This window comes from Phyllobates terribilis, unplaced genomic scaffold, assembly GCF_046119375.1.
Source record: "Phyllobates terribilis strain yellow unplaced genomic scaffold, ASM4611937v1 Scaffold_7__3_contigs__length_470593459, whole genome shotgun sequence".
In the NCBI taxonomy this organism is placed as follows: Eukaryota; Metazoa; Chordata; class Amphibia; order Anura; family Dendrobatidae; genus Phyllobates; species Phyllobates terribilis.
The window spans coordinates 127,237,150-127,381,328 of NW_027362767.1; the positions used below are offsets into that span (position 1 = coordinate 127,237,150).

Sequence of the window (144,179 nt, forward strand, 5' to 3'; positions counted from 1 at the left end):
CATTTTGACTACCGCTACATCAGCAATAGAGAAAACAGTGATTGTATCAAAACTGCTTCAAGTAGCACAGTAAGTGACACATCCCTGGAATCTGGCTCATCACGCTACTCAGATTACAGAGCAAAAACATGGTGACAGGTTTCCTTTAAAGAAATGAAGGTGATTTATATCTAATCAACTTATATATATGTCGATATTGTACAATCTCCCTCAACCATTTTAAACTATATAAATGATTTATCTCTTCCTTGTTAGATATCGTACATTGCAGATTATAAGATGCACCCCAAATTTTGGAGTGAAAAATAGGAAAAAAATGGGGGTTTTTATTAAATAAAATGGCGCGCCTTATAATCAGTTTTACCTGGGGGGGGCGACGGTGGTGGAGCAGGGGTCACAGGAGACAGGGTCACAGCTTCAAAAGGTTGGCGGCAACTGTGGCAGGAGTGGGGGGGATGCTGCGGGCCCCGTCCTCTCAGAAGGGTCGCTGATTCAGGAGGACTGGGGAGGTGGCGGGAGTGGGGCTATGCTGCGGGCCCCGTCCTCAGAAGAAGTCAGCGGGGAGTGGATGTTCCCTCTCCCATACATAGCCCTGTGGTGGGCTTAGGGAAAATGGCCGCCAGAGCATGCTCAGATTGAGATCTCGTCTTCCGAGATCTAGTCTCCCGAGATGCGCATGCTCCAGCGGCCATTTTCCCGAAGCCCACCGCGGGGCAATGTACGGGAGAGGGAACCTCCGCTCACCGCCAAATTCTTTTAAGAGGACGGGGTCCGCAGCATCGACCTACTCCTGTCGCAGCCGCCGCCTATGTCCTGTATCTGTGACCCTGCTCCACCGACGACGCCCGCCAGATAAAATACTGTAGCTTCGCATTATAAGATGCACCCCCTTTTTCCTCCCAAATTTGGGGGGGTAGCGGGGAGTACGTCTTATAATCCAAAAAATACGGTACATATTAATGCATTTCAGGCCATTATATCACCTCTATACTGCATTTTAACCATCTTTCTCCTTTGAAGATTCTGTATCTAATTTTTACCCATATCTGAGCTACTGTGTGGATTCCAGCATTTATGATGTCTTCCGTGCACTGCACACACAGAGACATGAAGAATTCCAGCTCTACTGTCTCTATGTATTAATATATTCAGGAACGGCAGCAACATGATGGATATTATACAGCAGTGCTGGGATAAGGTAAAATAAGGTAAGATAAAATACTTACAAGCATTGTCAGACTAAGGTGGCAAAGGCCCACCAGTAACATTGAATCTAGGGGCCCACTTTCAGCTATATGTAAAAATAATCGGATCCTAAGTACATAAACTACACTATGCTTCTATACAATATTAATCTGGGTAGTTTATTTAATGTATGATTAGATGGTGCTTTTCTCTATAAATAATGAATCAGGTGTTTGTGACGGCCGTGGGGTAGCCGGTAGCCGGGCTGGTCGATGCTGGGGTATGTCACGGCGGCAGTGACCCGGTCCGTGACCCAGGGCGGTCAATTAAAGGGGAAAGTAAAAGGGGAATAAAGTTTTTATAGAGATAATGTTTGTGACTCCACCTGTGGTATGCGGCTATATGGAGACGCCGCTGCGGTGCAGGTCCTCTGGAGCTGATGGTGACGCAGCAGAGTTGGCTCAGCTCTCCACAGGTAGAGCTTAGCTCCAGGGCAGGAAGTGATGTTATGAGGTAGATGTTGCTGGTGCTGTGTAGTGCAGGGCTGGTGATGGCGCAGCAATTATTCAAGGACACAGTGGGGTGCAGTCTTCAAGGTTTACTCACAGTTGTTAAGTTCCTCAGGTTACACTTTCCAGATTATAACCGCCCACATCGTCCTGTGTCCTCCGGGGTAGTGATCCAGCAAACTCTCAGGCACCTCAGGAGCACTTGCACAGGACCCCGTTCTATGTACCTTTCTCGGTCATCTTCCCTGCGCTGGCTCTCACCCTCCTGTCCTGCGCCTTACAATCAGTGTCCCAAGCCAGTAGCCTCGGGCCTTGTCGGGCAAAGTGCAGTCCCTTGTACCCTATGCGGTCACCTTTTCGGCGATGTAATTGTGGTTGTTGGCTGCAACACCTTGAAAATGCAGCAGTCTCCGGTTATCTAGCTGAGCCTGGTTGTTCTCCACTAGTTTAGCGGCCGGTCCCCTTCTGCGGCCTGATCCGTCCACGTCCGTGTGAATTCGGGCGCATGGGTGGCTTCCTGCACTCACCGTGCCCCTAGGATCCCCTCTGTTCCTCCTGGAGCCCTCCTCACTGCTCCTCTCTTCTCTCTTTCCTTCTCCTGGGCCTCTCTCACTGGGCCCTGCTCCTTTCTGCACTCCTCCCGAGCAGAGCTCCTCCAGAGCTCCTGCTCTGAACTCACCCTCTGACTGAACTGAACTGACTCCTTCTAGATGGTTCCCCTTCTTATACTTTTCCTGTCTGTGCTCCCCTGATCTACTTCCTCCACCCACCTCCTCTACCTAGTTCCACCCTCCAGCTAGGGACCAGGGACTGTGCTCTCCCTTAGGAGCAATCTCGCCCTTCCCTACTGAAGTGGAGTGTATTGGATGTGGGTGTGTGGGTCTCGGGTAGTACTCCCTCCTTATCTGAGAATGGGGTACCCCACTTCTGGGTGAGATGCAGTACCTCTGTGGCGACTGAACCCGCAGGGTCGCCACATATGACTACTGTTTATTTGCACTCGTTCATAGGGGCCCATGGGGGGATTCACCTTCTCCCCTGTGGGCCAGTCCTAGCCTGCTTACAAGACAGCATCATGTTTCTATGCTTGCAGAAATACTGTACAAATGTGTCTAAAATTCGATGTGCACATCTAAGTCTATATGATTTTTTTCTTAAAGGAAACCTATGTAGCGCCCCGAGGGTTCGGCCGCTACAGGGGTATTGCACCTCTGCCAGAGGTGTGATATTCCACTCCCGGGTAAGGATGGAGTATGGACCAGGGCTCAGGTAGCTGCATACAGCACACACACCCCATTTCCGAGGGACAGTTCAACGGTGCTCCCATTAGACACCAATGCAGGCACGACAGACCATGTCCCTGGCTGGAGTGGGGAGGGGGGAGGAAAACCCAGTGATGTAGGAGCAGGAGGGGACGGTTCCTGAGTGTAGATAGGAGCCCATTGGTTGCTGGTCACCTGGGCTCATGTTCTAGAGGGAAGTATAAGAGGTGGGCACCATCTTAGTTCTGTGTGAAGGAGAGACAGAGAGACAGAGAGACAGAGATTATTGGTGCGACACCTCATCAAACCTGCTAGGAAGGCACCATATAGGACAGCGGGGAACGGAGCCCACGTTTACCCGCGCAGGTCCGCGGCAGCTGGACAAAAGTTGGTCACTGGTGAGGCAGGCCAGAGAAAGGATTGAAGGGAGTCCTGTGCCATGATCCTGAACTGTCTGGGGGTTGACCGAGCCCCTCGCCTGGTGGACGCAGCACGGCTCGGGCGGTCATTGCTGACAGAAGTGACCCGGAGCATATGAACTGTGAGTAAAAGACATTGGACTGCAGTACGTTGTCTGAGTATTCCTTGCTCCTCCAGCACTAACGGCACTGGGACTCTCGTCACCATCACCCCCACCATTCACTGCACTACCCTGGGGTTACACTCTTCCCGTGGGGAGTTACACTACCTCAGCTGCATATACCATCAGCCCCAGTGGTCTGCCTTGCAGCGGCGGTTCATAATAGCCGCGATCCACGGGTGGCGTAGTCGGACATTATCAACAGCACGTAGCAGACTACCATTGGTCTGACCACCCTGAGCCACGGAACCGGGTCGCCACCACTACCCCCAACGTCTCCCTATTGCCCGGCTCCGAGTGCCCCACGGCCCAGGGGGCGAGTCACCTATCACCTCGGAAAACACTATTAACCTGCAGATTTAGGGTTAATCTGCAGGTAAATAGCATTACAATGCTTCCTGAGCGCCTTACTGAAAGTTCGGCAACCGGGAGAAAGCAAATCTATTTCCTCCCTTAGCTTTCCTGCTCCGAGTCATGGGAGCATGCACAGAGCGGCTACGGTTACTTCTCATAGCACCACTCAGCTGCGGCTGTAAGCACATCCCGGCACTTTGATTGACAGCTAGTTTTACCTAGATTCACTGCACCAAATTGAAAAGTACTGCTATATGTCTCAATATGTCTGACATTGAGAACAATGGAGAAAAAAGATATACATCTTTCATATGGTTTTTGGAGGACCAAAAAAGGTGGTCAATTACATTTTTTGTAGGTCCAAAGAAAAAAACAATATAAAATAAACCTAATAAAATGTAGCCTAAAGAACTACATCTGAGTACAGGTTTTTTTTTTACAATTTAGGTGAATATGTCCAGCGGAATGCACTGTACAAATATAAACTTAGCCTTAAAGAAATGTAAAGGAAGTCAATACTTTTATAGCTCCGCTCTTCTCCATGAGTTTTGTCTGATGTTCCAGCTCTTGCCCATTTATTTGAATAGGGCTGAACTACAGAACTAGGGACTAGCCCATAACATACAATACTAGCCCAGAGACAAGAGTGGGATTGTTTTTGGAAAAAATATAGTCAGCTATGCAAATGAAACTTCAGAAGTGTATAAGTCAGATATTTGTAGTCCCTATTTAACTAAGACTAAGCATTTTTAATAGGTACGCAGCAGACATCTGTGCATAAAGATTGCAAATCAGAGCAAAGTGATTTCCCTTTGTACATATCCTGGATATGTGTACGTATAAGGAAACCCAATGGGGTGGCTTATTAATAGAAATCAACTTCTATTACAGCTGCCAGTACCACGCCACCATCATCATGCATGAGACACCCTTTACAGGATGGTAATGTTATGACAGTAAGCCATGCAGTTTTTGATGACTGCATTTCTAAAATCAACATCAGAAAAAAAAAAGTTTCTGTAATTAACCGATTAGCAACATCTGCCCTACATGTAATGACCGCAGCATCTAGGCGGTTTGACAGAAGAGGGGTGATCACAGCATGACAATGAATTATTATAGCTGTTTCTTTTATACTCCTATCGAGGCTTTTTAAAGGGTTTTATTCAGGCCCAAAAATAATATGATCTGCCCATTCATGTAATGAGTCCTCAAACCTACTTTTTACCTATATCTGCCTTTTTAGCTTCCCTCCAGCACCCGGTAGCTATCCCTATGGTATGTTGTTGTTTTCATTCTGAACTCTCCCTCTGTGCCTCTAAAATACATTACCCATGAGTCAGTTCACTCCGGGTTCTCTGCAAGAGCTGAATCTGTCCATGAGCTCCCACTCTCAGTGGCCTCCCACTCAACCGACATTTCACCATCCTGAGACTTCTATACAGTCTCAAGATGGATAAATCACTACCCACAATTTCTCCCTCCTAACATTCCACCTACTTCACCTAATATGTGATATCCTGAGATTCTCCTGCTGTCAATAATTTTACAGATACTGACACTGGCACCACATTCAGATAATGAATTATATTTTTTAATCTAATGTAATCTAGTACTTTGTAAAAAACACCCATGACCATCACCCTGGACAAACTCACATGTTTATAAGATTACTATTGTACTGTATGGAGCCTGTACTGCCTCTATGCTCTTCCTTCCTGACTGTACACATCCCCAGTCACTCACATCTTGCTGAGGATCGTAGGCCACACACACCCCATGACATCACACTGCTCTTAGAGCTGCTGGCTGAGGCTTGCTTCCGGCATGAAGGGCTGTGCTTGACTGACAGGTGATATTCCATTCACAGCACAGACAGGAAATCTCTGTACTCTGTACTTTGAAGGGATTGTAGCAGAAAGTAAGGAGCTGGAGGTCACATAACCACAATTCAGAAACAGAGCAGAATTTCAAAAGCAAGTAAATTATGAATTTCATTTATTTTTCGTAGGCTTTATAAAAGGTGTAATAATCTTTATGTCCAGAAAACCCCTTTAAGGCGAGGTTTAATAGGAGATTACCAAAATTAGAACACAATAATATGAAAGATATCTGAAAAAAAAAAAAAAAAAAAAAACAACAATTACACAGCTCCAACAGACAGAAAATTAAAAAGTTATGGCTCTCAGAATATTTTTCTATTTATTTTCAATATTTTTAAGCAGTAAAACAAAAAAAATATATAAAATTTGGCATTGCCAAAACCATATTGAGGAACAGAATAAACAGCACAGCGAACAATGTGAAAAAAACTAACGAAAAACAATGGCTAATTGCTTTAGAATTATTTTCATTGATACTTCACAAAAGCCCTTTTACCCCCCATTTTACAGGGAAATTAAATGGTGCCATAAAATATACAACTTGTTCAGTAAAAAAAAAATAAAAAACACAAGCCCTTTATGGACATTTCGAAAAAAAACAAACGTAATGGCTCTTGGAAGGTGTGGATAAAAAAAAGATGAAAATTATTCACACGTCATCCTCACATTCATTATTTATGTGAACAAGGTGTTAGGTAGTGGTGGTCTCAGAAATGTCTCAGCCATTCGATAAAAACGGATCACGTCACCAGCGACTGTTGACAGGCTTCTGATGGGCGGTTTTAACTTGTGTTGCAAAATCTGTCCATTGTGCTGAACTGGAAAATCTTTACTCGTGTGGTTATCAGTAAAATGTTTGCCACTAACAATCAGATGTTTGAACAAGATCCGGTGTGACTGGGTAATGTCTTGGCTTTGTTGATTTGACCTGCTGAGATTAGACTATGTTCTTGACATAATCCTCCTTTGAAAAGACTTATTTGGCAAGTACAAAATCATTGAGTCGCCTGAAATTAGTCATTCACAATAGTCTGTAAAAATTCACCTTGGGTAGTTAGATCTTGAAAGAAACATATTAAGGAAGATCAACAATGAAAGACCCACATGTATTCTGACAGTGGCTGATCTATTGGTCCTCATACACACTAAGCTAAAGTTGGCCAAACCAGCCGATATCAGCGGACTCCACAGAAACCTAAAGAGGTATTTACACTTCAAGATAATAGTCAACGCAGTCATTTCACGATTATTTTGCCATGTAAACTGGCTGCCGATCACCCGATAAACTAGCAAAACGGTGCATGTTCCTGAGAGCAATGGCAGCCTAGATCGCTCAGTGCGTATCGCTTACTTTGATATGCTTGTGTAAATGGACCCTAAGGGTATTGTCAGGGATAACAGCAGAGGGGGTAGAGTCACGCAGATCCCACCGCTGTTACCAGTGTGTCAATGGAATGAAACTCCGCTGCCTCCAATCGTTAGGACAATTGCACAATTGACTGATGAGTGATGGACGAGGCCGCTTCCACTACTAGGCCAGCTATTGGGGCAACTCGAAAGGAGCGTATGGTATATACACCTCCAATTCCAATGCATAGAATGATTATATATAATTTATCACTATATATATATATATATAATATATATATATATATTATATACACACACATACATATACATATATATATATATATACAGTACAGACCAAAAGTTTGGACACACCTTCTCATTTAAAGATTTTTCTGTATTTTCATGACTATGAAAATTGTACATTCACACTGAAGGCATCAAAACTATGAATTAACACATGTGGAATTATATACTTAACAAAAAAGTGTGAAACAACTGAAAATATGTCATATATTCTGGGTTCTTCAAAGTAGCCTCCTTTTGCTTTGATGACTGCTTTGCACACTCTTGGCATTCTCTTGATGAGCTTCAAGTGGTAGTCACAGGAAATGGTCTTCCAACAATCTTGAAGGAGTTCCCAGAGATGCTTAGCAATTGTTGGCCCTTTTGCCTTCACTCTGCGGTCCAGCTCACCCCAAACCATCTCAATTGGGTTCAGGTCTGGTGACTGTGGAGGCCAGGTCATCTGGCGTAGCACCCCATCACTCTCCATCTTGGTCAAATAGCCCTTACACAGCCTGGAGGTGTGTTTGCGGTTATTGTTCTGTTGAAAAATAAATGCTGGTCCAACTAAACGCAAACCGGATGGAATAGCATGCCGCTGCAAGATGCTGTGGTAGCCATGCTGGTTCAGTATGCCTTCAATTTTGAATAAATCCCCAACAGTGTCACCAGCAAAGCACCCACACACCATCACACCTCCTCCTTCATGCTTCACGGTGGAAACCAGGCATGTAGAGTCCATCCGTTCACCTTTTCTGCGTCGCTCAAAGACATGGTGGTTGGAACCAAAGATCTCAAATTTGGACTCATCAGACCAAAGCACAGATTTCCTCTGGTCTAATGTCCATTCCTTGTGTTCTTTAGCCCAAACAAGTCTCTTCTGCTTGTTGCCTGTCCTTAGCAGTGGTTTCCTAGCAGCTATTTTACCATGAAGGCCTGCTGCACAAAGTCTCCTCTTAACAGTTGTTGAAGAGATGTGTCTGCTGCTAGAACTCTGTGTAGCATTGACCTGGTCTCTAATCTGAGCTGCTGTTAACCTGCGATTTCTGAGGCTGGTGACTCGGATAAACTTATCCTCAGAAGCAGAGGTGACTCTTGGTCTTCCTTTCCTGGGTCGGTCCTCATGTGAGCCAGTTTCTTTGTAGCGCTTGATGTTTTTTGCAACTGCACTTGGGGACACTTTCAAAATTTTCCCAATTTTTCGCACTGACCTTCATTTCTTAAAGTAATGATGGCCACTCGTTTTTCTTTACTTAGGTGCTTTTTTCTTGCCATAATACAAATTCTAACAGTCTATTCAGTAGGACTATCAGCTGTGTATCCACCAGACTTCTGTACAACACAACTGATGGTCCCAACACCATTTATAAGGCAAGAAATCCCACTTATTAAACCTGACAGGGTACACCTGTGAAGTGAAAACCATTTCCTGTGACTACCTCTTGAAGATCATCAAGAGAATGCCAAGAGTGTGCAAAGCAGTCATCAAAGCAAAAGGTGGCTACTTTGAAGAACCTAGAATATAAGACATATTTTCAGTTGTTTCACACTTTTTTGTTAAGTATATAATTCCACATGTGGTAATTCATAGTTTTGATGCTGTAATGCACACGCCCGGGCTGAGCGGCGTGTGCGTGTGATTGTAGTGATTCCACTGGACCGTGCCGGAGAGTGAATGCCTGGAGGGGCGTAACTAGGTATTCACCCAATCCGACCAGGGTCGCACGACGGCATACGACGCCAGTGCATCAAGGAGGAACCGAGCAGAGGGACCAGGTGCTACTCCAGGACAGACCCCGGACACGGCTGTTGACCCACACAGGGGAATACAGGAACAGACTGGTAGGCTGGCACACAGACTGGAGGGTATAGGCAGGCACGACTGGTATGCAGGCAGGCGGGTATGCAGGCAGGGGGGTACAGGCAAGCACGGCTAGAGTGCAGACAGGAAGGCACTAGCAGGTAGGAACACAGGCGGGATAGGACCCAGTACACACTGGGACTCTGGAACAGAACCACAGATGTGGCAGACAAACAGCAGAGTGAGGCCGCCCAGAGAGGTGAGCGAGAACAGGGCAGGACAAGGCCGCCTGGAGCGGTGAGCAAGAGTAGAGCAGGACAAGACCGCCAGGAGCGGTGAGCAAGAGTAGAGCAGGACAAGGCCGCCAGGAGCGGTGAGCAAAGGGTCAGAGCTGAGCGAGACTGCCGGAGCAGTGAGCAAGAGTAAAGCAGGACGAGACCGCCTGGAGCGGTGAGCAAGAGTGGAGCAAGACTGCCGGAGCAGTGAGCAAAAGGATAAGAGCGGAGCAAGGCTGCCGGAGCAGCGAGCAAAGGAGTCAGAGCAGGCTAGAACCGCCGGAGCGGTAAGCAAAGGAGTAAGAGCAGGCTAGAACCGCCGGAGCGGTGAGCAAAGGAGTCAGAGCAGGCAAGGCTGAGCAGGGGGGACAGGGCTCTGTTCACACGGAACAGACAGGAAGGGAAAGGCAGAGCCAGATACCCACAGGGTACTTGCAGTGAAGTAGCGAGTGGACCACAAACGGGAGTACAGAGACAACAAGCAGGAGTTAGGTACGAGTTCAGACTCTGCAGAAAAAGGAAGGGAACGGACATAGAGGCAAAACAGGTAAAGGATAGGAGAGAGTTCAGACTGGAACTGAGTGTACGGAGGAGACCGACACTGCAGCGGAATACAGGAGCGGGTCTGGGAATACGGCCCCCAGAGAGGCAGGACAAACAGGCAAAGAGCGTGTTCAGACAGGACAGACAAGATACAGGAGCGGGTCTAGGTAATCGGCCCCTAGAAGGCGGGAGGAACAGGCTAGGAGCGTGTTCAGACAGGACAGACAAGATACAGGAGCGGGTCTAGGTAATCGGCCCCTAGAAGGCGGGAGGAACAGGCTAGGAGCGTGTTCAGACAGGCCTGGAAATACAGCCTCCAGGATAGGCAGACAAGAGAACACAGACAGGACTCAGTTCAGACACGGGAACTGATACCGCAAGGCAGGAGACATAGACAGGACTCATTTCAGACACGGGAACTGATACCGCAAGGCAGGAGACAAAGACAGGACTCAGTTCAGACACGGGAACTGATACCGCAAGGCAGGAGACATAGACAGGACTCAGCTCAGACACAGGAACTGATACCGCAAGGCAGGAGACATAGACAGGACTCAGTTCAGACACGGGAACTGATACCGCAAAGCAGGAGACAAAGAACGGGACCTGGCACCTTCAGAGTGCAAGCACACACTGAAAGAAACACTATGCTCAGGCAGGGATAGATGGGAGCAGCTGAGCTATATACCAGGTGACAGACAGCAATAGGCTGAGGACGCACAAGGGGTGTGACCCACAGCAGGTACAAAAAGCAGGAAGTGATCGGGCCCCGCCCTTAAGCAGCAGAAACAGACACAAACAGACAGCATGGAGGGAAGCCAGAGAGACATTCTGGACTGGAGATCAAGTGCGCGCTCTTGCACAGTGGGAGATGGACCACCATGCAAGGACGCCGCCAGGTATGTTACAGTACCCCCCCCCTTACGCCCCCTCTTCTTCAGGCCTGCCAGAATCTTCCGCAGGGAATTCGAGGACCAGTCGTTCACTTCAAGGAGATCACTTCCACTGTCCACAGGAAAAACTGATCTCATCTGGTTAGCTAGGATGCTACCTCCTATCCAGCCATCCTCAGCAACAGACGAAACGGGTGGAGTACCAGGAACAGCACACAAGGAAGTCTCTCTCCACATATTTTCAGGTGGCACCCCAGAGGGTACAGGAGACAACTGGAAGTCCTTCACTGGGTTGGAGGGGGACAGAGACTTGGGGGTAATCTCTGCTTCGAGGTACATCTTGTCAAGCTCACAGGAAGAAATAGACGGGTTATCAGGTACATAATGAGGAAAAGTCACTGTCTCTTTGTTATCTGGTGGTACCCCTGAGGATTCAGGAAACAACTGGAGGTCCTCCGCCGGGTCAGAAGAGTGCAGAGGCTCAGAGAAAACATCTGCTTCAGAGTACACTAGGTCGGACTCACTGGACGAAGCAGGCGAGGTATCGGGTACCGAGTATAGGAAAGTCTCTGTCCATTCACCACCAGGTGGCACCCCGAAGGGTTCTGGAGACAACTGGCAGTCCTCCGCCTGGTCAGAGGGGTGTAGAGACTCACGAGTAACCACTGCTTCGGAGTACACTAGGTTGGACTCAGTGGACGAAGCGAGCGAGGTATCAGGTACAGAGTATAGGAGAGTCTCTGTCCTTTCGCTACCAGGTAGCACCCCGAAGGGTTCTGGAGACAACTGGAGGTCCTCCGCCTGGTCGGACGGGTGTAGAGACTCGGGGGTAACTACCACTTTGGGGTACCCATTGTCAGGCTCACAGGACGAAGCGGACAAAGTATCGAGTACCGGGTGTAGAGAAGTCTCTCTCCATTTGTCATCGAGTGGTATCCCGGAGGATTCAGGAGGCAACAGGGGGTCCTCCACCAGGTAGTAGAGGTGCACAGACTCTGAGGTAACCACAGCTTTGGAGCATCCTTGGACATGCACACCGGTTAAAGTGGGTGAAGCATCTGATGCCGGGTGCAGGAAGTTCTCCTGTGTGGAGTCTGGATGGGCAGAAGTCTCCTCGGGCAGGAGAACTGGTGCACTACCCACGCACATTACCCGTTGGGGCTTCTCCGGGATACAGGGAGATGAAGCTTCAGTAGGGACTTCAAGGTTGGGATCAGGAGGTCTCAGGGAGGACAGACCCTGGCGTGACGGCTTGTCTCTACGTCTAGCACGTCTGGACTGCCTCTTGAGGTTGGGAGAAGTATTCCGGAAAGCGTAGTCACCCTGTGAGGATTCTGGGTGGGCAGTAGTCTCATTGGGCTGGAGGACTATTGCGCTACCCACACACATTACCCGTCGGGGCTGCTCCGGGATATTGGGAAGTGAAGCTTCAGCAGGGGCTTCAGGGTTAGGGTCCTCGAAGACCATACGAAAGGCCACCAGGAAGGCCTGCAGGTCAAGGACGACAGGATCCCATGCTTCCCATAGGGGGGTGACCCATTTCAAGGCATCACCCGCTAGGTAGTCAATCATAAAGGCCACTTTAGCCCAATCGGAAGGAAAATAGAGAGGGTAGGCCTTAAAGTGTAGCATGCATTGCTCCACAAATGCACGACACTGTCTTGGATCCCCATAGTAACGTGGCGGATCCGCAGGAACGAGAGCTGATAGATCCATCTGGACGGTGCGTAATTCGCCTGGAACTCAGCTAAGGAAAAAAAAAAATGTATTTATTTATTTTAATGCATGTATTCACTGGAAAACTTCTCAGAGAGCGAAGGCCGTGGGGCTCAACGGGAACCATGGCCTGAGCATGCTGTAATGCACACGCCCGGGCTGAGCGGCGTGTGCGTGTGATTGTAGTGATTCCACTGGACCGTGCCGGAGAGTGAATGCCTGGAGGGGCGTAACTAGGTATTCACCCGATCCGACCAGGGTCGCACGACGGCATACGACGCCAGTGCACCAAGGAGGAACCGAGCAGAGGGACCAGGTGCTACTCCAGGACAGACCCCGGACACGGCTGTTGACCCACACAGGGGAATACAGGAACAGACTGGTAGGCTGGCACACAGACTGGAGGGTATAGGCAGGCACGACTGGTATGCAGGCAGGCGGGTATGCAGGCAGGGGGGTACAGGCAAGCACGGCTAGAGTGCAGACAGGAAGGCACTAGCAGGTAGGAACACAGGCGGGATAGGACCCAGTACACACTGGGACTCTGGAACAGAACCACAGATGTGGCAGACAAACAGCAGAGTGAGGCCGCCCAGAGAGGTGAGCGAGAACAGGGCAGGACAAGGCCGCCTGGAGCGGTGAGCAAGAGTAGAGCAGGACAAGACCGCCAGGAGCGGTGAGCAAGAGTAGAGCAGGACAAGGCCGCCAGGAGCGGTGAGCAAAGGGTCAGAGCTGAGCGAGACTGCCGGAGCAGTGAGCAAGAGTAAAGCAGGACGAGACCGCCTGGAGCGGTGAGCAAGAGTGGAGCAAGACTGCCGGAGCAGTGAGCAAAAGGATAAGAGCGGAGCAAGGCTGCCGGAGCAGCGAGCAAAGGAGTCAGAGCAGGCTAGAACCGCCGGAGCGGTAAGCAAAGGAGTAAGAGCAGGCTAGAACCGCCGGAGCGGTGAGCAAAGGAGTCAGAGCAGGCAAGGCTGAGCAGGGGGGACAGGGCTCTGTTCACACGGAACAGACAGGAAGGGAAAGGCAGAGCCAGATACCCACAGGGTACTTGCAGTGAAGTAGCGAGTGGACCACAAACGGGAGTACAGAGACAACAAGCAGGAGTTAGGTACGAGTTCAGACTCTGCAGAAAAAGGAAGGGAACGGACATAGAGGCAAAACAGGTAAAGGATAGGAGAGAGTTCAGACTGGAACTGAGTGTACGGAGGAGACCGACACTGCAGCGGAATACAGGAGCGGGTCTGGGAATACGGCCCCCAGAGAGGCAGGACAAACAGGCAAAGAGCGTGTTCAGACAGGACAGACAAGATACAGGAGCGGGTCTAGGTAATCGGCCCCTAGAAGGCGGGAGGAACAGGCTAGGAGCGTGTTCAGACAGGACAGACAAGATACAGGAGCGGGTCTAGGTAATCGGCCCCTAGAAGGCGGGAGGAACAGGCTAGGAGCGTGTTCAGACAGGCCTGGAAATACAGCCTCCAGGATAGGCAGACAAGAGAACACAGACAGGACTCAGTTCAGACACGGGAACTGATACCGCAAGGCAGGAGACATAGACAGGACTCATTTCAGACACGGGAACTGATACCGCAAGGCAGGAGACAAAGACAGGACTCAGTTCAGACACGGGAACTGATACTGTAGCACCCTGAGGATTCGGCTGCTACAGGAGTATTGCACCTCAACCCAGAGGTGTGATATTCCACTCCCGGGTAAGGAAGGAGTGTGGAACTGAGCTCAGATAGACTGCATGCACTACATACATCCCATTCCAGAGGAGCAGGCCGACGGCACTCCCACTTAGAAATGTGCAGGTGCGACCGAGCCTGTTCCTGGCTGGAGTGGGAGGGGGGAGGAACATCCCAAGTAGTGTAGGGGCAGATAGGGGGAGCAGTCTGGGTAGTGGTAGGAGCTCATTGGGTGCTGGTCACCTGAGCTCACACATAGAGGGCTATATAAGGTGGGCACCATCAAAGATCAGGGTCAGACGCAGAGAGTAAGTCTGCTGCAGAGGAAGTCAGCCTGCAGCAAGGGAGCAGAACAGACCTGAGCCTGAAGAGTGAGAGAGTGGAGTACAGAAAGACCCAGAGGGGGACAAAGAAGGGACCCAAGAACCCAAATAAGAACACCGGGTGAGGAGTCAGCAGAAGGGTACCGGAACCCAAGCTGGTGGGGGTAAAGACATTCCCCAGCCAGAGACCGGAGACCGTGGGCAGAGTCTGTCACGGTCACCCACTACATTCACCCTGAAGGCACACCACATGGAGGGTCAGGGAACCTGAGGCCAAAGGTTGCCCAACAGAAGGCCCGAGGGAGCTGGATTTAGGTGAATCACTGGTGGGGACGGCTGAAGGAAGGACAGAGGGAGAGCTCAGGGCCACGCTCCGGACTTGTTTGGGGGTTGGCCGGATCCAGGACCTGGTGGACGCAGCACGGCTCGGGAGGTCACTTGGAGCTAGAGTGACCAGGAACATCTGCAGTAAGTAAAGACCCTTAACTGCACTACCCGAGTCTGTCATCATTACCGGCTGCACCGCACCACCACAACCCCCATCCTCTGCGCCTGTCCCCTCTGAGGCTATACCCCTCCCGTTGGGGGTTATCCCACCAAGCTGCACATCCACCATCAGCCTCAGCGGACCCTGCTGCAGCGGCGGCCACAGTGACCGCATTACAACGGGTGGCGTAGTCGACACAAAAGAACTCTTATAACATCAGTAAGGACTGCCACATAACCCTGAGCTTGACGCCCTGGGCACGGGACCGGGTCACAGCCGCTCGGAGACTACAACCCCCCCATCTGATCCGGTGCCGGGTATTCCCCTCAAAAAGGAATATGTCCCAGGGGGCGCGTCAACTTTGGCGTAGTCGGCAGGATTACGTGCCCGCAACACCCGGGTACTGCGTGCCTGAAGAAAAGTGCAAGTTTACCTCAGAAAGAAGACTCCTGCCGGTTCCGGAGGGTCCACGCCATCGGACTCCATCACCAGTCGTTTCCCGCCGATTGTCCGCCATTTCCAGCTTGTTCCCGCCATCTGCAGAGTTTCCCGCCACTGGGCGACGATTCCCGCCAAAACCACAGATTTCCCGCCTTGGAAGAGCAGCGGACGCCATTATGGGCGTGCCAAAGGAGGGCAAGAGGCCACCTCCCATCGTGGGCCGGGACAGAAAATGGCGCCAAAAGTGGAAACCGCCCCCACCAACAGAGACTGTGATGCTGGAGGTGTCTGTCAGCGTGAAAGAACTACCCCTGGAGCTGACAGTCACCGAGTTGCCCCGGGACCGCCCTCGAAGTGGGAGGAGACGAAAGAAAAGAGCAAAGATGGGTGTCGCTTGGAGCAGTGTAGAACGAGCGCACCCGGAGGCAAGAGGTCTAATGAGGAGTAGCGGAGAAGCTCACCCGGAGTCGAGGAGAGAAAGAGTAGACCCGGGAATGGAGCGGCAGCAGAGCAGCACCGGCCCGCTGGCCAGGAGCCTGCTGGAGGAAGAAGGAGGAGAGCAGAGCAGCACCGGCCCGCTGGCCAGGAGCCTGCCGGAAACAGAGCAGAGCAGCACCGACCCGATGGTCAGGAGCCTGCTGGAGTCAACAACCCCGCTAGGCTTAGCGGAGATCCTGGCGCAGCTTCCCCGAGATCGGGAGTGCGCGCGGAGTGCCCTGGAGGGCCTCGCGGGAAGGATGGCCCGAGTGCAGAGGGAGATCCTGGCGGAGTGGGGCCGGGAGATGGCCCAGCAAGCTGGAACCCGTCCACTTAACTCGCTCCCTTGGAAGAAGACATCGACTGCCTCTGCGGATGACGCGGGAGGACCCAAGGCCGGAGACGGCGCAGAAGAGGGAGCGAGACGCATGGCAGCAGGTAAGGGGGATGCCTATACCCCATACCGGAAGACCGCTTACCTGCCCCAGCTCCCCGTCGCAGAGCCCGAAGGTCCCCCGGCCGTACCCGAGACCGCCATGACATCGCCACCGACTAGGCCCCGACCGGAAGCCGCCGTCGCGACCCCGATGACGTCACGCATCGTGACCCGGAGCGTGGCGCCGGAAGAGGAGCCTCCGGCCTGGTCACAGGGCCTAGCATTTCCGGGCGCCGCATCCAAAGCAGAGCCATCTACCTCCGCGGAGCCTCCGGCCTGGTCGCAAGGCCAGGTAACCCAGGGCGCCGCCGTCCTAACGGTGCCCTTCACCTTCCAGGTGCCCCAGGCCTGGCCGCAAGGCCTGGGCAACCCGGGCGCCACCACCACCGCGCCCGCGCCCGTAATACCTAGGGTGCCACATCTGGGAGAGGACCCCTTCAGCCAGCTAACGTGGCCGGACGGTCGGCCTTTCATCTGGCCCGAAGGATTCTTGGAGCTGGAGCGGCAGAAGCAACTAGGTCCCCTGTGTGAGCCCCTGATCCCGGCTCCAAAGCCCGTGACTCGGGTCTCGCCTCCCCTAGAAGAGGCTCAATTTGCGTGGGACCCCAAGGGAGAAGATCTGATGGGGTTCACCGGAGAGACTCGGGCAGCTGCAGCAGCGCGCACAGAGTGTTGCCGTCAACAGCTGGCAGAGTTCAAGAGAGAGCGGGAGGAGAGGCAGGCCAAAGAGCAATGGGCCCAGACCCGCAGCGCGGAGCAAAAGAGTCGGACCAGAAGGGACCCCCGTGCAGCAGATCGTCCCCGTACCATCGGGACGGTAATAAAGTTTAATGCGCAGCATGGGTGGGGCTTCATAAGGGACCGGAACACCATGGGTGACGTCTTCGTTACACGACGGGACGTCGAGTCCCACCTGCCAGAGGGTCACAAAGGCCGTGACCTCTACGTCGGTGATGAGGTAACGTTCACCCGGCACAAGTGTGCCAAGGGACCTTACGCCCTCCACGTGCATCGCTTGACGGAGGAGGAGTTGCGGTGCGAGGAGGAGGAGCAAGAGGACCCGGACGGGTCTGAAGAAACCACCAGCCGTAAGATAAGAGCAGGAGGCAGACGCCGTTGAGTGCGGCAGAGCAGGAGACTGTATATAGTTGCCTGTCGGGGCACAGTGAATCGGAACTGAAACTGAAACTGGAACTGTTGTTGCTGCTAAAATAGTCCCCGTTGGGACCAGCGAACTGTTACCTGTAACCCTTTCCATACCAGGCTGAGGACTGTGAGCAGCCATCCCTTTCCCTTTACCTGGCCGGGGACTGAGAACGGCCAAAATTCCCTGTACATAGTTGCGCTTGCTAAAGCGCCCCCTACCGGTTTTATAGGAAAAACCATTTTTCTAAAAGACTGTCGCACTCTACCTGGTCACGAGTTGCACGGTGACCAGAGGAACAGAAGAGAGAAAGAGACGACGAGAATGTTGTTTACCTGAAAAAGTTTATATATATATTTATATAGTATTTCGTATAATATTTAATATGTTTTACATGTTTATAAAAATTTGTATGTTTTGGTGTTTTTGTCTTTGCAGCCCGAGGACGTGCTGTGATTTACCAGGGGGGAATGTAGCACCCTGAGGATTCGGCTGCTACAGGAGTATTGCACCTCAACCCAGAGGTGTGATATTCCACTCCCGGGTAAGGAAGGAGTGTGGAACTGAGCTCAGATAGACTGCATGCACTACATACATCCCATTCCAGAGGAGCAGGCCGACGGCACTCCCACTTAGAAATGTGCAGGTGCGACCGAGCCTGTTCCTGGCTGGAGTGGGAGGGGGGAGGAACATCCCAAGTAGTGTAGGGGCAGATAGGGGGAGCAGTCTGGGTAGTGGTAGGAGCTCATTGGGTGCTGGTCACCTGAGCTCACACATAGAGGGCTATATAAGGTGGGCACCATCAAAGATCAGGGTCAGACGCAGAGAGTAAGTCTGCTGCAGAGGAAGTCAGCCTGCAGCAAGGGAGCAGAACAGACCTGAGCCTGAAGAGTGAGAGAGTGGAGTACAGAAAGACCCAGAGGGGGACAAAGAAGGGACCCAAGAACCCAAATAAGAACACCGGGTGAGGAGTCAGCAGAAGGGTACCGGAACCCAAGCTGGTGGGGGTAAAGACATTCCCCAGCCAGAGACCGGAGACCGTGGGCAGAGTCTGTCACGGTCACCCACTACATTCACCCTGAAGGCACACCACATGGAGGGTCAGGGAACCTGAGGCCAAAGGTTGCCCAACAGAAGGCCCGAGGGAGCTGGATTTAGGTGAATCACTGGTGGGGACGGCTGAAGGAAGGACAGAGGGAGAGCTCAGGGCCACGCTCCGGACTTGTTTGGGGGTTGGCCGGATCCAGGACCTGGTGGACGCAGCACGGCTCGGGAGGTCACTTGGAGCTAGAGTGACCAGGAACATCTGCAGTAAGTAAAGACCCTTAACTGCACTACCCGAGTCTGTCATCATTACCGGCTGCACCGCACCACCACAACCCCCATCCTCTGCGCCTGTCCCCTCTGAGGCTATACCCCTCCCGTTGGGGGTTATCCCACCAAGCTGCACATCCACCATCAGCCTCAGCGGACCCTGCTGCAGCGGCGGCCACAGTGACCGCATTACAACGGGTGGCGTAGTCGACACAAAAGAACTCTTATAACATCAGTAAGGACTGCCACATAACCCTGAGCTTGACGCCCTGGGCACGGGACCGGGTCACAGCCGCTCGGAGACTACAACCCCCCATCTGATCCGGTGCCGGGTATTCCCCTCAAAAAGGAATATGTCCCAGGGGGCGCGTCAATACCGCAAGGCAGGAGACATAGACAGGACTCAGCTCAGACACAGGAACTGATACCGCAAGGCAGGAGACATAGACAGGACTCAGTTCAGACACGGGAACTGATACCGCAAAGCAGGAGACAAAGAACGGGACCTGGCACCTTCAGAGTGCAAGCACACACTGAAAGAAACACTATGCTCAGGCAGGGATAGATGGGAGCAGCTGAGCTATATACCAGGTGACAGACAGCAATAGGCTGAGGACGCACAAGGGGTGTGACCCACAGCAGGTACAAAAAGTAGGAAGTGATCGGGCCCCGCCCTTAAGCAGCAGAAACAGACACAAACAGACAGCATGGAGGGAAGCCAGAGAGACATTCTGGACTGGAGATCAAGTGCGCGCTCTTGCACAGTGGGAGATGGACCACCATGCAAGGACGCCGCCAGGTATGTTACAGATGCCTTCAGTGTGAATGTACAATTTTCATAGTCATGAAAATACAGAAAAATCTTTAAATGAGAAGGTGTGTCCAAACTTTTGGTCTGTACTGTATATATATATATATATATATACACACACACACACATATACATACACACATACACATATATATAATAAATAGTGCCAAAGAAGCAAAGAAGTTTGTTATCGGAAGTTTCAAAGAAAACATGAGAGCAAGGAGGAGGACATGGGAGAGATACCTGTTGGCTTAACGATTGACTGAAATATGGTTCAGCCAACAGTTATTTGTTGTGTATGGAAGGCTTTAAAAGGGGCAACCTTGTAGAGTTGTAAGTACAGAGATCCTGATTCCACAATGTGTCACTTAGTTTATTGGGTGCAACAGTTTATTTATTTCTTTTACTCACTTATATAGCACCATTAATTCAACAGCACTTCACAGACTATATTGGCACTGTCCCCACTGGGGCTCAATCTACATTCCCTATTAGGATGTCTTTGGAGCGTGGGAGGAAATGGAGATCTCTGAGAAAACCCACGCAAACACAGGGAGAACATACAAACTCCTTGCAGATGTCCTTGGTGAGATTTTAACACAGGATCCCAGCGCAGCAAGGCTGCAGTGCTTACCACTGTGCTGCCCTTAGCAGTTGTGATATATTCACAGTGTTCTCTGCTGCAAATCTAGCAGAGCTCAGAATGTTGAACCCAGTGTAACCCCGTCCACATCACTGACTGGCTGCTTCCTGTGTATCATCCTGCCCACACCACTGATTGACAGCTTTCTGTGTATACTGTTTATTGACAGAAAGCTGATAGGTATTGTGAGTGTGGCCGGACAAGGAGTTACAAAACACCTAGTCCTATACTGATAAAAATCAGTGTTTTATCAGCAGGAGATTATTGAAACAGCAAAACACACAGTCTAGTAAGTGACTCATAACCGAATCAGGATCTCTGCCCCTACATCATGTTGCTTTCAGATTACATAGCAAAAAAAACTGCTGACAGATTCCCTTTAATATATTCACACTCTTTTACACATCAGAGGATACATTTTGTGTCCATTTCCCAGCCTTGTGTCATACCATCTACTCATCGTCTAAGCCTTAGGTTCAGTTGTAGCCTTGCGCGTGGGAAATGGTTTTACCTTTTATAAAAGCTTTTTACAATAACTGGGTGACTCAGTGAGAAAATTACAGAGAGACTCCATTGTCGGCACATAAACTGTCCAACATTATCTGCTCTGTGAGTGGCCAATCCGGTTTACATAGAGCAGGCTTGGCTCTACCAGGTGTATGTGATACTAACTTTAAAGTGCCTGTAGCAGAAAAAAATGAAGAAAAAATTGTAAGTTATAAGAGGATTCGTTTGGGTGTTTCCAACAGTGGCAAAGCATGGACAGGGCACAGGGGCAGGCCCCAAAGTTTGTAAGGGAGCAAAATTTTGAAACCCTGTACACTACCCACACTGTCAAATGATAGACGCCTGCAAGCACTGTCTCTTTTTCTTGTGATGCAGTGATTGCCTGTCCGGTATGGCATTGCTTATGCAGAGTGCAGCACACAAGATGAATTTGTTAATGGCTACTATGCTCTGCATAGGCAGCAACTGTAAGATTCTCCACAATCTAACAGTCCATGAAAATCGGTCCACACTCGGATGACATCTGAGTTCTGTCTGATTTTTTTCACAGACCCATAGTCTTGCATCAGCGAGTTTGATCCGACACTTGGATTAAGATCGGACATATCTCTGCAACTTTGCGAAGATCACTTGTTTTGCACAAAATCACGGACTTGTGAACTGCCGCGTTTAAACTGCAGGATATTCCTAGAAACCATATTTTCCAGATTTGTGTTTGCCAATCACCTGATAAATGAGCAAAACATTCATTTTTTGACTAATATGATCTATTGACTTGTAAAAAAAATAAATAAATAAATCATCATTCTCGGCAGCACATAATCCTGTGTAAACAGGGAAAGTGCCACCGAATATCATGACAGCCTGTGTACACAAAGTGATCTGTTACTGATCATTCTATCTGAACCATAAGTGCAGTGGACCTGACCAAACGACAGCCGATAAGATTCTATATAGCAATGATAGTCTTTTATGGCCACTGTAAACGAGCCTTTAGACTAGGGTTAGGGCTTGCGTTATGCATACCTCTAAGGATATGATTAGGGATAGGTTTATTACTAAAAAATAAAAAGCAATATATATGTAGGGGTTCACTCTCTAGGGTAGCCACTTGGAACACGAAGCCACAAGGTTTTTATATCATGCAACGAATAATGTTTATTTCCCCTGATTGCACAGCACCAAAAACAAAACGATAAACACAAAATCCCAAGGCTTATCCAGGCACTAACTAAACAATACAAACCCTGACTACTCTGACACAGATGAGCTAGTCCCAGTTTGGTCACACAAAACAGCTATTGTCCATAACAACCAGCGATACTTGCAGTTTGGTGCAGTCTCTTCTCAGAGACATTTTGGCTGGTCTCTCTCCAGCTCCAACAAAACCCACTCTGCTCAGCTTTCCCCAGCCGACTGATCGGTGAACACATGGCCTGGATCTAGTCATAGCTATCCAGGAGCAACTAATTGGGACCTGCATTGCTAGGATTTAACCCTAGCCTGGTTTTCTTTTTACAAATTGTATGCCTGACTTCATCAAAAAGCAGAAAAAGACTATAAGGCTAAGGTGCAAACAATAGTTACACCAGCATCTTTCTCAAAGTACAAGTATATATGTGCTTAATGGATAAGAGATTCAATACTGGACTGGTGGAAAGGACTAAGGTAATGTTAACAAATCACTGGTTAAGGGGCGCAAAATACTTTCCTTGCCCCAGGAACGGCCAACCCTAGATACACCATCGGATAATTGATGCATGAACATTATAAAACTTATCAAATCCATCATTGCAAAGTGGACTTCCATGGCCTCCTCTTAGCAGTCTATGGTGTGAACCAAGGCTTATAAGCCGGGTCAGTATCAGAGAGGTAGGAACTAGGACAAAATCAGAGGCTTAGTCAGGGGATGTCAGATCAGGGTCCAGGAGGTCAATTAGTTTCAGCAGAAAGGCGTCAGTCGGTCCAGGGGTGAGGAGTAAGGGGAATTGAGAAGGTTTCTTATGATCAGAGAACACTGTTGCTTAGCAAAAATAATATGTTTTATCATTTTTAGACTAATATAACAAATTTTATTGATTAATATTCTAAGTTAACCCCTTTACGACCTATGATGTATAGGTACGTTAGAGGTCGCCTCCCCCTCTTTGATGCGGGCTCCAGCTCTGAGCCCGCACCTTTTCGAGCACATGACAGCTGATCTGATCAGAGGACATGTGCCCCTAACAGCCGCGGGTGGAATCGCGATCCACCCGCAACTGTTAACATGTTAAATGCTGCGGTCAATCTCTGATGGCAGCATTTAACATGCACATGCTGGAAGCGCGTCATAAGATCCGCCCATCGGCAACCCTGTCACACGACACACGATCGCGGGGCGCCAATGGGTTGGCATGGCAACCCAGGGTCTGCAGGAGACTCCTGTAGTTGTCAATGCCGATCTACTATGAGCGCCGCCCCATGGCAGATGAACATTTATGCTACACACAGCAGGGCTGAAGCCCCTGTAGCACAAGCGATCAGATGATCACAGCTTCAAATCTCCCATGGAGACTATTGAAGCATGTAAAAAGTTTTAAAAAAAGTTTTAACAATTGTTAAAGAATATAAGTTCAAATCACCCCCCTTTTTCCCCCATTCAAAATAAAAAAAAAAAAACGCCGCGTTCAGAATCGCCCGATCTATCAATATATAAAAAGAATTAATCCGACGGGTAAACAGGGTAATGAAAAAAAAAAATCAAAACGTCAGTATTACAGGTTTTTGGTCGTCACAACATTGCAATAAAATGCAATAATAGGGGATCAAAAGATCGGATCTACCCCAAAATGGTATCAATAAAAACATCAGTTCGGTGCGCAAAAAATAATCCCTCATCTGGCCCCAGATCACGAAAAATGGAGACACTATTGGCCTCTGAAAATTGCACTTTTTATTTGTTTGTTTTAAAAAAAAATATTTTTTTTCACCACTTAAATAAAAAATATCCTATACATGTTTGGTGTCTACGAACTCGAAAGGACTTGGAGAATCATAATGGCAGGTCAGTTTTAGCATCTAGTGAACACGGTAAAAAAGAAAAATTGGAAAACAATTGTGGAATTGCACTTTTTTTAAAAAAATTTCACTGCATTTAGAATTTTTTTTTACCATTTTCCTGTACACTATATGGTAAAATCAATGGTTTCATTCCAAAAGTACAAAAAAAAAAGTCCTTACGTGGCCATATTGGCCGAAAAATAAAAAAAGTTATGGCGCTGGGATGAAGCGGAGCAAAAAATGAAAAATCCCAAGGTGGTAAAGTGGTTAATAGACCAAACAAATGATAAAAAGTGAACGACACATTGCAAAATTAAAATACAAATGTTTATTAACTCTTGGCAGATAAAAAGGTAAGTCCTGTAAATTTGCTACTTGATTGTTGGTGCAAATTGCCTTGATTTGATTTTCGTGCTATTTCGTATGTATTTTGGCTGTGGTCAAGAGAGAACCCAAATAAAAGGATATTCATAGTAAGGATGTTAAATAAAATATCAGTCACCAATACATGATATTTTTGGTTGTTAGAGATTGTCAGATATAGCAATGCATTACTATGTAATATTTATGTTGTATCTGGTTTCGCTAGCCGCTCAATCACCTGTTCACAGCCTCTACAGACCGTATCAACCTTATACAGGCAGCAGGACAAACGCTCATGTTACCAATTCAAGTATCATGTCAACATTGCAGCATATGGTGGTCTAGAGTGGACCCCCTGCTCAGGAACTCCTCTATGCTCCAGAGTTCTGGCTGACCTCATCTGAGGATGGTATGGGAACCCTGGAATATTGGATGAGTGGCCAAACAGATTCCATCCATTCATTGCCTATGGGACTGACGGAAATACTTGAGGGATGTGCTCGGCCTTTTCAGGCAGTCCTATAGACAATTAGTGAAGTGGAGGTCACACATGTGCACCTCTGCTCTGTAAGTTATCAGTAGGATAGGGGATAGCTTTCCCTTCTGGGACTAACCCTTGAAGGGACACTTTGCAATGATGACCTTTTTTTAAATGGGTTTTCTGGAAGTCGGATGTTTGACACTAATGGACAATTCGTAGAATAGTCTATCAATATCAAATTATGGGTAATCTGACTTCCTGCACTTCTACTGATTAGAGGAGCTATGGTGGCGCCTGGCTCTGGTTTTTCCTACCCCCTTGGCCAGCTCCGTCTGTATTAGTCAATGCCAGGTTAGTATAGTAACCATGTCATGCACCTCTGATGTCATCATGATCTGATGTCATTATTCAGATATAGTGCACACTGCCACCACTTGCTTACCAGGAGTCAATTATAGTAATTATCTACTCAGCTGCTTCGGAGTGCTATCCAGACCCTCAGCCCTGCTTTTCCTTGTGCTATCCACACCCTCAACTATGCTAAATGAAGGTATTTTACAACTTACTTGTGTCTGCTATTTTAAGGAACTGTTTGCACCCTTAACATTTCTGTATCAAGAAACTAGTCAGCCTATTTGTCTCTGCCGTTCCTGCGAGCTACCCACAATCCTACAACAAGGTGCCTAACTGCCTACTCAACTCTGCCATTTCTGTGTTCTACCTGAGCCCCTGTAACATTGTTCCTGATTGCCTACTCAACTCTTCTATTCTGTACTACATACACTCTAGTAACAAGGTGTTTGACTGCCTACTCAACTCTGCTAATTCCTTTATCCTACCTGCACTCCTGCAACAAGGTACCTGATTGCTTACTGAACATTTCCTACCTGCCACTTGCACTCTAGCAACAAGGTGTACAATTGCCTACTCAACTTTGTTATTCCTGTGTCGCAGCATGCAGTGCTTGATCCCATAACCCTCCATGGCTCCCCTCACTGGCAAAGCCTGAGATCTCACATGTTATCAGGATCCCAAAACCAGAAGTTCAGCCTAGCTTTTCCTGGAAAGTCAGGTCCTTTTGAGTCAATTAAGGGCCCTTCAGTGCATTAACGTTATGTAGTAAAATCACCACTATAGGTATCACTGAGCCACCGCCATGCTTCACTGTAGGCATCACCGTTCCACCTCTATATTTCACTGTAGGCATCACCTTGTCCCCACCATGCTTCACTATAAATGTCATTGAGCTCCTGCCATGCTTCACTATAGGCATCACTGATCCACCACTATGCTTCACAGTAGGCATCAGCAAGCCACCTCCATGCTTCACTGTAGGCATCATGAGTCCCTGCTATGCTTCACTATAGGCACCACCTTGATTATGGGTCAGTAGAGATGTACGTCTTAGAATTTGTGCAAGGAGACATTCAGTGTTTAGTATGCACCTTAAGCCTCATTCAGACTTCGGTTTTTCACATATACGTTCTATCCATGGTCTTCACCGATGGAACATGTACCCAGAATAGTTTATGAGACTCTTCACATGTCTGTGTTTCTTGTACGTTGGGCGTTCATGCAAAAATCACAGAGACATGTTCATTCACAGATGAAAAAAATCACAAATACAAGTCCATGGATCCATGAAAATCACAGACAGCCCACGGGTGGCACCAGTGTACAGTCCATGTACGTTTTAAAATTTTGTTAATAAACCTAATATACAATGGGTGGGGGTGAATAATTTTGATTGCATCAGTAGTTTGGTAATTTATTTAAATGTACTGAGCTTTGGTGCCTTGGTCCATAGAAAAGAGGCCATCATTCTCCAGTGAGCACCGCTGTATCCAGACTCAGACTGGCTTACAGGGAAACAGGTAAATCCCCTGGTGGGCCCTTTTGAAGGATTAATCCACTTACAGACAAAAGCAGCATCTCACTCATTCGACAAGCTACCCAGTATATTATTATATACGTAGAAGGTAAATCTGTGAATGAGGGTAATGTAATATTTGCATGTAGCTGAACAGTGGGCCTCCAGAGTCAATGTTACTGGTGGGCCCTTGTTACTGGCTTATTCTTCACTCTTGGTGAAAGTATCATGGCAAGACCTTGGGTTAAAATATTAATCGATACCCGTTTTGTGCACGGTAAGCACTGAATTCTGACATAATGAATCTGGATTACTTAGAATAGGTATTGTCCCTATGGTCATATTTGGTCTTCACACCAATATTGTACTGAGTATTGGTTTGAACCTTTAGGTTATCTTTCTCCCAACCCTGAGATTACACGTTGAAGATAAATCATCACTTATCTCAGTTTTCTGTAGACATACTGGTAAATTATTCATGCTTCTGACAGTCCGACTGCTGGACAAGTAAATGCTTCACCGGTACGGCTGAGGACACCGTCATCGGCTACGAGCAGCTGCTACCTTGACATCTATGACCGACAGTTGCTGCAAAACGTTATGTGCAGATGTAACAGAACGCAATATGATAGGACATTTGTTTTCCGGGGCACATGTCTTTAAAATATTTCAATGATAATCTTACCTTGTTTTTTTAAAAGGGACTTTTCACCCTTATTTGTTCCCACTAGTCTAGTTGGAGTAAATCTCAGAATTCAGACACAGGCCAAGGGTCAGTTTAATTTGCAAACAAGTTGTGTTGAAAAAGCATGATGGGTTTATCATGGATATACCGATTGTAAGAGATAGCACTTGAAAGAAAAAGGGGGGAGTCATCATCAGAAAATGACATTTTGATTAACTCAGGTTTTTGTGTTAAATGTATTTTTTTTTTATGTTGCAATGTTTTATTATTATTTTTTGTTAATTAAAATAATAGAAATGTTGCAAGTTTAACACTTGAGAGCTCGCAGGTTTAGTACCTTATACTTAAAAATTAACTTTTAATATGTATATCCTAAAATTAGACACCATTAAATACCATAAAAACAACAAACCACATTATCAGTGCAAGCAAATGAAAGAAGGGGAGTGTCTTTCCTTATTATGGCACTACCTTACCCTACCTTGCTGCGGAGGTTGGCACCCTATATCCTGCGCGATGGCACACCCGCTCACCGACGACTCGCCCTGCTTTCCCTATATCACCCTATAGTGACGAAAATTAAAGTGCAAAGTGCAAAAAGTTAAGGTAGAAAGGTTTCAGAACCATTAGCAAATGGTAGGGTAAAAAATATAACTGCTGCTCTGATCAGTCCAATATAGCAGCAGAACAAAGGAGATTGAAAAATCTATGGTGGGAATACTTCATATCCCTGGCATATAACCAATGGCAATTCCTTGTTAGAATATTATCTACAGATTATCTGAAGAATGATATAACAAATAGGAAACCACCATATTTTTGTAAGCCCACCTCAACGAATTCGCTCTTAAAATGGGAAAAGTCAAAATCCCATTTCCCCTAGGAGAGGCATCCCTAATGGACAGAGAAAGAGAATTTATCCAAGAGTCACGAGACTTACCATACAGATTTAGGAGCAGAGGGTACCCAGACCATCTTCTTAGGGTTCCTATTAAATATTCCTTTAATCAAAAGAGAGAAAACCTCCTAGTAGTTGGAGGAAAAAAGAAAGAAAGGGACGATAAATGTGTCCGACTAATTACCACCTATGACAACAGAGCCCCAGAGGTTAAAAGAATCCTCGATAAATGTTGGGGGATCCTAAGAATGAATAGGGATATAGGGGATCTAGTTGGACCCAACCCCAAAATTACTTATAGGAAAAAAAATCGATCAATTAAGGGCCGAATTGTACACAGTCACTTCGTGGGGCCTCCACGACCGAAACATGGTTGTCAAAGAGACTAAAGGGTTGCTACAGATGTGTAGCCTGCCCCTTTATGGATATTGGAAGAACCTTTACTAGTCAGGTCACACGGAGAGAGTACACTATTAAGGACTTTATCTATTATAAGACTAAGGGAGTCGTCTATAAGGCCACATGTGGAAAGGAATATGTCGGAAAGACTACAAGAGAACTTCACAGAAGGGTGGAAGAACACCTTGGAGACATAGCCAATGGTCAAGAAGATACCTCCCTGACCAAACATATCAATACTGTACATGGAGGGGATACATCATGGTTATGGAAATTGACCTGGTAAGACCACCGAAAAGGGGAGGCAATTTTGATAGACTGCTGCTTCAGAGAGGATCCAAGTGCATTTTTCACTAACAACCTTTAGCTCCCAGTGGATGAAATGAGCAGCTAAATTTCGGCTGTTTTGTTTAACTCTTGGGGTCTTTGTTGGCCCACATAATGAAGGCTGCAATTTTTTATTTTTATTCTCTTCTTTCTAAGGGCTGACTTATCCTGCCAAGAAATACCTAAGCCAATTTGGGCTAATAGTAGGGTGTCGGCAAACGGGCATCTTACTGTAAATTTAGGAATTTAGTCATATCACCACAGGGGTCTTTTGTGTTATGACTGCATACTGTTTAGGAACCATAGGTGTTCCTCCATTAGCTGAGCTATATCATGATAGGAGCACTAAGGATATCAAGTGGTTTAAAAAGTTTTAAACATTTTGAAAAAATTCCCTCTCCTTTTTCTCCACTTTGCCCCCTTCTTCCTTTGAACAGTGGTGAATGGGGAGAATAGAGGTCAGATAGAAACATTTTTCCTGAGCACCTTATCAATCTATGGATTTTGCTGTGTACATACTGACGTTATTATTTGTCGGATGTTCTTTGGAGCTCAGGTTTTTACAACTAATGTGAGCTTCTTAAGCACCTTATCAATATTGCTATGTACATATTTGTGTGATTATTTGTCGTATGTTTTGAGCTCAGCTCTTTTATAATTAATGTTAGACTACCTTTTAACTACATTTATTAAAAAAGTTTAATTTTTAATAATTTAATGAGATCCTTTGGCTTTAAATCGGAATTCCCTACGAAGTGATATTAATGCCATTTTCTGACTAAGAATCATAGAATATTAGAGTTGGAAGGGACCTCCGGGGTCATCGTGTCCAGCCCCCGGCTCAATGCAGGATTCACTAAACCATCTCAGACAGATGTGTGTCCAGCCTCTGTGTGAAGACGTCCATTGAAGGAGAACTCACCACCTCTCGTGGCCGCCTGTTCCACTCATTGATCGCCCTCATTGTCAAAAAGTTTTTCCTAATATCTAATCTGTATCTTCTCCCTTTCAGTTGTACTCCATTGCTTCTCATGTTTCTGTGGCACCCCAGGGGTCTGGTTACCACAGTAATAGAAATATTACGTCTGGGAGCAAGTGGGAGGTTTCTCTGGTCAGGAGCCCTAAGCATGCAACACCGCCCGCCCAGACCTGGGAGGGGAGGAATCTGCCCTTATAAACTGGGTCTGGGGCGGGATTAGTGAAGTCAGAGCCTGGAGAGGGAAAGCAAGAACTAGGAGCTCTGTAGGAGCAGGAGAGAGTGCCAGGGGCTGGAAGCCAGATAGCTCGCCCTGACTGAAGACACTAAGACTGGACAAGGAGTCCGAGGCTGTGGGGACATCCAGGTCCAGCAGCAGAATCCAACCGGCAGGGGATTCCATGTCCTCTGGCCAGAGAAGCCCAGAGGCATGGTCACAAGCATGGGACCAGCACCGCCATCGTGAAGTGGAGGCTAACAGAAGGCCCCAAGTAGCCGGCCGTACGGGTGAGCACCACACGGTATACTCAGGGACGTGGGCTACTTCTACCCACACACAGCAAGGTAGCCAGGAAAGAGTGCAGATAGACGGGGAGGCCTACAACTCCACCTGGCCAGGGGAGATCCTGCTAGCTCTCAGACTGACCAGGCCTCTACTGCTAGCCAGTACTTCCGGGAGGGTCTGCTTTATAACATCAGTAAAGACCCTGAACTGCACTGCACGACTCTGAGTTATTCCTGCTGCGCTCGTGCACCATCACTCCCATCATCCACACTAACTGCCCTGAGGCTATACTCCTCCCGTGGGGAGTCATCCCTTTCTTAGCTGCACACACAACACCGGCCTCAGCGGTCTGCCTTGCAGCGGCGGTCCCCACTGATCGCAATCCACGGGTGGCGTAGTCGGACCATCATCATACCAATAAGACTGCCACTGAATTGACCACCCTGGGCACGGACTGGGTCATCGCCACGGAGACTACAACCCCCAGCGATCCGGCTCCGGTTATTCCCCGCACACACAACACAGGCCAAGGGGGCGCGTCATTTCCATGTGCAAATGAGAATAAGGATGATCCCTGTAACGGGTCTGGGAGGCGGAACCTCTGAGCAACTATACAAGGGGGCGGTCCTTGTAAGGAAGCGGGTGGCTCCCAGGGAAGACGGGCAGGTAGTCACGGCAAGTGACAGGGACAGTCTCTGGGTAGAAGGACGGGTACTCACGGCAAGTGACAGGGACTGTCTCTGGGTAGAAGGACAGCAGGCAGGTGGCTGGTGAGCGCTCCCAGGTGAGCGGGCAAGAGTCTCTGGACGGGCAGGTGGTCACGGCAAGTGACGGCAGAGCCTCCAGGTAGGCTAGCAGACAGGTAGCAGGTGAGCGCTCCCAGGTGAGCAGGCAAGAGTCTCTGGACAGGCAGGTGGTCACGGCAAGTGACGGCAGAGCCTCCAGGTAGGCTAGCAGGCAGGTAGCAGGTGAGCGCTCCCAGGTGAGCGGGCAAGAGTCTCTGGACGGGCAGGTGGTCACGGCAAGTGACGGCAGAGCCTCCAGGTAGGCTAGCAGACAGGTAGTAGGTGAGCGCTCCCAGGTGAGCAGGCAAGAGTCTCTGGACAGGCAGGTGGTCACGGCAAGTGACGGCGGAGCCTCCAGGTAGGCTAGCAGGCAGGTAGCAGATGAGCGCTCCCAGGTGAGCGGGCAGGCTGGTCCATAGACAGACTGACAGGTGTCGGAAGGCAGACCGTCGGACCGCAGGCTTGCAAGCAGGTAAACGGATATCAGGCAGGTATCAAGCAGGAATCTGGCAGGTGACTGGCAGGCAACAGGCAGGAATCTGGCAGGTAACTGGTAACGGGACCTGAGGGCTGAAGCAGAGTGAAGGCTTTGCAACAACATTGCTCGGGCACCTCCATTTTGGAGGAGGTGCCTTATATATGGTGAGGTCCTCCGGCCATTGGCCGGGGACTCCTTAGGACGACGCGCGCGGCCCCTTTAAGAGAGGGGGAGCGCGCGCGCCCTAAGCACAGTGGCCGGGAAGCAGCGCGCGCTGCCAGCAGAGCGGGAGGAGGACGCCGGGCACGGAGTGGAGAGGTGAGGGGAACAGCAGGAGGCAGGGACGCCGACGCTACAATCCCTCTACAGTGTGACAGCCCTTCAGATATTTGTAGACAGCTATTACGTCTCCTCTCTGTCTTCTCTTCTGCAGCTAAACATTCCCAGATCCTTTAACCGTTCCTCGTTGGACATAGTTTGCAGTCCGCTCACCATCCTGGTAGCTCTTCTCTGAAAAAAAAACACAGCAAAAAGGGCAAGAGTGTTTACCTGCCAGATCTCAGAACTAGTGCACTACCAGGATGCAGCAGACCCATATAATAAAGATGGCGGCAAGACAGGTGCAAAATACTGATGAGAATCACTCACAACCTACCATTTCATGGAGGGGGGTGATTGCGTAGGGTCTCGCAAGCACGAGGACCCACGATGTGGGTTGCGAGCTTGTGCATTTTGGCCAAAATATTGACCAATACCTCATATATTATAGATCTGTATTTTTGCACTTTTTTATTCCAGGGTGCTGCCAGGCCCATCGGTGCTGGCATTGTAAACTGGGGTGTCTGTTCTCATGGGGTGCACTCAGATAGTACTAGGCAGCCCGCCTAATCTAATAGTATGGGCGTAACTAATAGGCTGTAAGCCGGATACTGTGCACCACCCAGGTGTGAACAGCATCCTATACAAGCCTTTTTATGTGCAATTCTAATACTAAGCAGTCACCCCCTCCATGAAATGGTAGTTTGAGAGTGATTGTCTCATCAGTACTTTGCACCTGTGTAGCCGCCATCTTTATTATATTGGCTTGCTGCATCCTGGTAGTGCACTAGTTCTGAGACCTGGGCAGGTTAACACTCTTGCCTTTTTTTGCTGTGTTTTTTTCTTGAATCTTGGGGGAATTTTAATTCTTCTTATTGTGGTTTTGCTTTGAGTTTAGCTCTTCTCTGAACTCGCTCCATAATTAATGGAATAAGGCTTGATTACAGCTGATATCAACCCCAAAGCCCATTACCCCGATTGCCAACGCACAAGGGCAATCAGGAAGAGTCAAAACAAAGCTCCAGATTTGGTGCATCTAATGGATGCTCCACTTCTGGGGCGACTGAAGGCTGGTATTTTTAGGCTGGGAAGAGCCCAATAACCCTGGACCTTCCCAGCTGGATAATATGAGCTCACAGCTTTCCCTTTGCTGGTTACAAATAAAATGGGAGGGAGGGACCCCCGCCGGGAGGGACCCCCCCCCCCCCCGGGAGCGACCCCCCCCCCCCCCGGGAGCGACCCCCCCCCCCCAGGGACCAGGACCCCCCCAATTATTTTTTTTTATTATTTACTTATTTATTTAATAATAAAAAGCTGTCCAATAAGCTCCACAGGATGCAATTTTATAATATGTTGGAGGGTTATGCAATTATATGCCTATATGTCTGCATGTCTAGCCATATCTATCTCTATAGCATTCATTGCTGTCCATAACGCCTGTTTTTGGTCCTGCATTTTTCATGCCAAGAGATGCAGAAATGGTGCAGAAATTTCTGCATCCAAATACTCAACATGTGAACATATCCTAACTTTCTTAGGTTTCAAGAAACAACACATGTACATAGCCACAATGGTCAGGCCTTGACACTATCTTTGTATTGACGTGTCTTATGAGTGTGCAGAGGTAATTGTGAAGGGATGATGAGCAGGGTCAGCTGTGACATCACCTATTGGGGATCCTGTGTTATCAGCAGTGTGCAGAGGTATTGCTTGTGATTGTGTTCCTGCCTCTGCTAATAAAGAGCTTGCTGGAAACTGTTCCAGAAAGGATAGGAAGTCTGAGTCTACAACAGCCCTTGTGGCCACTGTGAAAATTGCAAGATTACGAATTTAATTTTTTTTAAACGATTCATGCTGGTCAAACCGCGGGCAGCATGAATCGCAGTCTGGCTGTGCAAATGCTTCGGAATCGCTCAGCTCTAAAAAGTCCTAGTTACCAGTGTGAAATTTGCAAGATTTCTATTTTTTTATTTTTAATATAGATTGCAATATGGAAAACAAAAAACAAACATATTTAATACAAAAACCTGACTAAAATAATAGGTAATTTCCTGATAGCCTCCCTTTAAAGGTCCTAGTGCAAGCCTTATTTAATTATATGTCCCCTTCCCCAGTGAAAAGAGGTGTAAATTAAAGCTTCTGGACTCTATTTTATTAATAAAGTCCTAAAACTACCATGGACTGTTTAGAACACTGACATGTTATGTGGTAGCTGGGATATTTATCACTGTTTATTTGCGTTTTAAATTTTCCGTTATTCGCCATTCTGCACAAATAAAGTATTAACTTTATCCTGTAAGTACGGATATGGCGATGCCAAATTTATATGGTTATTTATTTTTACATGTGACTTTTTGGCCACTTTTTATTAAAATTTTGGTATAATTGTAATTCTTTGGGTCGATATGATCACATTAATATCAAATATTTATAGTTTTTTTTATGCTTAGTTACTTTTAGACAAGAAATTCCTTCTTTTTTTTTTTTTAAATATCTCTTATGTTTTGGATCATCATAAGCTTGCCAACCTTGTTTTATTATTCTGTAGATGGAGCTGTATAAGGGATTTTTTTTTGATAGGATAAACTAGTTTTTACTTGTACCAGGGATGTGGCACGTGACTCTGGAAAGAAGAGGACCGGGCAGAAGGGCGGTCGGAAAGGGATTATTATTTTTTTTTTATTACCAATATGTCATGGGTGTGTCAGAGGTGACAGACAGTCGCCCTGCAGTTGGTTGCAGGAGATCTCTACGTTTGGCATCACAGACTTCTTCTTAAAGGCTGTCTGTCTCTAGGACCCAGCGGCTACCTCCCTCTGGCTAATTAGCTCCCTGGCCTGGGTGTATAAATATCTGCTGTGTCTGAGAGGGAGGTTTCCGTCGATATTCATTTCTACTTTTGAGGCTTTAGCAAGAGCAGTAATTTGTTCCTCTCTGGAGCTTGAGGCCGTGTGCGCATTTGTTCGGAGTCGTCTAAAGCTAAGAAATTCCCCTCTGTTTGTCTACCCTTGTTGTCTATAGAGTTTAGTGGAGATCGACTAGTGCTCATCTCCTCCCATCCCTAGCCTTAGCCATACGCCAGGGAAAGTCAGGGCAAGGAACGCGTGCAGCGATTGGTGAAGAGCCAATATAAGGACGGTAGTTGAGATAGGGTGACACTAGTCCAGACTAGGATGTCTCCACTCCCCCCCCTTTCCCTAGTGTCTGGGCTCCCTTTCCCGCTTCCCTCTATGTTGCACTAAGTCTTTCCCACACCTTGCGTGACACAATACTCACCTCAACTCTTACCTTTCCTGCCGTCTCGATGTTCGCCATGCAGTCCTCTTTTTTCCACTGCTGCATTTTCAGTCTCTTCACTGTAGGTCAGGACTTACGGCCATGTCCTGGCCCCAGAGGTCACTGGGCATCACAAAGTCAAGGCGCCCACATCTTGACTTCATGGCCTTACATCATGCAGTGACCTCTGATGCCTGATCGAGTCAAGAAGTCCTGACCTATAAGGAAGAGCCTACAGCGGAAAGAGGAGAACCGGAGGCTGGTGGCGATTAGCGTGGCAGCCAAAGAGGTGAGCACTAAGGTGAGTATTAGTGTGGTTTTTTTTGAACAGCCAATGTTCGTATCTACGTGTTGAATGTAATTTGGATGTTTGTAGGTGGGGGACAGCCTGAACACTGCATCATCTAACCGGTCAGTATTTGCTCTATGGTTGGTGGGGATAGGTTGAGAAAGGGACTGATCTTCATTTATCTTACGCCTCCCTTGCCACTAATATTGGCAGCAGCATCTGAGGGGCTAAAGTGCTAAGATCGGTGCTATCTATGGTCTCGTTGGCGGAGCCTGGCTATGTATTTTAGCTGTCTCGAGCTGAGGCTGGCACGGGCACAACTCTTGTGCCATCCATCAGAGTAACTGTGGGAAATTGCCTACAATCTGGACGTACAGTTACGTCCGAGATCTATATTGACAAACATAATAGTTGGTATAGATGTAGCCACTGGATAAAAGATGGCGGCCTGTTTTCATCCAAACTGGTGCCGTTTATTTATTGATATGGTGTTTGGTCTATTATGGTTACCTGCCATCATTGTGCTTTTTCTACAGTATGTAACAGGCAGAGCTTTTCACTTTTTGGCACTTCAGTGAAGAATTGCCATTAGTCCATAGTAGCCTGATTATTAAGAGCGACCATTAAGGTGATTACAAGTGTGAAGTACCCGAGTCCAATTAGAGTATAATATACTGGTGGTTTTAGGATGTGGAAATGGGCGTCATTGCACCACTTGGTCGCTCCCAGTTAGAGAGCTTTTGGCTCCCATAGACGTATAAACATCCAGTGCAATGAACTGGTTTGGTTACTTTTTCGACAAGGAAGTTGTCATTTCCTCTGTGCGTGACTCGTTTCATATATCCAGATGATTTGCTTCACGCTCAGTGACTTTTCTCAATGAAAGGACCTCCCCGCTTCTTGCAGTTAGAACTTTTAACAGTCAAACAAAACCTATTCTGATGTCGAAAGGCTTTAATGTTGGCAAAGTAAGGAGTTTTTTTTGTTTTTTTTTATAGGATGTAAGGCGAACAATAGGCTGTTATTCATCTTCCGTAATCAAAGGCAAGAAAAAGGTGATCATAGGTGCAAGTTCAGAGGAAATCAGATCCAATGTGGCAATGCATGGAGATTAAGAGTAGGTTCACACCTATAGCTTTCAGGGTGGCCAACTTCCTTTTTTGTGTTCTTTCGACAAGTTGTGCAAAAATCAAGACCAAAAAAAAAAAGATTACGAACAAATGAAAAAATAAAAAAATAAATTACCAGAAGTACATGTCTATAGTGTGTGGGGGGATTCATCTGTTTATTTCAGTTTCCGCAATAAACTTATATGAAAACTGAGTTTTTCGAGGAGTTTTTGGAGCAGACACTGAAAATCTCTGAATTTCTCTGAAAAACTCTAAACTCCTTGAAAAGTTTGTCTCTATTCAGTTTTTGCACATAGCCTAAAGGTACATTAATAGTGCCCGATTATCATGAATGAGCGTTCTTTAAAATTGCATTTAAGGGGCTTCCAGACCCCGTTTTTACCCCTATTTGTTGCCTTCAGCTGCATTATCAAAACTTATTCATTCGGAGTATAGATGATGGGTCAGCCCCTGTGTGTCACTATCTAGGGAGCAGCTGCTGCAGGAGATTGTTCTAATAAGCGCAACACTCAGAGGAGGAGACAGGAGCTGACCCATCACTGCCATCATCTGTACTCCAAATGAGAACGTTTTAGCAGTGCAGCTGAAGGCAGTTAATAGATTGGAGAAAAGCCGGGAAAGCCACTTACATGCATTTTTTTTTAGAAAAATAATGATAAATCCCCTAATAAAGGGACTCCAGAAATGTCATAATTTTCCATTCTGGACTAAATTATAAAAAAAAAAAAAAAAAAAAAAGATTTAGTTGATCTTTAAGTGGCAGAACGGACTGGACACAGACCCGGGTAGGTTATTGTGCTCGTTCCCATGAGTTTTTTTCCCACATGGACTGACAAATATTCTGTAAAAGCTGTGTTGTAGCTACGGCAGTTTGTAACACAACACCATTGACAATCAGTAGATGAAATGTCGCACTGCAATACTGTAATCTTAATGTCACAACACCTGTTGACAAGTAGTCCTTATTCATACCGGCAAGTGGCCCTTATTCCAGTAAAAAAAAAAAAAACACAGAAATGGCGAAACGCAAGTTAACGAATAATGCCTCAGATTCAGTGCGGTCACTATGGGGGCATCATACTGTGTGAGGGGCACTATTTTATGTGGTGGGGTTGTGGGGGCCGTATCTGGCAGCTGTGATGACATACTGTGTGGGTGGCTGTGGTAAAATCATTTTGTGAGGATTCATTGTGAATTGTGGAGGGCCGTGGGGTCCATCATACTGTGTGGGTGGCTGTGAGGTTATAGTACTGTGGGAGCATCATGCTGTGCGAGAGCTGTGAGGACACCATACCGTGTGTCGGGGCTGTGGGGTGTCATCACACTGTGCAAAGAACTGTTGGGGCCATCATACTTTGTGGGAGTCCATGAGTGCTAACATACTGTGTGGGTGGATTTGGGGACATCATACAGTGGGGTGTCACTGTGGGGGCATCATACTGTTTTCTGCTGTGGATTCATCATAGTGTGTGTGTGGGGGTTTGTGGGGCCATCATACTGTGTGGAAGCTGTAGGGGCAATTACACTGTCTGGGGAGACATGCAGTCTGGGGGCTTCATGACATCATACTGTGGAGGGGTCTCTGCAGGGGCATCCATCATACTGTATGGAAGGCTGTGGAGAGATCATACTGCGTTGGAGCTGTGAGCACATCATACTCTATGTGGGGGCAGTGAGGTCAATCATACTGTTTTGGAGGCTGTGGGGACCATCATACTGTGTGGAGGTTTGTGGACCATCATACTATGTGAAGGGCTGTGGTGAAATCATACTGTATAGGGGGTCCCTGTGGAGACATCATAATGTGTGGAAACTGTAGGGACATCATACAGTGTGTGGGAGCTGTGGGGGCCATTATACAATGGGGGTCACTGAAGGGGCAACATACTGTGAGTGGGACAGTGAAGACATTATATTGTATTGGGGGAACTTAGATGGCATCATAAGCTGTACGAATTGTGAGGACATCATAATAGGTTGGGGGTTAATGGAGGCCTTTTATTGTGTGTGCAGGAACTGTGTGGACATACTGTGAAGGGGGCACTGTAGGGTCATTATATTGTGTTGGGAACATTCTGGCAACAATGAGTTGGGGGCACTTTGGGAGCATCACATGTTGTTGGGCCATTGTGGGATCATCATACTGTGCCTGTTGTGTGTACTGTAAGGATATCATACTGTGTAGAGGGGGGGGGGGGCTTGGAGTTTTTGTTGGCATAATACTCGGTGCTGTCCATGAATGGGTACCATAGTGGGCGAGAACTCTAAGGGCAGAACTACATTAATATAAGCTGCTTCCCGTCTTTAAAAGTTGGGAGGTATGCCATTCTGTGACTGTGCCTATGCACCTTGACAGCACCTGCTCTGCCAAATATATTTTTGGAGGGGCAAGCAAGGGTGGTCCAGTTGGGACTTTTGCTATAGGGCCTCATGATTTCTATGCGTGCCCCCACTCTGAATTATTGTTTCATGTGGAATCCATCTATGTAGGTCTGACATGTCCTCTTTAAGGTACATGCCATTACTGCAGCCAAGGTGCATTGCCCATTAATCATATATTGTTTCTTCACTGTCAGGAAGTCTCCTTGCCTGGACAGATCCACCCTGCGAGTCTCTTGTATTCATAACTGCCTTCAAGAGAGTATGCAAAGAACCCATTCACAGGGTTGACAGCCATCTATAAATTCCTGGAAAGTTTGTAAATGAAAAGAATTGATGAGTCCATAATTTTTTTTAAGCTAGAGGTGAATGAGAGGACCAGGAATTTACAGTGGGTACAGAAAATATTCAGACCCCTTTAAATTGTTCACTCTTTGTTTCATTGCAGCCATTTGGTAAATTCTAAAAAGTAAAAAAAAATTTTCTCATTAAAGTACACTGTGCACCCCATCTTGACTGAAAAAAACAGAAGTGTAGAAATTTTTGTAAACATACCGCTTAGAATTATCACCAAAAAGTTCTATCTTCGTCTCATCAGACCAGAGAATCTTATTTCTCATAGTCTGGTAGTCCTTGTTTTTGAGCAAACTCTATGTGGGCTTTCATATGTCTTGCACTGAGGAGAGGTGTGGCGCCCTGCTGCGCATTGGTGCCACAGAACCCAGAAGGGTGCATGGATGGACTTCTCCACAAGAGGCCCTCACACATTCACACACCTCCACCCTACCACCTCAGACCAGCAGAGGGAGCCCGTTAGGGATATATAAAGGGAGGGTGGAGCCAGGCAGTTCAGATTAGTGTTCAGAGACAGAGAGGAACACAGCTCAGAGTTGAGCAGAGAGTGTGCTGACACTCAGAGAGCAGCAAGCTGGCTGCTGTGCTTAGGCGAGCCAAGGCCTACAGCACGTGTGAAACCCTAGTGAGGGCCTTGAGTGGGCCGAAGGCAAGAGGAGAAGGAAGAAGTAGTGAAGGGGCAGAGGAGCATACCAGGCTCACCCCAATATATATATACCGGACACCGGGTCCGCGCCTACAGGGACCCTTTACACCCAGTAGGAACCACCGGAACCCCTGGAGGACTACAGGTCCCAGGTTCACCAAACGCTGACTACAATACCAGGGCTAGGAGTCACGGAGGCCCCAGCGTCCAGGGAGAGTGATCTCCAAAGAGAAGGCCCTACCACTAGGTCAGCAGGTGCAAAGAGAGACTGTAACCAAGCTAGGCCAGGTCAGAAGCTAGAGAAGAAAGCAACGGATCAGGAGGCCCTATACCCGCTCACTGGGGAGAGTCCAAAAATGCGCCCTTCGCCTCGAGTATCCTGGACCGTGCCTGCAACATCATCAGTAAAGGTACTGAAGTTTACCCCCGTGTGAGTGTCACTCTTTCCTCCGGGACCGTCCTGCCATCTCTCCCCTGCACCACCACCATTCACCCCCACGCTGCCCTGGAGCTAGCTCTACCTGTGGAGAGCTACACCATCCCTGCTGCCATAACACCAGCTCCAGAGGACTGCTCCGCAGAGGCGGCTCCCTCTAGCCGCAATCCACAGGTGGCGTCACAAACACTTTCCCAAATCCCCTATAAATCTCCCCCTTTTACTGACCGCCCTGGGTCACGGACCGGGCCAGCCACCATGATATCCCCCAGCAACCAGAGGCCCGGCTGCCGAGTGCCCCACGGCCCAGGGGGCGCGTCAGAACAGTCTCAAGGAGGATCACAAGGAAATGGACAGCATGGGACTTAAATATGAAGGTCTGAGCAAAGGGTCTGAATACTTATGACCATGTAATATTTCAGCTTTTCTTTTTTAATAAATTTGTTTTTTGGGGGTGCAGAGTGTACTTTAATGAGGAAAAAAAATGAACTTTTTAGAATTTACCAAATGGCTGCAATGAAACAAAGAGTGAAAAATTTAAAGGGGTCTGAATAGTTTACGTACCCACTCTATGTTTACTTTTATGAGGCTAAGAACTTACCGGTAGGTAGTTGGTAAGACCCAGCGCCTATCTCTCTTGGCTCCTGCCAGAAATTCTGTGGCTTCCTTTCACCGCTCGTCACAAGAGTAGTTCTTCCTCTTCTGCTCATCTCTGTGGACGAGGCATCTCTGCGAACGTCATTCTGATTTACAGTTGGCTCCCCGCAGTTAGGCAGCGGGAAGCTGGCTGTCAATCACCATGGCATGAACAGTAATGCCCCACCTGCAGAGCAGAGTGGAAGAGTAGAAGTTGCAATGTCCATGTTACATCACCAAAAGCAGCAGAATCGCCGGCAGGAGGGGTCCTTGAGCCAGGAAAGATCAACGTCGCGAAGAACAGGCAGGTACTTAGCAACTACCTGCCTGTATGTTCTTAGCCCCATAGAAGAAAAAAAATACAAAGTATCAGATAACCCCTTTAATGGATTAAGCTGAGGTTGTTGTGTAGTGTACAGCCCCTTTAAACAGATTTGGGATTATTTGCCGTTTAATTTCTCGTATTTTATAGTGATTTTTATAATGCAAAGATCCAAATCTCCTACATAGACCTACATGTAAAAGATGACATACTGGCTGCCCAGTCATTTTAGGAGGCTTCTGCACGCAGATATTGGTTGATGGGAGTAATAAGACTATGCAGTTAGCGCAAAATGCTCCCTCTAGTGGCTTCTACATGTATCTTAGAAATCTGTGCCTCTACTGGTGAGCAGCAAGAGCTCGGCATCACAAAACCAAGTCTGCCTGCTATCAAAAGGAAGCTGTCTCCAGGTTTTTGCAATTCTGTCATGGTTTATTTTTTGCTTAGTGTCTTGGCATTTGATCTATAGTAAAAAAAATAAATAATAATAATCAGAAAAAAAAATGATTTTCCAGGTCAGTGCGATTATGGCTATACCAAACTTGCATAGATTTTGACTGCATTTTATTTGGAAGGAGTGGAAAAAAATCTAAAATTCTTTGATTTTTTTTTCTTTTTTTTTCCTCTCGTTAGAGCTTTTCATGTACGGATTATTATTTGTAGTGGGTGAAAAAGGTGTGATTCTTATTTACATATTACATTTTTTTTATCAAGTTTTTTTTTTTCTTCTTTTTAGTCCCTTTAAGATTCCTGCAGTTATTTGAACACATAATGTATACTGTAAGGCTATGTTCACACATGTTGTGTTTTTCAGCGGTTTTTTTTTTTTTGCTGCAGTTTTTTATGCAATTTTTCAGCTGCCTTTTGCAGTACCAGCAAAGTCTATGAGAAACCAGAATTCTCTGTTCACACATCTTGGTTTTTTTTTTTTTGTTGTTGCGTATTTTGTGCCTTGGTTGAGTTTTTGGGAAATAGAGCATGTCACTTCTTTCAGCGTTTTTTCACCCATAGGAAGTAATGGGTGGTGAAAAAAAAAACACATAAAAACGCACCAAAATTTGCATCAGCGTTTTTGATGGCAAAATAGAATGGGGTGCTTTTTTTTCCACAGAACTTTATGTACATGCATAAACAGAGACAGAAGGATAGTGAAAAAAAATTCTGAAAAAACACACAAAAAACGCATCAAAACCTGCGTTTTTGACGCAGCTGATTTCCTGCAGATTTATGACGTAAAAAAAAAAAAAACACAACATGTGTGAACATAACCTAATACCACAGTAGTGAAAATCGCAATGGACGCCTTCAACAAGTCCAAAACTGCCACAGTGACTCACTGGTGCCCTACAATCACGTATCAGGGGCCGATGGGAACCGATGCGGGAAAGCACCAGCAACCATTCCATTTACATACCAGTGTCAGAGATTGACAGCGGCACTTAAATGGTTAACAGTAGCAATCAGAGCTCAGCTCCGGTCGCTGCTGTCAGACATAGTTGCTGCCTATGTAATATATCTGGCATCTATCGTATGGGGGAAGATCTCAGCTTCTCAACCCCTTCTACATAGAGATTCATCAGAGTGTGAGGATAGTGTGAGCTAATTGTTTTGGATGAAGAGAAAATTCCTCCATTGTGTCAGTAAGCGGAAATCGGACTGCACTCAGATGTCATCCGAGTGCAGTCCAATGGTTTCCAAGCACTCATTGACTTGCTGAGTGTGATCCGAATATCAGATCAAACTTGGGCATGCAGAGATTTTTTTCCTTGGACAGTCTGTGTCAAAGGAAAGCATCGGACATGTGCATGACCCCATAGGGTAACATTGGTCTAAGTGCGATCCGATGTTTTAAACTTGTCCTTAGACAAATTAATGTGAACACTGAGAATAAAGAACGAAAGTAGTTAGAAGAAAAAGAACAGAAAAGATTTCAATTTCTCAACACGAAATAGAACACTGGAGACATCTTGTGGGGAAAGTAGCAAACAGCAGCAACGCTGGGAGGCAACTATTCAAGACTCTCTCAACTTCTTAAAGGGGTAAAATTGCCAAGAGTACATGTTAAAACGAGCCGCTTTAAAATTTTCTTTTTATTAAAATTCCTCAATTACAGAGGGATTTTTTTATTTTATTGTCCATGGCTCGTTCCCTAGGTTACCAGCCTCCTCTGCAGTCTTTCAGCAGTAGGCAGTCTCATAGGCTGAAAATAAAGATCACCTTATTAGATTGCTTGTTCTATACTCTAAACATTTATGATGTCAGCACCGTGCAGATGCACAGACATTATAACCTGATGACTTTTTATTAAAATGGGCTATCAAAATAGGCTGTATGAGATGGGGAAAACCCCCAAAAAAATGGGATTAAAAAAAATTTATGGACTCGTCAATTGGGACAGCAGGGCATGCAGGACCACCTAACTTGTCACAGTAGCCAAGGTACCGGTCCGACCTGAGGATCGGGGCATTCCTGTACTGGAGACGAGACTGTTTACAAGTGGCGATGCGCTGCCGAGAACCATGATCATTTTTGCATCGCAAACGATCATTTCACCATTCCACCCCAAACTGCGGGGAGCATGAATCCCAGCCTGGCTGCACAATGGATTAAAGAAAAAAAAAAAAAGGACGGATTACTAAAATATGCCCCAAGGAAATACTACAAGCAAGGTATAAGCATTAAAGGGGCTTTACACACATGCTTTTATTAATGAGTCAAATATCCAACTGATAGGTCCTTTCTAAAAAGGGCAGCAATACTGGCAAAATTCTCTATAAAGTGTCGGTAGTAGGGATGAGCGAGTATGCTGGATAAGGAGTTATCCGAACGTGCTCAGGTTTGGATAGAGGAGCTGGTGTGCTCAAGTCAAATGCTCGGGTACCCGCATCCGCATGTGTTGTGGCTGACACACGGGCATTCTCCGCATGTGTAGCAGATGTGTATCAACCACCATACATGCTGCCGCAGGTACCCGAGCATTTGACTCGAGCACGCCGGCTCATCGATCCAAACCTGACCACCCTCGCTCATCCTTAGTCGGTAATAAACCATAGGAATGTCCTTACTTATTTTTTGTGACTCTCCCAATCTGGAATATGTGTGATCCTCTGAAAATGTGTCTGGAAAAACCACATATTGAAAGTGTCCCTCATGGGTATTAAAGGCTGACTTTGCTTAAGCCTGATCTGTTAGTGGCATCTTTTGTAAGGTCTAAGGTCATTAAACACTGGGCATAGCCCAGTCTGTCAATCAGCCTGCCATTGGACTTTGCTATTAAGACTATAGAAGTAGACCACTCATGAGGTGACTCCTCGATAACCCCTAAATGTAACATCATTTACTCCTCCTCTGCACTCGCTTCCCGCCTGAACTCAGATACCCTGTAAGGCTTAGTTTACCCTGACCACTGGTTCTGTTACGAAGTCGTGTTTTATCATATTTGTACAACCACTGAAAACACGTCCCAAGTGTCCTTCACCTCCTGTACCTGAGCATCTGATAACAATGTCTGACATTTTCACCTCAAGGAAAATCAAATATACAATCCCATTGTGGGTCTTGTTGACCGCTACCATCACCTCCCGTCCTTACAGGGTTTTATCAGATTTGCATGGTAAGTTTGGTAGAGTTTGCCTTTACCTGTCTGATGTATCTGGTAAATTTACCCAACTTCTCCAAAAATTTATAAGACCCTTGAAATTTAGCCATAAACTCACTTTCTACCACGGAGACAAGAACCAAGACCTTGTCACCAGGACTGAAGTTCTTATTTTAGATGGCCTGGGGGCGACTTTCCCAGGTTTGCTGTAAGGTCTCATTTACAATAGGCATCACTTTATGGTCAATTTGTTTTATCACACTTTTATATGGGGAGCTAACTGCTAGTCTCTTTGGTGATATCAAGAAGACCTCTGGGGTGTTGACCATACAATAACTCAAAAGGAGAAAGCCCTGTAGGTCCTTGGGGAACCTCCCTTATAAGAAACATAAGATAAGGTAAAGGACAGTCCTAGTCTTTCCCATTCAGTGCCCCAACTTTTTGAGCATCCCATTTAAGCTTTTATTTATTGAACGTCTCCACTAAACCATCTGTTTGTGGATGATAAGCTGAGGTGCGCAAGGAATTTGTGGATGGTAAGCTGAGGTGCGCAAGGAAGTGACCTTCAGCGGCTTACACAGGTTCTTTGTAACCTTTGACATAAAGGGTATTCCCTGATCAGTGAGTATCTCCTGCAAAAACCTCTAGGGAAGTGTTCTTACTGTCACCCTGGGGTCACCCCTACAGCTTGGACATTTTCACCCATTTTCGCTGAACAGCAGGTATATTTGCATTAGTTATACACATTTGGAGCCTTTCCCACAGAGGCTAAAGCAAAGTCACAATCACATTATGCAATAAAGTCTGTACCACTCCACATTCATGGGTCACTTTTCCACATCGGGTTTAAAAAAAGTTACAATGATGGGATAATCTTTAGTGTCCTGCTATGTGCAGATGATTCCCATTAATCTACTCTGCCATTTTCTGGTGTCCACCAAGCTGGCATGGACAAGAGTCAACAGACTAACAGAGTGTCCTTCTAAAATCACATGGTAGGTTTGTCTTTCTGTGCTATCAGCGGGCAAAGCAGAGTAGGCAGGACTGGCAAACAGTGACTTACTCTGCTCACTGTCACCTTCCATGGGCTCATCTCCAAGGGGACAATTGGCAGCAACATGACTTAGTCCTTCTAAGCCTATACAAATATTGCTCCTGACATACCAAGGCCTTTTAAAGCTGATTTCAAAGGCAAGGTTACAACATCTCTCACGTTACCAGCCTCCTTCTCCCCCTTTAAATTAGGAGTAACCTTACCTAGTTCAGAGGTCTTCTGGTTCCATGGAGTCAGCAGGGTGGGAGAGATGTCCTGCAGATAGTCCTCCGTATTCAGATACCGCTCCACATGGGCCACTGACTATTCCACTTGTCCCACACAGTATTGTATCTGAACCAGCAGAGCTTAAACATATTGAGCCAGGACAACGGATTCCACAACTAGTCCAACAGTAGAGACATCCAGTTGCAGCCATTTTTTTTGTCAAATGAAAGAGATCATACATTTTCAATCTCACAGGTTTGTCTAAACGAGATGTCCAGGTGCGTACCCACTGGGCTCTAACAGCAGGTTGAACACCTAAGTGAGCATGAATTTCCCCTTTAACTTGTGGTATTGTCTCGCGTCTTGCTCCGCTAGGTCAAAATAGGCTATCTGGGGCTCCCAACTGAGAAATGGTGTCCACTCAGCGGTCTGCTGGAAGCTCTTCTCTCCCAGGACCTTTCTCATAAACTGTGAGGAACATTTCCAGGTCATCCTCAGGTGTCATTTTCTGGAAGTTTGTAATGAGTAGAGACAGGTTTTGCTTGGCACTGAGGCTTTTCTGACAACATTTTTATTTGCTCCAACCAACTATGAGACTCAATGATCAAATGATTAGTTACTTGTTGATTGGCATTGGCCTGTTGCTTGCTGTAGCTGCACAATTAACAATGTTCTCTATGTCTGGAGCGTTTGGTTCTGCAAGTGCAGCAGGCTTAATCCATTACATACATCTTGGTGGATTTTCATGGCCACATTCGGAGCCATATGTGACAGATAAGGGTATTAGCTCATGGGAATGTCCTCTCCTGGCTCAGACAGACACTTCAAACACAGTCCACACCAGGCACGTTTCATGCAACTGGCCGCAAACAGTTTTATTGGCACAATATATAGTTTAGCAAAACATAAATTATACAAAAGAAAATCCCAGGCCGGCTGGCCACTACTTGCATGGAAGTCCTGACTCGTGACTGGTGCACAGCATCCCCAAACAAACAATTGCTTAACTTACAGCAGATTTCCCAGAAGCAGAGAGAGAACACCATCAGCATGAGGACTCTCTGGCCTTTTATACCATACCTGAGCATTGCTGGTGATTAGTCACAATTATCCGGAAAACTTGGAGTGGCTCAATGGAGCAGGGAAAATGCACAGTTCCTGCTACCAAACTCCCTAGCGGAGTTATTCATAAGACAGGAACCTAAGGGAAATGTACAGACCACCACACACTTTTGCCCTGATCCTGTTACAATATGTATCTTACCTCCAATTTTTTACAGAAAAGAAAGATAAGTTATACAGCGAGCCATGGCAACTTTTTGACTATGCACCCAATCTCGCCCCTTAGCTTCACCCACTTATGTCTTTCTACCCTGGTAAGAGGGAACATGGTGGCAGTGAGGAACATTTTGCAGACTGCTAGGGACAGCAGGGCGTAGACCCAAATCCAGGATTATCCCACTGTATCTGGGACAGTCGGGACCTATAGATTTATTTTTTGTCCATTCCTTCATTGTTGTAGCAGCCATAACTTTTTCATTTCTACGTAAGCTTCACTACATGACTGTTGAAGACCTCCGTGGTTGGTAGCCTGTGGCCGGACTTCAAAGGCGACCGTGATTTTCACTATATGCAGCAATTCTGCGGCATCGCTTTATATAACACAGCTTCAAGTCCTCTAAGGGGACTATTAAGAACAGTGAAAAGTTGAAGAAAAAAGTTTTACAAAATGTGAAATAAAAAAAAAAAATTCAAATCATCCCCCTTTTCACCCAATAAAAATAAAAGACACATACGTATATGTGGGGAATTATGGTGTTCAGAAAAGTCCAATCTATCAAAATATTACAAAAAGGTAACCCGATTGGAAAACTCTGTAAACGAAACTGAGCTGTGGTGTTCCATACGCCTGAAATCTCACCCCAGTATCTGAATGGAGTAAGATATCTGGCGTGGTGCACCCCGCTCGCCAGATTCTTGAGGAGATGGGCACCTTTTCATAAATCAGGAGTGTCTGATACCAGCACGTCCCCTCATCAAGATCAGGCCCAAAGTTTTCAAAACATCTTGGTTTAGGTTATGTGCACATAACTTGGGAACAGCGCTTATTGTACCACGGCACACGGGTATGGATTTCTCTGGTACCAAAAATACCAGGACGTGTGAAACCGGCCATATTGAGTATTGACAATGAGTGCCATGTGCAGAACTTGCCGCCTCGACATGCTATCAGTGAGGTTATTAATGCTTGTCTGAGGAAAGTTCTGCCATGCTGAATGCACTTGGGCAAATCATCAAGATCCGCTGCTGGCAGCACCCTTGCCATTGCCCAACAATGACGTCCTAGATGTGCTCAATGGAAGACAAATTAGGAGACACTACAGGTCATGGTAGCACATTTAGGAGGAGCTTGAGCAACATGTGGCCTGGCATTATTGTGTTGAAACATGGCTCCTGGGACACTTTGGGAAAATGTCCGCACCACTGGTTCCACGGCCTAATAAATATGGTGATGAAGCTGTTAATGTACCTGGAATGAAGAATAGAGAGCTACCTTCCATTATGCCTCCCCCACCATAATCCAGGGAGTAGGACCAGTGTGACGTTCTCTCATGAAGTCCACTTCCTGGCGTTGCCCACGTGGTCTCATCATATTTGAAGAATGTGATTGTGATGTATTCTATACTGCAAGTGAAATTGTACCCCACATACCAATCCTCAGGTATCACACAGGGTCTACACAACCATCACAAATGTGTTTACGTGACATTGAGCTTCAAGTCAGACAACCAGCTACAGGTGTTGCATTGCTTTCATGTTACAGCTATCAAAGGTGCAGAGCAAAACCACAATGGAGGCTGGAATGAAGGTCCATCCTCTTCAGTGATGAGTCCATCTTTCGTCTAGAATGCACTGATGGCCAGAGATTGGTCTGGATACAATAATGCCAGGCCAAATGTTGCTCAAGCTCCTCCTAAATGTGCTACCATGGCATATAGCATCTTCTAACTTGTCTTCCCGTTGAGCACATCTTGGACATCATTGTTAGGCAACTGCACAGGGAGCTGCCAGCAGAGGATCTTGACGATTTGCCCAAATTAGACAGCCATAGCAAACAAGGCGTGTAAGTGCATTCATTCCTGTGTATGATGCGCATACTCCATGTTGAATAAAACTAGATATTTTGAACATTTAGTTCCCTTTTTTTTTTTTTACATTTGCATATGACAAATGCAGTAACCTGTATGTCCATCCTGTGATTTCCATAACGGCACAAATTTTCTTTCTTGGTGTTGTAATTTCAATGTTGAGGAGTGTACATAGAAATATATTTGTACATTTATGCTTACTTTTAACCAAAACATTTTTTTATAATATATATATATATATATATACACACATATACATACACACATACATATATACATACACACACACACACACACACACACATACATACATACACACGATTTGCGTTTATGAAAATATCAGAAATTTGACAATTTTCAAACTTTAAATTTTTATGCCATTAAATCAGTTAGTTATACCACACAACTTAATTAATAAGTTATATTTCCCACATGTCTGCTTTACATCTGCATCATTTTTTAAACAGTTTTTTTTTGGTCGGAAGTTAGAAGAAGGGTTAAAAGTTGATAAGCAATTTCTCATTTGTCCAACAAAGTAAAAATAAAAAAAAACATTTTATTATGGGACCACATCACATTTGAAGTGACTTTGAGGAGCCTATTTGACAAAAAATACCCAAAAGTGACACCATTCTAAAAACTGCACCCCTCAATACCACATTCAAGAAGTTTATTAACCCTTCAGGTTCTTCACAGGAAATAAAGGAATGTGGAAGGAAAATATGAACATTTTACTTTTGTTTGTTTTTTTAACAAAAAATTTACTTTAGCCCCAAATTTTTTATCTTCAAAAAGGATAACCGTAGAAATTGACCTCCGAATTAGTTGTGCAATTTCTCCTGAGTATGTTGATATCCCATATGCGGGGGACAACTACTGTTAGGGCGCACAGCAGGGTTCGGAAGGGAATGCGCACAGACTTTTTGAATTTAAAATGGTCTGGAATCGAGAAAATGCGCCATGTAGGATTTGAAGAGTCCCTGATGTGGGGGGTTTCCACGGTTTATGCACAAGTGACACCATTTTGAAAACTACACCCCACAAGGAATTTATCTAGGAGGTGTGGTGAGAATATTGAAATCACAGGTGCTAACTTTAAAACATTGGACCATGAAGATTAAAAATTAAATTTTCCCAGAATTTTTTTTTTTTTTTTTTTTTTTGCAACAAGTTTTTGATTTTCACAAAAGGTAATAGGAGAAAATGAATCCAAAATTTGTTATGCAATGCCTCCTGAGGACATCAATTCCCCCTATCTGATCAACAAATGCTTTTTAGGCACAGTGGAAAGCTCGGAAGGGTAGGAGCACCATATCTGGGTGAAGATTTGGCAGGAATGGTTTGCGGGTGCCATGTCACATTGATCGAGGTGTGGTGTCTGGACAGCAGTACCCCCCTTAAGTGACCCCATTTTATAACCTACACCTTTTAATAAAATAATCTAGGGGTTCAGTGAGGATATTGACACCACATGTGTTTCACAAAATTTTATACAATTGAGCGGTAAAAAAAAAAAATTACATTTCTACTACTATAATGTTGATTTAGCCACAGATTTTACAAGGAGAAATAGGTAAAAATTACATCATTTCTTACACAATTTCTCGTGAACGAGGCAATACCCCATAATGTGGCTGTACACTACTGTTTGACCACATGGCGAGACTAGGCAGGGAAGGAGAGCTATTTGACTCTTTGAGAACAAGTTTTTGTAGAATAGTTTGCGGACTCCATATACAGAGCCCCTAATTGCTTGAAGAGCAGAATCACCTGTCAAATCACCCCAATTTGAAAATTATACCCCTTTGGGAATTTATCTACAGGTATAGTGATAATTTTGACTCCTTTGGCGTTCCCAAGAAACAAGCAGCAGTGGATGTTGCTTAGTGAAAATGCAAATATGCCATTGCAGTGTATGAACATTGCAGTGCCCTCACATTGCAGTGCCTGTACATTGTACCCAGCTCGTGCTTCTGGAGAGATGCACCCCTTAAATTAAATGGTCTTTCGTCACTACAGTAATGCCAAAGATGTGGGCGCTTACTGCGGTTAATGCACACTGTGGGGCACATTTGGATTTTGGAGCGCAGATTTTGCTGGATTTCTTATGGTGGGAGCCACATCACTTTTCCAGAGCCTTTGTGCTAACAGTAATGTGGAAGCCCTCTATATTTCTGTTACCAGATGACGGACCTGACTGAGGACTTGTTTTCTTGTGGGTTGAGTAGAAGCTTTTATTGGTGGCATTTTGGGGTACAGGACATTTGGTTCACATTCATACTCTACGCTGAGCACTTGTATCGGGGTTTCCATCTTAATTTACTAAATACGCGATTCGGATAAAACCCCCCCCGAGGGATCCGTTCACTATGAGGCAGCAGAGTGACTCTGGACTCAGTCTGGCCTCTGTTCAGCAGTGTACTTTTCAGAGGTGAACAAAAGTGTGGTTGACCACACTTATATACACGCCTAAAAAGACGGACACCGCCGAATCATAGGCCATACGGCATCCCCATCTGCGTCATTTTAGGAAATCTCTGGTCAGGTGTTAAGTCTGAATCACGTATTTCAGAGATTTACATGTTAACTCTGGTGTACGTGCTCAGCGCAGAGCGCAGCATATATGTGAAATCGAGCCTTACTGCGATCTTTGGGAGGCAGAATGAACAAATCAACAGCGGGTGAATTGGTTTTATTTTTTTTTTACACCATTCCTCGTGCAGTATCCATGATTAGACGACTTTATTCTTCGGGTCGGTGCGATTACAGTGATACCAGATTTATATTGTTTATGTTTGGCTGCTGTCACACACTAAGAAAAGTTTATTGCAAAATAAAAATTTTTCATTGCCATATTTTGAAAGCTATAATTTTTTCCATATTTCTGCCAACAGTCATGTGATTGTTTTTTTGTGGGACAAGTTGATGTTTTTATTGATACCATTTTCGGCCACATAACTATTACTTTCTATCCCGATTTTTGTGAGGCAGGATGAACCAAAAGCCTGCTGGCGCCGTCCCTTGCTGTTACTGTAGGAGTTTGGCTGTTAGCTGCACCGACCTCCTGCTGTGATTGTGTGGGAGGTGCTGATCTTTCCGCACCTCCTGCATGATCACAGCAATAAAAGTGCGGGACGGATGACATGGATCCCCACACCTCTTTCCGTGCTGCTCAGCTGTTGGCACAGAACTGTCACTGTGTGTAAACATACAGTGACAGCTTTAATCCATGATGGACATAACACGTCATGATGCGGGAACTGACACCTACTCATGACGTGCTATGTCCGTCATTCATCGGAAACTGCCAAAATCAGTGCAAACTAATGATTCGAATGCCAGGACGTGCTGACAAAGGGATATCTGATGCAGTTAGGTGCAAAGGAGCAGCTAAAAGGGGAAGTAATAATCAGAATATAACCTAATGTGTTATATGTATTTTTTTTTTACACTTTTAGCAATGTTTTTTTTTTTTCATATTTTGATCTTTATTAAGAAAGAAAGAAAAAAAAGTTATCTTGCAGGGACCATTGGGGCTTATTTAGATTCTTAGATCCAGTTCTGTCAGGAACAGTTTGCATCAAGTTCTTTATCAGCAGAGACATGATTGAGGACATCTCTATCTACTGCAGAGAACACAGGATCCACCATTCACAATGGGTGATATCACAGCTGACCCTGTTTCCCCCCACCTTCTTCTCAATTACTTTTGCACATGCTATTTAGAGGCGTTAATTCATTGTTACTAATATACATGTGTTTCCTGAAACCACAGGAAGTTAAAGTCTAAAAAATCCCCAGTGGCCAGTGTGAAAATTGCAAGATTTATATAGATTCCACTTTTTATACAGATTGTGATATGGGATAATAGAAAAAAAAATGCCAAATTTGTAAGATACAATAGGCACAAAAAAGTGATGTTTAGAAGAAATGTGTTATATGGAAATGACAACATGGGGCAAATTTCATTGAACCTGCACTTTAAATAAATGAAATCCGTCTCGCTGTTTCAAATCAAAACGTCACAATTCTGTTAGGTTTTTTTCCTTTTATTCCACATTCTGTTAAATGGAACAAACAATACTTTGGTGTTAAAAGCTGGAAGAAAATAAAATTATTCATATCTGTTTAAAAACAACTCAATAGTACACAAGTATTTCCAATCTTTGAGTCATAGGAGCACATGTGATCCGGTGTAATCCTAGAAGAGCCATAGATTAGACACTAATCTGGGAAGGAGAAGGTGCCACTTATTCGGTTGGACCATATGCCAAGAGCTCATCCAAGTCATTCTGAATCTTCCCACTTCTAAAAAGACCATCATGACTGCTTACATACATGGCCAAAGTGATTACACGACTTAAGGAGCTTGCAAAGGTCAAAAAATATTTGGCGTAAATGCGAGTAATGTTAGAAATAAACCCGTACTCACCCATTATATCCCCATCAGCTCTAGTTTTCTCGGCTGCAGTGATGATGTGCCAATCTACCCACGCGACCACTGAGGCAGATGATCGGCCGCAGCACTTACACGTGTAGATTGTCCACAGATGATTTAGAAACACCAGTGGGTGAATATTGCTACATTTATTTTAAACACATTGACTGAGTTTTTTTTTTTTTAATGATCTTGTAAACCCCTTTACCACTTGAACATTGCACTGTGTCTACTGTTGGATTCAGAAATTTTCAGGAGCAAGTTTAACTGTTAATATTTGGAGCTTCTTCATAAAATACAGAATAATCTGTCTGACCTCAAACCCCCATTGTACTGCCAAGTCTATTATGGGTATGTTATGCATTTCCATTTTGGGTTTTTACAAGATACTTAGTGCGATTCTGTGGTTTCGGATCCATTGTATATTGGCAAACCAGGTAGAAATAGTCAAGCATTGTATAATGTGACCATTGGTCAGTAGTTGTCCTTTAAAAAAAAATTATTTTTTTAATAATTATTCCTTAAAAGGGTTTTTCCAAAGTTTTCCCAGATGGATATGGTCGGATAGAGCTTGAGAATACAAGCACTTTTGCCATTTACTGTTTATTAAAATTTGCAGCCGTTCTTGAGATATTAACACTTTTCTTTTGTTTACAACTTGTCGCCAAGGAGACCGACCACCGCTGCTGTCTAGCTTGTAAGCGCCATTGTGAAGCTGACCGAGATTAGGAAGTAACAGCGCACTCCAGCGATCCTGGCAACCTTCAAAACTGAATAAAAGCTCAATAGAGAAGAGTTTGTAAACACTGGGACACTTCCGATGTCTAGCAGCGGTGGTTGGTTTCCAAGCAACGAACTGGAAACAAGTGTTAATATCTCAAGAACGAATTAAAATTTTAACGAGCAGTAAATTGCATAATGGCTCGTTTTTACACAAGCTGTCCGAAAATAATTATTTCTGAAAGTGGAAATAACCCCCCTTTAATTGACTCCTAAGACTAATACAGAAAAAAAAAAGTGAAATTATTCAAGGCTATATCCATTTACAGTACCTTTCATTTATATACAGGAGATTTACTAACATAAGAGGAGAAAAGTTGTTTCTGCACACTAGAACTTATCAAATAATACTATATCTACAATATATATTAAAATAGAGGAAAAAAAACAAACAAGTGTTGACAAGCAGGTGCATAGGGAGTATTAAAAGGATTGATATATAACTTAAAAAAGGTGCCACGTGATGTCACCATATCATGTGCCAAGATGACATCACTGGGCACCTGCCTACTAATGTGGACTCATGTCACAAGTGACTGGTTTCATAAGCAATGGGCAGGAGCACAAAGAGGAAATGAAGACATTATGTAAGAAAACAATAACTAGACCTCCTCCCCAAGACGAAAAATTCTGCCTACGCCCTGGTCTGCAGGGTTTGGTGGCTTCCATCATTTGGCAATGAGAAGAAATATAGTCTTCTAGTCTTCTTTACCCACTAAGGGCCTTTGTGAAAGTTCAGTGCTCTAGACCTCAGCAATGGAGTGTTGAATAACGTCTAATGGCAAATATATGTTTCCCATAGGTTGGCACTAGCCAATCAAACGGGCTTGGTGGTCCGATTATATACAAGGTGCTCTGTGTCTTCTGTCGCGGACACGACAGGGTTGTTAACGTTCGTCGGCCGCTTACGACTGCTTTTCTTCTTTTTCATGTAGCAGTATCCGATCACAGCAAGGACGACCAGGATGCAGATGCCAAGAAACACTGCAATGGCTACTTCAGCTGAGCCTGTGGAAAAAGAAGCAAAGAAATTTTATTTCTTTGGGGCTCAAAGGGGTTGTCCACTTTTTGGGGACCATTTTTTGTTTTGTACTTAAATGCATCTATGCGGAAGAAGCAAGCAGGCAAAACGTGCGTCGGGGGGGGGGGGGGGGGGACAGCGTCCTGCGCTGGATCCTTCTCTGCACTAATCGCTTGCTAGGTATACACCATCTCCTCTATACTTCCCTATTATCATTGTTATATAGGTGGTTATGTACTATGTATGGGATCTTTACATAGGGCTATTAGTTCACTTTAGACTATACTTTGAATATACTATCAACCATTCATTTTTTGATCCAGTGTTTGGAAGTCTGTCCCCTTACTGGGCACTCTGTTTTTTTTAACAATTAATTTTTACTTTGTGTATTGTTTTTAAGTGATTGATTAATAAAAATTACTATTTTATATTTTATGGATCTCTTCTTTACTCTGCACCTAAAATGACAGGCAGAGCCTATTGATTATCCATTTGGATTTTGCAGACTGATTTTGTATTGTACTTTGATGCCGTCTATAAAATCTGTCATAAATCAACTGAGAGAAGGTCAGAAAAAAAGTTACAGACACTCCAGATCTTTATACCAGGATTACGGACGGCCTCTCAGTTAACTCATTCAACAGAGGTTCTGTAATTGTAGAAGGGAGAAAAAAAAATATATATTCTCCCAAAAAGGTGGACAACTCCATTAAATCCTCCTTATTAACATTGTGACAAAAAAAAAAAAACAGAATGGAGCTTAGATACATTATACAACAACCCATTTGGATCATAAACATCATGATTAGAGGTTCAAAAGTGGGAACAGTGCCCCTTTTGTCCCCCAAAAACAACTCCATATACATGCCATAATTTATAACAAAGAAAAATGGAGCCTTCAATAGCTTAGAACGATTATTCAAATTTTATTACATATAAAGATTAAAATCAGTAACAAAAAACACCCGTATAACATTTATGCACAAATGTGATCAACACAGACCTCAAGCTGTGAGTAGCCAATGTGGTATCATGAATAGTGACTGAGCCATGAGGGCATTCCTATACGTAGTACATGCTGATAGTATCTAATGAGTCCATTAAGTTAAACCCTGAGCCAAAAGGGAAGGTATAGTACCTAGTACACCTGTGTAGTTCTCAATAGGCTCAAGGGAGAATACATATTAAATAATTGGACTCATGAACATACCCAGCAGTTGGAGATGGACGCCAATGGGACCGCCAGCCTGGTGAGAAGTGGTGGGGAATCTTCTCACCAGGCTGACGGTCCCATTGGCTACTCACAGCTTGAGGTCTGTGTTGATCACATTTTTGTGCATAAATGTTATATGGTGTGTTTTTTGTTACGGATTTTAATCTTTATATGCAATAAAATTTGAAGAATCGTTCTAAGCTATTGAAGGCTCCATTTTTCTCTTTGGTATAAAAGCTTAGATACATTGTAGCAAACTTTTAAAGACAACATATGTGCTGATGACTTTGAAACAATTGCTTTGATTGGTCAAGACCGCAGTAATCTCAGAGAATTAGGCTGAGCTGCAATACCACACACAACCTGTAGGTCGGCGTGGCCAACATGAATCAACAGGAAGAACTAGAAACTTACAGTTCGGTCTCTGTAATATAATGACCACTATTGTAACGGAGACACTTCAAGATTATGAATAGGTCATCCAATACATTAAATTACGGAAGATATAGATTGTGATATTTAAAAACTAACATATACATACATACATACATATATTATATATTTCAGATGGAAAAAAGGACTCACCTGAACCCCCTTCTTGTGCACTTGGATCTTCTCTATTTGCTCTAAAAATATCATCATCTGTTAACGAGAAAAAGTTGACTTCTTTAAATCATTCATCTTGAAATCTGGATCCATAGGCATATACAGTCAGCAGATAGAAAAGCTCTTGTTACAATGGATCCGTCATCAGATTTTAGAATACAAACTGCACAGAATTATTAACTAGACCTATACTTAAAGAGGCTGGGGTACCTTCCGATGAAGAATTAATGTCAGAATAGCTGAATAATCGTATTTAAAGAGTTTACCCTCAGAGTCCACCCACCTAACCCAATTGTCAGCTCCTCAGTGTCCCTCCTTCCTGATGAGATCTCACACTGGCCAGTATAAGCTGCAGCTGAGTGAGTGGAGACTGAATACACTGACTCTTGCTCGGACTTGCTAAGATGTGGTCAATAATGTATTCAGTTTGTGAAATCTGTTGACAAATCCTTTTGAAACAAGTCACGAGTGTTCTAACAATTACTCAAATCCTAGTATGTAAAAAAAAAAAAGAAGCAAAGCCTCTCACTATACATACACTTAGATGCTCAGGTTTTGATACCAAAGACAAGGTTTTAATAGAGTTTGTCCTCAGTGGCCATGAGAGGCAGGCAGAGTTTCTGGGTCCAACGCAATTCATCTCTTGAAACAGTGGATAGAACAAAGCCTGCTCTGTATATATAAAAGTATAAGCAGGGCAGACTTACTAGTAACGCCTCTACAAAAGTCTTCACAGTCAAGTTCTTTTAGAAAGTTGTTCCTGTTTCCCGAACAGCCACCATAAGTGAAGCCCATGCACTTCATGGCTACAGGATCATAGTAAAAACGAGAGAAACTGGCTCTGCACGGACCGGTATCGGGCAACTCCACACATCGAACTGCAAATTAATAAAAAGGTAAAAATCGACAAATGCTTGCTCAGTAAGGGAAATCCACTTAAAGGGGGATCTGTGAGGAAATACGTGCTATGTAATCTGACAGCAGCATAATGTAGGGGCAGATAGCCTGATATCAGCGATGTGTCACTTGCTCAGAAGCTTGCTGTAGATTCAATACAATCAGTGTTTTATTAGCAGGACATTATCACTGCAGGACTAGGTGTTGCGTGCACGGGAGTCCAGCTAATCTGTGTAACCCCGCCCCCACCTCTGATTGGCAGCTTCCTGCATACGTTGTCAGCTAGCTACCAATCAGTTGTGTGGGAGGGGTTATACACAGCTAATCATTCTGATCATTGCTCCATCTACATCAGAGAAAACAGGGATTCTATCAAAACTACATCAAGCAGCCTAGTAAAGGACACATTACTGGGAATCAGGGTCTGGACTATGGATAGCTGGGAGAGTTAAGGATCCAACAAAAAGGAAAAAAAAAAAAAAAGAAGAGGCAGAAAGAGCATTACAGAAGTGATAAGCACCCCTGTATGAGTAAAACAATTTTTTTTTTTTTATCAGGACCAATATATAAACATCAGTTTTAAAAAACAATTAAACCCCCCCCCCCCCCCAAAAAAAAATGCCTATAATAAAGACATATGGGAAATGCAAAAATTCCCATAATCATATACACATGAATCCAGTGATAGACCTTGGGAAGAAAAATAAAAACAGAATATAGAATGAATAATGTAGAATGAAACCGGTGTATCCCGAAAATAACCAAATCCAGAGAAAACCCAATAATAAAAAAATAAAAAAAAATCAATTAAATATCAAGAAAATACTTTACATAGTCAACCCATACGCCAAGTCATAGAGAAGGTCATAATATGGGATCCGTGAAACAAAGTAATTAATGAAAATGTCAGTGGAGGAAAACCACATGCGTATCGCTGCTGTGAAGAAGCTTCATCAGGGGGAAAAAGGAGTTAAGAATCCTACACATCAGATTTAGGACTGTTGATCTTTTTATGCTCCCAGAGAACACAGGGGTGCTTGGATGAGTTTGGGGTTACGGCTGAGATAACTGCCAGCTGACAACCATAATAATAATTTTTATTTCTATAGCGCCAACATATTCCGCAACACTTTACATTTTAGAGGGGACTTGTACAGACAATAACAGACATTATAGAACAATAGTCACATAAATTAACAGATACCAGGAGGAGAGAGGATCCTCCTCGCAAGGTTACAATCTATGAGGAAATAGGGGAGACACAAAGGGTGGATGGTAACAATTGCTTGTATTGTACGGTCAACCATCAATGTAATAAATAAGGTAATCATATAATGCTAAATGAATCAGTCACCAACCAGTATGTGAACAAGTACAGACACAGAAGTGTATAAAGTACATGAGGGTCCTGATTTGGAAGGAAATTTTGTATTGGGGGGGGGGGGGCGCAATTTTTTGCGCAGTATGTGAGAAGAAGTGTTGGAGACGGGAGTGGGAGGTTCAGATTATTGAGGATGTTAGTCTTAGGTCGTAAGTGAAATGGAGGGCACGGGTAGGGTGGTGGACAGACGAGAGGAGAGGTAGGGCGGTGCTGGAGCATAGAGCGCTTTGTGGGCAAGGGTGATGAGTTTATATTGAATTCTGTAGCGGATGGGTAACCAGTGCAATAACTGGCAGAGGGTGGAGGCGTTGGTGTAGTGGTTGGCGAGGAATAGGATCCTGGCTACTGCGTTAAAGACAGATTGGAGAGGAGAGAGTTTAGTAAGGCTAAGTGCCCACGATGCAGAAATGCTGCAGATTTTTTCCGCATCTCCCTGGCAGGAAAAACGCATGCGGATTTTACATGCATTTTTCCTGCCAGGTAGAAGCATTTGTCAAGCGTTTTTGCATGCGGGTTATCAAGCGCTTTTCCAAGCGATTTTAGCATCACTTAGAAAAGTGCTTGACAACTTGGTCACACTATATAAATCCATGCAACCGGCATGGATTTATATATTGTGACCAAGTTAATAGTTGAAAAAAGAATAAAAATGGTAAGAAATGTATAAAAAAAAAAAAAAAACCATACTTACCTTCTGATGGCCCCCGGTCTTTTCTCCGCTGCGTCCGGTCTCTTGTACGGCTCGCGGTGGTGTGAAAGGACCTTTCATGACGTCATTTAGTCATGTGAAAGGTCACGCGACCGCCAACGTAAGTGGTCGCGTGACCTGTCACATGACTAAATGACGTCATGGAAGGTCCTTTTAGACGGTCGCGAGCCAGGATGCATCATACAGGAGACCGGGGGCCATCGGAAGGTGAGTATATGTTTAATTTTTTATTTTAAATACTTGTTTCAACAGGTACTATGGTACCCGGGTCTGGAGGAGAATCTCCTCTTCTCCAGATCCTGGTACCATCCGCACATTTAAATCGCATAATATCCGCACGTGCGCATGTAGTCATGCGGATATTAAGCGACTCAATGTAAGTCAATGGCAGCAATTACGCTGCGTGTCCGCAAAATTAATGGACATACTGCGGATTTTTCCGCAATGATAATCAGCAGCGGAAATTTCAGCAGCATGTGCAAAGCACATGCGGATCATCATTGGGGACCATAGGGCACGTATTACCAAGCATTTAAGCGTTTTCGCTGGGGAAATTCCGCAGCAAAAATGCTTGAAAAACGCATAGTGGGCACGCAGCCTAAGAGAGAGACTGTTTAGTAGAGAGTTGCAGTAGTCCAGAAAAGACTGAATCAGAGCAACAGGTAAGAGTTTTAGCAGAGTCAAAGGGAAGAAAAGGTGGAATTCTAGAGATGTTTTTCAGGTGTAGATGACATGAGCGAGTGATTTTGGAGCGCCCTGAGGGTTCGGCCGCTACAGGGGTATTGCACCTCAGACCAGAGGTGTGATATTCCACTCCCGGGTAAGGATGGAGTATGGACCAGGACTCCGTTAGCTGCATACAGCACACACACCCCATTTCCGAGGGACAGTTCAACGGTGCTCCCACTAGACAGAAGTGCAGGCACGACAGACCATGTCCCTGGCTGGAGTGGGGAGGGGGGAGGAACACCCAGTGCTGTAGGGGCAGATAGGGGTTGGTTCCTGAGCGTAGGTAGGAGCCCATTGGTTGCTGGTCACCTGGGCTCATGGTCAGAGGGAGGTATAAAAGGTGGGCACCATCTTAGATCTAGGTTCTGTCCAGAGAGGAGAAGACAGGGAGTAGAGGCTCTGTAGGAGCTCTACTCCAGGAGGGCCTAGTAAGAGGCCGAGGAGGAGGTGAAGGGGAGCTGTGGTGCCACCTGAGCCCAGCTCCACGAGAAGAGAGGATAAGAAGGAACAGGAAAGACGGAGGAGAGACAGAGAAAGCGAAGGGCTCAGGAACAAGAAGGTGGAAGGGACCCTAAGAACCCACGAGAATCCAGGGTGAAGGGTCAGGCAGATTAAGGGTACCGGATCCCAAGTTGGTGGAGGAGAAACTACCCTCAGCCAAAGACCGGTCGTCGTGATCATTTATTGGTGCGACACCTCATCAAACCTGCTAGGAAGGCACCATATAGGACAGCGGAGGACAGGGCCCACGTTTAACCGCACAAGTCCACGGCAGCTGGACAAAAGTGGGTCACTGGTGAGGCAGGCCAGAGAAAGGACAAAAAGGGGGTCCTGAGCCATACTCCTGAATTGCCTGGGAGTTGACCGAGCCCCACACCTGGTGGACGCAGCACGGCTTGGGCGGTCACTACGTGTACAGAAGTGACCCGGAGTACCTGAACTGTGAGTAAAAGACATTGGACTGCAGTACGTTGTCTGTGTGCTCTTTCGCTCCTCCAGCACTAACGGTACTGGGACTCTCACCACCATCACTCCCACCATTCACCACACTGCCCTGGGGCCGCACTCTTCCTGTGGGGAGTCACACCATCTTAGCTGCATCCATCATCGGCCCCAGCGGTCTGCCCTGCAGCGGCGGTTCCTAATAACCGCAATCCACGGGTGGCGTAGTCGGACATTATCTGAAACATCTAAAAGACTGCCACTGGTCTGACCACCCTGAGCCAAGGGACCGGGTCGCCACTACTACCCCCATCGTTCCCCTACTGCCCGGATCCGAGTGCCCCACGGCCCAGGGGGCGAGTCAATTGGACCTGGGAAAGATCTGAATCAAGTATGACCCCGAGACAGGGGGCTTGTTGCTGGGGAGTAATGGTGGAGCCACAAACGGAAATGGCAATATTGGGCATAGGTAGGTTAGTGGAGGGAGGAAACACAAGAAGTTCAGTTTTTGACAGGGCCAGTGTCAGACAGCCATCTAATATGTATGCGGGAGCTTCAGTTATAAGGACTGCTCTTTATATAGGATATACCTTTATTCATTGGGACGTCAAGATCTTGCAACCTCTTAAATTCTCTATCATCTACAAAAAAAAAAAAAATTGTGAATATATAAACTGTAAACCGTAACAGTATCGCCAAGCAAGGAAACTAACAAAGGCACAATAGTGAACACAAAAGCAAGTCAAAGAGCATTACGCTCCTCCACAAACCATTGACGTGGGGGTATTTTTGTTTCTCGGTGTCCCCAAAACACTTCTAGAATAAAACACAAATGGCACGGAGGTCTAGAGCCACCAGCTCCAGTGTTTGCTGGCGGCAGCAGCAGTGACATCACCACATCATTGCTGCAGCCGTACTTGTGATGTCACCACCACAGCCAGCAGAGTGACCAGAGAAGAGGTGGAGAGCCAGCAATGGACCCGGGGAGGGTGAAGAGCATCTGTGTGGTTTCAGAAGTGTACGAGAGTTTGGAAACATAAAATTTGATAGTGGAAAACCCCTTTAAAAAGGGAAGAACACTCACAATTATCACAGGAGGCCTCATCAGAGTTGTCGGTGCAGTCCGGGGTGTCATCGCATTCCAGAGCCGCATCAATGCAGCAGCCGTCAGCACAGCGGAACTGAGTACGGAGGCACCGGCCATCACACACTGGACGCAGAGGGGGCGGATAAAAGGTGCGGTCAGCAGCAATATAGTGAATACAAGGTTATTTTATTATATTTTACTTTAATTCCCAACATAGGAATTAGTTTGTAAGCTGTAAAGAAAAAAGAAATAAAACTGGACAAGAGTTTTTTGCATTACTGCATGTGACACAGGAGTGAAGTAATACAGTATATACATCCATCTCCCCCAGTAAGGGCCGGCTGCACATTGTAAGGGGCTCCATGACCCCACTCAATATGGTGGGCTCCAGCCATACCATGCAAGTGAATACAGTATTTATCAGGCTCCATACACACCATACAACATGGTGCCTGAAAGCCAGGGCCACATATTAGTTATTGCTAAACATACAGCACAGCTTTGCTGGTGCCCCCTATAAGGCCACACTGGCCAATTCTGCAATCAGCCGGGGAATAACCAGTTAATCCATTTTTAACTGGAGATGACAGAACTAAAATTATTTGCAAAAAATAAAAGTAGTCACAAAACCAAAAATGCATTTACCGGGCTGCAGTCTTCTTCCTTTATTGAAACCATCTGCAATGCAGAAATGAATGAGAATAAGATGGAAGCCAAAGATCCACAGAGACCGACCCACACCACACTTGTACATGCCGTCCAACATGAGATTGATACAGAAGAACCAAGGGGGCTGGCTGATCTGGAGTTCATACAGCCCTGGCCAAAACTTATATCAGACCCCCTACAACATTTCAATCTTTCACCCCCAATACAACCGACCGCCAGACTCTGCTAAAGTAAATGTCCCTTTATATCCATTTGAGGGTCTTATAAAGAAGTGGTCAGGCACATGAGATCAAGTAACATCTAGACTGTATTGCTCATGGAGGTCTCAGAAGGGAGGAGGCAGCACGACCTCACATTATATTATATTACATTATAATACAGGCCCTTAGGCTTCAGCCTAGTTAGCCTCATCAATAAGACAGCCCTTCTTTGGAGCAATTATGCTGCAACTTGGAAAAGGCCATTTTGCTTGTACAAAAAAGTGGGGAAATTGGCAATCCATAGCAATATTTGATTTTTCTAAAAACTTAAAAGCCAAGGACAGAATGTTTTCCAGAAAGGTCATGTTGTGGAGGGTTGGACGAGTAATGGCCGCTACTATCAGCCGCCACTAAAAGGGAGCCTTCTGCATAGTGTTTACTATTGAGCCCTTCAGTCACCACTAGAGGGAGCCTCCTGCATAATATTATTGAGCCCTTCAGCCACCACTAGAGGGAGCTTCCTGCATAATATTATTGAGCCCTTCAGCCACCACTAGAGGGAGCTTCCTGCATAATATTATTGAGCCCTTCAGCCACCACTAGAGGGAGCCTCCTGCATAATATTATTGAGCCCTTCAGCCACCACTAGAGGGAGCCTCCTGCATAATATTATTGAGCCCTTCAGCCACCACTAGAGGGAGCTTCCTGCATAATATTATTGAGCCCTTCAGCCACCACTAGAGGGAGCTTCCTGCATAATATTATTGAGCCCTTCAGCCACCACTAGAGTGAGCTTCCTGCATAATATTATTGAGCCCTTCAGCCACCACTAGAGGGAGCTTCCTGCATAATATTATTGAGCCCTTCAGCCACCACTAGAGGGAGCCTCCTGAATAATATTATTGAGCCCTTCAGCCACCACTAGAGGGAGCTTCCTGCATAATATTATTGAGCCCTTCAGCCACCACTAGAGGGAGCTTCCTGCATACTGTTTACTACTGAGCCCTTCAGCCACCACTAGAGGGAGCTTCCTGCATACTGTTTACTACTGAGCCCTTCAGTCACCACTAGAGGGAGCTTCCTGCATACTGTTTACTACTGAGCCCTTCAGTCACCACTAGAGGGAGCTTCCTGCATAGTGTTTACTATTGAGCCCTTCAGTCGCCACTAGAGGGAGCCTCCTGCTTGGTGTTTACTATTGAGCCCTTCAGTCGCCACTAGAGGGAGCCTCCTGCTTGGTGTTTACTATTGAGCCCTTCAGTCGCCACTAGAGGGAGCCTCCTGCATAGTGTTTACTATTGAGCCCTTCAGTCGCCACTAGAGGGAGCCTCCTGCTTGGTGTTTACTATTGAGCCCTTCAGTCGCCACTAGAGGGAGCCTCCTGCTTGGTGTTTACTATTGAGCCCTTCAGTCGCCACTAGAGGGAGCTTCCTGCATAGTGTTTACTATTGAGCCCTTCAGTCGCCACTAGAGGGAGCATCCTGCATACTGTTTACTATTGAGCCCTTCAGTCGCCACTAGAGGGAGCTTCCTGCATAGTGTTTACTATTGAGCCCTTCAGTCGCCACTAGAGGGAGCCTCCTGCATAGTGTTTACAACTGAGCCCTTCAGTCGCCACTAGAGGGAGCCTCCTGCATAGTGTTTACTATTGAGCCCTTCAGTCACCACTAGAGGGAGCCTCCTGCATAATATTGAGCCCTTCAGCCACCACTAGAGGGAGCTTCCTGCATAATATTATTGAGCCCTTCAGCCACCACTAGAGGGAGCTTCCTGCATACTGTTTACTATTGAGCCCTTCAGCCACCACTAGAGGGAGCTTCCTGCATAATATTATTGAGCCCTTCAGCCACCACTAGAGGGAGCCTCCTGCATAATATTATTGAGCCCTTAAGCCACCACTAGAGGGAGCCTCCTGCATAATATTATTGAGCCCTTCAGCCACCACTAGAGGGAGCTTCCTGCATAATATTATTGAGCCCTTCAGTCGCCACTAGAGGGAGCTTCCTGCATAGTGTTTACTATTGAGCCCTTCAGTCGCCACTAGAGGGAGCCTCCTGCATAGTGTTTACTATTGAGCCCTTCAGCCACCACTAGAGGGAGCCTCCTGCATAATATTACTGAGCCCTTCAGCCACCACTAGAGGGAGCTTCCTGCATAATATTATTGAGCCCTTCAGCCACCACTAGAGGGAGCCTCCTGCATAATATTATTGAGCCCTTCAGCCACCACTAGAGGGAGCTTCCTGCATAATATTATTGAGCCCTTCAGTCGCCACTAGAGGGAGCTTCCTGCATAGTGTTTACTATTGAGCCCTTCAGTCGCCACTAGAGGGAGCCTCCTGCATAGTGTTTACTATTGAGCCCTTCAGCCACCACTAGAGGGAGCCTCCTGCATAATATTATTGAGCCCTTCAGCCACCACTAGAGGGAGCTTCCTGCATAATATTATTGAGCCCTTAAGCCACCACTAGAGGGAGCCTCCTGCATAATATTATTGAGCCCTTCAGCCACCACTAGAGGGAGCTTCCTGCATAATATTATTGAGCCCTTCAGTCGCCACTAGAGGGAGCCTCCTGCATAGTGTTTACTATTGAGCCCTTCAGTCACCACTAGAGGGAGTTTCCTGCATAATATTATTGAGCCCTTCAGCCACCACTAGAGGGAGCCTCCTGTATACGGTTTACTACTGAGCCTTTCAGCCACCACTAGAGGGAGCCTCTTGCATATGGTTTACTATTGAGCCCTTCAGCTACCACTAGAGCGAGCCTCCTGTATACTGTTTATTATTAAGCTCATTAAAGAAGTTGTACAGTACTTTATATTACCCCACCCAATGTATCCCCCTGGGGCCTCTAAGACTTTTTGTAATTACCTTACGTTGCAGATACTGCCTGTGTGCGGCGCTATCGATGGCCGCTCACAGGCATCACGTGACTCCATGCTGACGTCACGACAAGTGAGGTGTAACTCAGCGCTGGGGTTCCCGCGGTGGCTACTGGGCTGTGGGCGGGGTTACCCCACAAGTCACATCCAGCATCCAACGCACGCTTTCCCAATGAATGGGGAGAGGCAAAGCGCGTGGTGGATGCCGGGTGTGACGCAGGGGGTAACCCCGCCCACAGAATGGCATCCACCGTGGAACCAGGAAGAAAAAGACCCCCGGCTGCTGCCAGCACTTGTCGTGACATCAGTGGATGTCAGAGCCGGCTGCAGCCGGGGGTCACGCGATACCTGTGAGTGGCCAATGATAGCGCCACTCACAGGCATTATCTGCAACGTAAGGCATTCACAAAAATCCTTAGGGGCCCCGGGGGGATACGTTGGGAGGATAATATAAAGTACTGGACGACCCCTTTAATATGAACTCCCCAAGTTCACTCTTGTGACCGCTGCGCCCCACAGAATAGCTGATAGACCTGTGGGGAGGGGGGGGGGGGGTCTACCTGCTGGCATGCGTGCTGCCATTTCAGTTTACGTCCATGAGCCAAGGTACAATGCTCAGCTACATACTTTAATCCCGTAGACTGAGTGAAGCCGCAGCACCTGACCGATGCTCCTAGCATACTGTAGGATACTGGTTTTGTGGCTTTTATGTATAAATAAGGATGACAATTTACCTCCTTCATGTTCGGCAGAATTCACACAGGTTTGTCTGCAGTCCTCTTTACTGACATAGTTGTTCTTGTTCGAGTTGCAACCTCCAAATGTGAACCCTTCACACTCATTTACTTCTGCGTTATACCACCATCGCGGAAAGGCACCTCGACATCGCCCAACTTTCCTGGGAGCATGGCAGTAGTCTGCAGAACAAGGCAGAAAAAAAGTGTAAAATATGGTGCCAAACCTTTTCATTTTACAGCAAAATAAACAAGTCCCAAATATTCACCAGTTTCCCAACTCTTACATGTATAATCCTATACGGCTAATGGAATCATTGCTTTAATTACATGATAAAAGTCAGAAAAAAGTCACGGGGAAAGGTCTGTAGTCTTTTTGGCATTTTGATTTTCTTCCCCCATTCATGGTGTTTACCGATCGATCGGGTTACTCCATTTCATATTTTCATAGCCTCGACTTTGGATGCGGTGATACCACGTGTATTTAATTTTTTTATACTGTACATCTTTATCTTTAATGTGGGAAAAGAGGGTGTTTGTTTTTTTACTGTATTATTATTCCCCTTATGCGACTTGAAGCTGCAATCGTCTGATCACATATATACAGCAATATGACAGCATGGCTTCATATAATAAAAATCACGCTCAACTTTGAAGGTCGGCCACAGGCCACAACTCAACAATCACGGCATGGGGGCACCAATGAGCGCACAGAAAGACGCTCAAGAGATTAACAGCGGCATTTCTACAGGTTAACAGCTCCGCTCCACCCGCAGCTATTAGAGGTAGATCATGGCTGTTATACACAGCCATAATCTGCTGGCTATGCTGCAGGCTCAGGCCAGGAGCCAGCTCCATTACACAAGCTCATGACTTGATATCGAGGAGGAGTTAAGATTTGGTGCTAGGAAAATAGATATCTTCTTTGAGAAATAACTCTACGTAGGTCGAAACTTCAGACATCTATACAGTAGAAGACTGGGTTGGACATTAGCCTGGACAAGTGTCGCCACTCTACTTGGGGCTCTATTGTCCAGAACTCCACCACTCACCTCAGCCCGATCTCCTATCGTACATACAGTCTGTCCTGGAGAAAGACCTCTACATTGGTCGAAACGTAGGACAATATTAGTTTTCCTGATAATGGCTCTTAAATAAACTAAACTACTTGAGCATTAGCCAAAATTTCTGTTAAATTACAAGAAAGACATTCAAGAAGGTTAAGAGAGACTGACGAAATGTGGTAGGGTGTTTGCCATCTAGTCCTCAGGGACTATGGTCGGTTATTGGTGTAGGTGGGGCGGTTACACCAGATGATGCTTTTATGACTGACTCATGCGGTAATGACAGCATGCAAGTCCCGGACAGCTGATGAAGAAATCACAGAGTGCGACAGAAGACAAGCAGAGCAGGGAGTGTGCCACCAGAGTGATCATCATTTGCCCAATCCAGCATTTTATTTGCGCTTTTTCGTGACTCTTTTTTTGCGGTTTTCCATTTGTTTGTTTTTTTTTAATTGAACTTTTTTAACCCCCTAAAAGATGGAGCCAAATTTTTCAATTCTGACCACTGTCACTTTATGGAGGTAATAACTCCGGAACGCTTCAACGGATCCCACTGATTCTGAGACTGTTTTTTCGTGATATATTGTATTTCATGATGGTGGTAAAATTTCTTCGATATCACTTGCGTTTACTTGTGAAAAAAAAAATGGCACCTTAGCGAAAATTTTGCAATTTTCAAACTTTGAATTTTCATGCCCTTAATTCAGAGAGAATTTAGGGACCACTCAACATTTGAAGTCACTTTGAGAGGTCTTTATGACAGAAAATACCCAAAAGTGACACCATTCTAAAAACTGCACCCCTCAAGGTGCTCAAAACCACATTCAAGAAGTTTATTAACCCTTCAGGTGCTTCACAGGAACTAAAGCAACGTGGAAGGAAAAACCGAACATTTAACTTTTTTTTTCACAAAATGTTTACCTCAGACCCAATTTTTTTGTTTTATTTTCACAAGGGTAACGAGAGAAAATGGACCACAAAATTTGTTGTGCAATTTCTCCTGAGCACTCCGATACCCCATATATGGGGGGGGGGGGGGGGGGGGATACCACTGTTTTGAAGGGAAGGAGCGCCATTTGACTTTTTGAATGTAAAATTTGTTTGAATAATTAGGGGACGCCATGTCGCGTTTGGAGAGCCCCTCATGTGCCTAAACAGTGGAAACTCACCTCCCTTCCCAAGTGACCCCATTTTGGAAACTACACCCCTCAAGGATTTTGTCCAGATGTATAGTGAGCATTTTGAACCCACATGTACTACCCAAAATTTGATAACATTAGGTCGTCTAACTAAAAATTTTCATTTTTTTCATAAAAGAAAATGTAGTTTTAGCCCCAAATTTATAATTTTTGCAATGGATAGTTGAAGAAAAAGGACCCCATAATTTGTTATGCCATTTCCCGAATGCGATGATGCCCCATATGTCATCAGAAATTACTGTTAGGCCACATGTCAGGGCTGAGAAAGAAAGAGCACTATTTGCCTTTTGGAGCATAGATTTTGGTAAAATAGTTTGTGGGTGACATTTGCGGAGCCCCTATGGTGCCAGAACAGCAGAAAAACCCCAAAAGTGACCCCATTGTAGAAATTGCGCATCTCAATGAATTTATCTACTGCTGCAGTGACTATTATGTAACATCCACGCCAGGTTTTATTCTGGAGAATTCCAAATATGCAAGTTTAGTGCCCATACATTGTGCCCCCATACATTTCTCCTTGTGACACACCACGTAAATTAAGTGCTCTTCCCACTACAATAATGCAAGACATGTGGCCACTTACTGCGGTTTAGGCACAGTGGGGCTCAGAAGAAGGGAACATTTGGATTTGGGAGCGCAGAATTCACTGGATTTTATTTGAAGGGATGGGAGCCGTCCCTTTTTTTTCCCCAGAGTCTTTGTTCTACCAGTAATGTGGGACCTCCCCTAGTCCCAGTGACAGATGACGGACCTGAGAGGGGGCAGGTTTTGTGTGGGATAAATTAGGGATTTTATTGGTAACATTTTGGGTACATAATTTTCGATTGCTTCAAGAACCAGGATGGATCACATTCTTGTGTTCTACGCTGAGCACTTACGACGGGGTTTCCGTGTAAATCCCACATAAATGCAATTCAGACTAAACCCCCACAGAACCACCCAGCACAAAGAGGCAGATGGAGACACTTTGGAGTCTGTTTGACGTCTGCTCTGATGGTCTCCATCTTTTTAGGTGTGAACTAGTGATGAGCGAACACTAAAATGCTTGGGTACTTGTTGCTCGGGTCGAGCAAATTGGAATACTCGGGTGCTCAACCCAAGCAACGAGCCCAATGCAAGTCTATGGGAAACTCGAGCATTTTTCAGATGGCTCCCCCCGGCGGTCTGCAGAGGGCCTAAAAATTTCTGAAATCGATGGGAACAGCATAGGTAGACCCCTGGAAGCGTTTTTTGACAACAGTGACTCCCAGGTCATTGCTGTCAACAACATTGTCAGAGAATTACGCCACTTTTACAAACTCACAATAAAACATACAAAAACGAAACCAAAATGGATTTCCTGGGAAATATATCAAGGAACATCCTTTCCAGGGTAATGACTTGTATATAAGGCAAATAAATAACCAAAACAACTCCTCCACACCTTGGGCTATGTTCACACGTAGCGTTTTTGAAGCGTTTTTGCACTGCTTTCAACAAAGACAAATGCATTCACTGGGAAATGTAATTTTAACATTTTACAACCTTATCTGGCCATGTGCTGTGTGACACATCAGACACATGCATACAGTGCTGAAAAGACATGGGAACAGCATGGGGAAGACCTCTGGAAGCATCTCTGACTCCCAGGTCACTGCCTAACAGTGTGCCCATCATAAGTGATCCTTGGCACATGCGAAGATGCCTCCCGCCATGCACCTGTCGTTGCAGACTTGCAACAATCACCGTCCACGTCCTTGTCCCAGTGCAAGTGCAGCATTCAGTTGTCCCTACCCCATTCCTTGGAATGCAAGCGCAAGTATGCTGCCAGCCACCCACCCAACAGCTGCAATACTATACTGCCAATTTTTTGACAGCTGCTTGCACTTAAAATGTGGCCTTTTACGCTTGTGGAGGCGGAAACTTTTTATAACCTCATGCCGGCGGCGGCCGGGTGTCCATACGTGGTCCCCAGCCGCCACTATTTCTCGCGGTATCGCCTCCGCCTTCCACAAGCACGGGTCCCACAACATTACCCGTGCCCTCCCCAGTGCACTTACTGGGAAGGACCGCCTAAACAAACACGTGGACAGGTGAATGTGGCCAGGGACGGTACGGAGCCAGCCCACAACTTTTTTTTGCTAAGAGTTGTATTTAGCTCGGTGAAAGGACTGGCAGAGGGAAACCATATCTACTCTGGGTGTCATTTCTCCGTCGCCAGGTTCCGCCCATTGTCTCACACAACCAAGCCTGGCAGTATGTTCAGCGGTTAGAGCCACAGATCAGGCTGCTGTGTTACAGCTGCCAACAACTCTGCAGCGCTGGGCGGTTTGTCAATTAAGCATGTTATCTTCAGCACAGCCTGTTGCTGCTTGGCCAAGGCAGTGCTGCAGTGCTGTCAGCTTGTGACTGATGTGGTCATTTCGGAGATGGAGGAGGAGGTGCAGGAGCTGAACAATGTGTTTATGTAACATTCCTGGCGGCGTGCTTGCATGGTGCACCACCACGCACCATGCAAGACTGCAATCTTACTTGTCATTCCATGCTGCACTCTTTGTTTCAGTTCCTGCTGTGTCCATGTCTCGTCTGATTGCTTAGGACATCAGCACGGCTTTCTGCTTGTTTCTTATAGCTACCGTGTGCACAGTCCTAATGCGTCCCCAGCCTATTGCTGTGAGTCACTGGATACTTAAACCCCCTCCACCCAATAGGAGGTGCCTGAGCAACACCTTCACTCAGTTTGTCTTTGCAATTGAGTTGCCAGGTCCTGTCCTGTATCTAGTCTATTTCTGCCACCCTGGGGGCGGAGTTCCCAGGCTCGTTCCTGTAGCTTGTTCCTGGTTCACATCCTGTCTGAACAGTGTCCTAGTCCGTTACCTGTTTGTCTCAGTCTGTACCTTCCCGTTTTCCTGCAGTATCTGAACCTGCACCTAACTCCAACTTGTTGTCTCTTTACTTCTGTTTGTGAGTTTTGTGTCCACTCGCTACTTCATTGCAAGAACTTTGTGTGTACCTGGTTCTGCTCGTTGTGTTTCCCTGCCTCTGTATCTAACTCCGGTGTTCCAGCTATCTTCTTGTGTTCTCCAGTCTGTTCCATGTGAACAGAGCCCTGTCCTGTCTACCGCATCTGCAGGTTTTGCTCGTTCACCGCATCGGAGGGTTTTGCTCCGCTTTGCTCGTTCACCGCATCTGAGGGTTTTGCTCCGCTCTGCTTGTCTACCGCACCTGCGGCTCTGTTCCTGTATCCCAGTCTGTACTGGTCACTATCCTGCCTGCGTTTCTACCTGCCAGTACCTGCCTCTCTGCATGTCAGCCGTGCCTGCCTGTGCCCACCTGTCTGCATACCAGCTGTGCCTGTCAATATCCACCTGTCTACATACCAGCCGTGTTTGCCAGTACCCACCTGTCTACATGCCAGTCTAACCTGCCTATTCCTGCATTCCCCGGTGTGGGTCAACAGCTGTGACTGGGGTCTGACCTGGAGTAGCACCTGGTCCCTCTGCTCTGTTCACGGAGTCGACTGAGCCGCCGTGTGACCTTGGTCGGATTGGGTTGATACTTATTTATGCCCCTCCAGGCACTCCTCGGTTCATGGTACAGTGGGATCACTTATCACGCTCACGCCAGCCAGTCCGGGCGCGAGCGTAACAGATTACATTGATGTTAAATTGGTGACGCTGTTTTTTATACTAAAGAAAGATCCTATTGTTTTGGGGGTTTTTTACGTTATTTTTTAAGACAAATTCATTCACCGGAAAATGTCATTTTAACATTTTACAACCTTATCTGGCAATATGGTGTGTGACATCAGACACATCCGGTTTTATTTAAGATGGAGGGACTCTGAAAGTCATAAAGCCTATTTTTATAGGTCCATCAGACGGCCTTTACTATTCTTAAAAGGCCAGCAGTCGGCCCTCGCTATTGTTCGAGAGCCATCAGCCGGCTATGCTTTGTTGTTCCCATTATTAACAAGTGGGTCTCCTGTACTGTTATTGCATATCCAGTGACTGCAAAAAATTTGGACGCAACCCAATACCCCTTTGAAGAGACAGAGGAGGGTCTCAGTAAAAAAAAAAAAAATGTTCCCATTATAAAGGAACGGGTCTCCTATAGTGGTAATGCCCATGCTGTGACTGCAAGGGCTGCCAAAATTTGGGAAAAAGCCCACTAAGAATTTAAAGACACAGAGCAGGGCCACATTAACAAGTACGACATGTTCCCATTAGAAAGGAGAGAGTCTTCCATAGTGTTGGCCTATGCAGTGAATGCAAGGGCTGCCAAAAATTTGGAGGCACTCCAATGCCCCTTGGAAGAGGCGTGGAGGAGGGCCTGATTAAAAAATGTTCCCATTAGAAAGGAGCGGGCCTCCTATACTTGTAATGCCCATGCACTAAGTGTATGGGCTGACAAACATTTACCCCTGGGGGGTATTCATGAACATACTGTATAAAACCTTTTTTGTACGGGCATCATAAACACCCTTTAAAAAATTATGTGGGTGTTGCATCACGGACCACGGTCACCCTGGTGATATGGTGGTGGAGGATGAGGAGAAGGAGGAGGACAAGAGCAAATAGCCAAAATCAAGAAGCATATACCCATGTGTGGGTGTGAAAAGGTGCATGGGAATACACCTCCCAAGAAAAGACACTGGATTTGAGTTTATGTTACGCTGCTATCATTCGGTGGTGTTGAGAAGTCTGGCCCAATCCAGCCCTTGTTCATTTTTATAGAAGAGTCAGCCTGTCAGCATCTTGAACTGAATGCGACGGCCTTGTTGAAGCTGGTACTCAACTGCCCTCTTCTGCTCACAAAACCTTCCCAACATCTGCAGTGTAGAGTTCCAATGCATGGGTACATCACCAGGGCTGGCTCCAGGTTTTTGTGGGCCCTGGGCGAAAGAGTCTCAGTGGGCCCCTTTAGCACATACCATGATTCATGATGTACAGATGCAGCAGAGAAATATAGGTATACAACACAGGGCCCAGCCTGCCACCTCATCCTTCACATATGCAAATATGCACGCACGCACACACAGTGCACAGACACGCACGCACATGTGACGACCTGCTGTGCATGGAGCCACAGATCATGGAGGGGTGCATTTCAGGTTTTCTCCACAAGAGGCCCTCAGAGCATACACACACCTCCACCTTCCACCTCAGACCACCAGAGGGAGCCAGATAGGGATATAAATAGGGAAGGTGGAGTGATTCAGCAGTTCCTGCTCAGACACAGAAGGAATGGGTCTGTTAGTTAGTTCTCCTCAGGAAGAGAGTGGAGACAGAACAGTCTGGAGTCCACCGCCAGTTCCTGCAGAGTGAGACACAGAAACAGGTCAGTCTGCAGTGGAGCTCAGTCAGACTCAAGCAGCTCGAGTTAAGTGAGCTAGGAGCGCTGCTGACGCTCAGAGAGCAGCAGAAGAGGCAGCCACCTAACTGCCAGTGTGTATAGCCTAGTGAGGGCCCTAGTAGGCCGAAGGCTAGAGGAGCGAGTAGCATTGGGGGCAGAGGAGCTTTACCAGCTCACCCCAGAAACCATATACCGGACATCGGGTCCGAGTCTGCAGGGATTCTTTACACCCAGCAGGAGACAACCAGAACCCCTGGCGAACTACATGTCCCAGGAATACCAAACGCTGACTGTTATACCAGGGTCAGGAGTTACCGAGGCCCCATATACCAGGGAGTGTGTACTCCAACAGAAGGCCCTACCACAGGATCAGCCGGTGCGGAACAGAGACTAAGTTAGGCCTAGCTCCAGGCAGGCCAGAGACTAACACTAAGCGGCGAAGAAACAGGAGGCCCTACACCTGCTCACACTGGGGAGAGTCCTGCAGTGCACCCCTCACCCTACAGTGCTCCGGACGGTGCCTGCATTTCCACCAGTAAAAGGTACAGAAGCAAACTGTGTGTGTGTGTCCCCTGTTCTTCCTTGGACCCGACTGGGTCACCGCCGTATCGTGCACCTCGTCAAACATCACTGCCCTGAGGGCTAGCTCCACCTGTGGGGAGCTACACCATCAAAGCTGCCGTAACACCGGCCTCAGTGGACTGCCGCAGCGCTGGTGATCTTCACCAGACACCACAGGTGGCGTCACGAACTTTGACATTTCATTTTCCCCTTTTTAAGAGAGACCCCAGGGTACGGGCCCGGGAGCCGATCACTGCGAAATCCCCCAAGACCAGGCATTAAGGCCCGGGCGGCGAGTAGTCCCCATCCCCTGGACGCCACACACACACACACAGACACGCCCGCCCAATACGCAGACACGCACAGATACATACACATACATACACATATATATATATATATATATATATATATATATATATGTGACACCCCAGGGGTCTGGTTGTCACAGTGATAGAGATATTACGTCTGAGAGCAGGTGGGAGGTCCTTTGGTCAGGGATCCTGTGCATGCCACACCTCCTGCCCAGCCTTGGGAGGGGAAGAACTTCCCCTGTATAAACCCGGGGCTGAGGCAGGGTTAGTGAGTCCAGGAAGAGTAGAGACAAGAGCAGCATAGGAAGCAGCAGAGTCACAAGGAGTCAGGGGCTGGCAGCTAAAGAGCTCGCCCTGACTAAGAAGATTCTTTACCGGACCCGGAGTCCGAGGCTGTGGGGACTAACTTCTACCCAGCAGCAGAATCCGTCAGGCAGGGGATTTCAGGTCCCCTGGCCCAGAAGCCCGAAGGCCCGGTCACACGCGTGGGACCAGCACCGCCATCGTGGAGCGGAAGCCATTAGAAGGCCCCGAGTCACCGGCCATACGGGTGAGCACCACACGGTACACTCAGGGACGTGGGCTACTTACATCAGCTTCTAGCAAGGTAGCCAGAAGAGTACAGTCAGCTTGGGAGGCCTACAACTACGCCTGGCCAGGGGAGATCCCATCTGCTCAAGGACTGACCAGGCCCCGTTCGCTAGCAAGTACTCCGGGAGGGTCTATCGTTGTTACCAGTAAAGACCCTGAACGCTACCATACCGTCTCTGAGTGGTTCCTGCTACCCCCATCATCCACGTCGGCTGCCCTGAGGCCATACCCCTCCCGTTGGGGGTTATACTATCACGCTGCACCATCCTTCCACCGGCCTCAGCGGTCTGCCCTGCAGCAGCAGCCCCCTGGCTGCATTCAACGGGTGGCGTAGTCATCAACCATTTTCTACCGCTAACAGACTGCCGTCCAGTTTGACTCCCTGGGCACGGACCGGGTCACCGCCACGAGACTACAACCCTAAACAGATCCGGCTCCGGGTAAGCTCCCGCGTGCGCAACGCAGCGCGACACAGGCCCAGGGGCGCGTTATATATATATATATATATATATATATACACACATACATATACACACACACACACACACACACACACAGTCATACACATCATACATGCATACACACAAGAAATATTTTTATATGGGGAAGCTCGCTCACCTGCCCCCTGGCCTGTGTCCCGTCCAGCTCCTCAGTCACGTGGCAGTGCAGGGCCTCCGGCGTGTCACATGGCCCTTGACCATCAGGGGGGCCCACTCGCCGTCAGGGCCCGGCCGCTTCCCCGGCATCTGTGCAAGACCGCCGGTGCTGTTCAAGCCCTGCTCTGCTACATGCTGCAGCAGTGTGCGGTCAGTGTGCTGCTGCTCCACCAATCAGGCCCAGTGCTGTCACTTCCCAGACATAGCCGCGCGCTGTGCTGTGCTGTCCAGGGTCCCGGCACTTGCCCGGGTACGCCGGTTGCTGACGCTGGCCCTGTACATCACACACCAGTTTGTGAGCCGGAAGCTGCAAACACTGCAAGGGTGGCGGAAGCTGTAGGTGACTTTCTAAAATGGGCACACAGGCAGCGTACTTTAACAAGCAGATCCGGCAGCTCCGGGTAGGATTTGAGAAACCGCTGAACCACGAGGTTAAGCTCATGGGCCAAGCATGGTATGTGTGTGAACTTGCCTCACCTCAGAGCCGCCACCAGGCTCCGGCCATTGTCACACACGACCATGCCTGGCTGTAGGTTCAGCGGTGTGAGCCACAGATCTGCCTGCTCTTTCAGAGCTGTCCACAACTCTTCAGCATTGTGCGGTTTGTCACCTAAGCATATTAGCTTCAGCGCAGCCTGTTGCCGCTTGGCAGAGGCAGTGCTTCCAGCTTGTGACTGATGTCATTTCGGAGATGGAGGCTGAAGACGAGGAGGCAGCTGAGGAGGATGAGGTGCAGGAGCTGTAGACAGTGGGGACAACCCTGATTGACCTAGGGCCTGCAATCCTTGGCGTCGGGAGGACGTGTTCCGTCCCAAGGTCCGACTGGGTCCCGGATTCCACTATGTTAACCCAGTGTGCCATCAGCGAGATGAACCGTCCCTGCCCCCTAGCACTTATCCATGTGTCCGTGGTTAGGTGGACTTTCCCGGTAACTGCGTTGTTGAGGGCACGGCTTGTGTAATGCGGGGACGGCACACAGGGAGAAATGGTGGCGGCTGGGGACCAAGTACCGATGGATGGCCGCCGCCATCAGGTTGCGGAATGCTTCCGTCTGCACGAGCCTAAAAGGCAACATTTCGAGCGCAAGCAGTCGTGAAATGTGAGAATTTAGTAGTGTGGCCTATGGGGTATTGGCTGCATATTTGCGCTTGCGTTCCAAGGACTGGGGTATGGACAACTGAACGCTGCATTGGGACAAGGACATGGACGTGCTTCCTGATGCTGCTACTTGAGAGTGTGCAACGACAGGTGCAGGGCAGGAGGCATCTTCGCATGCACCATGGACAGGGGATTGGCTTGCATGCAACAGCGAAAGAAGCAATGGTGCCACCTGCAGACACTGTTCCTGGACCCTGGGGTTCGGCCCACAAAGTCGGGTGCTTTGCTGCCATGTGCCTGATCATGCTGGTGGTGGTCAGGCTGGTCATTTTGCCACCCCTGCTGATGCTGTCCTGGAAGGTGGTGCAAATGGCCTTTTTTGGGGTTATCGGCAGAGTCTTTAAAAAACTACCAGACTCGGGAAGTTTTAACAGTTGTACTGGCAACTTCCTTCGTGTTGGTGTTACGGGGAACGGTTGCCTGCATTCTGTCTGCAGCCACCACACTGCTTCCTGCCTGTTGGGGTGCTCTGCCTCCCACCCCCCACCCCCCCTGTGTGCTTCTGTCCTCGCTCTGCATGTCCTCCTGCCAGGTTGGGTCAGTTACTATATCATCCACCACCTCGTCTTCCACTTCCGCACTCTGGTCCTCCTCCTGACTTTCTGGCAATTGTGTCTCATCATCGTCCACCTCTTGTGACACTTTCCCACCGTCGCCTTCGTGTGACAGTGGATGCTTAAATATTTGGGCATCGCTACACGCGTTCTCCTCTTGCCCCGCTTCAAGTGGACCGGGCGAGAGGCCCGAATCTATAAATGGAAAAGTGAACAGCTTTTCAGAATGTCCAAGTGTGGGATCAGTTGTCTCTGGGTACTCGACATGGTGGGAGGAAGGGGGATCAGGGTGAGGAATATGCGGTCCAGACTCACAGCTACTGAGACTTGACCGTGTGGAAGACAGGGTGGTGGTGGTGGTGGCTAATTGACTGGAAGCATTATCCGCTATCCAACCAACAACCTTTTGACACTGCTCTGGGTTCAATAGCGGTGTGCTGCAGTCCCCTAGAAATTGTGACAGGAAGGTCAAGCGAGAAGATGTGGGTGTTTGTTGTGGCACAATTTCGGCTTGCCCACGGCCTTGTCCTCGGCCTCTGCATGCACCATTACCATCACGTCCAGTTCCCCGTCCCTTGCCACGCGCCTTACCCATTTTAAATAGAGGACAGTATCCTCCATGCTCACTACAAATGACTGAGTTTGGAGCGAACTTCTATGTGATCCGTGTGATGGAGAAAACAGTTTTAAATAGCTGGATTTCTTGCGCTCTAATATGGAAAGGACCTGGCTGTATTCTGCAGTGCCAACAAGCAAATGGCGCAGAAAAACAGTGTTCACTGGATTGCTTTTTAAGCAAATAATAAGGATTAAGATCCAAAGAAAAGTATTCCTGGCCCCTGAGACCTGGGCCTTTGTATAGAAATATCTAACAGTAGCAGAAGGCTGAATTGGAATGGAGCCTCTTGTGTTGTATACCCTGCCTGCCTGCCTATATACACTGCCTGCCTGATATCTCTGCAGATGGATTAGTCCTCAGAAGGACTGTTTGTTAAGATGGATATGTGTAATGTACGGTTTTTCTCCCTACACTACCTAATACGCAAATCTCTCCCTGACGCACCAGCACCTCTCCCTACACTGTCTGATCCGGAGTGACTGATGAGTACAGCGGCGCCAGGTCTGATAAAGACCCGATGACGCTGTGCGGCCAGCCAATCACTAATGCCACAACCAACATGGCTACGGCATTACAGTGAGTGGCAGGCAATCCCTGCATGTTCATTGGCTCTGTAAAGAGCGCCAAACATGCAGGGAGGGGACCCGAGCTCCCGTCGAGCATCCCTGGAAATACTCGACGAGCGCCGGGCATCTCGAGTAGGGAGATGCTCAGGCGAGCACCGAGCAGTAGCGAGCATGCTCGCTCGCTCATCACTAGTGTGAACAGATCTGTGGTCGTCCATACTTGTGGCTAAAAAAAAAAAAAGCCTAAAATTATGGTACGCTGCCGGAACAGAACTGGATTTCCAATAGAGATTAATTACTTGGACATTTAACCCCTCCCTGTCCTGTGACTATTACACAGTGGCAAATATGCACTTACAGGAATTCTACAGTAAAAACAAGTAATCACTTAGTCTAAGGCGACATTCACACTGAGTATTTGGTCAATATTTTACTTCAGTATTTGTAAACCAAAACCAGGAGTGGGTGATAAATACAGAAGTGGTGACGTGTTTCTATTATACTTTACCTCTGATTGTTTCACTTCTGCTTGTGGCTTACAAATACGGAGGTAAAATACTGAACGTGTGAATGTGGCCAAAGGATAAATGATGTTATTTATTGGTGGGGGACAACTGCTGGGACCTGCACCGATCTGCAGAATGTGGAGCTTTCCTCCCCATTAGCACAGAGCGGCATGTGCGACTCGACCACTGATCCATTCATTATCTAAGGGGCTGCACTTGACTTCTTCTTGAAGCCCAAAAAGAATGGGGGAATGTAGCTGCCGTCAGGTATACCACCTGCTGCTCTATATTACAATGGGGATAATAGTGTCCCGTCAGGGATAAAAGTTCCCCGTTCTTCCAGTCAGTGCGGTTTCCAATGCTCGGATTCCACCGATCAATCAGATATCACCTGTCTAACCTGTGGATCGGTGATAACTTGTTTTCATCAAAGAACCCCTGTAATATAAACTACCTGAATTGTACAGTACATCCCAGTTATAGTGGCACACAGTAGATGTGGAGGAGCCGTCTGTGTTTTACAGTCGACGCTCCACTATAACAAGGATAATGGCTAACCGGTAATTGCATATAGCTGTAGGGTGGGTCCCTCGGGTCAATTCGCCCCTGTGGGCCCCAGACACCCCAGTCCGACCCTGCTCACCGATGTCTTCCACACTTACCCTCCGTCTGCTCCTTTGTCAGCACAGTGATGGTGACGGTGGCAGAGCTCTGATGACTTGTCGTGTCAGTGACCACCAGCTGAAAGACGTACTCTCCATTCTGAAGATTAGACACTTGAAGGTACTCCGGTTCGTCCTCCATTGGCTGCAGGGAGAGTTAGTTATATCAATAAATGCCATTATATACATGAGATAACAGTGATCCTTCCAGCGTTTAGCTACGCCGCTATGTAAATGAGATCACAGAAGACGACCTCTATAATAAAATTATTAAAAGACAAGAGGCAAAGTGAGACTTATTCAGTGCTGGCTGTAGAACAAGTTAACTAAGAAATCATCAGTGAGCTCGTTCTGACAGTTTGAGGGGAGTGTTTGTAACCCTTTCTGAGCTCCTCTCAGCTGATTAATAACCACCGGCTACATTTAATGAATCTGCCGGAAACACAGAGCCCGGAAAAGTCAAAGTGCAACATTTTTAATCTAACCAAAATTGTAAAAATTATTTTTTAGACCCAAATATATGCATTTAGCTAAACTGAATAGTTTGTTCACTTTTTGGGGATACATTTATCTAACTTCTATATAGTGAGATGAAAGCACAAACATCCCCTTCAAGCCACTGAGCAATTACAGTCTTCCAGGTAGCCAGAATCGTAGTTAGGGGGTCACAGATTAAGTAGCACACGAGTCCAAAATGCTGCTGTGCCGCATATGAAGAGACTCGTACCGTTAAAGCTGCCACATGGACACGGGAAATAATAGACTGGAGATGTTCATTGGCATCTATGGGAGAGTCGAGACAGGCACCTGCACAGAGGTCATCCGCTATTGTGAATGGTGGACCTATGTATGGGCGTGAGGTCATCCTGGCTCTGATGACAATGAGACTGCTGAAAAATTATCCATAGCCAACAGGGATTGACAGCCTATATTTAGGCCTAGTGGACAGAGGTTTTCGGGTAAAAACAAATCATCTCTTATCAGCTGTAACTTCTGTACTTGTATTTCCCTTAATATAGAAGCAGAACCACTAAGAATTGAGACAAACTTGTTCTTCATGAGATTCCCGGAAGGAGAGTGCACCAAGCTGTGGTGTAACGGAGGTTCTGCTTGTGGCACCAAATCTGTGTCCGGTATAGACAGACATCCTCTAGACAGCGGACAACCACAGAAGAGCGGTTTACACTTCTTCCTTTGTTTTTTCCTGTCTCCATCTTATCACTTCTGCTGTGAAGTGGAGAACACAAGACTAGATACCTCACACTGCTCTGCTTCACCACCTCCAAACCACGGCTTGCGATAATCATGGGTCTACGTTGTTTGAATTTATTCCTTTTATTTTCCATTATGTGTCAGGGATTTTTACCTGATGGACAACTTCAGGATCCCCAGAAAGCAGACTCCATTCATAAGTCACAATGCCTTCTTTATCCCAGCTCTCCTTCCCGCTCAAGGTCACCTCCTGGTTGGGCTGAATCTTCACATCTCCGCTGACTCGGGCTATCGGAGAATCATCCTCTCCTACAGGAAAGATGGTTAAACAGATACATTAGAAGGTATAATGTGCAACCTTAACAGGAAATTAACTTACATTTTGATTGTCAAGTCTGAAAATATCCTCACAAAACAGAAAAAACTTTTATATAGGCTCTGTTCGCTATAATAATAATAAAACAAAATAAAATACATTCTAATCACTACATCTTGGAATAATAATAAGTTCCACGATTGGATGTGTTTAAATAAAATGTTCCTGTGCTGAGATAATCTTATAAATGTGCCCCTGCTGTGTACTGTGTAATGGCTGTGTCTGACCGTGCAGGGACATGGTCTGATCATACCACATCTCCTGGGCAGGGGAGGAAGAAAGAGTATACAGACAGGACAGCCCGGGATCACAGCTGCGAGGTGCTGCCTTCTGTGAGGTAAAACCTGTTTACGAGCACAAAGGTTTTACCTCACAGAAAGCAGCAGCTTTGATCCCCTGCTGTAATGTCAGTACACTGTCCCCTCCTGCCCAGGAGCTGTGGTATGATCAGACCATGTTCCTGCACGGTCAGACACAGCCATTACACAGTACACAGCAGGGGCACATTTATAAGATTATCTCAGCACAGGAACATTTTATTTAATACACATCCAATTGTGGAACTTATTATTATTCCATGATGTAGTGATTAAAATGAGCTTTGTTCTTGGGAAAACCCCAAAAAAGAAAAAAAAAAATACACACACACACACACACACACACACACACACACAATTACCCTCCCCATATCCAGTGTCCATGGTCTCCAACAGTGCTGCAGCCTTGAATTTACTAGTTACATCATTTTGGGGGACCCACGTTCCCATGGTGAGCTTTTAAGGTTGCAGAATTTCTGCACCCATTATGTAAATTAGGTTACTTGCTTTTTTCGTTGCGTTTTATTGACATGGCGTTTGTCTCTTTTTGGTGTAACGTGTTAAATAAAGCCACTTTGTTTTTGATACTTCCTGGCATTTGGCTTTGACAAACCTTTATGGATAGAGTCATGTGCGAATTCCATGCCTTTCCACTGCTGAAACGCAGTAAAGAACACACGTGCGTCTTTTACCTGCGGATTTTCCGAATCTAATACAAGTCTATAGGAAATTAAGCAGCGTACCCGCAAGAGAAGCGGATACGTTGCAGAATTGAAACTCGCACCGCAGGTCAGTTTACACTGAGTTAAAAGGGAAGCACAATGGGCAGGAGATTTCTAGAAATCACATCCACTTTGCTGGAGCTGTTTGATGCAACAAAACTACACCTCGTCATTATTCCTACAACATGGTGGTAAGATTTTTTCCCCCACAGATGACATTTCTCACCTACTCACTAGAACAGAAGGTAAAATGATTAATTGGCCTCCACCAATCATTAGAATGGGAGACCCAAGCTTCATCTTCCCCCTCTCTGGACGAGCCCTGGAGCAGAACTTTATATAGGGTGGTGGTATTGGATATCCAGCGACTATGGACCAACTACATACCTGGCCTGGAAATAGGATCAGGGGATGGTTGAGGAACATGTGGAAGCATGTGGACTTTATTGGCCTGTTCCTGTCTCTGAAGACAACAATCGTGTAATACGTAGAATTAGGTCATGCATTTTACATATATGTAGTATAATGTGAACCATGTACTGTGGTTTAGTGTATGTTGTAACTAGGCTGTAATAGGGAATATTATAAGTATTGTTAATATGGAAATGTGAAGTATAATATGCATGATGTTTAACAATGTATAAAGTTGATATCATGTATTTTAGATCGGATATAGACCAAATTACAACTGAAGAACAAACACAGAATTTTTATTTAAATATACATATACACATACAAATAATAAAAAAGCACCTCCAAACTGTGAGGGACTATAGGTTGCATCTAATCCAAGGTGTATATTTGCATGGGATATCCTGCTACTGTTGAGTGTACTGAAATACAGATGTTACCCTGTATGTTTAATCCTCAGGCAAGTGTCAATACTGGTAATCATATGATGTATAGTGGTAACATACCGCTGCAAAAGTCCAATGTTAACACCGGCGTGATGCAGAGTCCCTCAACCCCTACGCGCGTTTCATCATCTGACTTCCTCAGGGAGTGTCAACGGACGATGAAAAGTGCGTAGGGGTTGAGGGACTGCATCAAAGCCATAAACTGCAACAGATACTGTATATGAAGCCCTCGGCTGATGCACATTTCTCGCGGTGGCGCTCAGAAGTTCAAAAATGTGCAAAATTAATTAACAAGGGCGGTCCAACTAACAAAGTACCTTTTAATCAATAGATCTTGGAATAATAATAAGTAAATGTATCAAAATTTATAATAATCAAGAATGTAAATGTGTCTAATTTTGAATAAACCTACATGTATGACACAAGAACTAGAAGAATATACCAATATAAAATATATAGTTTTATTATTATCAATTAAAAAAGACTCATGATATATAAAGTGCAAATGGGGGGATACACAACTAAAATGAGGGGGTACCTGGGAAGATCAGTATATTAGTACATGATAAGATTTATGTGCCTGGACATTGTAAGCTTTGAGTACGTTCCATATAATAATTACATAATAATAAAGTGCAATGTGCCCAAATACATTATATAAGACCAACTCAATATACACAAGGTGCCATAGATGTTAATTAAATAAATAAATACCATAAAGATGAGAAGAAAATAATAAATAAAGTGAACCAAGCAATTAGTAAAAATAGGCGTAAGATGTGTACTGACCCAGGTGGCCCCTATCCAACGCGCGTTTCGCCGGAGCTTTGTCGAGGATAAAGACAGAAAGAGGGGAGGAGGTATTTAATGGGAGCCGAGCCAATCACCTGCTGTATTGCAAATATGCACACCTGTGTGTGCTTTGAACCATGGCGCCATGGGAGTGACACTCCTCAGGCAAGTGCCAATACTGGTAATCATATGATGTATAGTGGTAACATACCGCTGAAAAAGTCCAATGTTAACACCGGCGTGATGCAGAGTCCCTCAACCCCTACGCGCGTTTCATCGTCTGACTTCCTCAGGGAGTGTCAACGGACGATGAAAAGTGCGCAGGGGTTGAGGGACTGCATCAAAGCCATAAACTGCAACAGATACTGTATATGAAGCCCTCGGCTGATGCACATTTCTCGCGGTGGCGCTCAGAAGTTCAAAAATGTGCAAAATTAATTAACAAGGGCGGTCCAACTAACAAAGTACATTTTAATCAATAGATCTTGGAATAATAATAAGTTCCACAATTGGATGTGATTAAATAAAATGTTCCTGTGCTGAGATAATCTTATAAATGTTCCCCTGCTGTGTACTGTGTAATGGCTGTGTATGATCATGCTGAAGCATGGTCTGATCATACCACAGCTCCTGGGCAGGAAAAAAAGTGGTGAATGTACACAACAAACTGATTTTTAACTAAATCGCATTCACATTACTGGTACTAAAATCCGCTGTCTATCCAACCTGTATGGACAGAATATAAATGTTGTGTTATATACACTTAAGAAAAATGTTATTGAGCCTTTAAAAGGGAATCTTTCACCACACTTTCTCTATCCTTTCAGAAAGCGGCATGATGTAGGGGCAGAGACCCTGCTTCCAGCGATTTATCACTCACTGGGCTGCTTGCTGCAGAGATAAAGAGCTGCAGATGCTGGTGAACCCATCGTATTATACAGACCCCCGGTGAGTCTTCACTCACTTTGGTAGACTAGACACTAGATATAACCACACACCGAGATACTGCAGGGAAATTTGCTAAACAGTCCGATTCTCAGATGGAAAGATTAGCAATCATTTTAAAGAGTGAACAAGGCCATATTCAGCCAATCAATATAAATCATAAGCAAGCATGGTCTCGTGCTTTCCCAGCATGATGACTTTTCTCCATATGCCATTGTAGGCAAAAGAAGTCTAAGGTGGCAATCCATATTAGGTTAAAGAAAATCTGTCAGAATATTTTTGCTATGTAATCTGGGTGCAGAATGATATAGGGTCTGAGACCATGATTCCAGTAATGTATCACTTGTTGATATGCTTGCTGTCATTTTGATACAATCACAGTTCTCTCTGCTGCAGATCTAGCAGAGCTCAGAATGCCGAGACCTGTATAACCCTGCCCCTGTCACTGATTGGCAGGTGTGTACACTGTGCATAGGCAAAAACCTCCTAATCAGGAATGGTGTAATGGATGGACTAGGAGGTGCGAGACACTTAGCCCTGTAGTAATAACATAGTAACATAGTTTGTAAAGCCGAATAAAGACTTGCGTCCATCAAGTTCGACCTGTTAGTTCTGTAATTGCTAAAGTTGATCCAGAGGAGGGCAAAAACCCCAAATGATTTAGCCAATCTTCACCTGAGGAAAAATTTCCTCCCGACTCTGAAACCAGCAGTCAGAATAAATCCCTGTATCAACCTACTATTTTATTTTATTTTTAAGTATACGCTGAAATCTGCCTGGTATCTAGAAATGCATCCAGTCCCCGCTTGAACTGGTGTAGTGAATCCGACATTACCGTCTCCTCACTCAGTGAATTCCATATTCTCACTGCTCTTACCGTAAAGAACCCCTTCCTATGCTGGTGCTGAAACCTTTTCTCTTCCAGTCTTAGTGAGTGCCCTCTTGTTACCGTAATATCCCTCCTTTTGAACAAATCCCGGGCAAGGTCTCTATACTGTCCCCTAACATATTTGTACACATTTATTATGTCCCCCCTCAACCTTCTCTTTTCCAGGCTGAATAGTCCTAGTTTTGCCAACCTCTCTGGGTATTGCAGTCCCTCCATTCCCTTTATTAATTTTGTTGCCCTCCTTTGTACCTTTTCAAGCTCATTTATATCCTTTCTATATATTGGGGCCCATAACTGAGCACAGTATTCCAAGTGTGGTCTGACCAGTGCTTTGTACAGTGGAAGAACAATGTTCTCATCCTTTGCAGCTATACCTCTTCTGATACATCCCATTACCCTGTTTGCCCTTACAGCAGCGGCCTGACTTTGGGCACTCCAATTTAGTTTGCTATCAATCAAGATGCCCAAGTCCTTCTCCATCTCTGAATTCCCCAATGATTTCTCATTCAGTGAGTACTGGTGACTTCCATTTTTCCTTCCCATATGTATGACCTTACATTTCTCCTCGTTAAACCTCATTTGCCATTTAATGCTCCACCTACCCAGCTTATCCAAGTCCCTCTGTAGGTCTGCACTGTCCTCTTTTGTATTAATTGTTTTACATAACTTTGTGTCATCTGCAAATATTGATATTTTACTATTTATCCCGTTGACTATGTCGTTAATAAAGATATTAAATAACATTGGGCCTAGTACAGACCCCTGTGGTACCCCACTAGTGACGCTTACCCAATCTGAGAATATTCCATTTATAACCACCCTCTGCCTTCTATCCTTTAGCCAGTTAGCTACCCACTTGCAGACATTTTCCCCCAGCCCCATCATTCTCATTTTGTATACCAACCTATTATGTGGCACGCTATCGAACGCTTTTGAGAAGTCGAGATACACGACATCCACTGGTTCCCCCTGATCTACTCGAGAGCTAACCTCCTCGTAGAAGTCAATCAGGTTTGTTTGGCAGGAGCGATTCCTCATGAATCCATGTTGGTTCGGGATTAAAAGATTATTAGCATCAAGATGCTCCATGATTGCCTCTTTAACCCCTTAAGCCCCGCGGGTGGTTTGCACGTTAATGACCAGGCCAATTTTTACAATTCTGACCACTGTCACTTTATGAGGTAATTACTCTGGAACGCTTCACCGGATCCCCCTGATTCTGAGATTGTTTTTTCGTGACATATTGTACTTCATGATTGTGGAAAAATTTCTTCGATATCACTTGCGTTTATTTGTGAAAAAAAACGGAAATTTGGCGAAAATTTTGAAAATTTTGCAATTTTCAAAATTTGAATTTTTAAGCCCTGAAATCAGAGAGATATGTCACACAAAAGAGTTAATAAATAACATTTCCCACATGTTTACTTTACATCAGCACAATTTTGGAACCAAAATTTTTTTTTGTTAGGGAGCTATAAGGGTTAAAAGTTGACCAGCGATTTCTCATTTTTCCAACAAAATTTACAAAACCATTTTTTTTTAGGGACCACATCACATTTGAAGTCACTTTGAGAGGTCTTTATGACAGAAAATACCCAAAAGTGACACCATTCTAAAAACTGCACCCCTCAAGGTGCTCAAAACCACATTCAAGAACTTTATTAACCCTTCAGGTGCTTCACAGGAATTTTTGGAATGTGGAAGAAAAAAATGAACATTTAACTTTTTTCAAAAAAATGTTACTTTAGACCCATTTTTTTTTTTTTATTTTCACAGGGGTAACAAGAAAAAATGGACCCCAAAATTTGTTGTGCAATTTCCCCTGGGCACGCAGATACCCAATATTTGGGGAAAAAACACTGTTTGGGCGCACGGCAGGGCTCGGAAGGGAAGGAGCGCCATTTGACTTTTTGATTGTAAAATTTGCTTGAATAATTAGCGGATACCATGTTGCATTTAGAGAGTCCCTGTGTGCCCAAACATTGGAGCTCCCCCACAAGTGACCCCATTTTGGAAACTAGACCCCCCAAGGCACCTTTATAGATGCATAGTGAGCACTTGGAACCCCCAGGTGCTTCACAAATTGATTCATAAAAATGAAAAAGTGTTGTTTTTTTTCACTTTTTCATTTTTACGAATCAATTTGTGAAGCACCTGGGGGTTCCAAGTGCTCACTATGCATCTAGATAGGTGCCTTGGGGGGTCTAGTTTCCAAAATGGGGTCACTTGTTGGGGAGCTCCAATGTTTGGACACACAGGGGCTCTCCAAACGCAACATGGCGTCCGCTAACAATTTGAGCCGATTTTCCATTCAATTTGTTAGCGGACACCATGTCGCGTTTGGAGAGCCCGTGATGTGCCTAAACAGTGGAGCTCCCCCACAAGTGTCCCCATTTTGGAAACTATACCCCTCAAGGATTTTATTAAGGTGTATAGTGAACATTTTGAACTCAGAGGTACGGCACAGAATTTGTTTACATTAGGTCATCATATTGAATAAGTTGTCATTATTCTTGAGCGCAAGTGCTCGCTACTTGAGTTTGCATCGGGTACTCAGGTATGCACCATGTACAGCGTGTGCTCGAGTGACATGCTCGAGTCCCTGCTCCGCATGTTTCACGGTTATTACACACCCAAAAAAAAACATGCGGGGATCGCTCGTGCATGGCAGGCAATCCCCGTAAAGTTTTTTGGCCGCGAAGCATATGGGGCAGAGACTCGAGCATGTCACTCAAATACCCACGATACTCAATGCATACCAGAGCACCCGATGCAAACTCAAGTAGCGAGCACTTGCTCTCAACACTAGTCGCCATATCGTCATCTTTTTTTCTTACTTTTGAAAAAAATCCCAACCCCAGCCCTAGCCCCAGCACAACCCTAGCCCCAAACCCAAGAGTTTATTTTTGACGCCGTTCCTTGTGCGGTATAAGTGATTAGACGACCTTATTCTTCGGGTCGGTGTGATTACAGCAATGCCAGAATCATATGGGGTTTTTATGACTGACAGCTGTCACACACTAAAAGACGCATTTTTTATAAAATCTAGTTTTTGCATCGCCATATTTTGAGAGCTGTAATTTTTCCAGATTTTGGCAGACAGTCATGTGATGGCTTGTTTTTTGCGGGATGAGTTGACGTTGTTATTGGTGCCATTTTCAGGCATGTGACATTTTTTGATCGCTTTCTATTCCGATTTTTGGGAGGCAGAATAAACAAAAACCAACAATTCAGGAATTGTTTTTTTTTTTTTTTTTTTTTTTTAAATTCTGTTCCGCGTGTGGTAAAATTGATGAGGTAGCTTTATTCTTCGGGTCAGTACGTTTACAGCGGTACCACATTTGTATCATTTTTCTATGTTTTGGCGCTTATACACAATAAAAGCTATTTTATAGAAAAAAATATTTTTTAGCATCGCTTTATTCTGAGAGCTATAACTTTTTTATTTTTCGGCTGATGGAGCTGTATGGTGGCTTGTTTTTTGCGGGACTAGATGACGTTTTCAGCGGTATCATTTTTATTTATATGCGTCTTTTTGTTTGTGTGTTATTCCACTTTTTGTTTGGCGGTATGGTGATAAAGCATTGTTTTTTGCTTCGTTTTTTTTTTTTTTTTTAACCGTGTTCACTGAAGGGGTTAACTAGTGGGACAGTTTTATAGGTCAGGTTGTTCCGGACGCGGCGATACCAAATATGTGTACTTTTATTGTTTTTTTTTATAATAATATTTATTGATGGGTACATTTTTATTTTTGGTGTATTTTTTTTATTTTTTTTATAATATTTTTGCACTTTTTTTTTTTTTTTTTTTTTTCCACTTTCACACAGTTTATACACTTTATTACTTTGTCCCACTCTGGGACTTTCACTTTTTTTTTTCTGATCGCCTGCATGGCACAGGAATGAAGCACCATCCCTATGCCATGAAGGCTGTCAGAAGTGCACAGTGTGAAGATTGCTTGGAGATGCACTGCACATGTTCAAACAATCTTCCTGCTGTCTGGTGACCCGGTTGCGCTGGAAGCCGGAAGAGGAGGCGAGTATCGGCGATCACCTCCCCTTGCCCCCGTAATGCCGCGATCGACTTCGATCGACTTCGATCGCAGCATCGCAGGGGTTAATGTGCTGGGAGCGGTGCAGAACCGCTCCCTGCACATAGTACCGGGTGTCAGCTGTGACAATCAGCTGACACCCGGCGGCGATCGCGCCCGCACAGCCTGTGTGCGCGCGCGATCGCCATGACATACTAATACGGGTCTGGCTCTTAAGTCCTAGGGCACAGACGCGTATTAGTACGGCAAATGTTGTTAAGGGGTTAATGAAGCTTTCAAAAATTTTGCCCACAACGGACGTCAGACTCACCGGCCGATAGTTTCCGGTGTCACTTTTCGCTCCCTTTTTGAATATTGCCACTACATTCGCCTGTCGCCAATCAAGTGGTACAGACCCAGTCTCAACAGAGTCCTTAAATATAAGATATAACGGTCTGTCTATCACATTACTTAGTTCCCTTAGTACTCGTGGGTGTATGCCATCAGGTCCTGGTGATTTGTTTATTTTAATGTTACTGAGGCGTTTCTGTACCCCAGCTTGGGTTAGATTTGTCATACTTAGTGGAGGATTAAGCTTGTCACTTCTCATTTCTCCTGTTAGTTCTATTTCCTTTGTGAAAGTTGTCGAAAAAAAATTAATAGATTAGCTTTATCCTCATCTTTCTCTATGATTTTGCCTTCCTCACTTTTTATCGGTCCAATATTATCCGATTTAATCCTTTTACTATTTATATACGTAAAGAACAGTTTGGGATTTGATCTACTTTCCCTAGCAATACGTTTCTCTGTTTCCTCCTTCGCTATTTTTATTTGTTTTTTACAGGTTCTCGTTTTTTCCTTGTAACACATTAGTGCCTCCTTACTGTTTTCCTGTTTTAATCGCTTGAATGCCTCTTTTTTGCTATTTAACGCCCCTTTTACGTTCTTGTTCAACCATATTGGTTTCCTCTTATTTCTGGCCCTTTTATTCCCATACGGTATATACCTCTCGCACTGAGTATTCAGAATTCTTTTGAAGGTTTCCCATTTACTATTCGTATTCCATTGATTAAGAACTTTGTCCCAGTCAATAAGTTGAAGGTTTTCTTTCAGCTGATCAAACTTCGCCCTCCTAAAGTTTAATGTTTTTGTTGTTCCCTTATTGATAACCCTACTGAAGGGCATTTTGAAGTCGATAATATTATGATCGCTATTACCTAGGTGCCCCCCTATCTGTACCTCAGTTATTCTATCAGGCCTATTAGTCAATATTAAGTCCAACACGGCCTTCCCTCTCGTTGGTTCCTGCACTAGTTGGGAGAGATAATTATCCTTAATATTTGTCAAGAACCTTTTTCCTTTCTGAGATCTACAGGTTTCTGTTTCCCAGTCAATATCCGGGTAGTTGAAATCCCCCATTACAATCACTTCATTATGTTTTGCTACTTTGTCTATTTGTCCTAATAGCAGTTTCTCATTCTCCTCTGTTATATTTGGTGGCTTATAGCAGACCCCCAGTAATATTTTATTATTATTTTTTGCCCCCTCTATCTCTACCCACATGGACTCGACCCCCTCTTCTCCCTCTCCTATATCTTCCCTTAGTCTGGGTTTTAGACATGACTTTACATATAAGCAGACTCCTCAGCCTTTCCCCTGTTTCCGGTCCCTTCTAAATAAACTATAATCTAATAAATTTACCGCCCAGTCGTAGCTATCGTCTAGCCAAGTCTCTGTTATACCTACGATGTCATACCTCTCCTCCGATATAAGCGCCCGCAGCTCATCCGCCTTATTGGTCAGGCTTCTTGCGTTGGTCAGCATGCAAGATAAAACTTTGGGGTTATTTAGCATCCTAATAATCTCCTGCTGATTAAACACTGGATTTTATTTACCAGCAAAACACAGCCTAGTAAGTGACATAGCTGTAATCAGGGTCTCTGCCCCTACATCATGCTGCTCTCAGATTACATGGTAAAAACCTTTAAAAGTTGGCTAAACCTCTTGACTTGAGCAGGAGAGGCCTAAAAAGAGAAAATAATTCAATCCAAGCTGGGTTGTTTTTTTTTACCTCATGTAACGATACATAGTCACCTTTACTTGCTAAAAGCAGCCAATAAGGTTTTCCAGTTTGTTTGTTTTATAGGTATAGGCAGACTACAACATGAACCGTACTTGCCCCATCGCTCCCCATCTGTCACTGTTTCCGTGGATATGATTGCACAGCCTTGACTTCAAGACATATAAAACATGACCGCTGCAGACAACCACTGGGCTCAATAGTCATGCCAATGTAGCTATAATCTGACTGCTTCCACAAGACTGCCTGCAAAAAAATTGCTTTAACACCAAGATTTGTCTATTGGTGAAGCTGAATGTCCAGTGTGAAACTAGCCTTGTTGGAACATTTGCCCTTCTTGTAGACAAAAAAAAAAAAAAGTAAAATAAAACCTACTACGCGCACGTGTGTAAAATTAGAGGGACAAGTATGTCCAGTTCCTTATGGTTGCCATACAACCCTGTTCTGGAATATAAGGGCGAATATAGGTAATTGTTCCATCTAAGCGCTCACCTTCCTGCTCTTCCCAGCGATGCTGCAGGTATTTCTTGCTGACGTCCAACGTGACGTAATTGCTGAATCCCTTCTTCCTGAAAAACTTGCACACAAACTCCTGCTTGTAGACGCAGTTGAGGAGGAAACAAGAGTGGATGAGGTCATCGTGTTGGTGGTCTCGGTCCACCAGCGCCACATTGCAAGAAGGTGACCTGCAGCAAGCGGACAGGCAGTCCCTGACCCGGTTCAATGCAGGTGAAGAGAGGAACATGGCTCCGCTGCTCACAGAGTCGTTCAGATCCAGCACGAAATTGGGCATATTGGTAAAATTGTCCAAGCAGCTCTGTCCTTGGAGCTCAGAGCAAACCAGCCAGATAGACGCCACCATGGCGGCAATAGTGACCAGGAGGCGCATCCTGAGGTCAAACAACCACCGAGTGACGAAGACTGGAGACTATGACTTCTGAGGTCAAACTACTACTGAGAAGAAGAGAAGAACAGGGGTACTGGTTTTTATACAAACAGTCCTGCAAGATGTGGAACAACATGTCCACCCACAGGAAACCCACATGTGATGTAAAGAAGGAACATCTGAGTAGTTGTGACAGAAAAGAAGAGAGACTTCAGTCTTCCATACTGCTGTGTATTTAGTATAGATTGCTTTTAGTATATACTGTAGTGTTCCTCTAAACTAATATACTCTTAAAGATTTATTTATTTAGTATAATATGAAAACTAAAAAGACACAACAGGGACAATAGTACAGCAAAATAAACTACTTTAGAGGATTAACAGCAGTTACAATCCACCAGATCATAGACACCTGTAACTAAACATAATTTACAAAGGGCCACCAAAATTGGAGACGTACGTAATAGCCTAGGATGCCATAATGTATCCCTCACATGACCCTGCCTTACAGAGGAGGTAAGCACACCAAAGTCACAAATGGCGCCCCACGCTCAACGAAGGCTGGCCCTGGTGTCACCTAATAGGCCCTAGAAACCTCAGACCACCACCATAATATTGAGGGCCATAAAGAAAAAAGGATTCTACAAAGTTGGATATTTAGTGTAGCATCAATAACTCCACATGTGAATATGGTTCCTCGACGAGTACTCAAGACCGGGCATTCTGAATCCAAAATGTGCCGCATCAATGATCCCATACTGGGCAGATTGTCCCCAGAGAAGATTCCAATATGAAGAACTCCGTTCACAATTCAACCCAGTAGAAAACACAGTATGAAACTCAACTAAGCATAAAATATTAAAGTATTAACCACTCTACACATTTCCCCTTCACCAGAAGATCCTTCAGGAGTAATATACATGACTTTTGGATAGGAGACAGACCTCGACACCATCTTAAAAACAACCATAACTACAGTAAACCTAGACATTGGAATAAATACACAACATTTTGGTTGGCACAATGGCCACAGCTTTATTTAAATCACGGGATTTAAAAAAAAAAAAAAAAAAAAAAAACACAGTAGGAGTCAGGTCAAGTGCTGGAACATTGGGTTTCACAGGTATTGTGACATCCCCAGCTGTCTTACTCCTGTGCATAACCACCATGCTCACCCATGACTGACGCTACCATTACCATATCCTTCAGGTCGGCCACCAAAGCCATGCCTGTTCACCACCATGAGGTTTTATATCCTTTATTCATTTAAATAATTCCACCTTAACTTGTCTGCAACTTACACCTGACTCCTATATATTCATTTCACTTTGGTAAACTTATTAAGTAGGTGCCCTTGCAAAAGCATTGAGGGGAATACATTTGGCAAACTTCCAACTCAAAGAGTCATCCTACAGCGCTCGGGAGGGGAAAGCCCCCTTAGGAGGAAACCTCTAGGGAACCATGGCTGAAGGATTGTCCTTCCCTTGGGCTTAGAAGGTTAATGCTTACATAAACCCTTTATAGCCATAATAAAATTGGACATGGTACAATATATACAATTGCTAATTCAACAAATGCAATAAAGAAGTCATTATTATACAAGTAATTGTTAAATAAAGCGTTGTAGGACAGTGTCAGTAATAGGGAAGGTGATGTTTCCTCCAATTATTCCCAGAAAGAGGGAGAGAGAGATAAGACCATTACATCCTCTATATAAACTCCACCGTCCTCACAGTAAGACACCAGGCACAGACATACTGTGATCCTTCCTCTTAGGCCACGGCCCCACTATCAGTATTTGGTCAGAATTTTTTTTCTCAGGAGTGGGTGATAAAAGGTTATAATAGAAACAAGTGACCCAATTCTGCATTTATCTGATTGCTCATCATCTATTTTGGCTCCAACTCCTGAGAAAAAATACTGACCAAATACTGATAGTGGGGCCGTGGCCTTAAAAGCAGAATCACTCTTGCTTAAAGTCTACACAGTGATACAAACAAAGCTGCAGAAGTTACAGGTCCAACCCTCTCAAAGTCATGTCCACCTCTGCTTTGGGCTCAGGGGTTTCTGTATAATTTAATCTTGTGAATCTTAAATGCTGTTAATCTTCTAAAGATAGTTTATTATATTTAGCTGCACTATTGTCCCTGTTATATGTGGGGTATTATTAGATACTAGTTTTTAAATTATACCCAATAAAAAAAAAAAAAATCATCTTTTTAAGAGTACATTAGCGGAGTTATTATAAGATTGGATGTACTGGTTATATGACTATTCAGTGATTATATACAGTAGTGTGCGCACACGTTAACAGGTGCGTGGATGCAACAGCACAGACCATGAGGAAACCGTGGTACTTAAACTACACACACAGCTACAGGTAGCAAAGAACAACCGTACAGTAAGTGGCACAATCAAATTATATACTCTATATCACAAACACATACACACTCAACTTTATGTCCACGGTTAAAGCTCACCTGTCAGCAGGATTGTGCTTAGTAAACTACATACACTGTCAGGTGGGCGCCATTACACTGAGTAAAATGATACCTTTGTTGATGAAATCCATCCTGTGGTTCTTTTATAATTTTTTATTTTCAGTTCTGCCACAATGATATGCATGCATTCTGGTGTTCTCATTACGCATTCATGTATGCCTGATATGCATGTGCTCTCATTATGTATTCCTATTTGTGACTTGTGACAGGTCACTGTGCTTTCAGTCACCTGCCTTCTGTTTTATACACTGACTGTAATTTCTGTTCAAAAGTGAAAATTGACATCCTCAATATGGCAGCCGCGGCCCATGCAGTAGCATTTTTTGGTTGCCGAGAGATGCCAGTGCGCACGCCATTTTGCTTCAGGAAAAAGAATTTGGGTGCAGCAATATGGTGCCACGCCTGAGCAGCAGCATCTCTCGGTGATGGAGAAATGCTACTGTGCAGGCTCCATTTTGCTAGAGGAATAATAAATTTGCCTGCAGCAATATGGCCCCCGCCACCCTTTCTTGCGCAGTAGCATTTCTCAATCGGCAAGAGATTCTACTGCTCATGCGTGGCGCCATATTGCTGCAACCAAATTCTTTTTCCTGAAGCAAAATGGTGTCCGTGCGTGCGCAGTAGCATCTCAACAGGCAAAAGATGCTACTGCGCATGCGCGGGCCGCGGCGGCCATATTGGGGATGTAAATTTTCAATTTTGAACAGAAATTACACAGGCAATATTTAAAACCGTAGGCAGGTGACAAAGCACAATGACATGTCACAAGGCACAGATAGGAATACATAATGAGAGCACATACATATTATGGCAGAACTGAAAATAAAGATTATAAAAGAATCACAGGACGGATTTCATCATCTAAGGTATCATTTTACTCAGTGTAATGGCGCCCACATGTAGTTTACAAAGAACAATCCTGCGGACAGCTGCACTTTAAAGGGACTACTATCTGAATCCCCAACCTAATAGGTGTCTTTCTCGCTCTCTACTGGGCACTAAAGGGGGTCAACGGTGTTTCCCACTAGGCTGCAGGTCCTGGATGAAATAAGCTACTTGGTACACAGTACACATTTATGCCACAGCTGTCACCTGACCCAATGTCTTCTCCAATCACCTCCCTGTGGGAACATGTACTTCACTCTTGGTACATGGGACATTGTCCTTTTCTAGGGGAAAAATGTGAACACTTTTCTAGTGCATTAATATATCATAGGGGGCAATTTCTCCATCTAGAGGGCACAAAGCTGGCATTAGTATGTGAGGCACTAAGGAGCACGGTTTTGGTATCTACCACTGTGTCACTGTATGGCGGTAATCTCAGTTCTGGTCTTTGTATAGAGATGTACTGTACATTAAGCATGGTCATCTACTGAGGTTCCCCTATACCCATAATTAGGGTGCACCACTGTAGTTGTAGTTAGGAGCCCACTCCGATGTTTCGCCCCCTGAGCTGAACCTCTAGCTACGCTTCTGACGTACTTCCTTCATGGATAGTTATTGAAATTACAGGATGGATAGACATTTATCTACATAGAAAATGCCGGCAGTTCAGACAAGCCTTCATATGAATGCTCATTTCTAATTATAGCTCGATGTAAAACGTCAGCAATTGCCCGACAAAAGGAGAAAAAAAATAATCAATCGTTACTTGACTGGATCATTTCTGAGAAAATCTAAGATTGATATTTATAATAAAAAAAAAAAAAATTTAAAAAAATCTAAAAATATATCTTTTATTGACAGTAGATCGGTGATGCGCTGCTAACATGATATTGCACATGAAGACAGAATGATTGACCCCATCTCTGTCCGTCGGCCTACGTGAATAGTCCAATAAACGACCAACTTAAAGTCATTTTACTATACACTTTATTGATCAAGGGAAATTATAAATTAAATGGCCTGAAATTGACTCATGTAAATGCACCATAAATGATTCCATGTAATGATGCTATACCTTAGCATTTGGGATCCCATCTAATTTTGCCCAGGTCCACAAGGTCTAAAACCAGCCCTCCTTAGATTGAGCCATTGCACAGGTTTGCAAGGGTAAAATCATTTGAAAAATAAGAGTTGATTTTTTTTTATGCTTTCAAATCGCTGAACTCAGTAAAAATAAAATCGAAAAAATTCCACCCCCAACAGTTTCACAAACATTGACTCCATAGACTTTTTCTTGCACCGCACTTTGACCCCTTTGCGTGACCTTTGATGGATGATTTTGGTGTCATTAGATTGGTTAGAAGTGAATGGACGCTGTGCTGCGATTGGCTGCTGTGGGCAGAGAAGATTTTCTTAACCCAGCTTCCAAAGAGCATGGCGGTGTCCAAAGCATCCAATCATAGCATATCTTTCATTTTACATCAGCAGTATAAGAAATGAAAGCTGCGCTGTGATTGGTTGTTATGGGGAGCAAAGACAGATTTTCTTTTAGACAGAGGTCATAAGAGTGTGGTGGTTCTGTCTAGCATGATTCCTTTTAGTATTTAGTGGATTAAGATTTTGTTTCCAACAATATGATCGAAATGGCTACAAGGGGTGTTCAACTTTTGGGGTTGTTTTGTAGTGAAGAGACAACGAAGGAACATTACTGACTTCGCTAGAAAAGTGTATTGTGCATACTTAGGTGTAAAACTAGATGATCAGTTCAAGTTGTGAGCTCCACATGTAGCGAGTTCTGTTTGTGGAGAAGAACTACGACAGTGGTCTAAAAAGGGAAGAAAGCTTTTGTTTTGGCGTGCCTATGATCTGGAGGGAACCTCAACGTCATAGTGATGACTGCTACTTTTGTAGGTGTAACGTGGAGGGATTAAACCTTAAAAATAACAAGGAAATTATATACCCCTACCTCCCATCAGCAATTCACCCTGGGCCTCACGGTCCAGGAATACCTGTCCCTTCATCTCCGGAGAAACTTGGAAGATACCCCTGATTCAGAACATGAAGAGCAGGATTCTGATGAAGATTTTCACCTTGGTCCTAACGAGCCACTGCTTTTTACACAGCTCAAATTAAATTTAGTCAGGGACTTGCACCTTCCTAAACATTCTGCAGAACTTTTAGGCTCTAGACTAAAAAGGAAAAGAGCCTTCTAGCTCCTGGTACCTGTTTTTCATGGTACAGAAGCAGACAAAAGAAATTCCTTCCATACTTTTCGCAAGACAGTTCTCTACTGTATTGCAGTGATGTTCCATGGAAAAGTTTTTAACATTGAGTACAATGTGAGCGAATGGAGACTCTTTATTGAGTCATCCAAAAAAAATCTGAAAGCTGTGCTATTGCACAATGTATGCTTCAGTGCCCAAAGGGCATTCTATGCAACTGAAGGAAAGCTATGATAATTTAGACTTCATTCTCAAAAACAACTGAGGATCAAGGATGCTCAATATGTGGTCACCTGAAAATTCTCTTTGCTCCTTGGGCAGCAAGGAGGATACACAAAGTACCCATGCTTTCTGTGTGAATGGGACAGCCGGGATAAGACTCATCACTGGAGCCAAAAAAGTTGGCCAACGAGAACATCTTTGAAACCTGGACTCAAAAATATAGTTGTGGAAAGTTTAGTTGATGCCAATAAAGTTCTCCTGCCACCACTCCTCATTAAGCTTGTGACGTGCCCCCTGGGGCCGTGGTTTACTCGGTAGCCGGGCAGGTCCTTTTCTGGGGTAGTCACAGCGGCAGTGACCTGGTCCGTGGCCCCGGGCGGTCAACATTAAAGAAAAAGGGGAATAAAGTTTTTTGGATAATGTTCGTGATGCCACCTGTGGTATGCGGCTATATGGGGCCGCCGCTGTGGTGCAGATCCACTGGAGCGGATTCTGCTCTCCACGAGCAGAGATAAGCTCCAGGGCAGTATATGGTGATTTTTAAAGGTAGATGTCGGCAGGGACAGTGTAGTGCCAGAGCTGGTGACGCAGTAATTAATGAAGGACACAGTGGGGTGCAGTCTTCAGGCTTTACTTACAGTTGTTAAGCTGCTCCAAGTTACAATGGCCAGGTTATAACCACCCACGTCATGCTGTGTCCTCCAGGGAAGTGATCCAGCCAACTCTCAGGTATCTTGGAAGCACTTGAACGGGACCCCTGTCTGTGTACCTCTCCAGGTCGTCTCTCTGCACTGGCTCTCGCCCTCCCGCCCTGCGCCTCACACCCAGTGTCCCAAGCCAGTGGCCACAGGCCTTGTCGGGCGACGTCCTCTTTGTCCCCTTCGTCCTCTATGGCCACCTTTTCGGCGATTAGGTGTGGCTACAGCATCTGAAAAGCTGCAACCTCCGGTTTGCTAGCTGAGACCTAAAGTACTCCACTAGGCTGGGGCCGGTCCCCTACTGCGGCCTGATCCCTCCACGTCAGCATGAATGCATTCTGCACTTGCCGTGGCCCTGGGATCTCTTCTGTCTCTCTTGAGCCCTCCTCACTGCTCCTGTCTTCTTTTCTCACTTTGCTCCTCCTGGACCTCACTGACTGGGCCCGACTCCTCTCTCACTCCTTCCTTGCTCTCCTGAGCCAAGCTCCTCCTGAGCTCCCAACTCTCTCTCCTCTGAACCACCTTCTAGATCTTTCTACCCTCCTTTTTATACTCTTACCCTCTGTGCTCCACTGAACTTCTTCCTCCACCCACACCAACTACATGATTCCCCTTCTTCCAGCCAGGGACAGGGCTCAGCAGTGACCAAGTGCATCTTGCCCCTCCTGCTGGACTGGAATAGTGTAGTGTTGGATGTAGGTGTGTGGGTCCCAGGTAGTACTCCCTCCTTACTTGAGTGGGGTACCACACCTCTGGATGAGATGCAGTACCGCTGTGGGAACTGGACCCTCAGGGGCGCCACACTTGGATTGATCAAGCAGTTTGTGAAAGCTCTACCGAAAGAAGGAGAGACTTTTAAGAACCTGTATATTAAGTTCCAGGGACTGTCCGAACCAAAACTGAAGGAAAGCATTTTTTGTGCGTCCGGATATTGGAAACGCATGAAGGAAGACTTGTTCGAAACAAAAAATGAAAGCGGTTGAGAAGAGAGTGTGTGGGATACTCTTAAGTTGTGAAGAAATTTCTAGGTAACAAAGATCCAAAAATTAAGTCCATTTTTGAGAACATGCTGAAACGTTTCAAAGCCTTGGGTTGTCTGATGAATTTGAAGTTACATTTTTTTAACATTCCCATTTGGACTACTTCCCTGAAAACTTTGGTGCTGTTAATATGACGCCCTGCAGCTGCAAGCTGTCACATTACTCCTGGGTTTTGCACAGACGGATTCTCCCCAGTGGTCTCAATACATGCAGACATCTCCACCCAAGTCCACTAGATGGAGCCCTGTCAGGTGTATATATATACTGGGGGGTGGAGTTTAGCTGGGGAGCTCTCAGTGCAGTTTAGTGGAGTTCTCAGTCAACTTCCAGACAGAGAGGAACCAGAGAGTGCAAGCTGCAGTCTGTGTGGCTGAAGGCCAGGCTAGGCCCCAAGCTGTGGGCTAGTCTGGCCAGTGAGGGCCTAGAGTGGGCCAGAAGACCGAGGAGAGGAGAAGAGTCATCTGGGACAGAGGGACCATAGAAGGTTCGTCCCAGACGCAAGCCGGGCACGTGCCTATTGGGATCTCTATGACCAGTAGGGAATCTGGCATATCAAGGAGGATTTTATATCCCTCGGTCCACCCGTGAATACTGCACATTCAGAGGACTAGGTACCAGGAAGGCCCCCAGCGTCCAGAGATAGTGGTAACCAGGGGAAAGCCCTCGCCGCCAAGTAGACGGGTGAGAGAAGCATCAAGAAAGCTAGACCCTGTTCCAGGCAGGTCAGAAGCTCCAGGGAGAGATACAGGAAGATGCAGACAAGGAGGCCTTACACCCGCTCACTGGGGAGCAAGTCCAGTAGTGCACACCACCTACAAGTACCCCAGACAGTACCTGACTACCATCATCAGTAAAGGTACTGAAGCGAACCCCAGTGTGCGGTTCTGTTCTTCCTCTGACCCGGCTGGGTCCCCTCTCTCCTGCATTCCTTCACACCATCCCTGCCTTGGGGGCCCGCTTCACCTGTGGGGAGCAGAAACACCTCAGCTGCCATCCCAAGACCCCCTGGAGGTCTGAAGCAGCGCTGGTAATCATTACCAGGTACCACAGGTGGCTTCACAAACTGTTTTTAATTTTATCCAAATTCCAATCCCCTTTTTTAAGAGTGACCCCAGGAGCCAACCACCGCGACATCCCCAAACCAGGTAAAGGCCCGGGTACCGAGTCCCCATATCCCCCTGGGCGAGTCATTAGCAAAGAGCAAGGAAAAAGATTTCATCAAGATATCAGGGAGATGGAACGTGAACCTTATAGGGGACAACTTCTGGATGCTTCACAGAGAAGATCCTCAGGGCTTTTCTAAAAGAAAAGCTTTGAAGAGAAAGGGAAAAGGCGCAAGAATTAATTTTTAATAAAGTTACAGAATGAATGTTCAGTAATTTTTTTATGTATAATATTGTGTACATTTTTAGCTACAATAAAGATTTTTCTTGATCATCCTGCTTGTACCTAAATTTCATGCGCGCTTGTGCAAAATCCACACATGATTGTTAAAAGTAGATTTTTTTTAAAATCATGGGATAAGAATCAGTCATTGGATTTGAGGGAAAAAAATTGTGAACCCAAAAGTTTGCGAGAGATGATAGAGACACACCTGAATACAATGATGGATAGAGGTATTGGGACATGTCTTCGTGTAATGCAGCTTCAGGATTGCAGGAACTTTATTTGGGAAGACTTTGAGATAACCTTAAAGCATTGGTATAATAGGAGGTCCATGATGAAGCTTTGAGGTGGCAGCTGTCACCCCACCTGTTTGATGTCCTCTTAAGACTTCACATGAGCCTGCAAATGGTGATCTGTATTAGGCCCAAACCCACTTTAAACCCTTTATCTGCCACCTAAGTACACAGAACACATCCAAAGCATGTGACAAAAATGAGGAGCCAGGAAGTGAAGCGTTACACCCGAGGCCTCCACCACCCCACCTTATCTGAGTCACACAGAAGAGTGATTCCTACATTGGTAATATTTTTCTTTTTATGTACATACAGAAAACTGGCCAAGTCCAGACTGGTGGTAGGCGATAGTTAGGGACACAGGTTTACTCCAGGAGATAGATAGTTACTGTACAATCACTCCAAGACCGCGGCAACAGCAGCGTAAAGGCTACGATCAGTGGAGTGTTCTCGACACGGACAAATGTTAATCAATGTTCTGGTTCACAAAAGGGTAACTTTAGAGCAAACTTTGGCTCCTAGTTCTTGTTTTAAAGTATATGTGTCAAACTCTGGCCCGTAGGCCAAATCTGGCCCACAGGGTGGTTATATTTGGTCCACAACACCAGAAACGTCACCCCTATGTGGGGCGCCCATTTTTCTGTATGGAGGACTATGGGGGGGGGGGGGGGGGGCGCCCAATATTCTGTATACTGGTTGGCCTGCGACTTTGTCCAAGCTTTTCATTTTGGCCTTCTGTGTGTTTAAGTTTGACATCGCTGATCTAAAGGGAGTCTATCCTATTATAAATGTAGAAGCATAAAAAAAAAACATCCATGCACAAGATGCAGAAACATCCAGAGTTACATGTATAGGATACAGTCATCAGGCACAGAAAAGTCTACAATTATTCTCCTACATGTGAATATACCCTAGTAAAACTTGTTATTGGTTCTTATTCATAGTTAATCATAACTTGTGAAATTGGCAAAATATTTAAGCACAAAAACAACCTGAAAACTTTTTTTTTACCCCTGCAATTTCGGAGAAAAGTAAGCAGAGATAATACTAAGCCACAACTTGCTGTGGTATCAGATAAGAAAAGTCCTGTCTTCAAACACTTAAGGGCTCTTTCACATGTCAGTTTTTCACATACGAGTGCCATCTGTTTTGTTTTTTTTCACGGATAGCACTCATACCTTTGACAGTCTTTGGGGTTGTTCATACATCAGTGATTTTTTTTTTTGCTGATCAAGTGGTCCATATATATATATATATATATATATATATATATATATATATATATATATATATATATATATATATATATATATATATATATATATATATATATATATATACACACCCCACCTTCGACGATCAGTGAAACGCTGATAGATTTTCTCATAAACGGGAAAAAAAAAACACACACACAGTCGTGTGCAAGAGGCCTTCGGATATGTTCCCACGATCAGGAAGTAGCTGCGCTTTGGACACAGCGTATATTCACTGCGTCCTAAGAGCTGCGTTCTAATCACACAGTTAAATCGTCATGTGTTCTGCCTTGAATGGCTGTTGTGCAATATTTCATCTGAAGGGATTGATGGCCTTGGCCAAGTCCCATCTTAATATGGGCATTCCCATCTCAGAGTGATGGCACATAGCTAGAAAATGTCATCACTTTATGATCAGTGGTGGTCCGGTCTTTTGGGTTTCGCTGACCAAGAGAATGAAAATCCCATCTGTAATTTTCCTGCAAAGCGGTACCCAGCACCCATTCTTGAAAGAAAAGTAGTGAAGGAATTGCAGCGCTGCTGGTCCTTTATTCCCATGACAGATGGTCAGATGTCCTCCTATCATAAAGTGACTCCATATCCCAGTGACATGCTATTACAAGCTCTATTGCAAAGAGTCTAAGTGCTGCAGTCATTGCCTAGGAGACCGGCCACCACTAACTGCAGTAGTGAGCGGTCTCCTAGGCAATAAGCAGTAAAAGTGAAAAATCCCTGCTCTTGAAGAGGATCTTTAATAAAGCGCAAAGTTGATTGTTTTACGAGCACATGGCAGTTTTACCCATTTACGATCATGAGACAAACCCTTAACTACAGGTAAACAAGGGAGCTTACATAGGGTAACCGTTCTCACAGCAGTCAACAAATCGCTGTAGGGGTTGTCTATGTGGCGCCCCTGAGGGTTCAGTCGCCACAGAGGTACTGCACCTCACGCAGAGGTGTGACATCTCCTTCTCTCAGGTAAAGATGGAGTGCTGCCCGGGATCCCAACACCCGCACTCAACACTACACTACTCCAGGCCGGCTAGAGGTGCATTATGCACTTCTTCTGCTGCCCCGTCCCTGGCTGGAGAAGGGGGAACAAAAAGTGAGGGGGAACCAAGTAGTGGGTGTGGGTGGAGGACACAGAACAGGGGAGCACTTAAAGAATATATATATAAAAAGAGAAGCCATCTTAGAGAGTGAGTTCAGTCAGTAAGAGAGGAGAAGAAGTGAAAGGAGCAGGGGCTCTGCAGGAGCTCTGCTCGGGAGGCAGACTCAGCCTGTCATGCCCAAGGTTGAAAGGAGTGGGAGCAAGGGAGGAAGGCTCCAGTAACAGAAGGGATCCCAGGGGGTACGGTGAGTGCAGGACGGCACCCGTACGCCCGAATCTGCCAGGCATCAGAGGGATCAGGCCGCAAGAAGGGAACCGGTCCCTGGACTAGCCGAGTTACTTTAAGTTACTTTAAGTCTCAGCTAGAAAACCGAAGGCTTCTGCACTTTCAAGGTGCAGTTGCCACATCCGCACCTAAGCCGCCGAGAAGGGCACCCAGCAAGGTCCGGGAACTTCAAGTTGCCCAGAGGGATCTCAAGGTACCTGATCGGGACTTTGTGTGGCGAGGCGCAGGGCAGGAGGGAGAGACCCAGCTCGGGAAGTCGGCTAAGAAAGGAACATACAGAGAGGGGTCCCGTTAAGTGCTCTTGAGATATTTGAGGGAGTGCTGAACCTCTGCCTGGTGAACGCAGCGCGACATGGGAGACTGTCAGCTATCTAGTGCTACCTGAGGAACCTAAATAACTGTAAATAAACTCTGATGACTGCACCCCACTGTTTGTCAGTTATTTCTACCACGCTATCGCTCCTGCACTACAACGCCCAGCATCACCATCTGCACCTACTCTGCCCTGGAGCTGTGCTCTGCCTGTGGAGAGCCGCACCAACCCAACTGCCCTAACATCTCCTCCAGGGGTCTGCAGCAGCGCTGGTACTCCTTACCGGGAACCACAGGTGGCATCATGAGACAAAACTGTTATTCATCTCATCAAGTAACAAACCCCTTTTAATGAGTGACCCCAGGGTACGGGCCTGGGAGCCGACTGCCATGACATCCAACAGAAGGTCAAGGCCCGGGTACCGAGTCCCCTATATCCCCCTGGGCGAGTCATCTACATTGGGCAACCTCTCAGATATGTGTGGCGCCCCTGAGGGTTCAGTCGTCACAGGGGGACTGCACCTCAGTAGAGGTGTGGTATCTCCTCTTCCAGGTAAGGATGGAGCATTTCTCAGGACACCACTTCACCATTCAACACTACACCACTCCTGTCCTGTAGGGGGCCTAAATGCACCAGGTTGCTGCCCCGGCCCGGGATAGAGGAGATGGGGGGGGACCAAAGATAGGGGGAAACCATGTAGTGGGTGAGGGTGGAGAGCACACTTTTAGGTAACACTTACTAATTCATATTTAATCTACGGCCATCTTAGGTTCAAGGTCTTTGATTGTGATCTTCGTCTCTGATTGTGGTCACCCACCAGAGTCCAGCAATAGGCCTCATCCGACTGAAGATACACGATCCTCGTTCTCTGGCCTTCAGGCGAGGAGGGGGTCTGAGTTAACCACTGTCTCTACCTGGTCAAGGTCCAGACCTAAGAAGGCCTGGAGGGGAGCAGAGGAGACAAGCTCCACAGGCAAAAGGATCCCAGCGGATATGGACGGAGCGGCCTACGCCACCTTTATTTCTTATTCTGGCCTAGTCAGAGGGATTCCTGCTGCAAGAGGGGTGACCGGCCACCGATATCTGACTTTGTTACTTCACGTCTCAGTCAGAAAAGCCCAGAGGCTTAGTGGATCCCAGGAGGGATATGGACGGAGCGGCATACGCCACCTGTATCTCTCTACCTGCGTTTATCCAGTGGGACCCGGCCTTACACCTCGTTCTAACCACACATACAGTCAGGAGAAGACTTAGTGGGAGAACTCACCAAGGAGAGGAACACACACCAGAGGGGTCTCGACAGGTGCTCTTGATCTACCTGGAAAGGGCTGGACTCCCTTCCTGGTGGCCGCAGCACGCCGCGAGGAGCAGAGGGAAGCTTTGCGGCTAAAGTTCACCTGAATGTGAGTAAAAACCCCGGATGACTTCATACACCGTCTCAGCTTGTTATTTACTGCCCGGCACTGCACCCACCATCCTTCCTCGCACTGCCCCGAGGCCTGCTCTGCCTGCGGGGAGCCGTCCCATCTAAGCTGCCTGTAACACCGGCCTCAGAGGACTGAAGCCAGCGCTGGTGTCCATCACCGGAAACCGTAGGTGGTGTAGTCGGAAAATACCACTCTTAATTGAAAGCCCTTATATTCTTTATATGACCGCCCTGGGCACGGACCAGGTCCGGGCAACGACTGCAACCCCGAGACACCTACACTGACCCGGCTCCGAGTAATCCCCATTTCCCAGGGAGGGCTGAGAGCGTCACATATGGCATGTCGCATTTGCTCTGGATGGAGCCATGCGGCCATTTTAGAACACATGCTTCCTTGTGTGATTGTGACGCACCCCCTGGGCGCATGGGCAATTCGGAACCGGGCCCTTTTGCGGATGCTGGGGGTTGTAGTCACCATGGCGGTGACCCGGTCCCGTGGCTCAGGGTGGTCAAAATGTGATTAAATGTCCGACTACACCACCCGTGGATTGCGGTCACTGAGAACCGCCGTTGCGTGGCAGACCGCTGAGGCTGGTGTGGTGTGCGCAGCAGAGGGTAGTATAACTCCCCACGGGAGGAGTATAGCCTCAGGGCAGTGAGTGCAGATGATGGGGGTGATGGTGCGCGGGAGCAACAGTAATGACTCAGAGTCCAGTAATGCAGTCCAGGGTCTTTACTCACAGTTTTACACTCCAAGCCACTTCTGCAGATGATGGCTGCCCACGTCGTGCTGTGCTCACCAGGTGAGGGGCTCGGCCAACTCCCAGGTACCTTTGGAGTGCTTTTCAGGACCCTCTTCGTGCGTCCTTTCTCTGGCCTGTCGTACCCCACAAGTGACCACGTTTCTGTCCAGCTGCCTTGGGCCTTGGCGGGCAAACGTATGTTCCGTTTCCCTGGGTCCTATATGGTGCCTTCCTAACGGGTGTAGTGAGGGGCCGTGCACGTGCAATGCCACGGCCTCCAGTTACTAGCTGAGGGTAGTTGCTCTCCTCCACTAAATGAGGGATCCGGTTCCCTTTTCTTGGCCTGACCCCCCTACTCTGGTAGCGGCGGGCGTGCGGTGGCGGCTGGCCGGTCCGCACCCCTGGGGTCCCTTCAGTCTTCTTCCTTCCTTCTCCTTCTGTTTCCTCCCTACAGGCTCAGGTGACGCGCCCCCTGGGCCATATTCTTTAGGGGAATACCCGGAGCCAGATCAGATGGGGGTTGTAGTCTCCGAGTGGCTGTGACCCGGTCCGTGCCCAGGGTGTCAAGCTCAGAGTATGTGGCAGTCCTACAGATGTTATAAAGTTCTTTATGTCGACTACGCCACCCGTTGTATTGCGGTCACTATGGCCGCCGCTGCAGCAGGGTCCGCTGAGGCTGATGGTGTTGGTGCAGCTTTTGGTAGTATAACCCCCAACGGGTGGGGTATAGCCTCAGGGGGTCAGGTGCAGAGGATGGGGGTTGTGGTGGTGCAGCATAGATGTTAAATGAAGACAGAGTCGGGTTGTGCAGTTTAGGGTATTTACTCACTGCTGATGTTCCGGTCACTCCAGCTTCAAGTGACCACCCGAGCCGTGCTGCGTCCACCAGGTCCTGGATTCAGCAAACCCCCAAACAAGTCCGGAGCGTGACCCTGAGCTCTCCTTCTGTCCTTTCCTCTGGCCGTCCCCACTAGTGATCCACCTAGGTCCAGCTCCCTCGGGCCTTCTGTTGGGAGACCCTTGGCCTTGGGTTCCCTGACCCTCCACGTGGTTTGCCTTCGGGGTGGATGTGGTGGGTGGCCGTGGCAGACGCTGCCCACGGCCTCCGGTCTCTGGCTAGGGTGTGCTTTTGCCCCCACCAGTTTGGGATCCGGTACCCTATTGCCGACTCTTCACCCGGGGATTGAATTTGGGTTCTCAGAGTCCTTTCTTTTTCCCTCTCTGGGTCTTTCCTTCTCTGCTCCACTCTCTTTCTGCAGGCTCATCTGGACCTCTGCTTCTTACTCTGACAGACTGACCCTGATCTTTGATGGTGCCCACCTTAAATACTCCCTCTATGTGTGAGCTCAGGTGACCAGCACCCAATGAGCTCCTATCTTTACCCAGGCTGCTCCCCCTATCTGCCCCTACACTACTGGGATGTACCACCCCCCTCCCACTCCAGCCAGGAACAGACTCGGTCGTACCTGCACATTTCTAAGTGGGAGTACCGTTGGTCTGTTCCTCGGAAATGGGATGTGTGTAGTGCATGCAGCCTACCGAGCTCAGGTCCACACTCCATCCTTACCCGGGAGTGGAATATCACACCTCTGGGTTGAGGTGCAATACCCCTGTAGCAGCCGAATCCTCAGGGTGCTACACAGGCCTTGAGACTTGGCCTGCCTGCGGAGCAGAGCACGTGCAGAGCCTCTGCTCCCCGCCTCCTTCTCTCTCTGCTCTCTCTACTTTCTCTCCTGACCTAAGATGGTGCCCACCATATATACTCCTCTATACAGTGCACCCGGGATCTACTCTCCCCACCCACACACTACCAGGTTCCCCCTTTCTAGGTGTTCCCTCCCCCCACTCCAGCCAGGGACAGGGACAGTTGTGCTCACACCCGGGAGCATTGTCGCCCTGTCCCCTGGAAATGTGGTGTAGTGCATTTGGGTGTTAGGGTCCTGATCCACACTCCATCCTTACCTGGAAGTGAAATATCACACCTCTGGGTGAGTTGCAATACCTCTGCAGCAACCGAACCCTCAGGGCGCTACATTTGCACTGCAAATGGTCAGGTGATAAGTATTCCGATTTTAGGGTCAACCAGAGGGTTTAAAAAAAAAAAAAAAAAAAAAAAAAAAAAAATATATAGAAAATGATATACAATATTGCACAACAATAAACTGTTTAGGTGCAAAATAACTGTACCCAGCCCACCTTGATTTAGTGACCAAGTAGTACACAATAGGCCTCATTAAAGCTATTTGTTGCCCATAGCAACCAATCAGAGCTCTGCTTTTATTTCTTAAACCGCTCTGGTTCGACTGAAAGCTGCACCGTGATTGGTTGCTATGGACAACGCCAGTTTTCTTGTAGGCGATTTTCATAAATCAAATTTTCATTTCGTTCATAAACGTCATTTTTGTCAGTACAATCAATTATTACATCATTTGTACTGGATGAGTGAAGGAGTTTTCTCACACAGGAAAACTGCAATGGCTTTTGCCAACAAAAAATGCTATCAAAATCCAGAAGTGGATCAAGGAGAAATATAAAAACGGACCATATAGATTAGGCCTCATTCACACGCCAGTTATTTTTCACGTGTGAGAAAAATAGACCAAATTTCGTGAAAAATCGGAAAGCACTCGGATGGCATCAGAGTACAATCAGATTTTTTCACAGATCCATAGACTTACATTACAGATTTTGATCTGACACTCAAATCAAACATATCTCTGTATACACACATACATACCCCCATAGCACTCGTACCTATGATGGTCTATCTGTAAAAAACATGGATCTCACATGCAAGAGTAAAGTTGACATCTGAATGAGGCCTTAGTCAGCTGATCCCGTCAGAATCGACCAACCATTTAATGTTTATGGGGGACACTTGTCCTCCCCCAGGAACTGCCACCCCAAGAATTCATGCCGGGGGGTAGAAATATTGTGCAGCCTGAGATCAAATACCTAATGTATCTAATCCCGAGAACACATGAACTCTGAGGTGCGTTGAGCATTCATGTGAATGGGGGAGGGTCAGGAGAGAAAGATCTAGGGTATGTAAGGAATATGCCCACTTTTCAGAGCCAAGCAGCAAAGCCTGTAGTCACTATGTGACGGCAGGTTGCCAAATCATGACTGTATGTGTGACGTGCACACTGTCAGGATTCCCGTGATGAGGCTGGATTGTGATTAAAAGTATGCGATTTGCATATTTGTGGTCACATGCCAACTAGACTCTCCTGTGCATATCTCGGTGCTTTATGGAGAGAAGCGGCAGATGTTTATTTGATCCGTAACTATGCAACTCACATACTTGTGGTCATCACCCGCACGGGAATACAGGGGAAATCCTGACAGTGTGCACGTTGCAAGACACCCCTTCTCTTTCAAAAAAGAAAAGTTATTTGCCAGTTGACTTAGATATTTGGGCTGTGGAATTTTGGGTGGGGGAAAAAAAAAATCCTGTCTAAAGCCAGCAGTAAATACATAGTGGGGCCGATTCAAACAGTTTGCACCAGAATTCTGGCATAGAATTGTTTGAAGTTCCTCAATTTTTTTTGTGCAACTCATAGCTACTCAAAAAGTTTTCAAACTTTTAGCATCGCCAACTTTTTGCAAAGTAAGCGGAACTTTAAAGGGGAGGGTACACGGACAATAAAGTCATCATAGTTTAAGCCACAAAAGTGACACATGATAGAAACGTACTCCAGAATGACATTTCTGGCTGCAGGTGAAAGAAGCGCCAAATTGATCATTAGGCATGTTCCTCATCTTCGATCAAAATTTGCTGCCAGTCTTGATGAATGGCCTCAATTTGTTTGCAAAAACACATTGGAAGATAATTTGACTTGTATTTGGTCTGGAATCCACATCACAAATCTGACAACTTCAGGTTTCTGCCACAGACTTGTTGTCAGAACATACACGGAGTAGCTCAATGCTAACGCGAGCGCCACGTGAACACCATTTTTACGTTGGGCAGACATTTCTATGGATTCTGTGCCAAAATCTGAAAAAAAAAAGTTTTTCCCTGAGGCTGATTTCATACATACATACATACATACATACATACATACCACCGGCTAGATGATAGCTGTAATGCACTACACAATGTTTTGGGAGTATTTTGGTTTACTTTTTTTTTTAAAAATATATACACATTTAAATTTACATATTTTGGTGGATAGTGTTGTTTCTCTAAACATTAAGTGTTGCACCATTACAATTTTTTTCCAAGGATTCTCTACAAAAATTCATTAAAAGGACAAGTCTGAATGAATAAAGTTATTATTACCTAAACTAAAAAAAATAAAAAGTGCTCACCTTCCTGCTCTTCCCAGCGATGCTGCAGGTATTTCTTGCTGACGTCCAACGTGACGTAATTGCTGAATCCCTCCTTTCTGACGAACTTGCACACAAACTCCTGCTTGTAGACGCAGTTGAGGAGGAAACAAGAGTGGATGAGGTCATCGTGTTGGTGGTCTCGGTCCACCAGCGCCACATTACAAGAAGGTGACCTGCAGCAAGCGGACAGGCAGTCCCTGACCCGGTTCAATGCAGGTGAAGAGAGGAACATGGCTCCGCTGCTCACAGAGTCGTTCAGATCCAGCACGAAATTGGGCATATTGGTAAAATTGTCCAAGCAGCTCTGTCCTTGGAGCTCAGAGCAAACCAGCCAGATAGACGCCACCATGGCGGCAATAGTGACCAGGAGGCGCATCCTGAGGTCAAACAACCACCGAGTGACGAAGACTGGAGACTATGACTTCTAAAGAGTTGAGTCTTGGATTCGGGTCTAGTGCAGGAAACGTGAGGGGCACATATCCCCCTATTCAGGTTCCTTACCGTGTTACGTCCATAGGTTTCCAAGTAATGAGGCGTCTCTGGAGTCACGAGCTTCTTCCCTACGACAACACACTATGGCCACAATAGATTTCCAGGTGAAGCGTTAACGTTCTATTTTAGTTTTTTTCCTTTGATATATCCCCCCCAAAAAAAGCAGGTCGTCACCCCTTTTCATGTGTCCTCCTGTAGGTTTCAGATGAAACTGAAATGGGTGTTCCCTATCACCAGGTATCCACCTTTAACCCCTCACCTGCCAGACAGGTAGATAAAGTGTAAGGAGCCAGGAAGTGAAACTGTACACCTGAGTCCCGTCCCCTCCCCCACCCCATACCTGAGTCAGAGGAGGAAGGGGCAGGGGAAGAGAATGCTTTCCTTTTTAGTGTTGTAATGTGGTCACCTGGCTGCGCCTTCCTCCTAAGTCATCGCTTGTCCTGAAGGGAGAACTGCTAGGATATGTCTAGGGCTGTAGCGACGAGGGGCTTGGCTATTAGACTGGGGGTAGTATATCTGCTGCAGAAGAGGTTAATGTTTTGCAAGGGCATGAGTGCTGCTGGAGGGGTTAACCATTTGTTACGGGGAGGTAATAAAAAATATATATATACTGCTGCGGTGGTTGTAAAGACATCCTTATTATTACAGGCGGTGTACCAGTACGCAATATTTGTGGTTGCCCATAAACTTTCATTATCCAAATATATGGTGTCGCGTGATGTTCCCTTTGCCTCAACCATACTGGAAAGTGTCCACATTTTTCTATATTACCAAATGGAAAAAATACAAAATGTCGTCGTATTGGGATATCAATGGCAGACGTAGGTCCATATAGTAGAATGAGAAAAATCGTCCAAGTTTCATTTTTTTTTTTTCAACTCTCATCAGTGTGTCCATTTCTTACATCTGTGTGATGTCCATGTGTGATCCGTTTTCATACATCTATGTTAAAAAATGTACAAGATCAAATACAGTTCCCTCGGTTTATAAAAGAAATGTATCAGTAAAAATCAGATGTCAAATGGATGTTCTATGCGGGATCCGATTTTTTTTTTTTACGCACCAATTGTCTTGAATGGGTGCGTCTCATCTGATATACCCAAGAAAGTAGTGCATGCTGGCAGTTTTTTTTCCTCACAGTCGGGCCAAGAGAAAAATCGTTCATCTGAACAACCACTAGTGAAAAATATGGGTCAGTGTGGTTTTTGTGGACTGAGTAGGTGGCACAAAATCACAGAGATATTCCAAATTTTTGACCTCAGTCAAGGATGAAACTCACCAATGCAAATCTATTGGTCCATGAAAAAAATCAGGGAGCACTTGGATGCCATCTGTGTACTGTCCGTTTTTAAGCTTGAAACACCTCCATAATTTTTTCATTTGCATACGAGAAAAACTGATGAAACTGTAATGGTAGAGACTGCAACACTGACCAAAAACTGATGAAACTGTAATGGTAAAGACTGCAACACTGACCAAAAACTGATGAAACTGTAATGGTAAAGAGACTGCAACACTGACCAAAAACTGATGAAACTGTAATGGTAAAGAGACTGCAACACTGACCAAAAACTGATGAAACTGTAATGGTAAAGACTGCAACACTGACCAAAAACTGATGAAACTGTAATGGTAAAGACTGCAACACTGACCAAAAAATGATGAAAATCTGATCAAAAACGCTGATAAAAATCAATACTTTTTTTTGCATGCTATATGAATCACTGACTTCTAAATGAGCCCTTATTAGGGTACACTTACACGTAGCAGAAATTCGGTGGATTTGCTACCTGGTATACAGTTTCAACACAGTGGATGAGATTTTAACGATTCTCATCAACTCGCTGTGGAAAAATATCAGCACGTAAATTGACTTGCAGTGCAGATTATTTATCTGCAGCACGCCAGATGTTTTGGTGAATTTTCACTGCAGAATTCACCCTTTGCAATGCTGGGGGGGAATCTATGACAATATTCACTTCAAAATTTGTGAGTTAGTTGTAGGTCCCAACGCTAGGGACTTGTGTACCCCATTTTAGCTTGGTCATATAAGCGCCCTTCCCCTCCATTCTATCTCTATGGCTCCGGAGATAAGATAGCTAAACGCAGTACTGCCATCTGCTATCTTTGACAATGAAATATAATTTGTATGGAGTGGCAGGGCAATAGAGATGAGCAAATTGATTTGCAGGAACCTGGTTCAGCGGCCAAGTCAACACTCCATAGCCATTGGACAAGAGCCCTGTGAACCGCCTCCTATCTGGTTAGCCAGGATAGTGCGCTGTCATCATTGCGGTGTGATGCCCATGCGGCTTCATGCCAGACTAACTAATCAAAAGAAGAGCCACGGATGCCAGTAGGCAGGAGACAGTTTTCAGGGCTCCCGTCCCGCGGCCAAGGGTTACTGATCTGGCTGCTGGACCAGAGTCCTACAAATTTATTTCCTCATTTCTGGTGTACAACCAGCTTAACTACTCCTGGTAATATGGCGAGGGAACAACGGGGACACTAGTCTCTTATTCTATGGATCAATTCCAGGTATCCAGTGGATAGTCAATAATTTGACAAGTATCCATCTTTCAACCCTGTTTTCCCACCAGCTACAAGACTACTGCTAGGAGACGTTGAATGGATCAACTGGTCATGCATCCACCCCTTCTGCTCCATTCCATGGCACTGACAAACAGAGCTCCGCTCAAGGAGGCCAGAAGAGGCGTCTGTCAGACGTGAAACAGTCCTCATCTGTAATTGTCACCTGGAGTAGGATTTGTGGTGAGGCGCATACTGTGGCTCATGACACTTGTCCCGCGCTCCTGGTTCTTAAGGAGCTGCAAGCCTCTACATGAATCTGGAGCATCTGACTCGAGTACACCCAGTCATAAAGACCGGCATGGACAACGTTGGTTTAGATGAATCGGTCTGTAAGAACATTGGGCTATGTGCTGACGGATTTTTGAAAACACTTCAGGAAACATTTCTTCTTTGGGGAGTTTTTGGAGGATGTTTTCCTTTCCTGAAGAGGTTTTGAAGTGTTGTGGAAGAGTTCTTTTGTAGCTTTTTGATCAGAAAGTACATAGTTTGGAGACTCTTTCAAACATTTTTTAGGCAATTTTTCAGGCTTTTTTTAGCAGGCCTGCTAAATCCTCAAAAAATAAAAAAATCCCTACTCTTCAGTACCAGAATGAATTCTGCAAGAGTTAGGCTATTTTCACATCGCGTTTTACCCTTATGGCAGTAGCTCTGTCAGAGCTTATGTCTGAAGCCATGGAAAAAAGAATTCGGGCATATGCGCTGATGGGGCCATTGACGGTAATGATGCAGTTAGGGTCACTGTGTGATTTGTCACACATTATTTTCGTCCATATCTGCCTATTTGTTGCAGGTAGCAAGACGTTGACGACGGCAAGATGTGGTCGACTGCGGAGATCAAGATCCCTGACCTTGGTTTAAGGACTGCTCTTTTTCAACTGCAACATCTGTGATGTTCAGAGGAAATGTCTTATCAGCTCAAAAATCTACAAGTGTGTCCAACCTGTAGTGTCTTTCCAGTGGTACGAACTGGTTGGAACTTGGTAACTCTGAAACACTCTGACCTAATGGCCTCTGTGCAGCAGCTGTCAACTCCCAACCCCCTTCTCCATGTACTTCTGTATTGATCTTTGTTAATGAGCTGTCATACCAGTGATAGGAGCAGATACTACACTGGATCTTACCCAAACAACACAGAAGTAATGGAAGGAGGACCACATTCAGTGTCAGACTGAAGAACATTGGACCCACCAGAGGATTTGATTCTGAGGGCCCACCTTTTTCCCCCACTCAAGAGACCCAAAGCAGCTGCAAAGTTTGCACTATGAACTCTCCTGAAGGAGAAGCCAGGGCCCACCGGAGGATTCTCCGGATCTCTGGTGGGCCAGTCCAACCCTGACTACATATGAAAGTCTCCTCTGCATACTTTGTACTGCTCATTGAGTAATGTTAATACCTGTAATATTTACAATAAAAAACAGTCTGCGCTGCGCTTGACAGATCCACTTCAATGATGTCCAAACACTAAATAACTGTCAGCCACGAGGACTACAAATAGCATCAGTTCTGTTTATGGAGTTCTTAAAGGGAATCTTTTTGTAGTTTGAACCCTCCTAAGATGTCCATCTGGGCATGTAGGTCATAGGAAGTTGAGCAAAATGATACCTTGTTATCTATGATCCAATGTCTTATTCCTGAGTAATTCACATTTGCAATAATATGTAACTGAGCGGTTAAGATCTATGGGCCGGACATAGATCTCCCCAAAAATCTGCCTCCAGAGGTTATTTTAAATGAAAGGGGGCATTAACAGTGTGAGACATGTAGATCAGAAGAGCAGACTGTCAGTCATTACATATCACACTGGTAATACCCTTTTTAATTTATAATAATCTCTGGAGGAGGAGTCTCAGGGAGATCTATGTCCGGCCCATAGATCTTAACAGCTCATTAGCATATTAATAAAAACATGGACTTCTCTGTAATAAGATATCGGATCGCAGATATCAAGGTATCATTTTATTCAGCTTCCTATGACCTGCAAGTGACGCGCCCCTGGGCCTGCTGTGTCGCGCAGCGTCTCGCGCACGGGGGCTTACCCGGAACCGGATCAGATGAGGGTTGTAGTCTCCGAGTGGCGGGGACCCGGTCCGTGCCCAGGGAGTCAGACTCAGTGTGTGGCAGTCTTGATAGATGTTATTTGAGTGTCGACTACGCCACCCGTTGATTTGCAGCTATGGAGCCGCCGCTGCAGGGCAGACCGCTGAGGCCGGTGTAGAATTGTGCAGCGTGATAGTATAACCCCCAACGGGAGGGGTATGGCCTCAGGGCAGCCGACGTGGAAGATGGGGGTAGCAGGAACCACTCGGAGACGGTACGGTGCAGTTCAGGGTCTTTACTGGTAACAAAGATAGACCCTCCCGGAGTACTGGCTAGTGATTGGGGCCTGGTCAGTCCTTGAGCAGATGGGATCTCCCCTGGCCAGGCGGAGTTGTAGGCCTCCCAAACTATCTGTACTCTTCTGGCTACCTTGCTTGAGGCGGGTATAAGTAGCCCACGTCCCTGAGTGTACCGTGTGGTGCTCACCCGTATGGCCGGTGACTCGGGGCCTTCTAATAGCTTCCGCTCCACGACAGCGGTGCTGGTCCCATGCGTGTGACCGTGCCTTCGGGCTTCTTGGCCAGAGGACCTGAAATCCCCTGCCTGACGGATTCTGCTGCTGGGTAGGAGTTAGTCCCCACAGCCTCGGACTCCGGGTCCGGTAAGAAATCTTCTCAGTCAGGGCGAGCTCTGCAGCTGCCAGCCCCTGACTCCTTGTAACACTGCTCCCCACAGAGCTCCTGCTGTTTCTTCCCATAGCTGCTCTCTTCTCTACTTCTTCTCTACTCCAGGCTCAGGCCCCAGGACAGGGCCTGCCTGTGGAGCAGAGCCCATAGAGCAGCTCTGCTCCCTGTCTTCTCCTTTCTGAAACTCCTAACCCTGCCTCAGCCCCAGGTTTATATAGGGGAAGTTCTTCCCCTCCCAAGACTGGGCAGGAGGTGTGGCATGCACAGGATCCCTGACCAAAGGACCTCCCACCTGCTCTCAGACATAACATTACATTACTGTGGAAACCAGACCCCTGGGGTGCCACATTCCCCCCTAGTAAAATTTAGTACTCCGGGACTAAACATATTTTAGAAAAACATAACAAGATATAACAATAACAATACAATAAAGAAACACATAAAGGTGGTCACGGCGTGTCCGCAACCGGGTGCAGTCTTTGAGGGAAGCAAGGTGTCCATTTCACCAAAACAGAGAGACGGTGTCCATTTCACCAAAACAGGGTGACGGTGTCCATTTCACCAGAACAGGGAGACGTAACCAGATAGGGGTTTGTCCTTCCCCGAGTCCTTAACAGTCTTTAGTCCATCCTGGGTTACGCTCCAACTATGTACAGGGTGGCCGCTCTCAGTCCTCGGCCAGTGGGGAAAAAGGGATGGCTGTTCACAGTCCTCAGCCTGGTAAGGGATAGGGAATGGCTGCTCACAGTCCTCAGCCTGGTAAGGGATAGGGACACACGGATAACAGTTCACACTTGTCCCAACGGGGACCACACTTCAATCATTTAACAGTTTCAGCAAGTTCTCATACCCTGACGGGTAACTATGTACAGCTCTTTATTTATGCTACTTCCCTTCAGTAGCGGTGTCCTCTCTTTGTCTCCTCCTGATGGTAGTCTTCAGACCCGTCCGGGTCCTCTTGGCTTTCCTCGTATTGGTAATACTGCAGCTCCTCCTCGGTTAGCCGGTGAACGTGGAGGGCATACAGTCCTTTTGCACCTGGGGAGTTCAGGCCTTGCGACCAGGCGTGGAGAGGGTCGCCGTTGATGACGCCCGGGGTCAGAGGGTGCAACTTTGGGCCTGGGCGCGGGCTGGTGGTGGTAGTGCCCAGGGCTGGAGGGCTTGGCCGCAGGGCTTGTTGCGGGGGCTGGAGCAGGTCGGTGTCTGCAGCGCCCGGAATCGGCGGCTCCACCAGGGGGCCCGGGAGCAGGCTGACGCTGGCAGCGTCCGGGACAGGGAGACTCCTCTTACCTGCTCCCGCGACCGCTCCTGCGTCACGCGTCTTCTCCCGGCGCTGGTCGGGGCCGGCGACGACTGGGGCACTGCCGATGCTGGGCAGCTTAGTCTGCTGCCGGTCCGCCATCTTGCTGTCCGTTCCTGGTGTCCTCCTCCCCCCTAGTGGACCGTGGCCTACCTTCCGGAGATCCTCTTCCGTAGGCCGCGGCTCCGCAGTCAATCGTCGGGGTAGAGGACCTGGCGTCGCGCTCCGATGACGTCAGCGTCGCTCTTCCTCCCTTCCAGGACCTTGAGCAGCGTCAGTGCGTGGGGCGGAGCTTCAGATCTCGCGCGCTTTCGGAGTCTACGCCCCTCTTCTTCCCGCGCGGCGTCTCCAAGATGGCGCCGGATGGCGGGAAAACTCCTCGGATGGCGGGAAGAAGGCAGAAGATGGCGCCGGATGGCGGGAAAACTCCACGGATGGCGGGAATCTTCACAGATGGCGGGAATCTTCACCACTGGTAAGTTTGAACAGTCTTTTTCAGGCACGCAGTACCCGGCGGTTGCGGGCACGAAATCCTGCCGACTACGCCAAAGTTGACGCGCCCCTGGGCCTGCTGTGTCGCGCAGCGTCTCGCGCACGGGGGCTTACCCGGAACCGGATCAGATGAGGGTTGTAGTCTCCGAGTGGCGGGGACCCGGTCCGTGCCCAGGGAGTCAGACTCAGTGTGTGGCAGTCTTGATAGATGTTATTTGAGTGTCGACTACGCCACCCGTTGATTTGCAGCTATGGAGCCGCCGCTGCAGGGCAGACCGCTGAGGCCGGTGCAGAATTGTGCAGCGTGATAGTATAACCCCCAACGGGAGGGGTATGGCCTCAGGGCAGCCGACGTGGAAGATGGGGGTAGCAGGAACCACTCGGAGACGGTACGGTGCAGTTCAGGGTCTTTACTGGTAACAAAGATAGACCCTCCCGGAGTACTGGCTAGTGATTGGGGCCTGGTCAGTCCTTGAGCAGATGGGATCTCCCCTGGCCAGGCGGAGTTGTAGGCCTCCCAAACTATCTGTACTCTTCTGGCTACCTTGCTTGAGGCGGGTATAAGTAGCCCACGTCCCTGAGTGTACCGTGTGGTGCTCACCCGTATGGCCGGTGACTCGGGGCCTTCTAATAGCTTCCGCTCCACGACAGCGGTGCTGGTCCCATGCGTGTGACCGTGCCTTCGGGCTTCTTGGCCAGAGGACCTGAAATCCCCTGCCTGACGGATTCTGCTGCTGGGTAGGAGTTAGTCCCCACAGCCTCGGACTCCGGGTCCGGTAAGAAATCTTCTCAGTCAGGGCGAGCTCTGCAGCTGTCAGCCCCTGACTCCTTGTAACACTGCTCCCCACAGAGCTCCTGCTGTTTCTTCCCATAGCTGCTCTCTTCTCTACTTCTTCTCTACTCCAGGCTCAGGCCCCAGGACAGGGCCTGCCTGTGGAGCAGAGCCCATAGAGCAGCTCTGCTCCCTGTCTTCTCCTTTCTGAAACTCCTAACCCTGCCTCAGCCCCAGGTTTATATAGGGGAAGTTCTTCCCCTCCCAAGACTGGGCAGGAGGTGTGGCATGCACAGGATCCCTGACCAAAGGACCTCCCACCTGCTCTCAGACATAACATTACATTACTGTGGAAACCAGACCCCTGGGGTGCCACACAAGCCCATATAGATGGCTTAGGAGGGACGATCCTACTGATAGATTCCCTTTAATCCTTCTGATGCATTTTGGGGGTCTGCATAACATTCTTTCCTATCACAACATGATTTAAATGTGTTTTTTTTATTGGAAAAAGTAAATGCAAGTATGAAAAAACAATGGAACAGAAAGCGCCAATAGTGGAAAAAAAAAACACAGAAATACACCCTTTTTAGATTGGGAATAAATTTGGCACATCTTCTTGAACTGTTCTAAAGTCATTAATAAAATTCTCTCAAAGTTGTACAGTGAAAACTAAGCTTTATGGGGTGGGGTGTAGTGGTAAGAGTACAAAGGTGCTGCTCCTGGGTGCAGAGGGAGATCACTTGAATGTATAGAAAGGTTTTTTTTGGCTAAAAGGGGATTTGTTTATTTACTTGTGACGCGTCCCCTGGGCCACGTGGGGAACCCGGAACCGGGCCTTTTCGTGGATGCTGGGGGTTGTAGTCATCGTGGCGGCAACCCGGTCCCGTGGCTCAGGGTGGTCAAACCAGTGGCAGTCTATTTATGTGGTTTTTATGATTAAATGTCCGACTACGCCACCCGTGGATTGCGATCAGGATGAGCCGCCGCTGCAGGGCAGACCGCTGAGGCTGGTGTTGTGGGTGCAGCAGAGTGTAGTACAACTCCCCACGGGAGGAGTATAGCTTCAGGGCAGTGTAGAGTGATGATGGTGGTTGTGGTGCGGGGCGTCCCAGTACTAGTAGTGCTGACGTGTTGAGAAAGCAGAGAGACAAGGTGTTGCAGTTCAGGTTCTTTACTCACAGTTCTCATCCAGGTCACTTGTGCACAGGTAGGACCGCCTGAGCCGTGCTGCGTCCACCAGGCAGGGGGCTCGACCAACCCCCAGGCAATTCCGGAGTGTGGCACAGGACTCCCTTCTATCCTTTCGTCAGCTGTGCCCCACCAGTGACACTACTTCTGTCCAGCTGCCTCGGGTCTTCTCCTGGGAGGACTGGATGCCCACTTCCCTGATCCTATGTGGTGTGCCTTTCTAGTTGGTGTAGTGAGGGGTCGCACCAGTAAGTGATCACGACCACCGGTTCTTGGTTAAGGATTAGTCACCTCCACTAACTTGGGATCCGGTACCCTGTTCTGCCAACCCGTCACCCGTAATCTCCTGGGTCCTTAGGGTTCCTTCTGCCTTCGTGTCTCTGGGCCTCTCTTGGTGTTCAGTTCCTTCTTACTTTCCTTTCTGTTCTCCTCTCTTCTCTCGGGTCCCGGCCTCTACTCTAGGCCTGGCCCTGGAGCAGAGCTCCTGCAGAGCCTCTCCTCACAGACTGCACTCCTTCTCTGCACAACTGAACTCTCTCTCCTGTCCTAAGATGGTGCCCACCTCTTATACCTCCCTCTCTGTGTATGAGCCCAGGTGACTTGCAACCAATGGGCTCCTGCCTATGCCCAGAAACCATCCCCTCCTGCTCCTACATCACTGGGTTTTCCTCCCCCCTCCCCACTCCAGCCAGGGACATGTTCTGTCATGCCTGCATTACTGTACTAATGGGAGCACCGCTGAGCTGTCCCCCGGAAATGGGGTGAGTGTGCTGTATGCAGCTAACTGAGTCCCGGTCCACACACCATCCATACCCGGGAGTGGAATACCACACCTCTGGCAGAGGTGCAATACCCCTGTAGCAGCCGAGCCCTCGGGGCGCTACATTGGTATTCGCAAGGTTTCTTGTGCTGTAATGAAGCAGGGAAACCTGTAGGTCTCATCTGTAAATCAAGTCAGTTGCCTGCCTTAGGGGAGCAGACCCGGATATTTTACATTCTTGATGGCTTTCATTCCTTTGAACCAATAGGTGTATTTCCGTGACCTTCCCCTCCTCAGCACAGTGACATTCTTTTACTACTCCAATTCTCAACAACCCTAGAATTTCATTTAGACTACCAATTTTAGATAGCACTGAATCCACAAATACAACCTCAGGAAATTTGATCTACTACTCTTGGATTTTTGGTGTCAACCCTGCCCCCCTCTGACTTCAATTTAAGTCACTTGTGACTCTTATACCGCCTTAATCAATCGTTCTTTGGACAAAAATATTATTATGTCCTCAGTCAACTTGGATGACATACAGTATACTATCATGTTCTAATACATAAATAAATACAATTTATAAGACTTGTTGTTTTCATTCAAAGGTTCCATTCTTCATTTACAATTTTTTTTTAATCTAGCACAGAAAAATCTCCAATCCTTCACTTGCCATAAACCTGAGAGGGAAGGACAACTGTAGTGCCGGCGTCCCTGCCCTCTGCTAGGCAGGGACGCTGTTCCCCTCACCGCTCTGCTCCGTGCCCGGCGTCCCTCTCCCGCTCTGCTGGCAGCGCGCGCTCCTTCCCGGCCACTGTGCTTAGGGCGCGCGCGCGCGCCCTCCCTCCCTCTTAAAGGGGCCGCGCGCGCCGTCCTAAGGAGTCCCCGGCCAATGGCCGGAGGACTTTACCATATATAAGGCACCTCCTCCAAAATCGAGGTGCCCGAGCAATGTTGTTGCACTGTTCACTACTCTGCTTCAGCCCTCAGGTCCCGTTGCCAGTTACCTGCCAGTTACCTGCCAGATTCCTGCCTGATTATCTGCTACCTGCCTGCTAGTCTGGGGTCCGACGGTCTGCCTTACTACTCCTGTCAGTCTGTCTAAGGACCAGCCTGCCCGCTCACCTGGGAGCGCACATCAGCCACCTGCCTGCTTGCCTGAGGTCCGACGGTCTGCCTTCCAACTCCTGTCAGTCTGTCTATGGACCAGCTTGCCCGCTCACCTGGGAGCACACACCTGCTACCTGCCTGCTAGTCTACCTGGAGGCTCCGCCGTCACGTGCTGTGACCATCTGCCCGTTCATCCAGAGACTGCCCCTGTCACTTGCCGTGACCATCCTCCCGTTCATTCAGAGACTGCCCCGGTCACTTGCCGTGACCATCAGCCCGTTCATCCAGAGACTGCCCCGGTCACTTGCCGTGACCTCCAGCCCGTTCACTCAGAGACTGTCCCGGTCACCTGCTGTGACCTCCTGCCCGTCTTCCCTGGTCGCCACCCGCTCCCTTACAAGGACTGCCCCCTTGTATAGTAGCTCAGAGGTTCCGCCTCCCAGACCCGTTACAGTTTGCTCGGGCCATGGAAGCCGGTGGCACCCAAGCTCCCTCGCTCTCGGACCTGTGTCATGAACTGTCCCGTCAAAGGTCCCAACAGGAGTCCATCCTGGGTCACCTGCGGAATGTCAATACTCGCCTGGACACTCTGACTGCTCCACCAACAACCTCCGCCAGTGCCATTTCTCGCAATCCGGCAGCTCCGCTGTCCACTAACACCATGATATCCTACCCCGGACCTCGGCTTTCTGCACCTCCTCGCTTCGGAGGCGACTCAGCCCAGGCTCGGGGCTTCATAAATCAGTGCACCCTGCACTTTGAACTATTGTCCCACCAGTTTAACTCCGACCGAGCCAAAATTGCATTCATCATGTCCCATCTCACCGGGGAGGCCCTGGCCTGGCTAAATCCTCTATGGGAGAGAGGAGACCCCCTGGTGTCCAACTTGCCTGCTTTTCTCACGGCTTTCCGGAAAGTCTTCGACGAACCCGGACGGAAGACCTCATCCGCATCATCGTTGCTACGCCTCCGTCAGGAAAGTCTCACCGTGGGCCAATATGCCATACGGTTCCGTACCCTTGCCTCGGAGCTGGCCTGGGATAACGACGCTCTGGTTTCCGTCTTTTGGGAGGGTCTGTCCGGCCGTATTAAAGATGAACTTGCCGGTCGGGACATTCCTACCACTCTCGATGACTTAATAACTCTTGCCACCCGGATTGACCTACGGTTCCAGGAGCGTGCCAGAGAGGTCACCCGTGAGAGGAGGTTACCACGTCTAGCTCCTACTTTTCAGAAACCCGTCACTCCTTCTGTCTCTAACCAGGTACACCCTCCTGAGCCTATGCAGGTCGACCAGACCAAGATGGTCAAGACCCGTCAGGACTTACGCCGTGCCGAGGGGACCTGCTTCTACTGTGGCAGTAAGGAGCACCGGATCCGTGCCTGCCCGGAGAGGTCGGGAAACGCCTGTGTCTAGGTTCGCTCAGAGAGGTCCACCTAGACAAGAATAAATCCTCTCCATCCCTGCTGTTGTCAGTTTCAATCGTCTACGGGTAGAACCGTTATTTCGAACTAGCCCAACTGGACTCTGGAGCAGCCGGGAATCTTATTTCACAGTCCCTGGTAGAGAAATACCGCATCCCCACCAAACCTCTGGCTGTACCCTTGTCTGTTGCTGCCGTGGATGGGGGGCTCTTACCACGCCCCATCCAACTCATCACCGAATCCATTACTCTGCAGGTGGGAATGCTGCATTCTGAAAGTATCTCCTTCCATGTTCTGCCTGGACTCTCTCACGCCCTCTTGCTAGGCCTACCTTGGCTCCAGAAACATGCACCCGTTCTTGACTGGCAGACCGGAGAAGTCCTTCGCTGGGGACAGGGCTGCCATAAGACCTGTCTGGTTCCCGTTCATCCCGTCCGTCCTTCTCCTACCCCAGCTAATCTACCTGGACTTCCGATTCCTTATTGGTCTTATGCTGATGTCTTTAATAAAAAGGAGGCAGAGACACTACCCCCTCATAGACCATACGACTGCCCTATCGACCTGTTACCTGGTACTTCTCCTCCCCGTGGGCGTATTTATCCATTATCCGCTGCTGAGACCCGGTCGATGTCCGAATATATTGAGGAGAATCTGGCCAGGGGATTCATCCGGAAATCTACCTCCCCGGCGGGAGCAGGCTTCTTTTTCGTCAAAAAGAAGGACGGCTCTCTCCGTCCCTGTATAGACTATAGAGGCCTTAACCAGATCACGGTGAAGAATAAGTACCCCCTTCCGCTCATTCCGGAGTTATTTGATCGTCTGAGGGGGGCTAGAATCTTCACCAAACTGGACCTCCGTGGGGCGTACAACCTGGTTCGTATCCGTCAGGGGGATGAATGGAAGACGGCATTCAACACCCGGGACGGCCACTATGAATATCTGGTAATGCCCTTTGGCCTCTGTAACGCTCCTGCCGTCTTTCAAGAGTTGGTCAATGACATCTTCCGGGACCTTCTCTACTCCTGCGTAGTGGTGTACCTGGACGACATCTTGGTCTTCTCTCCGGATCTCCAGACTCACCGGAGGGATGTTCGTCAGGTCCTGCTCAGGCTCAGGCAGAACCATCTCTACGCTAAATATGAGAAGTGCCTCTTTGAGCAGACCTCGCTTCCGTTTCTGGGCTACATTATCTCTCAGACTGGCCTACAAATGGATCCTGAGAAACTGTCTGCCATCGAGAAATGGCCCCGACCAGAGGGGTTGAAGGCTATTCAACGGTTCCTGGGCTTCGCCAACTATTACCGCCTCTTCATCCCGCACTTCTCTTCCCGGACTGCCCCAATTTCCGCGCTCACCCGTAAGGGAACTAATCCCAAAGAGTGGCCGCCCGAAGCAGAGGAGGCCTTTCTTTCCCTAAAACAGGCCATCTCTTCCGCCCCGGTGCTGCATCGCCCGGACGGCAACAAGCAGTTCTTCCTGGAAGTTGACGCCTCCTCCTCTGGAGCCGGAGCGGTACTTACTCAAAAATCATCTTCCGGGAGAATGGTAACTTGTGGCTTCTTCTCCAAACTCTTCTCCTCTTCTGAGCGCAACTATTCCATAGGAGACCGAGAGTTATTGGCCATCAAGCTGGCGTTGGAGGAGTGGCGTTACCTACTCGAGGGGGCTCTTCATCCGGTAATAATTTACACTGACCACAAGAACTTGGCTTACCTCCAGCATGCCCAGAGACTTAACCCGCGCCAAGCCCGGTGGTCCTTGTTTTTTGCTCGCTTTGATTTTGTTCTTCATTTTCGCCCGGCTGACAAAAACGTCAAAGCAGACGCCTTGTCCCGATCCTTTCTGGTGTCCGATCTCGAGGAAGAACCTAAACATATCATCGATCCCGCCAGAGTAATGCAGGTGGCTCCCGTGAGTCTAAATCGTCTCTCTCCCGGTAAGACGTTTGTTTCAGTACCTGATCGGGAGAAGATCCTACACTGGGGCCATTCGTCTAAACTAGCTGGCCACGTCGGTCAGAAAAAGACCCTCCAGCTTATTGCCCGGCACTATTGGTGGCCTACCCTGCACAAGGACATAATAGACTTTGTTTCTGCCTGTGTGTCCTGCGCCCGCAACAAAGTCCCGAGACATCTGCCAGCCGGACGCCTCCTTCCGCTTCCTGTACCTGCTGCCCCCTGGCAGCATATAGCAATGGACTTTATAACTGATCTCCCCGTCTCTGCCGGTTGTACGGTCATTTGGGTGGTCGCTGACCGCTTTTCCAAGATGGCTCACTTTATTCCCCTGCCAGGCCTTCCGTCTGCACCCGAGCTGGCTAAAGACTTTATCCGCCACATCTTCCGTCTTCATGGCCTGCCCCTCCACATCGTGTCGGATCGTGGGGTACAGTTCACCTCACGTTTCTGGAGAGCCACTTGTAAACTACTAGACGTCACCCTGGACTTCTCTTCCGCTTACCACCCACAGTCCAATGGTCAAGTGGAGCGGATCAATCAGAACCTGACCAGTTACCTCCGGCACTTCGTTAATGCCCACCATTCTGACTGGGTGGATCTCCTACCATGGGCCGAGTTCTCTTATAATAATCACGAGAGCGAATCCTCCTCCAAATCCCCGTTTTTTGTAGTCTTTGGTCAGCATCCTCGGATTCCTTTTCCTGTCTCCACCTCTGTGGACAACCCGGCTGCGGAATCTCTCGTTAGCAAATTTTCCTCCATATGGGAGAGTACCCGGTCCGCACTCCTTCTGTCATCCGAGCGTATGAAAAGACACGCTGACAAAAAACGCCTGGATCCTCCACAATTTCGTCCAGGAGATAAAGTCTGGCTCTCATCTAAATATGTTCGACTCAAGATACCTTCTTACAAGTTAGGGCCTCGGTTCATCGGTCCTCTGGAGGTCATCAGTCAGATCAACACGGTGGCCTATAAATTGAAACTCCCGGCCAACTTACGGATCCCTAACTCCTTCCATGTATCTCTCCTCAAACCCGTGGTGCTTAACTCTTTTTCCAAGTCTACAGGTACGCCTCCTGCTCCGGTTTCTGCTGAGGACGAGTTTGAGGTAGAGAACATTCTTGCCACCAAAAGGGTAAGAGGAAAGACCTTTTTTCTGGTAGATTGGAAGGGGTTTGGTCCTGAGGAGAGAACGTGGGAGCCCCGGGAGAACATCCATGCCCCTCTCATCCTAGCTAAATTTCTATCTGGCCTAAAAAAGGGGGGGCCTAAAGGGGGGGGTACTGTAGTGCCGGCGTCCCTGCCCTCTGCTAGGCAGGGACGCTGTTCCCCTCACCGCTCTGCTCCGTGCCCGGCGTCCCTCTCCCGCTCTGCTGGCAGCGCGCGCTCCTTCCCGGCCACTGTGCTTAGGGCGCGCGCGCGCGCCCTCCCTCCCTCTTAAAGGGGCCGCGCGCGCCGTCCTAAGGAGTCCCCGGCCAATGGCCGGAGGACTTTACCATATATAAGGCACCTCCTCCAAAATCGAGGTGCCCGAGCAATGTTGTTGCACTGTTCACTACTCTGCTTCAGCCCTCAGGTCCCGTTGCCAGTTACCTGCCAGTTACCTGCCAGATTCCTGCCTGATTATCTGCTACCTGCCTGCTAGTCTGGGGTCCGACGGTCTGCCTTACTACTCCTGTCAGTCTGTCTAAGGACCAGCCTGCCCGCTCACCTGGGAGCGCACATCAGCCACCTGCCTGTTTGCCTGAGGTCCGACGGTCTGCCTTCCAACTCCTGTCAGTCTGTCTATGGACCAGCTTGCCCGCTCACCTGGGAGCACACACCTGCTACCTGCCTGCTAGTCTACCTGGAGGCTCCGCTGTCACGTGCTGTGACCACCTGCCTGTCCAGTGACTCCTGCTCGCTCACCTGGGAGCGCTCATCTGCTGCCTGTCTGCTAGCCTACCTGGAGGCTCTGCCGTCACGTGCTGTGACCACCCGCCTGTCCAGAGACTTCTGCCCGCTCACCTGGGAGCGCTCATCTGCCGCCTGTCTGTTGGTCTTCCTGGAGGCTCCGCCGTCACATGCTGTGACCACCCGTTCATCCAGAGACTCTCGCCTGCTCACCTGGGAGCTCACGTCTATCATCAGCCGCCACAGGTCGTACCAACCCTTTACCTAGAGACTGCCCCGGTCACTTGCCGTGACCATCTGCCCGTTCATCCAGAGACTGCCCCGGTCACTTGCCGTGACCATCTGCCCGTTCATTCAGAGACTGCCCCGGTCACTTGCCGTGACCATCAGCCCGTTCATCCAGAGACTGCCCCGGTCACTTGCCGTGACCTCCAGCCCGTTCACTCAGAGACTGTCCCGGTCACCTGCTGTGACCTCCTGCCCGTCTTCCCTGGTCGCCACCCGCTCCCTTACAAGGACTGCCCCCTTGTATAGTAGCTCAGAGGTTCCGCCTCCCAGACCCGTTACAACAACAAGTTGACAGATTTCTTAAAGGGCTCTCCACAATGTTATGCCACCTGCTGCCAATCACCAGTCGTTAATGGGCTACTGCACTCTTACAACCACTAATTACCCCAGACAAAGCCATTGGCGAAACACAAGTCGAGTGTGTGTTGGTGGGTGAACCTTTCCATACCATTTTACTACTTTATCATAGGCTGTTCACTCTTCATGTGTTAGGTCTTTCCAGGCCTTAACTATTCTTCTTAACTGGCCTTACACTTGTATTCCACTTCCAGTCCTAATATAATCTATTGTTGTGCATGTCTATTATATCATGCTTATACTTTTGCATTACTTATGTATTTATTTTTTTTTTTTTCATCTAAACATCAGCACTTTATTGGATTACCCACCAATTGTTATCCCCCAATTATTGCTCAAGTTTTTGTTCTAAGAGGGGCAAGCCTCTCCTTAAAGGGAATCTGTCAGCAGGGTTTTGTTATTTAATCTGAGAGCAGCATAACATAGGGCAAGTGACCCTGATTCCAGGGATGTGTCGCTTATTAGGCTGTGTGTTGTAGCTTTAAACAGTCAGTGCTTTACCAGCAGGAGATTATCACTGCAGGACTAGGTCTCCTGTGCATTACAGTCCAGCTAATCTGTGTGACCCCTGCCCCCACCACTCATTATCAGTTTACTGACAATGCGCACTGTGCACAGGAAACTGCCAATCAGTGGTGTGGGCTGAGTAATACAGAGCCCAAAAGTCTTAGCTCTGCTACATCTACAGCAGAGAAAACAGAGATTTTATCAAAACTACACTAAGCAGCCCAGTAAGTGATTCATCATTAGAATCAGGCTCTCTTGCCCTATATTATGCTGCTCTCAGATTACATAGCAAAAACTTGTTGACAGATTCCGTTTATATAGAAGCGGATTTATTGTACTTTACCTGTAGATCACCTTTGTCACATTGTACATGGAGTCCTAACAATGGACACAGTATAAAGAAGGAGAAGCGGAGAAGAATAATATATAGGTGTTTTTTGGAAATGATGATTATGTAGCGCCGGCGTCCCTGCACCCTGCCTCCCTCCTCTAGGCAGGGACTCCGACTCACTCACCGTCGCGGCCCCCATCACACACTTCCTTCTCCTTCCTCGTCTCCTGCTGTCTGCGGTACACACACGGCGCACGGATCCCGGGCACTCTGCTTAAGGCATGCGTGTGTAGCACCCTGAGGATTCGGCTGCTACAGGGGTATTGCACCTCAACCCAGAGGTGTGATATTCCACTCCCGGGTAAGGATGGAGTGTGGACCTGAGCTCGGTAGGCTGCATGCACTACATACATCCCATTTCCGAGGAACAGGCCGACGGTACTCCCACTTAGAAATGTGCAGGTACGACCGAGTCTGTTCCTGGCTGGAGTGGGAGGGGGGTGGTACATCCCAAGTAGTGTAGGGGCAGATAGGGGGAGCAGCCTGGGTAAAGATAGGAGCTCATTGGGTGCTGGTCACCTGAGCTCACACATAGAGGGAGTATATAAGGTGGGCACCATCAAAGATCAGGGTCAGTCAGTCTTTGCAGAGGAGTCAGTCTGTCAGAGCAAGAAGCAGAGGTCCAGATGAGCCTGCAGAGAGAGAGTGGAGCAGAGAAGGAAAGACCCAGAGAGGGAAAAAGCAAGGACTCTGAGAACCCAAATTCAATCCCCGGGTGAAGAGTCGGCAATAGGGTACCGGATCCCAAACTGGTGGGGGCAAAAGCACACCCTAGCCAGAGACCGGAGGCCGTGGGCAGCGTCTGCCACGGCCACCCACCACATCCACCCCGAAGGCATACCACGTGGAGGGTCAGGGAACCCAAGGCCAAGGGTCTCCCAACAGAAGGCCCGAGGGAGCTGGACCTAGGTGGATCACTAGTGGGGACGGCCAGAGGAAAGGACAGAAGGAGAGCTCAGGGTCACGCTCCGGACTTGCTTGGGGGTTGGCTGAATCCAGGACCTGGTGGACGCAGCACGGCTCGGGTGGTCACTTGAAGCTGGAGTGACCGGAACATCAGCAGTGAGTAAATACCCTAAACTGCACAACCCGACTCTGTCTTCACTTAACATCTATGCTGCACCACCACAACCCCCATCCTCTGCACCTGACCCCCTGAGGCTATACCCCACCCGTTGGGGGTTATACTACCAAAAGCTGCACCAACACCATCAGCCTCAGCGGACCCTGCTGCAGCGGCGGCCATAGTGACCGCAATACAACGGGTGGCGTAGTCGACATTAAGAACTTTATAACATCTGTAGGACTGCCACATACAACTGAGCTTGACACCCTGGGCACGGACCGGGTCACAGCCACTCGGAAGACTACAACCCCCATCTGATCCGGCTCCGGGTATTCCCCTAAAGAATATGGCCCAGGGGGCGCGTCAACTTTGGCGTAGTCGGCAGGATTACGTGCCCACAACAACCGGGTACTGCGTGCCTGAAGAAAAGAACAAGTTTACCTCAAAAAGAAGTCTCCTGCCGGTTCCGGAGGGTCCCCGCCATCGGACTCCATCACAGGTCGTTTCCCGCCGGTTGTCCGCCATTAACAGTGTTTTCCCGCCATCTGCAGAGTTTCCCGCCACTGGGAGACGATTCCCGCCATTTCCAAAGGTTTCCCGCCTTGGAAGAGCAGACGCCATTATGGGCGTGCCAGAGGGTGGCAAGAGGCCACCTCCCATCGTGGGCCAGGACCGAAAATGGCGCCAAAAGTGGAAACCGCCCCCACCAACAGAGACTGTGATGCTAGAGGTGTCTGTCAGCGTGAAAGAACAGCCCCTGGAGCTGACAATCACCAAGTGGCCCCGGGACCGCCCTCGAAGTGGGAGGAGACGAAAGGAGAGAACAAAGATGGGTGTCGCTTGGAGCAGTCTGGAGAGAGCGCACCCGGAGGCAAGAAGCCTGGAGAAGAGTATCGGAGGAGCTTACCCGGAGATGGCGAGAAAGCAGAGCAGCACCGGCCCGTTGGCCAGGAGCCTGCTAGAAACAGAGGAGGGAGAGCAGAGCAGCATCGGCCCGCTGGCCAGGAGCCTGCTGGAGACAACAGAAGGAGAGCAGAGCAGCACCGACCCGTTGGTCAGGAGCCTGCTGGAAACAACGACCCCACTAGGCCTAGTGGAGGTCCTAGCACAGCTCCCCCGAAACCGGGAGTGTGCACAGACCGCTCTGGAGGGCCTCGCAAGGAGGATGGCCCGGGTGCAGCGAGAGACGTTGGCGGAGTGGAGCCGTGAGATGGCCCAGCAGACCGAGACCTGTCAGCGGAGCACGCCACCCGAGACGAGGAGACAGACCGCCTCTGAGGATGGCGCAGGAGGACTGAAGGCCGGAGACGGCGCCGAGAAGGGAGCCGAACGAAAGGAGGCAGGTAAAGGGGACGTCTCTACCCCAAACCGGGAAACCGCGTACCTGCCCCAGCTCCCCGTCGCAGAGCCCGAAGTCTATCCTGCCGTGCCCGTCGCTGCAACGTCACCGCCGCAGACTAGGCCTCAAACGGGAGCCGCGACCCCTGTGACGTCACACGCCTCGACCCCGAGCGTGACCAAGCAGGAAGTACCACCAGCCTGGTCGCAAGGCCTAGTACCCCCGGGCGCCGCAATACCAACAGCGCCCCCTACCTCCGCGGAGCCCCCGGCCTGGTCGCAGGGCCAAGTAGCCCAGGGTGCCGCCGTCCTTACGGTGCCCTTCACCTTCCAGATACCCCAGGCCTGGCCGCAAGGCCCGGGCAACCCGGGCGCTAACACCACCGCGCCCATAAGACCAAGAGTGCCGCATCTGGGAGAGGACCTGTTTACCCAACACACGTGCCCGGATGGGCAGCCTTTCATCTGGCCCCAAGAATATCATGAACTGGAACGGCAGAGGAAGGCTGGGGCCATGTGTGCACCCCTGATCCCGGCTCCAAAGCCCGTAAAGAGGATCTCGCCCCCGCTAGAAGAGACCCAGTTTGAGTGGGACCCCACCGGAGAAGACCTCATGGGGTTCACTCAGGAGACTCGGGCAGCTGCAGCGGAGCGTGCTGAGTGCTGCCGCCAACAGCTCGAGGTCTTCGAGAGGGAGCGGAGAGAGAGGCGGGTCCGGGAACAGCAAGCTCAAATAAGGAGCGCGGAGCAAAAGAGCCGGGCCAGGAGAGACCCCCGTGCAGCGCATAGTCCCCGCACCACCGGGACTGTGATCAAGTTTAACATGCAGCATGGGTGGGGCTTCATCCGAGACCACCGCACCCTAGGCGACGTCTTCGTGACCAGGAGAGACGTTGAGTCCCACCTACCGGAGGGACACAGAGGTCGTGACCTTTACATCGGGGACGAGGTCACCTTCACCCGGCACAAGTGTGCCAAAGGACCCTACGCCCTCCATGTGCATCGCCTGACGGAGGAAGAGCTGCGGTGTGAGGGGGAAGAACAAGAGGACCCAGACGGGTCTGAAGCTAAAGGAAACCATAAAGAAAGAGCAGGAGGACGTCGTCGTTAAGTACAGCGAAGCAGAAGCTGTATATAGTTGCCCGTCGGGGCACCGTGAACTGTTACTGCTGCTATCATAGTCCCCGTTGGGACCAGCAAGTGTGAACTGTTTACCCGTTTATCCCTTAAATCCCACTGACCGAGGACTGAGAGCGGTCATTCCTCCCTAATACCTGGCCGAGGACTGAGAGCGGCCACCTTCCCTTTTGTATATAGTTGCGCATCCTAAAGCGCCCCCTACCGGTTTTATAGGAAAACCATTTTTCAAGAAGAGACTGTCGCACTTTACCCGGTCACGCGTTGCACAGTGACCGGAGGAGGAGCTAGAAGCGAAGAAAAGTCTACAAGAATGTTTTATATGAAAAGTTTTATTGATATATATATATATATAATGTTTTGAATGATGTTTTATATGTTTATGCAAAAATTTGTATGTTTTGTGGTGTTTTGTTCTTACAGCCCGAGGACGTGCTGTGATTTACCAGGGGGGAATGTAGCACCCTGAGGATTCGGCTGCTACAGGGGTATTGCACCTCAACCCAGAGGTGTGATATTCCACTCCCGGGTAAGGATGGAGTGTGGACCTGAGCTCGGTAGGCTGCATGCACTACATACATCCCATTTCCGAGGAACAGGCCGACGGTACTCCCACTTAGAAATGTGCAGGTACGACCGAGTCTGTTCCTGGCTGGAGTGGGAGGGGGGTGGTACATCCCAAGTAGTGTAGGGGCAGATAGGGGGAGCAGCCTGGGTAAAGATAGGAGCTCATTGGGTGCTGGTCACCTGAGCTCACACATAGAGGGAGTATATAAGGTGGGCACCATCAAAGATCAGGGTCAGTCAGTCTTTGCAGAGGAGTCAGTCTGTCAGAGCAAGAAGCAGAGGTCCAGATGAGCCTGCAGAGAGAGAGTGGAGCAGAGAAGGAAAGACCCAGAGAGGGAAAAAGCAAGGACTCTGAGAACCCAAATTCAATCCCCGGGTGAAGAGTCGGCAATAGGGTACCGGATCCCAAACTGGTGGGTGCAAAAGCACACCCTAGCCAGAGACCGGAGGCCGTGGGCAGCGTCTGCCACGGCCACCCACCACATCCACCCCGAAGGCATACCACGTGGAGGGTCAGGGAACCCAAGGCCAAGGGTCTCCCAACAGAAGGCCCGAGGGAGCTGGACCTAGGTGGATCACTAGTGGGGACGGCCAGAGGAAAGGACAGAAGGAGAGCTCAGGGTCACGCTCCGGACTTGCTTGGGGGTTGGCTGAATCCAGGACCTGGTGGACGCAGCACGGCTCGGGTGGTCACTTGAAGCTGGAGTGACCGGAACATCAGCAGTGAGTAAATACCCTAAACTGCACAACCCGACTCTGTCTTCACTTAACATCTATGCTGCACCACCACAACCCCCATCCTCTGCACCTGACCCCCTGAGGCTATACCCCACCCGTTGGGGGTTATACTACCAAAAGCTGCACCAACACCATCAGCCTCAGCGGACCCTGCTGCAGCGGCGGCCATAGTGACCGCAATACAACGGGTGGCGTAGTCGACATTAAGAACTTTATAACATCTGTAGGACTGCCACATACAACTGAGCTTGACACCCTGGGCACGGACCGGGTCACAGCCACTCGGAAGACTACAACCCCCATCTGATCCGGCTCCGGGTATTCCCCTAAAGAATATGGCCCAGGGGGCGCGTCACGTGCGCACGCCTTCCTTCTTAAAGAGGCCACGCGCCCGCCGTCCTAAAGTGTTCCCAACCAATGGCTGAGAGATACTTACTATTTAAGGCACCTCCTCCTGCTTGGAGGTGCCTGTGCAGTTTTGTCCTGCATGCTTACTAGTTCTCAGGTCCCCAAAGCTCGTATCCTAGTATACCTGTCCTTTTTATCCTTGCCTGCCTGTGTTACAGTTATATCTTCCAGCTCACCTGCCTGCCTGTATATCATCCGTGCCCACCCGCACCCGCGTGCCTGGATACCAGTCGTGCCCGCCATCACCTGCCTGCCTGTATATCAGCCATGCACGCCAGCACCTGCCTGCCTGTATACCAGCCGTGCCTGCCAGCACCTGCCTGTATATCAGCCGAACCCGCGAGCACCTGCCTGCCTGTATACCAGCTGAGCCTGCCAGCACCTGCCTGTCAGTGAATCAGCCATGCCAGTCGGTATACCTGCCGTGTCTACCTGTACTTGCCAATTCTACCCATTCCTGTCCATTCCAACTTCCTGCTCTTTGGGGGTCAGCTGCCATGCACCCGAGGTCAGTCTTGGTGTAGCACCTGGTCTCGCCCTTCCCGGGCTCTCCTTCCTCGGATCGCAGTTCCATCAGTTGCCGTGCATCCGAGGTCAGTCTTGGTGTAGCACCTGGTCTCGCCCTTCCCGGGCTCTCCTTCCTCGGATCGCAGTTCCATCAGTTGCCGTGCACCCGAGGTCAGTCTTGGTGTGGCCCTAAGTCACGCTCCACCAGGCTCTCTTCGGGTCTTGGCACAGTGGTTCCACCACCCAGTCCGTTACAGATTAATTATAATTTATATTTTATTCATCATAATCCCTTGTGTGCATACGAGTCCATTGGGTGGTCTTATTCAATGACAGGGAAGACTTTCAATCACTCAATAGGACAGCTCACTGGACTCATAGACATATAAAAGCCAGGGATTTCACTGAATAAAATGAAACTTTTACTGAAACTTTTGCCACAAAAATGTAAAATCAATGTGCTCAGCTCCATCTGCTCCATTACATCCTGCCCAGATCAGATACCAATTTCATCATGACAGATTCCTTTAACAAAGAGGCGTTCTGCGGTTTTACTGTACAATTTCAAAGCTCCCCCTGCTGTCAGGTCTTATCAGCAGAACAGTAGGTGGCGAGATGCAGAGTTCTTCACCACACAATGCCTGTTCCTTGCTGCTTGCTTGTTCTACCAGGTGTGAGACAATTCTAACATTTTCACTACTAAACTATTAAGAACAAAGTCACTGCTGGATTGTCCTAACAGAAGCTACCTGATTCTAGATACAATGGTTCCCTTCAGATAACAGCAGTATGCATAGCTAAGACCAGATTACATTCAGCGACTCTACCACATCTTTAAATGGGACTTTTAGCTTCCAGAAATGAAGTGTTTCATTTGTTCTAATTCATTGATCTCTTTTAAATAGCTCTATTAAATAAACTGCATAACCATTGAACAGATCTCTCTGCCCAGATAAGACAGGTGTACTTACTTTGAAAATCTATTTTAGAATGGCTAAAAATTTCTTTTTTGACCCTAAAATAAGCATTAAATGAGTTGTATTCTAATATCAAGGGGAATACATTTAATACATGGAATATACAGCCATTCACAGTAAGCACACTAATCTCATCAAGTACATTTAAATGAACACAGCAGCAGTAGTAGTAGTAGTAGTAGTAGTCACCCACAGAGCGTAGTGCTGGGTGTAGTGGTCCCAGAAAAGCACATTGACCCGTGTGGCCCTGTACTGGGAAGATGGAGGTCGTCAACGTAACCTGTTGTTCTTCAGTAATGTTCCTCTCAAGCTACAGTATGTGCCGCCGTCCACAACCAAAAAGTTTGTACCTCTGTCATGTAATGCAGATGAAGAATTCATGTGTCGTTCCTACTACCTATTGTACACAGTTCCAAGACCAAGTAAACAAGAGTTTATTTTATTAATAATGTCTAGCTCATTCTTCATGACAATTATGGGTCCCAACTTGCTCCAAGATACAGCAGCATTCACTCTGAGAGTGACAGCAATTCAAGCGTACACATGTGCCCACACCCAGGGACACCTGTATAGGGTGTTTGGGGATGCAGAAGTAACTATCAGCCAGTCTCGTTCCTTACACCTGAATTGTCTTAATTGACAGAAAGGAGGTGCCCTGCAGAAATTTTTTGGGGGGAAGATATATGACTCAGTTAAGATGGTGCCTGTATACAGTGCCAAGGTGGAGGATGGTGTTGCGGTGGAGAAAGAGAGTACCGTCAATCGTGGGATTGAAGGATGCGGAAGAGCGCAAAAATGTTCCCATCCCATTAGAAGTGCAGTCCAAAGAATTAAATGCCCTGTGAAGAGAACCCAACCCACTGATGGCGCCATGGAAAGAAAAGTCCTACCCACCTGGAGGTAAATAGAGAATACAGGAAGAATGGCTCTTTGGCGCAACGAAGTTGGAGTTTGAAGGTGTGTTAAAATGGCGATTCATGGCGCAATAGAAGTAAAGACTGCCTACTGTGGAAGTGGAGGGCAGCAGGGAGCTCAAAAGAATTCCCAGCCCACTGGGAGACCAGCCCAGAAGTGACGACCTGGCCCAAGATGAGAGGCGCGCATCACAAGAGGGTGTGATGGAAATGGAAGTTCTGCCCACTGGGGGAAGCACAGAGAGATCAAGAGGAGTGGTCAGAGGTGGAGTTCCTGAGAGTGACGCATGACATGGAGGACGCGTCAGAAGTACAGCCCCCGGAAGGGAGGAGCCAAAGGAAAATGACTGCAAGTAAGAGAGGACTTGCGCCAGTGCACTGCTGGGTGTTGGAGAAAAAGCAGTCCGCAAGTGACAACCCAATTTCATGACTACAAAATGGTAGAGTAGAAACCATGGCTCTCGGTGGGAGGTAACCTGGCCCTACACTGAAGAAGATGTGGAGGATTGGGAGAACTAAAGAACAACTGAAAAGACTAAGAGAAAACAGCGCCACCAGGGTGAGTCGGAGGTTTCCGACAGAAGAGAAGACCTCCGGAAGAGTAAGGGAGGATAATCAACACTGTTGCTATTCATTCATATACTATTCAACTTTAATATATCTACTTATGCATATATTTATACAGTATATACATACTTTTTATATTTTTCAACTAGCTGATGGTTACTATATATATTTTACACATTATTTGTCCCAGGTTGTTGGTCTGTATATCCATTGGTCTGTATATTCATGTTGCACTTGTATTTTATTTAAAATCAACTTGATCATTCCCCCTCATCTACTGCAATATCCATTCATTCATAGACTTTCATTGTTGCAGCCATCCATTGTACTACATACCCACCTTTTTTGTTTTCCTTGTTTGGATCTCTTTTTATTCCATGTATTTTAATGGCTATTCTAACCCAGTTTATTATAGGTCCTGGATTGCTGAGGACAGCAATCATTAAAGAGAGTGGGAATGTAAAAGATGAAGAAGATGTCTGAACACCCTCTCTGAAGACTTCTGAATCTATATTTAATGTGATCTGTTTTGTGTTTTCATCCTCATGTAGGCTGCAGTTTTCATGTGGACAAGGTTAACTATAAGGCCAGCCCATGGTTTGGGGAGGAGTAAGTAGGCAATGGGAGCTTAGTTCCTGTTTATCAGAAGTCTAAATTCAGCTACACAGAAAGGAAGACTACTCTAGGCATGGTCAGCCATATTGGGTGTGTGCAAAGAAGAGCAGACTCAAAAGAAACTAGTACGTTCCTTCATTATCAAGCAACAGTGATGGCTGTTCTCCTCATAGCAGGCAAGTTGGGGCACCTACTGAAAGAGACTTTTAAGCACAAATCTTAGTGTTTACCAGACCTAGAGGTCTTAGTAAAGGAATACTGGATCAGCCAGGCTGGGACATATCCATAACGTATAGAAGCTGGAAGAGCTCCCTTATATAGTCTACAGAGTGTAGTGCTTGGTGTAATGGTCAAAGCGAAGCAAATTGGCCCTGTACAGGGAGGTCCTCAACGTAAGCTGTTGTTTTTCAGTAATGTTTCTTACAAGCTACGTTCCGCATTCTCGCAACCATTTTAATTTTATTGTTAACGTCTGGCTCATTCTTCATAACGATAAAGGATCCCAACTTGCTCCAAGATACGGCAGCATGTATTCTGAGAGCAATTCCGGTATACACATGAGCACACACCCAGGGACACCTATTTAGGGTGTTTAGAGACGCAGATGTAATTATCGGCCAGTCTTGTTCCTTACACCCAACTGCCGGAAAGTGAGATTTCCTCTTATTTCCAATAACCGTGTAGTGGAAATGCATTTATTTACGTAGTTAATACGTCAGTATCCAGATGGGCCTCTCTAAACTGTAAAAGATCTGGTCTCTTGTCCAAAAACAAATAAATAGGCCTTTGAGTAGAGATAAAAGGCCATAAATCTGGCAGACCTTGACTCCTGGGCCATCTGCTCACCAGCACAAACACTATTGCCTTCGGGTCAGGAGGACTATTTTCTCACTTGGAAACACCTGATGAGGTTAGAAACTTCCCCCTTCATTTCCAAATTTTCTGTCTCCTGACCAGAAGATGTAGAAATCAGAGAACATGTACTAAGCCTTCAAAACTAGTAGCGTAAAATCTAGTTATTTCTTTGAGAGGTTCTTCCTCACATGGACTATGGCAAGGGAGCGAAAGTCAACAGCCGAGGGTGATTGTGCAAAATAATCTATGGACTTCTTGATTTTCCAGTACTAATTTAATGACATATGTTCCCAGATCCTTCCAGACTGGCACTTCCTATACATTAATGAATTGTGAGCTGGGGCATGATGTGCCAAATTCATTAATAAGTGTGTAATTTCAACTTCAGAGCCAGAGGGCCACCACAAGAGATATATTCCAGTCTGTCGTAATTTACGCAATTTTACTTTTCTGATGTAAATTTCAACTAAATTTTCTGCCGTGTTCTACCGGAATCACCATTTTTTTTGTTCGCCATTGCTGCTGTGAAAAAATGGAAGAAAACCCGATCAAATCATTATTTGTTTTCCAAAACGGTACAATAAAAAACATTAGCTCTCCATGAAAGCCCTCACAATCAACGGAAAGATAAAACAATTTACGCTTCTCAGAAAATCGCAGCACAAAACAATTAAAAAATAAATAAAAATTTTGCAATTTTTTTCACCACGTCAATAAAAAAGAAAAAATCAATATACAAATTGGGTAATTATGCTGACCTAAAAAATAATGTTGACGGGTTATTGTGGGGTTTTTTTTTTCACCATTTCACCTCACTCAAAAAAAAAAAAAAAAGATTTCTCGTTTTCTAGTACTTTGGATGGAAGAATAAATGGTGTCATTCAAAACTATAAGTCATCCCACAAAAAAAAGCAGACCCTTAAATGGCAAAAAGTCTAAAAATAAAAAAAAAGTTATGGATCTTGAAAGAATGGGAGGAAAACTTCTAAAGAGGAAAAACTTACACTTGTGATGTCGCAGAATCTCACAACAGCTCACCTGACTGAAAGCAAACTGTATTTGTTCTTGTAAATTTTAATAGGTGCAGATGCTATAAAAACAGATGTCCTACAGATGACAATACAGATGAGAAATCTGATGTTTTTTTATCCGCTCGTGTGAACTTATACTAAGGGATCATTCACGCGTCAGTTTTTTCGGGGAGTGCAAAAAAATGGAGCGAGTTTCGGGAATCAGAATTCCATCAGCGCTTGGTCCGAGTTTTATCAGTTTTGCTCGTATGTGAAAAATAAATAAACTTTCTCTACTCTCCCCAACAGTCTGTGGAAATTGGGCCGCACTCGGGTGGTATCCAAGAGCTGTCTGATTTTTTCACGGATCCATAGGCATGCATTGCCAACTTTGATCCGACAATTGGATTAAAATTGGACATGTCTCTGCGATTTTGCATGGACTCCTTGGACCACAAAGGATTATGATCGTGTGAACGGCCCAATTCACTATTATAAGTATGAGTAAATGGAATCCAATGGGCCCCATTGGAAAATTTGGACCTGGACCTCTACCTGCATGTTGGACAGATTGTCGTGGTAGCCCTTCCAAGAAGAGCTAATTTGGATTGAGATAACAAATTATCTCTAAATCTGGTTCAACTTAGATAAATAGAATCAATACGATACGATGCATCGGAGAAAAGAAAGTACGGTAGCACACAGCCAGTGTCGGAGTGTACAATTCTTGTCGGAGTCTCAGACGCCCAGTCACATATATTTATTACAACTACAGAGATATGAAAAGGGGAATGTCTTTACAGGCTTTACATTACCTCATCATGCAGATATTTTAATTGGGGAAAGAAAGCATTTTAATTGGAAATAACAAAATCGTAAATTATGGAAACATCTGCAGATGTCCTTGAAATTAAAACTAGCTCTGTCCAATTAACTATACTTAAAAAAAAACAGGAAAGTGTAACAGAAACACAGCTCTACACCCTGCGTTATCGCTTTTATGAATAAAATTTATAAAGCTACTATTAAATTATCAAATATATAGGTAGATTTAATTGTCTAAAATAATAATCAAAGCAAAGTTTAAATATTTACCACAACGAGATGAATGGGCCCCTGTAGTATACTAGATCCTATAAAGATATACGTGTTCTCCCCAATGTAATGATGTTCTCCATCCTTACCCCATCTTGCAATAATTTCCTCCATCTTGAGCTCTTTCCAGTAATAATGACCCCCATCCTGGGCTCCTTCCAGTAATAATGTCCCCCTTATTCTAGGCCCCTTCCTGGTATAATTACGCCCATCCTGGGCTCCATCCTGGTGGAATGTCCCCCATCATAGGCCCCTTTCTGTAATAATATCCCCCATCCTAGGCCCCTGTCTGGTATAATGTCTCCAATCTTAAGCCCATTTCTGGGATAATAATATCAAAAGCCTGACCGTCACTTCCAAAACAGGTGTGTACAAGTGCTTACTAAGAGTAGCCATCTCCATATATAACTAACAAATAAAGTAGCACTCTGTAGCGCTATAGCATGCAAACATGAAATATATGACATTTTAATTGCATTTCTGATCTAGAAAATAGGAATAACTGAGAATTCTTAGCGCATAAATTGGCCAATTCATGTGTACCCGGCAGCCACGATAAGGCGTTTCTCGCTGCTGGGAACCCATCTAATGTGAATCCTCTCTTAGACTGAAGCCTACATCTATATGGAAAGGTAGGATCCTGCTATAATTAAAACCACCTGAGGCTGAGGGGTGGAGGCTCAGTCAGAGAGACTATGTATACAAATATCAAAAGCCTGACCGTCACTACCAAAACAGA

General features: G+C 46.8%; 1 protein-coding gene across 2 annotated transcripts; it reads right to left on the bottom strand.

Annotated features, from left to right (window-relative positions):
- Positions 1 to 53,529: 53,529 nt before the first annotated feature.
- On the bottom strand, positions 53,530 to 114,208 carry SPINT1 (serine peptidase inhibitor, Kunitz type 1). Of its 2 annotated transcripts, none has more exons than XM_073639122.1 (10): positions 113,372 to 114,208; positions 82,940 to 83,094; positions 81,574 to 81,718; positions 67,790 to 67,972; positions 63,950 to 63,982; positions 63,302 to 63,427; positions 62,808 to 62,858; positions 58,267 to 58,437; positions 57,539 to 57,595; positions 53,530 to 55,727 (listed from the first exon to the last, which is right to left on the bottom strand). In XM_073639122.1, exons 1-10 carry the CDS (start codon positions 113,766 to 113,768, stop codon positions 55,537 to 55,539), a joined length of 1,509 nt encoding a protein of 502 aa, XP_073495223.1. In that variant the 5' UTR covers positions 113,769 to 114,208; the 3' UTR covers positions 53,530 to 55,536. The 2 variants fall into 2 exon arrangements, with proteins under 2 accessions (XP_073495223.1, XP_073495221.1); XM_073639120.1 differs by lacking the exon at positions 113,372 to 114,208 and adding an exon at positions 94,286 to 94,750.
- Between the last annotated feature and the right edge of the window lie 29,971 nt (positions 114,209 to 144,179).

What these genes read in the sequence shown, in the direction of transcription:
- SPINT1 (XM_073639122.1), bottom strand. Translation starts at nt 113,768, where the DNA reads ATGCGCCTCCTGGTCACTATTGCCGCCATGGTGGCGTCTATCTGGCTG. An exon ending in TGAGGCCTCCTGTGATAATT is followed by an intron (nt 62,859 to 63,301) that starts GTGAGTGTTCTT and finishes TTTTTTTTGTAG; the next exon opens with ATGATAGAGAATTTAAGAGG. An exon ending in TGCACAAGAAGGGGGTTCAG is followed by an intron (nt 55,728 to 57,538) that starts GTGAGTCCTTTT and finishes CTTTTTCCACAG; the next exon opens with GCTCAGCTGAAGTAGCCATT.